Genomic DNA, 144179 nt, shown 5'->3' on the forward strand with positions numbered 1-144179 from the left:
ATTTAAGGATTGTCTTAATATTTCAGTGTTATATGGCACAGAATGTAAACAAATGATGTTACTGATTTCATTCTGATCAAGCAAGAAGACTTTCTTATTGCTCCTGGCACTATTATCCCAATTAAAACTATCACAAATTTTGTACTAAGACAGCAACTTCTTTGATTAAATTATTGTTCTCATTAGGAGTGTTCCAGAGTCTGTCACGTTCATTCAGGCCATACTCAAAATGGGTCCTGGAAAGAGAATTGATTTAAACCTGTCCTTGCTGAAAGAACTGTAAGGAAACATTACATCTTATAATGATAATCTGAAAAGGCACAGACCTACATAAGCAGAGATATGAGATAGGACTTGCTCATCTTCTTGGCCTTAAGAGCAGAAGATTGTGTTTGCTTGTTGCTGTGTCATTTAATTGAATGAAGAGATTGTCTCAGAATTGTGATTAGAAGGGAACTCTGGAGGTTGTCTAGTCTGATCCCCCTGCTCTGAGCAGAGTCACCTGCAACAGGGTGCTCAGGGCCATGTCCAGTCAAGTTTTCAGTTATCTCAAAGACTGGAGACTTCACAGTCTCTCTGGGCAACCTGTTCCAGCGTTCAACATCACAGCAGAAAAAGCATCTTCTTAAGCTTAAATAGGATTTCCCGTATGTCAGTTTGTGCTCATTATCTCTTGTCCTCTCACAGGGCACCACTGAGAGAAGGCTGGCTCCTTCTGTACTCCATCTTCAAAAAAAGATTAGAGCAACTGCTCATTTGTATCAATATCATCCTGATTATTACCAAGTCTATATAATACATTCATTATCGATTTTGTGGTGCCAAAGGCATTCCAATTCTCTGTTCATCCACCTTCTGAGCTATCTTTCTTGGGTTCCCATCCCAGCAGTGCTACCTGCTTGCTGCTGCTCAAGTTGTCTTGCACTTCTGCTGTGCTCATGACCCTAGACCGGGAAAGGTAGAAGCAGAAATGGGCTCTCTTTGTCTAGTTTGCTGAAATTCAGCCAGTAGATAGATCTCATCTGCAGCAGATCAGCTCTGTGGATGCAAGGGCAGACCAGCTGCTCAAAGTGTACAAAGCAGGGAGCTATGTCAGGGAGAGAGGTAAGTGCTAATTACAGGTAAAGTCTAAAACTTAGAAAAGCCCATAGTCTGTAGCTGAAGCATCACTGACAGTAAATGTGATTGAATTAGGAAAACTGTTCTTAGAGAGAAAGATTAGTGGAGAAAGATGGGCTCAGTCCTCAGGATAGACTGCACAGGTCTGCAGGAGACCTATCTCCTTTCAGTCAATGGTCTGAAGGTGGACATGCTCTCACTATGAAGTCCTAAATACATGAACCTTATGGGTGCCAGAGGGAGCACTCTGCTACCCTTTCTATATTTAGACACCGATCATGCTTTAAGAGCAATAGGCCAAAACCACTTGTTAACTGTAATATAAGAGGTAGCTGAAGGGAGGCAAAAGGAAGAAGACCAACTGAAGATAAATCTTTGTATCTTGGTCTTCTATTTTTATCCCTCCTTGTCACCTTTTCCCTTTTAATCAAAATGCTGTTTCCAGAAAACTTTGCTGATATTACTGTGTTGCAGCAGTAATTATATGTTAATACTCATTATCTGACAACACTTAAAGAAAGATGACCCCAACTTACAAAACATTGAGTTGTTATCCTAACTGTGGTCAAAGAATACAGTATGCAAAAACTTCCTCAGCATAAGCTGCTCTGTATCTAAAAGCACTAAGTGCAACCTGAACTTCAGAAAAGGCTGCTATCTTTGTAGTTCCAATGATGTTCTTTACCTGAAGCAGACTTCAGATGATGGCACAAAGCTTTATTTGAGGTGATTCAGAAAGGTCAAGGTCCAAGGCAAGTAAGTGGTGAGCCAGTCTCTGTGGCTGCACTGATGTCCTAGACTGGGGACTGATGTTGGCGTTACAGGAAGAGGCCTCAAATGGCTTATTAAACTTGTAATTGAGGACTCTTATTTGCCCAAATGTAATGCAAATCTGCTGTCTTTCTTGTTTGAAATTACTGACAACAGAAGGATGAAGTGGAATTTCAAGGAAATGGCTATAATAAGCATCACCTCAAGCCTCATGCTGACTCCAGTTTTCTTATGTCTTAACCTGCTTTAAATCTTCTAAATTATGTTCCAGCAATTTAACACTTGTGTTTCATGTTGCCTAAGTGATGTTTTTTATACAAAAAAGCATATGTTTAGTGGTAACTACTAATCCAATTGAAGACTGAAGTCACTGAAACAAGGCATTTTAGTGGTGGTTATAGTTGTGAAGCAACTCATCCACAGGGAAATAAAGTAAGGGGAGATATTGTGCTAGTTTGAGGCCAGCCAGAACATCTCTTGCCCCGAAAGGGACAAAAGAATGACACACACAAACGGATTGGAGAGTGATGGAGAGTTTAAATGGAAAAGCGATTGGTGAAACTACAGAAAACTACAAAGCATAGTGGCAAAGAACATCCCAAAGCATACAGAGTCCCTTACATAGTACCCAGAGGCTTCTCAATCCTTCCCTCCTCCCACCTGAGGGTCTACCCAAAACCCCCAGGGCTCTTTCATCCCCCCTCCCACTGCTAGGCAAGTCTCAGGCTGGCCAGGTCCGAGACTGCCCCCCCCTCCATTCTCCTCCTGACATTAGGCCTAGTCAGGCCTAAGAGGCCTGAGATACTCCCCCGGCATTACCTGATAAGAGAGGACATGTCCCACGGGGACAGAGAGGGAAGAAAGAGGAAGAGAATGACTCTGCAGATGGACTTATAGGGCGCAGGATTTAAGGGTAGAAATACGCTGTTTCCTGTGTCCACCCCTATTGGGTGAGCACCCAGGACACCAGAGGTGTATCTCATGCAGCAATGGCAGGGGGCACCCAGCCTAAACTGCCACAGATATAAATGTCTTCTTTCCAGCATTTGCATTACCTTCAAGACTTACTCTATGCCAAGGATGATGGCTCTTGGGTACTTACTTTGTATGTGAGAGACCCACTGTGTCAACCACATAAACTTTGTAGCCACTCAAAACCATACAGGTGACTTCACTTTTCTTGGTTTTGTTTTTTTAATTCAGCTGATCAACACACTTAATTACTGTGCATCCATCATTTGTGGAGTTAGTGGTCTGAAGTACTTCAGAGATCAGCTGCTGAGGTTCCTGAGTTTTGGGCTGCACTTTGTGTTTGGTTTTGGTTTGTTTTGTGTGTGTGTGTGTGGGTATTCCCCTATTATTTCGGTATTTATGTATCTTGGTGGATCTTTTTTCAAGACATGGGAGAGAGGATGAAAAAGCATGTGTAAGACCTGTGTCCATACAGGAATAGAATACAGTGGGAAAGGAAGCTATAACAAACCTGCTCCTGATTCCCATCTTTTACTGGTTGGACAGTGCCTTTCACAGTCAGCTTCTGGTAGCTAACAGTTCTATATAGCAACTTTTGGGAGACAAGGTATATGCAAAAAAGGGTAAACCTCTGAGAAAGAAGTTTATATTTGTCTAGACAGAGCATCCTTGACATAATATAGACAATTGTTCCCTAGCCTCCTGCAGATGAGCAGCCCAGGGCAGCTGCAGCAGCAGTGTATTTATGTATGTTAAACCAGAAGTTTTGCCTATTGTTTCTCCTGCCTTCATCAGTTTCCACTGCTATGTTATACCAGGACATTAAACATTCAGCATCCAGAGTGTCTAGACAGGCTAAAAGACTTGTCTGTGCTTTTCAGAGTCAACTTTCCTAAGAGCTGAAAGGCTATTTGGAAAGAGAAGGTGGCAGAGTTCCTAGTACAAGAGGCATTTCAGGCTTCCTTCTGAAGCTTAATATGGAGTAACACGCTCTGGCAGTGATTTCTATCAGTGCAGAAAATTCCTGTGCAAGCATCACCCTGCTCCCCAGACAGTCTTCAGGACTCTGCTAATTATTGATGATGTCTCAAACAGCTTGCACTTGTATTCTAAGAATTAAAGTCTACATACAAATGTACACTGTTAGCTGGTAATGTCCTGCTTTAATAACAGAGGAAAGGGCTAAAGGGTGACTTCGTTGCCACAGAAGACGGGAAAGATCTTTTTAAGGCAGAAACAAATGGTTTCAATTTAAAATGTAGGAGCCGTGGACCAGCAGATATATTTTGCTGTGCATATATATCTCTTTGTTGCTTGCTAAACAAGCAACCAACCAAAAAAAAAAATCAACTTTTTTTCCATATAATTTTCCATGTAGCCTTTCAGTCACTCCCCTTAGAGGAAGAAGCAATACTTGTTTCCTGTAGAGTGGAAATTAATGTTGCCTCTAGAAGCTTTGTAAACTGAAAATTAGATACAATATAAGGGCTGATGATCCTGTTGCTGTTAATATACCTGCACACACTGTGATTGTGCTATATATCACAGAAAACTTGAGCTTTGATTTCAGACTCCAGGACAAGCCTGGGAGGCTTTTTTGGAGATGAAGAAGGGAGAGCAGTCAGCCTGTCCAGCATGACTGCTAGCACTTTGGCTTGTGCTACTTGCTAAAATGAGGACACGAGGATGCTCCTATCCAGCCATGCCCTTCAGGTACATTCCAGCTCCTCCTTCCCTGACTGAAGATTCCCGGGGTGTCTTGTGCTAACCTACTTAATTTCCAGTAAGGAAGAGCAGCATCCTTGTATAAATGCTTAATAACCTGGGGTCTTTAAAGCAAAATAAATTTTGCTGCATTAAAGAAAAATGAGCCCTCCAAGAACAGAGAATATCAACAAAGCTTTCAGACTGGTAGCCAGGGTATTGAGAAGTGGCATACAAGAAAAATTCCCAGACCAATGAGGGCAAACAACTACATGATGGAGAGACTAAAAAGATAACATTTTGTTACCTCTGTTAATAAGAATAAAAGGTAGGTGGTGGATTTATTATCTTATGCCACTTAAAGTTACATAGAGTTAACAGAAATCTGGTCATAATGTTCAGTATGTGAAAGTTTCTAGCTACAGCTAGAAATCAGCTGTAAAGTATTTAGGGATTAGAAAGAAACAATCATTTAAAGAAGCCTGCAGTTTAATTTGTTCAAGGGATTGAAAGGTGACTTAAGCATGCATGCATCTTTGTAGAGAGATGAGTGTGAAAGTGCTCCTTAATCTATCACTTAGAGCATGGCTGGAACAAATAACTGGAAATTAAAGGCAAAGTTTAAAAGCATATGCCTAGTTTCCTACAGGAAATACAATTTGATGATGAAAATAAAAAATAAAATAATAAAAAAGTTCTAATGCCTTAAAAATCAGTATCTTTTGTCAGCAGTGCTGCTTCTAGAAAATAAAGATGACAGAACATGAATGAATGATTTTTGTGTCTTGGGTTTAAGTTAGATTAAATGATTTGATATTCTCCTACAGTTTTAATTTATAGAAAGAGACCTCTTCCACAATTCAGAGGAGAATGCAGAGAGACAACAACTCTTGGGAGAAAATGAACCAAATCAATGAAAAGACAGAAAGTATTGATCCAAGAAGAAAGAAATCAGAATATTGTATAAGAAAACAGCTTCCTTAAACGTGTTTATTGGTAAGTAATTTTGACTAAACCTGTCTTAGGATAAAGGAGGGCATAGTGAAGTCAGCTGGCTGAAGACTGTATATAGGAATTGCTGTCCTGACTTGCTATACTGAATCAGTCAGTATCCTGACTGAACTACTCAGTCATCCCTGCCCTGAGGAGTTCTTCCAGCTTATTTGTGCTGTGCTGTCCTGGAATGGTGGGAGAAGGAAAGGGAAACCTGATAGTCCAGTGACCCTTGCTGGAAGCCTTTTGACTTGCTGGATAACGTATGATGTAGTCCTTCACTTCTTGGTACTGATAAGGCTCCTTTGCAGCTGGGGGGTGTGTGTGGGGTGGACTCCATATTTCAACAGAGTTGGATATAATAAAGGGAATATAAGGGTCTGAAAAGTGTGTCATAAGGAACTGGGCTTGTTTCCTCAAGGGAAGATGCATTAGCTTAGATACTGGTTTCAGTTCTTAAAGTCACTGAAAAAGGAAATTAATGCTTTTCCTTACATGCTTGGGGAAGACAGGATTCAAAACTTCTGAATACTTGTTGACTGAGTTTAACTTTAATACAAGGAAAAGTTTCCCAGTAGAGTAATGAAGGACTAGTAAAAATAGCTGAGAAAAGGCTTCAGGAACAGGTAGGACAAAACGTATGTCCAGATGACAAGGGGTGATCCTGGATTGGTTATTCAACAGATAAACTTGGGGCCCTTCCTGGCTCTGAGGTTTATTTTTTTGTCTACCTCTTTTGAGCTGATTGCTATGGGTTGGTGCACTGTTTAACTGGAGACTATGACTTTCTGCAAAGGGATATTGTGCTGAACAAGGTTCTAAGTGTTGCTAAAGAATGCATATCTCCTCTTCAGTTTAAGTAAAATCTATTAGACTGTTCACTGTTCCCTGATAGAATGCAGATGGTGTACATATGAGCTTAGTCAACAGACTATAAAATAGCATAAGCTTTCCATAGTCATCAGAAACATCAAAAGCAAAAGGTTTTTTTTTTTTTAAATCTCCAACAGATTGCTATAATTATTAAATGTGATGCATCACAAGTAGTGATTGAGTATAGCTGAGTTGATATTACCCAGACAGGAAGAAATAATACGGCTTTGGTCTGTGTCAAACCCAGAGAGAGGGTGGATCATCACATCCCCGAGTATGTGTAGCCCATCATTTAAAATGGCTTGCTCTCGTGAGAGAGGCATATATTTACTGTAACATTCAGCTGCAGCTTTTGAACAAGTTAACAGCTTTAATGCCACTCTACTTGGGAACAGGGGAACAATAAACTATACAAATCTGTGCTGCTCTACTGAGATGTACTGGCATATAACACTGGTGTGTGGCTACACTTCTCTAGAGAGTAATGTTTGCAGGTCTGTGTGCAATACATGTCTAAAACCTTTCTATCTATAGCTTAGCAGTACAGAAGTAGGGGAGTGTCAGGTACAACTGCTGCTTTGTGAAAGTCTCTCAGGTACTCTTGATGATCTGGAAATGATCTCTGTAGCCTCTGCTTGCCCTTGCAGGGCTGCATCTCTTATGCTTTCAACTCCAAATGGAGGCAGTAAGTATGGACATAACGACTGCTGCTAGGAGAACAAGTCTCAGATGGAGTTACTCTGAACTTTCTCCTTCCTTTTTAGATCACATTTCCCTTAAGAAAAAAATCCTGAGGGGTGCTCTTATGTTTCTGCTAAGAAATAAGGAATCAAAAGCATTTAATCCATTGCAGCCAATCTTTAAAAATTGATACGACCAATCAACAGTTACAGGATAAGCACAGTGAATTATCTTTAAAGAAAGTAAGCAGAGTATCCTCTTAATATTTGCACTTTAAATCAGATGAATCAATTCTGTCTGAATTACCTGGTTCTATTCTATCATGCTGCTGTCAAAATAGGCTAGTGCTAAACTGATGAAAATCCTTCAGCTTTATATAGACAGGGTTCTTCCGGTTTTCCTTCAATGGTCAGTCTTAGCCTTCTCTACTTTCCCTGACCTATAACTTATTTAGACATCATTCTTTGTAGTTTTTGGGGAAAAAAGAAAACAAAAATCTTGGCCTGTGCTTACATTTGCTAACTTCTTTGCTTGCAAAGATTTCACTTTACTATGCAGTTCAGTTACAACTCCAGCTAGATCACAGAAACATAGAATCATAGATGCCTTTTTTAACTCCAAATTCTGTACTGCTTAAAATTTAGTATTAACTGAAGTTGTCAGGGCCCCCCAGATCAGGAAACTGACTTCAGCAAACCCTGAGAAAACATGAATTTAACATCATGCTCCTGTTGCTGCTTGAGTTTTAAGGCTTTGCTAATGTGAGGGGAACAAATTATGCAAAACCTAAGGATTTGACTATTAATATAGAAGCAAGAGCTTTAAAGGAGCACCAGACTACACCTGATAAAACTGTGAGAACAAGAGTGGTAAAAGCTACCCGATTCAAAAAACAAGAACAACAACAAAAACACGATCAAAAAACCTCAACAACAACAAAACCCAAACCAACCAACCAAAACCCAGAAATACCTATTTTCCTTTTTTTCATTAATTTTCATGTTTCACCATCCTGATTTGGAATATTAATAAATTTCATACAAAAATATTTCTGAAAAAATAAACTTAGGGCCGCTTGGTATATTGTCTGTATTGTGGAAAAAAAATCACTTAAGACACAGCTGTGTTAGACACCAACTGGCTTTGTCATGTTCCCCAGCAAGATACTGCACTGAGAGGCTGAAGCACACCTGTGAGCGAGAAGTGACATGTCAAAAACTTTGTGCAAAATCTTCAGCTGACTTGATTTCACAAATTGTCCACAGTATTGCCTAATGATCACCTCAGATAAAATTCCATTAAGACAGCAGGGCTATGGGGCTGTTTATCTAGTGACCAGAGCCTACCCTTCTTGTCACTCCATGCATAGAGGAGACACAGTCCACATCAAAAGGTCTGTCAAAAACTAGCTAGCCCCTTCCTATATGTTCCTGAATTGCCATTTTCAGAGCTATGAAGTAGGAAAAATGCTTATCTGTAAAGGAGGTGAAAGATTTTCTATGACAGTACATTATACCAAAAAAGTTCAAAGAAAATGGAATGCAGGTGACCTTCACAAGTGATTATACTGTTAAAACTATTTAAAGCTACTTTCAACTATATTAAGTGGCTTCTGAGGTGGCTTTAAAATATCCTATAATGAGATAGCTGTAAGTCTCTTCCTTACGTAAAAATAGACAGGCATATGAGTAAGACACCCCAGGTTTGAGTAAGTACATGGCATGGATATAATTGTCACACTGCTCGCTGTTTCTGCTGTGCAGGAGCATGGACTCTCATTCTCTGTGAACTGGAATACAGGTAAGTCCATGTGGCATCCTTGGGCCCAGCAAACAACACCCAGCTTCTTGCACTGAATTAAGTCTCCAAATATTCTATGAAATAAAGTGTAATCTTCCTAGCAAGATAAATTACTCTTCTGAGCCATCTGCTTTTACCTTTTTAAAAATGCCTCTTTAAATGTAAATTTAGCTTTACACTAGAAACAGTATTGCCATGGCAACAAATGCAAGAAAAATAAATGTGTTTATACAAAATAGTGTGGTTTTTTTCTGTTAAACATACTCCATATGAAATAAACCACATAGGTATGGAGTTAATGTATACTATCTCAGAGCATAATAAGGAGTATGTGTCTTTTGCTGCAATGGTTCTCTGAGATAGTATTGAACAATTGCTTGCAGTAAAGAAATCTATTGTCTACCTATTTAATATATTATAACCTAGAGCTCTCATCTTGCAGTTTGCTCTAGATGGAGTAGAATGCTATGAACTTCATCAGAGTGTTATGCAGGCAGCAGGAGTTAATAGAGTCTAAAATATAATCTCTCTCAAGTAATTTATATTCCAAATGCTCTGCTGTACAAGTTTGCTTTGCACAGTCTGTCACTAGAGAACTTTGTTATTCAAGCTCTGTGTAAGTGGTGGTTTGGGTTTCTCCTTTCATTGAATGCAATGAAGAATGCATTCAGGTTAGGCCTGTTTCAAAAATAAGATTGACGGCTGGTGTACTTTAAATTGCCCACAAACAAATTCCTCCCTACCTCTTTCTGCATCTGTTACCCCTTTCAGTGTTCAAAGCAAGGAGAGATGCAAGATCACCAAGTTCACTATTTTCAAGACACAGATCCCTGTGTGGTAAAAGTAAAATTGATTTTTATATGATTGCATAATTTCCCATTTCCAGCTTCAAATTTCATATATGTAACTATAGCAACACTTTTCAAACCCAATAATTGTTAAAATGGTCTATATTTATTTATTTAGCATCTCACTTTTTGCCTTTTGAGTACATGAGTTGTTTAAAGGTTGCAGAAGAGTGAAGATGCCTGTGGCTGGGTATTAGTGGTCCAAGGAGGTGAAGAGTTATGGTGCTTACCTATAGAACAGAAACCATACTGCACTCACCTTGTACCTCTCATCTGAATAAGACAATAATTACAAAGATGAAGCCATTTCTTCTTACTGTATGACAGGCAGGAAGACTATGCATTACCTTCAGTAAGAGACACGCTGAAGATCTAATTCCTGCCAAAGACCATGATGTTGACCTTGGCATGTAATTCACCAGGGGAGTCAGTGGCCCTGGGAGTGTTGAAAACAGTAACCTCCTCATTCTCTATCTTAACTGCTGAGCGGCACATTCAGTAGCATTGGCATCTATTGCTTCAACTCTCTCTCTGTTGTGCTTGTTGGTACCAGAAGAGTAACATGAGTTACGTATTTCCAGCAGTGGCATGGACTGAACTTTCTATGGGTTCCTCCTCTGAGAAAACACGAAGCAGTGTCTTTTAGAAAAATATTGTCCTTTTATGTGCACAAAGGGTTCTGCAAGTAGTGTAAAGCTGGTATCCAGAGATGAAATTGCAACAGATTAGCTAAACTATCAGGGAGTAGTCAGCTTCTGCATGTCTCAATCTGTCATATGGAGAGCTTGCCAAGAGTATCTGTACTGTGTTATGCTGTGGACTTTCTTGTTCAGTGCCTTGCCTTGGGCAGCAGCCAGTGAAAAGGATTCTGTGGAACAAAAGTAATAGGGTACAGTCACTAATCCTGTCCCATATACACATCCTACCCTTCTGATCACCTTAGGTTTTGGATCAACTGCATGTAGCAGTCTACGTGGCCCATGTAAGGATATGTCCTTAGACAGCCTTTGGGACCAAGTACTTGCAAACAAGTATGATGAAGAAGCACCTTCCCACTGTGGTTCACATAGTGCTGGAGCACACAGCTCTGCTCTAAGGGGCCTTCAGCCCCTGTGCGCCGGGTAAAGCACCGTGCCCTCACCCCTCCAGCAATCACCAATACCTTGGCCTGATCTTTCCCTCAGCAAGCCAGCTACCTCCGGGTTCGCAAGGCCATCGTGAGGTAACTTGACTGTGTGAAATGAATGCTTTTATAGGCCCTACAGCAAATAGGATGTAAGCACATGGGGACCGTTTGGAAAAGACGTAGGTAGGGGGTGATCATCACAACACACCTTCCTTGCTGGAGTTGGTCACTGCCCTTCAAAGGAAGGGGTCAGAGAAAAGAATCTTCTCCATTAATAGTACCTGTTCCTGTTTCTTCCGTGTACTGGCCCGATGGGTGGTGCACACGTACCTTTTGCCCGTCAGCCTCAAACCAAATGGCGGCGGGCACAAGGGGCGGTCCCCTCCTTAGGGCGGGACGCTTGTTCCCGGGGCAAGCCCCGCGGGGGCCAAGCCATGCCGCCGGTACGCACACATGACCGCCCTTCCCCCGCCTCCCCTGCCCTCACTCTCTCACTCACTCACACTCGCCCGAGCCCGCGCCGTCAGCTGGACGCATGCGCGCAGCTGCCGAGCCAATGGGGCGGGCAGAGGTGGGGCCGCGGCCATTCGGGCTCGGCTGGCTGCGGCGGGGCGCGCGTCAGCCACCGTGATGGTCTCCTGGATGATTTCGCGGGCAGTGGTGTGAGTGCCGGGCTGGGAGTGGGCAGCAGTGGCTCTGGGTGGGATGAAAGTAGCCCCGGGGCTTCTCTCGGCGGGGCTGCCCGGGATAGAGTATGGCGAGTGGGAGGCGGTGTCCCATTTCTGCTTTTCCCGTGTCCTCTTTCTCCTGTGTTCTTCTCCTATGTTTTCCTTTTCCCGTGTCTCCTCAGCTGGGTGCCTTGCGCGGCCGTTGGGCTGCGGGCGGCCGGCCTTACCTCTCTCGGCACAGGTGAGGTGCGGTGGGCGGCTTCTTCGGGTGCGGTGAGTGCTGTGCTGTGTGGGGCTGGCTGGGCTGCCGGGGTAGTGAGGGGGATGGGTGTTTGGGCCACTGTGCTGCGGTGCTGCATCGACTGACGGCTTAGAAGTTGCAGTGTTAGAACAAGCAACTAATCTTTTAGGGAATTTATTAGTTCAGAGCGCTTTGCTTCTCGCTTGAAAGGAGTGAGGTAGCGGGAGCTGTGGCTCTGCCCCAGAGGGACGCTTGTCTGTGCCTCCAGAAGCTGCCGAAAACCCAGCAGCGGGCTCCTGGTCTCTCGTGGTCGCACCGCGTGTCTCTGTGTGTGTGCGTTTCCTCAAGGGCCGAAAAAGCTCGGGCCGCTGGTGCCGATCACGCGCAAGTGCTGAGCGTTACGTGTAAATTAATCCGAATTCGGCTATCAAATGTGTGTGGTAACCGTTTTCCTTTTTAAGTCATGTCAGAATTAAAAGGGCTGGGAGAACGCTTGGGAGTGTAAAATGGGGGTCTCTGGTGAGTGTAAGTTATTAGCTGATGAAGAGGTGGGCTGGCAGCATTATTGTATACTGGTCTTTGTAAACCTGAGGTTTTGGCAGCCTAAGGGCCAAACTTTCTTAGGTAAAAAGTATCATCTTATGCATTGTCGAAGTTGTATTTGAGAGAGTAAGCTACAGTGCAACCTTTGGCGGCCTTCTTAGGCATTGTGCTGTTCTTTTACGAAACTGATGGGTTATTTTGCTCATGTCAATAATATTACCTAATAAATGGCATGTAAGGGGCAGCTGAGTCTCCTTTGTGCTTTTAGCTGAGTGGCTCTGGGGGCTCCAGTGTTTATTGGGTTGCCCAAGCTGAAATTTGTTATGTAAGATTTCTTGCCAGGCCAATGGAGTGACTGTGCTCACAAAGCAGTCCAACAAACATCTGAGCTAGTGCGAAGTATATAGCAGGAGCGTATGGCCTTCTTGCAATAGGATTTTCCCATTTTATTGGTGACAAACATCTCCCTTGAACTGTCTAGGGTAATTTTATCTGAAAACTTTACTTGTTGTGAAGAAGCCTTCTCATACTGCTACATACGTTTTCCTGCTGTGATCTAGTCACCTAGATAAGTAGCAGTCTTCCTCCTTCAGACTTGTCAGATAATTGAAACTTGCAAAGTAGAGCATGGAGTTGCAGGACTGGCAAAGGGTAACATTGGTTTGGAAGAGAGAGACTGTGGGAAGAGTTGCTGTTTGTGCACTTTGTCAGTGTGGGCTTCCCATGGGCAATACACAGCCCTAGAAGCAAGAGGCAAATGATTACTTTCTGTACATCAAATGATGTTGCTGAACCTGTTTCCACTTCCTTGCTTAAAAGCACGAACTAGATTTTTTTTTTTTAATTGTGACAACTTAGACTGCATTGTTTGTAACGGGTGCTGCCAGCACCTCAATTTGTAATGATCAGGTTCTTGTGAAGGTAGTTGTTTTTTCCCTGAAATGAATTGCTAAGTGTTTGCATTTTGGAGATTGTCTGCTGTAGGCCTATCCAACAGCATAGGGGATGAAAATAGCTACTGCTATCCACAGATTTATTGCAAGAGGTGCTAAAGGACAATGTTTTATGTAGTTCTGTGTAGTCTCATCTTCTGGTTGATCTTGGTCAGTCATTTGTGTGCCCTAATTATGCTTGCTAAAAAAGGAGTCTTTCATATTATTTATAAATTCTCTTCTTCTTCTGCCCTTGTTTCCTATCAGTGGGACTTTGCTAGCTTGTTCAGCTTTGCAGGAAGGGGGAAGTGTTCAATGAGACCTTGGACAGCTTTGAGACTGTTGTTTAGCTTTGCTTAATAGAGAAAAATTCACATAAAAAAGGAAGGTGGGAAGTAGCACAGAAGTAGATGTGATGTGGCATAAGAGGTCTTCATTTCAATGATCTTGAGACTGTCCTCCTTGTGCTCTTGTCCATGTCTTCATCATGCGTCCATTATGCTGTCTTCCTTAATTTGATCTGTTTTCCTTCCTGCTCTCTTTCCAGACATACTTGTTACAGCGGATTTTTTTTTTTTTTGGCTTGTGTGTCATGAATTAAAAAGGTGTCTACTACCTTTTCCTTAAATGCCATAAGAAAGGTGGAAATACTTTTTAACCACTACTTAGCTGCTGAGACATGATGTTCCCTGTTACTTATGTAGTGTTTTAATTTAGATGTGGTGACTTTCTGTTGTGTATGTGAGGTATGGGTATCCCGCACTGTCCATAGCAAGCCCAAGAAGCCCTGTTGTCATGTGTGAAATGATCAGAAATACTTGTTGTATTATTGGAAGGAGCAGCAGTTTTGGTTTCAGCAGAATTTTCCTGACTGACATACTATTTTGGGGGGTCAAAAGGGCAGGAAAATGTAAATTTGTAGGTGTGTTAGTGTCCTCTACTGACTTTTGACATGGAGAACTTGTTCTGACACAATGTTCAAAGCAAACCAACTTCTGATTCAGTTAGAATTTGTAATTTGAGGTTAATCAACTCCACTACAATAATTTCACTAAAGCTTTGCGGAACTAGGCAGTGGAGCTAGTAGAGAATTAGAATTCTTAATTGAATGTGAATTGTCTCAGAGTCATGCACAGGAAACAGGGAGTGGCTCAAATTCGCTGTTCCACATAAGAATCTTCAACAAACCTTAGTTTTAATGAAACCTTTTCCCTTTGCTCTGTAAATGCTGTTATAGTTGGGCATCTAAACATGAAATAGCTTGTACAAATTGCATGTCTTCTCCTTTCTGTCAGGAAGCAGACGACTTGATGCATGCAATTAAAACATCTCTAAAATGAAAAGTCTTATGTCTGTGGGGTGCTGCTGTAATAAGTATAGGTCACTTAATTCTAAAACATATTTACTAGTGCAACAATTTTCGGAATGATTACTGCAGGATTTTTCCTTTTTTTTTTTTTTTCACTTAAAAAAACCAACAAGAAAATAGTAATTCTTTCAGAGTCCTAGGAAACTTGTCCAAGTGATACACCTTGTCAAGTTCTTAGTTTTTAGTAGTGGGAATAGCTTTTTTAATTTGTGGCTGCCCATCTTGTTACCTTCATATAGAACCTGTACCTGACTTTTAGACTGCCTTGATTGCTCATGCATCTCATTTGTAAGGTCTGAGCAATTGTGTACACATCAGTTGCTGAGACAGTATTTAATAGTAAACATGTTGAGTACTTGTCAGTCACAGGCTGGTATGGATGAGATCAGACTATTCTCTTGTGCCAAGTGAAGATGTGAAGCATCCTCAATACAAAGTAGATGGCCATTTTGTTCTTGCAATCTGTTAAAGCAGACTGTCTGCTGTAATCTGTTAACTTTTTTCCCCTTCTCACTTAAAAATGTAAGTTCCCCCATCTGTGTTGCTTTGCAACAGTCTTCCCTCATGTTTGAGTACATAGTTTCTTTTTTGGTAAAGTTGGTCAACAGTCATGACCCTTGGAAGGGAGAGTTGTAGTGGTCCACAGGAAGATGCCTCTATCTTGGTTACTAGTATTTAGTTACTTTTCTCTCTATTTTTACCTGCCTTGTCCACTCTCATTTTAGAGCCTTCTATGGAGCAAAAGATGTTCAGGTAAAGATTCAGGAAGCATTTGTTGGTTCTGATATTAGATTATAAGTCTAACTATATTAAGCTGGACAAAGCCTGTGGCATACAGGAGGTGACCTGAAAGTGGGTAGTAGTATTAGATTTTCATCGTTTTTTTTCCTTTTTTTTAATTACTAATTGGAGGTGTTTCCTTGCATTACCTTGCTCTACTTTTAATACTTCAGTAGTTGTTGGACATTTCCAGGTACCCAGCTGCCCCTAGAGTTACTACACATCTGAGAAGGACTAATTGAAGCCATAGCTTCTGTATTTATTGTCAGGAATATCTGGCTTTGCTCGGTGGTCATGTTTCATGTAACTCTGTATGTTTCGGTTGTAAGTTTCTTGTTTTTTTTTTTTCCCCTTCCCTAAACAACATGCTGTCAAATAAGTTGTCTTAAATAACCTTAATTCATCACATGGAGTTAAGTAATTATACCGCTACATGCTGTGAAAGGAATAGCTGCATGCAGCCTAATCTTCCAAGTCAGAAGGCCTGTTTGTGGGAGATTTCCTCCAAATGTAGCCTGCTCTTCTTGCAGGATGCTTCCAGCTGATGTATGAAGGGTCTTCACTGCTGATGATTACTGAATGCCTTCCAGTACCCTTCCAGGTTCAAAGGGCTGTAAATTGCTGTACCTGTGGGGAAAAAGGAGTTTCAGAGTGAACGGCTGAGATGGCAAGATGTACTGAAATGCCTGTCCCAGAACAGATCTGTGCAAAGATTTGGTCACTTTGTATCAATTATCTTTGGCAGTTTATTCTATGCTTAAACAGATGTCACTGATCTGTTTGCTGTGAGGGGCCATCCTGCCCTTCATGTTCTACTTGCTATAACGTCCAAAAGTTGTGTGGCCGCAGGGTGATTTTGTGGTTTTTTTTTTGTCAAACCAAATGAAAATTAGCATGCATGAAAGGTTAGTCTTCTGTTAGTTGCAGTGAACAGCTTGTGTTGCTGTTGGTTAATTGCTAGGTAAGTGCTATGTTGAGAATGAAAAGTTGCAGGACAAAACTGGTATTGTTTTTAGCATCAGCATTGTCTGTGTGAAAGTTTAAAATAACTTACGTTATTGAGCAATGAAATCATCAGAGTGCATCTCTGCAGTAGTTGAGCTTCTCAGTAAGGCAATCCTGATATGTACAGCAGAAAGTATCTGCTCATTACACCAGACTTGTAATACCTATTCTGTAAGTTAGGACAACGCAAAATGACTCATTAGCTCTGACAGTTTATTAGAAATAAGCGTCCCTGGTGCCTGCTTGGCACACCTTTACTTAAATCAATGCTTCCTGTGCAGTCTGGTTGTTGTATGTGTTTATGGGACTGTGTAGATGCAGAGCATGCATGGTCAGTGTTCACAGCCTGTAGCAGGCGGTTGGACTAAGCGAGCTCAAAAACAGATGGAGCTCGACTAGAGGCACAATGTGGAGTCTGACATTATTACTTAATGATCTTGGCATGGTCTCTGTTACAAAACGTGCTGAAATCCACATCTGTGTTCTATGCGCTGTAGATTAAGAAATTCCGAGAACTGCATGGTCTGGCACAAAAGGATGTTTCTAATTAAAACAAACAATCTCCATTCTTGCTTGTTCCACAAACCAATGTCTGCTTCAGCTGAACATATTTTATGTTCTTGTGCGTTTCATTAACTTAGATGGAACAGCTTGTCTTGCCTGGTTATTTTGTATGTAGAGCTAACTCATGATATGTTCATATAAGACTGATGAAGATCTCAAGCCAAATTCTGCTATTTAACCCCCCCCCCCCAGAATGTTGCTTTGGAACAATACTTCTAATCCTTGGTAAGAAATACTTAAATGTATAAAAATACGTCTGTCTAAACCCCTGTTCTGGGGCTTCATGTAGAAAGAAGCTTTTTCTAAGCTTTTAGATCCTTTTGGAATTTTGAAACCTGTACTACTATGTGGAAGTATTTGGCTTTCAGAGAAGAAAATGTTACAGCTGAAAAGAATACAACTTATCTGTTCAGAATACTTCAAAATGTAAAGGCCTGCTGAAGTAGATGGTAACATGGTCAAACGAAATGAGGAGTATAGAGTCAAGGTAGGAAAGATTATTGCCTTTTTTTTTTTATTTTGCTGACCAGTCTGCCTTTAACCACAACTGACCTCAGTGGCACCAAGTAACCACTCTGATGACGTTTTCATACATGGGGGAAAATAAAACACCTTACAGTGGCTAACTTGAGCCTTTTGTCAGCCATCACTGTTATTTTTCTAGTTCAGTTTATCACTGAAAATAATAGGGCATTACTTCTGGTTCTGTCCTGTTTTATAGTTAGTCTGCAAGCATCAACATGGAAGTGGGTTTAACTAGACTAATGCTTTCCCTATTTATTGCATTTGAAGTATTGCTCACACATCCCGAAGACAGTTGAGACTTGCATTTGATGTTAAAAACGCCATGCAATTTCTTTTGAAAGCTTTGACACAGCATTTAAATGCAGTGGTTCACAAAGCAGGATTTTTCCTGAAGTGAGAAGTCTGACATAATGCTTTACTTTCTTCTGCTAATAAAGCTGTTGGAACTTGCAGTGCTTAAGGGGAAAAGTGGGGAAAAAACCCCACATTGTGCTTGTGCCTTCCTACCACTGTCTCGTGGTGTTATTTCCTCCCCCCACCCCATTTTTTGTAACTTACTGGTCAAAACCATGGAAAGGAGAATAAGGAAAATTGTCACTAGTTTAGAGATATTGAATTAGTTTTGATACAGTAACATTACATGAAATTCTAATTGATTTATTTTTAAAGTTAATTCTTTGGCTTTGTGCTCTCATTCACTTTTGTTTGATTTTTTTTTTTTCTTTCCCACAGATTAGGACTTTGTTCTAGATGTGGCTTCCTTTATGTCTAAAAGCATGCTTAGTGTTAGTCACTTGAAGTGTATTTACTATTAGACTGTTTTGGGAGCCAGAGAATAAGCTGACTTATCCACATTTTTCAGCAGCAGATGTCTTAAAGTTGGCTTGGAAGACAGTATATTCACAAAAGCATAAAATGCATGTTTTAAATTACTACTGTGGCAGTCACTAGTTTGCCACAGATGCATTGTAAGCAGTGTTTTGCTGTTGCACATACGGCGATTTGAAGGGCAAGTATTTCTTGAATAAATGCAAAACTCAAATCCTAGAGACAAAATGGAGTTTACTGTTTTATTAAGAGGGTCTCTCAGTCAGATAAATTTGGCAAATGACATTTCAGGAAAGACACAGTTATTCTTTCTGTCTTACGGGTTCTTAGTCTGTTTATGTGTAGCCAATTGGACATACTTGTGCTAACAAGTTCTCTCAAAAGTGAACCTTTAGTTAATTAGCATAGTGTGCATGCACCCAATCTACTCCTCAAAGTACTGTATTAATGCATGAGTTTCTAAAGAAAAAAACAGTAAGCCATTTGGCTTCAGCAGGGAGGAAATGAAGGCATCTTTTAGCATCATATTTTTGACATTAAGGTTAAGTTACTAATACAACTATGTGACTAAGTTTGGTAGAGATTCTGCATGTTGTCAGTTCTTGACTTGGTGTCTCGCAGAGTTCGCGAAGTACCAGTTATGATTAGGGAAGCACATACACTTCAGAACAACATGTCCAGATACTATCTAAACGTTATCTGCCAAATACAAATCTCAGAAGAAACCTTTTCCTGTGCACAATAGGGAAGTTTGTTTTTTCAAATGCTCTAGGAGGTTTCAGAAATACTTTACCAGTTATAAGATCAACAAAAATTGGTATGTCAATAACTTGAGATGATCAAAACCAAAATAGTCCTAGCTATCTGGGGAAGAGATGAGGCAGGATAATTTTTACTTCAAGACTTGGTGTGGCTGCACTTTTTTCTTTGTTTAAATTCTTGTCTTCTGTCACACTTTCTTAGGAGAGGCAGGACCTTGATGCTGGTTTTAGGATGTATAATGATTAAGTAGGAGCTTTCTGGGCTTTTTGGTTATGAACTTCTCTTTTCTATCTAAAATCAGCCAGTCATATTAATATTCCTCATAGTGTAGCCTGTAGCAGTGTTGGATACTTTCATTAAAAAACAAAGGCAGCCCACATAATGACTGTATAGTTACATGCAGTGTGGTTTGTCTTTCACTTATAAATAGCTCAAGAATAAAATGTGGGTTTGGAACAAGCAGAAGCAATTTTTAGTTGGTACCACTCCTATTTTAAATGTTAGTTTCTTATAACCAGTTATTTTGATGCTCTAAAAATGTTGAGGGAAGATACTCAGAGTACCAAGCAATGGCATGATTGTGTATGTCACCTTGTGAGATTTGCCCAGGTCTCTAGCAGACCACTGTATGGTGAAAAAGCAAAACTGAGCAAGTAAAAATCCAAGTGGAAATCCATTTTTTTAATATATGCCATATTCAAGTGTTGGAGGAATTGAGTCTTTAGACTGTGATGGCTGAGGCCGTCATAGGGGGAAACTCCAGTGCAGTAGCTAACTTGATAGTCACTTTCCAAAGCTGAAGAAAGCTTTAGATTACCAAAATGGTTGAGAATGAGTGTGACTTCGTGGTCATAATTTGAGAGAATATAAACTGTTTTTCCTCTGATATTGGAAGAGAAAAAAAAGAAATACTAGGTTACTGAGATTCTGTACTTCGAGTGTTGGATTTGTGAGGTCAGTTTTGCCTTATGCAGCTGCTGACACAAAGAAAATATGCTTGAACACTTTACTCCCCATCTCATGCAGCTGAGACTTGGATGTCTCTATTGTGCCGTTGTGTACAGGCTTCCTGGCATGATTTCTATAGCTTGTTTGAAGGTAATAGAACTTAGGGCAAATAGGCCCAAGTTGGCACCCACAGAGAAAAAGCTGGCCTAGGATCCTTTCAGACAACAATTTTTTTTTTCCCTGTCACTGAAGAAGGTTGCTGGCCACTTAAAATACTAAGTTAGCAGGCTTTGGGAGTTACATATGTTAATGAGTGAGGCTGCTTTAAACAGTAAGAACAGCTGCTGTCATGAGAATGTACTTTCTTGGATTATTTTGGGTTTTATTCTGGAAATATGGTGCTTGTTTATTTCTGACAGCATTTGATTTAGTTTGTTTCTATCAGATAGAGAAATTGTGTCAGTTAGTGTTGCTGTTCTTCAGTTATACTATCTTACTGCATCTGTTCCAGTTTTGCACTGGATAAAAAATCATATGCAAATCGGATTCTTACCTAGTCACTTCACTAGGATTGAGATCTTTGAGATCTCGTAGAGCTGAAGCTTTTAAGACTTGCAGATATGTTTGAAAATGTGCAGGATTTGACAGTACTGAGATAAAAGGCAGGGAGGTGGTGGAAGCCTCATCCGTGGAGGTTTTTAAGGCCAGATTGGATGTGGCTGTGAGCAACTTCATTTAGTGTGAGGTGTCTGTGCCCATGGCAGGGGGGTTGGAACTAGATGATCCTTGAGGTCTCTTCCAATCCTAACAATTCTATGATTCTAAAAGCATGAAGCAAATACTACCATGCTAGCTTTGGCTCTCCAAACATCCATCTGTCTTTGCTTGTTTCCAGATTTACTGTGGCATGGAGCACAGAAGCCTTTGAAAGGCTTTACATGAGTTAGTTGAGATTACTGTAATGAACAGTTTTTCAGTGTAGCAGATTAATATGAAAGGTTTGCAAGATGTCTCCTGGATTCTTCTAGAGTATCCCTGATATGAAGAACTTCATATTTTTATACAGAAATTAAGACCTAATTAAATTGTAGGAGCTTCCAGAATTATTTTCCATACATGACATAAAGCTTAGAGTAATAAGTAGGTAAAATAAGAGCTGGTAATTTTTCCCATCATTTTATCAAAGTAAAAAGCTGTCAATTGCATGTATAGCTTTAAACCTTGTGACAAAACAAAACAAAACCAACCAAATAACACCCAAACCAACAAAACCCTTCAAATTAGTCAGTTGGTCTCTACTACCTGATGCCTTTAATCCTGCTGTCAGTCCTTGCTGATCAAGAAAAGCAAAACTGGGTTCAGTACAAGGGCACTGGGTTTTGGTTTGGTTTTTTTTTTTGAACAAAGTCATGCCAGGTTCTCTTAAGAGCTGTGAGAAGTAGATGAAGTAATTTCTAATTGTTGGCTAATTCTGACTGTTCAGTTGTTTTCCTGCCTGATGGCTGCTGTGAGGGCACAAATAGTTTGCCTCCAGTGGTAAACAGTCATAGCAACAGGTGAAATCAGGGACTACTGAAAGCAGATTTGAAGGAAGATAAGTTGTTTGAGGTTTAAGAATGGATGAGCGGCGTTGAGAATTAATACTTCTATGGCAGGGATGAAATTGTACTATTGAGCTTGATGTAAGAGCTAAGTAAGAGACTGAAGTTCTCTAATAATTGTTACCTTGTGTTGGAGGCCTTCAGCATTGGCTCTTTGTCATATGGTGGAAGCATTACAGATGCACCTTGTTTCAGTTCCTTTGTGTGGGTGCTTGGAGGTTATGATGTCATCTGCTGACTGTTCTGCACATGTGGAGTTTAGTAAGGGTGTCAACAGGAAATAGTACTGGGATAGTCAGAACGCTGTTGCAGTAGTGGTCAAAAACGTATGTTACAATCCAGTGATGAATGTAGGCATGTGGAGAAGTGACAAAGAGTTTTATAACAATTCTTAGGACTAACTCATTTTCTGTTTTGCTTTCTGGTACTGGCTTTTTTCATATTTGTGTACTACTGGGTTGTTTGTGCATTTTGATTGTTTTGAACAGGATTTGTAGGCTGATTTTGTTTGTGTGTGACATGGTGATGGTCTCTCTGGGCTTATACCCTTCTGTTAAAATGTGCCTGGGCTGTTGAGCAGCACAAGAAAAGTTGGTCAGTCCTGGACACAAGTTGTGGACACCATTTCCAGACATAGATGTAGATCTTGTAGTGAGATTGATATGACATTGATGCAGCTTGTTCATGAGAAACAGTCTTGTTAGAGAAGGTCACCTGGATTTTGCTTTGGGATTTTTAGTTTAACAGTACATTGTTGCCATAGGCTCCTGGGAAAGGCCTGTTACGACACACGTGCAACAGATTGGTTGCTGGGAGGATAGGACAGGATAGACCAGTATTTGAGGTGTATTGGTGGCTGATTGAAGTGGCCTAATAGGCTGCAGGGTGTGAGTTGGAAATTCAAGGTTAATTCTCACTGAAGGAGGTAGCCCATCTCATGTGTTAACAATTAACTGGGTAAGTGAAGACCATTCTCTGATCTTTACTGTGTTTACTGTCTCAAAAGAATGAGTAACAAGCAACCTACAAAATGCCATGAAAGCTGCCAGTGCTTTTGACTTTTTGATTATGTGGAGGAGACACATTGGAATTCATAGGAGGATGTGGGTTTAAGTGAATTTTCCTTAAGGTAATGGATGGAAGGGAAAATCCTCATTTTTCACTTAAAGGTATTTCTATGCAGAGAAAATGGGTTAAAGTTTTGCATGTTTTCTTGGCATCTAAATGGTGTTTTCTGAGAGAAACCTATTGAGCTTATATAAATAATTAATCAGTACTTCTGCAGAGATCTTAACATGGGGCATCCCTTAGAGAAGATACTTGTTATATTTTTGTTTTTGAAGTGGGGTATACTCTTTCTAGACTTCTTTCCAGCTTCAGGCAGGGCTGTTTCTGTATTGAGAGAACTTGAAGAGTTCTGGCAACAGGTTCCCTATTATTGAGGCAGGTCAGTGAAGTAGTGTTCCATAACATGAGTGGGTAAGATACATGTAATGAGCATGGAATTCTGCATTGGAAGAAAGGCTTAATTGCATCTTATCAGACAGCTTGAAATGATTATGCTTAGGACTTATTAAATTAATGTTCCTGACATAGGAAAGTCTCACTTTCCAGTGGAATTGGTAGCGAGATAACTTCTTCCCTTAAAAATTCGAAGGTGATTTTCAGCTGCTTGAATAACCGCATTATTTTTGGTTATGTTGCCCTTTGGAAGAATCTGGCAGTTGTTTTGGAGAATTCCAGTTTCTTAAGCTGGGTGGTTAATAGCTGCTTCGCTCTACTCAACAGTTTGCTTTATTCAGATTAGACAGTGCTTCTGGGTATATTCTTCAACTGTTAAAGAACTTCAGCTTTTTTCTATGGCTTTGTGGCATATTCTCTGTGTAAGAATGTTATGAAGATCTTAACAGACCTGTTTCTGATGACTTTCTGGCCTTTTGATAACTAATCTGCTGAAAGAGTTGCTGACCTGAAGGTTTGCTACTGTTATCAGACCTGTGCTTTTAGTAGAGTTTATGTGATTTCTCTTGCCCCTTGCCTAAGGCAGGGGGCGAAAGAGAGAGTTTGGTGTGGGGTTCAATAGCTTATCCTCATGCTGCCTTGTCAGTGTAACAGACTAGTGTTTTGGTCCAGGTGTATTCTTTGTTATTACTTAAGTGTGTAGACTTTTGATATAGATTATGGCTAGTGTTGTATAACTGAATGTCTGGTAGCAAAATGGAACTAAATTCTTTGGAGGCTGGAGAGAGAGAGGCTTTGAGTGTAGTGCCTTTTGAAAACATACAGGACAAAAATGCCAGGGTGAGCTTTTGTTTGTCTGGACATGTAAAAATCTAGGAAATGGTAAATTCTAGACTAAGCCAGCTACCCAGTTGTAGCTCTCAGGGGGGTGTTGGTGGGCATGACTGGGGGAGTTGCTTTTTTCATGTAATTGCTGGCCTTTTTTTTTTTTTTTTTTTTTTTTTCCCTTGAGAAGGATTCTTTTTCCTTATGCTTTATTTTGAGCACGAGAGTAGCACACGGAGATATGCAGCAGTTAACTTTATGCATAACTGATGAGCCTTACTGCTTCATAGCAGAAAACTGTGCTTATCTCTACAGGGAGTGGCTTATAAGTACACAAGCAGCATACGGTGTAAGCAAAAATGTTTATGCTTTTCCAGTGTCTGCTGGTTGAAACCTCTGTGGACTCGTTGTTTAGTACTATGGCCATGTGTGTGCCTTTTTAAAGCACAAGAACAGTCAGCCAAAGACTCCAGCATTGTTCTTCAGACTAGCTTTCATTCTGCTATTCAGTTTCCATTAGCAACCTTCCCTTCAAAAGAAATCTTGCTTACACTGAATTTAGTAACTGTAACATGGAATAGTAATAGTAGTTTATATAAAAACAATATAATACTAACAACATCAGACCTAGTTTCTGTATAGGTACTGCAGTATGGTTAAGGCTTTCACAACACACAGAGAGCTAGGAGTCATCTGTGTTGCTTTTGGTATTTTGCTGGTCTGACCAGATCTTAGAATGTAGGAATTGAAGGTGTTCCTATTATAAGACTAGTATTGGGAAGGAGAACTGGGTATGGTCCGAATGGGGAGGATTCTTTTATTTGTCAACCTGCCAAATGCTGCTTCAGGATGTAGGTGCATATTTTCACTGTAGATGCAAACAGCAGCAAATGTTTGTCTCTGTATCAGTCTGTGCTAAGTTTGTCAGTCTGTCAGTGGGTGCACAAATCCAAATTTGCATCACCTCCGTTAATCTACTTGTCAAGGAAAGGGAGCTTACCAAATGGCATTGTTCCCGAAGTATGTTATTCTGAATGGCTTTTACTGTTGGGGAACACTTGCGGCCCTTGTCTTTCTACATTGCAGAGGAACAAAAAAATGCCCAATACTATTCCTTGCTTCAGGCAATTCTTTAGCAACAGGAATGGACTGGAGACTTAAATGCACTGAACTGTTGGGTTAACGGCTTAGGGGTTTGGGAGTCTGGATGCAAGTAGTCTTCTTGAGCAACTTGGTAGCTTCTTTTTGTGCCTAGGCGTGGGGTGTGTTTTTTTTTTTTTTTTTAAAAAAAAAAACTAACCAAATATTAGGTTTTGAGTTATTTACTCTGAATATATTTAACCTGTGCAGGTGACTGATTTTTTTCACTTACCAGTCAAATGCGAACTCACGAGTTCTGAAGCTTTGCTTCAGAAGTGATTTGTTTTTTTTAAATAGTTCTGCACTTCAAATCTATTTCAACTGTAAGACTGTAGATTTGTTGGTAATACAGGCAGTAGTTTGTGGGTCCACAAGTATACGGGTCCACAAATACATAGTTTTATTCAGATACTAATCTCCTAGTATGTTTGAGAAATGTTTCTCTTGAAATGAGTGAAATATCTGTAAAGGAAATTCCTGCACCAAAAAGCGTATGCTACATTAGCTGCTGAGTACAGCTGAAAAACTGAAACAGCCAGACATGCAACTGGCTGTGAAATTCCACTGGTAAGCAGGATTATCCATATACTAAAGAAATAAAGTAAATGACATCATTCTCAGCTGAAATCCATTTCCATCTGTGGAAACTCACTTTGTCTGTTGCATTAGTGCAGTGTGCTGATATCCAATGCGAACTACAAAATCCACTTAAAAATCTAGCACTTCAGCTTTCAAATGTGAAATGCAGAGCCTTGGAATAACTGGGTGCATCCTGGAGTTGTGTAATACAGTTATTGTAGAAACACCAGGGGAGAGAGATGCTTATAATGTATAGCAGTAGGTGTTGCTAACAACTTGGAGATTGTTGGGGTACGGATACAAATGGGAAAGCCACTAGAAAATGCTCAGCTGGTGTAGCTTTCTGTCAGTAACACTGATTGTGTCCAGGCTCTCTGCCGCTCCTGTTCTGTGTGTTTCTGCTTCGGTCAGCTGCAGTGATCTCTCTTCTGGCAGTATGCTAATCTGTCACGTACAGATTGACGGTAAAAAGGAATTCGCTGGCCTTCAAACACACTGATGACAAGTTGGCTTTTCTACAGTTAACTGCCTGGTAAGCTTTAACTAAGATCAGGTGACTTTGCCTCTGTGAAGGAGGTAGTGATGCCAGAAGTGTGGGCAGCATCATAGCACACTGCGTGGTAGCTCTGGTTGTAAGGAGAGGGAAAACTTCACAGTACTGATTGCTGTTAGTACTAGCTAATTGTGCTGGTGTTTTTCATTTTAGTTCTATCTACCCACTTCTAGTGAACAAGTGGTAGTTTTTCTAACACTTCCCTGTCACAGCAGTATTCAACACTAATTAGTAACAATGCACTGTAGTATTATTTTCTTGTTCTTTGGTTTTAAAAGTGATTTCTAGATGAGTTCTTGTAAGAAAAAGCAGCTCCATAAACAAAACCAACAAAAAAGCTCCCCAAAAAGTAACATAGGAATTTTTTTCTGACTCCTGATTTGACCATTATTGAGTAGCATCAAGATTTGCTAGTTGCTAGCTACCTTTATTGTGTTTGTCTTGTGGTACTGTGCTTGTTGAACTTGAGAGCATTGTTAGCATAGATTTATGGTCATCTTAGTGCAGGAAGCTTTCTGCTCAAAGTTCAGTTGTTTCTGAGGCAGTCTTCTGAAAATGCCTTAAGTCTCAATTCCTGTTTCTACCAGATTTGTTCATTTCTGACACAGAGGGCAAATTGCTGTTCAAATTTTAATTTTTTTTCTTAGAAGTATTCCTACTTGACAGTAGAGTGGAAAAGTACAGACCTGTGAAGTGTTCAAACTGTTTCTTTTTCACATACTTTATATGTGCAGGCTACTAGTAGCATTTAAAATAACTTCAGACAACTTTTTGAGAACGAGAGAGCTGTATAGATGACCAGCAACTGTTGGCATATAATTATGCATGTCTGAGAGCACTGGATATCATAGAATGATAGAATCAGTCAGGGTTGGAAGGGAGTACAAGGATCATCTAGTTCCAACCCCCCTGCCATGGGCAGGGACACCTCACACTAGATCAGGCTGGCCAGAGCCTCATCCAGCCTGGCCTTAAACACCTCCAGGGATGGGGCCTCAACCACCTCCCTGGACAACCCATTCCAGGCTCTTACCACTCTCATGGGGAAGAACTTCTTCCTCACGTCCAGCCTGAATCTCCCTACTTCCAGCTTTATTCCATTCCCCCTGGTCCTGTCACTACCTGATATCCTAAAAAGTCCCTCCCCAGCTTTCTTGTAGGCCCCCTTCAGATACTGGAAGGCCACAATAAGGTCACCTCAGAGCCTTCTCTTCTCCAGACTGAACAGCCCCAACTTTCAGTCTGTCCTCATAGGAGAGGTGCTCCAGCCCTCTGATCATCCTGGTGGCCCTTCTCTGGACACATTCCAGCATGTCCATATCCCTCCTGTAATAGGGGCTCCAGAACTGGACACAGTACTCCAGGTGGGGTCTCACCAGAGCTGAGTAGAGGGGGAGAATCACCTCCCTTGACCTGCTGGCCACACTTCTCTTGATGTAGCCCAGGATCTGGTTGGCTTTCTGGGCTGCAGATGCACATTGACAGCTCATGTTGAGCTTCTCGTCCACCAGCACCCCCAAGTCCCTCTCCTCAGGGCTGCTTTCTAGCCAGTCACTGCCCAGCCTGTATTTGTGCTTGGGATTTCCTCGACCCAGATGCAGGACCTTGCACTTGGTCTTGTTGAACCTCATGAGGTTGGCTTGTGCCCACCTCTCCAGCCTGTCCAGGTCCCTCTGGATGGCTTCCCTTCCCTCCAGCCTGTCTGCTGCACCACACAGCTTGGTGTCGTCAGCAAACTTGCTGAGGGTGCACTCAATGCCACTGTCCATGTCACTGACAAAGATGTTGAACGAGACTGGTCCCAGGACTGAGCCCTGAGGAACTCCGCTTGTCACTGGCCTCCACTGGGACATGGAACCATTGACAGCCACTCTTTGGGTGCAGCCATCAAGCCAGTTCTTTACCCATCTCATGGTCCACCCATCAAACCCATGTGTCACCAGTTTGGAGACCAGGATGTGGTGTGGGACAGTGTCGAAGGCTTTGCTCAGGTCCAGTTGCTCGCCCCTCATCTATTCATGTTGTGACCTTGTCATAGAAGGCCACCAGGTTTGTCAGGTAGGATTTGCCCTTGTTGAAGCCGTGCTGACTGTACCCAATCACCTCGTCACTATTCTTCTGTCTCAGTAGTGCCTCCAGGAGAATCTGCTCCATGACCTTACTGGGCACAGAGGTGAGACTGACTGGCCTGTAGTTCCCTGGTTCTTCCTTCTTACCCTTTTTGAAAATGGGAGTCATGTTTCCCCTTTTCCAGTCTGTGGGGACTTCCCAGACTGCCAGGACTTCTGGAATATAATAGAGAGGGGTTTAGCAACCTCATCTGCCAGTTCTCTCAGTACCTGTGGGTGTATCCCGTCAGGTCCCATGGACTTGAACACTTTCAGGTTCTTCAGGTGATCACTAACCTGATCTTCACTTATGATGGGCAGTTCTTCCTCCCAGTCCCTGCCATTATCTTCCATGTCTCCAGGAGTGTGGCTGGAGGCCCTTGCAGTGAAGACTGAGATAAAGAAGTCATTGAGAACCTCAGCCTTCTCCAGGTCACTTGTGACCATTATTTCCTGTTTCCTTTCTGAGGGGGCCCACACCTTCCCTAGTCTTCTTTTTACCATTAATATACCTGTAGAAATTCTTAGTGTTCCCTTTGACCTCCCTGGCTAGATTCAATTCAAACTGTGCTTTGGCTTTCCTAACCAGGTCTCTTGCTGCTCGGGCAGCTTCCTTATATACCACCCATTCGAGCTGTCCTTTCCTCCACTCCTTGTAGAGCTTCCTTTTAAGTGATAGTGTGTCCAGCAGCTCCTTGCCCATCCAGGCAGGCCTCCTAGCATTCTTCCCTGCTTTTCTCTTTGTTGGTATACATTGCCCTGGACACAGAGGAGGTGGTCCTTGAATACTGATATGATGTTCAGTCACCTCTTTTGAGTGCACCTTCAACAAGATTGTGGATAAAACCAAGCTGTGTGATCCAGTTGACAGGGATGGCATTCCAAGGGATCTGGTCAGACTTGAGAGGTGGGCCCAAGCCAACTTCATGAAGCTTGCCAAGGCCAAGTGCAAGATCCTGCACCTGGTTTAGGGCAATCGCAAGTACAGATACCGGCTGGGCAAGGAGTGGCTTGAGAGCAGTCTGGAGGAGAAGGACTTGGGGCTGTCAGTCGATGAAAAACTCACCCTGAGCCAGCAATGATGACTGGCAGCCCAGAACCTATCTGTGTTCTGGGCTGCATCAGGAGCAGTGTGACCAGCAGGATGAGGGAGGTGATTCTGCCCCTCTGCTCTGGTGAGAGCAGCACTGCTTGCAGTTCTGGTGCCTCTAGCAGAAGAGGGACTTGGAACTGTTGGAGTGGGTCCAGAGGAGGCCATGCAGATGATCAGAAGGCGGGAGGACCTCCCCTATGGGCACAGGCTATGAGAGTTGGGGCTGTTCAGCCTGGAGAAGATTCCATGGAGACCTTATAGCAGGCTTCCAGTACCTGAAGGCCAGGAAGGGAATTTTTACCAAGCTTTGTAGTGACAGGAAAAGAGGGAATGGTTTGAAGTTTAAGGAAGGGAGATTTATACTGGAGATTAGGAAGAAATTCTTTAGAGTGAGAGTGGTGAGACACTGAAACAGGTTGCCCAGGGAGGTGATGAACGGTCCCCTCTCTGGAGGTGTTCAAGGCCAGATTGGATGAGGCCTTGAGAAACCTGGTCTAGTGGAAGATGTTCCTGCCCATGGCAGGGGGGTTGGAACTTGATTGATCTTCAAGGTCCCTTCCAACCTAAACCATTCCATGAATCTGACTCTTTTCTTTGAAGAGATAAGTTTCTCCCCTTAGACTCTGTATTATGTTGTTAAAATTAATAAGGCTTTCCTTATCTCTAATACTTAATGATGATGAAGTCAGACTGAAGAACAAGCAAAGGTGAGAGCCATTAGAGCTGATGAGTTATGGAGTATTCCAGAGGAACTAAAGTCAGAGGAAGAACTGTTGTCTACAGAATTTCATCAAAATGAAGGGTTTTTGGTCTCTCATTTCTTCTGTTTTCAGATCCCCTGTTCTTTGGGTGACATTTTTACCTTGTGTTGACAAGCTTTTCTTCTAACTGGGAATAAAACCATTCAGGTTTCTTTAACTGCTGCTTTTGTTGACCTCAGGAGTGAAGGTCTTTGGACCACAGTAGAGCTGGCTTCTACAGGTTAGTATGCTGAACTGGAATTAAGTAGCCTGGACTCTTTGAAGGCTTTTCAGTGTCTGAAAGTGTAAGTAAGCTCTGCTCCAGAGCAGTAGCATCTTACTTAAGCATATTAATGAGCTTCAGGGCCCCTCTTCTGTTAACTTGTTTTGCATAAATTGTGAAATTCTGAGCATCCAGATGCAGGTTTTCAACCAGTTACGCCCTTTCATATTATGATTGTTTTAAGTCCCTTTTCACTACAAATCAGAGGAATCAGATATTATAGAGACCTCCTTCAAGTGCCCTTTAGGTCCTCTTGCTGCTGTCAGCTGTAAACAAAGTCTGTATGGGTAAAGGCCTAGTGTGTACAGAAATTGCAAACATGCCCCAGAAGATGTGTTCAGATCTAGTCTTGTGTTGTGGAAGTGAATGAATTCTAGCAGATATAGGTAGATAGATCTATATCACTGGCTTTGACTTACATAAATCAGTAATTATTTTTATTGTTCTAAATTCAAGTAAACCCAATTTTTCTTAGAGCCTTTTTTGTTCTTTAATGGTAAGAACAAGGTTCAGTGTTTGAGAGTTTTAAATTGAGGTTTATAATTTTAAAATCAAGCAACAAGGAAAATATTACACCTTAAGGGGAGAGAATGGGAATGTAGATATGTGGTTTACACATTTAACTGTCTAGATTTCTGTGGGCTTCTTAGTCCAAGAAAGATGTTAATTTCTTTGAGAAAGTTCTGTGGAGGCCAGCAAGGTAGTCCCAACACATGACTTGTGTCATCTGACAAGAGTCTGAATGAACTAGGCTTGTTCATCCAGAGAAGAGAAGGCCCTATTAGTAATCTTACGTAATTTTTGAGAGAGTGTGAGTGTCAGACCCTTTCTTTTGCCGTGCTACTCTGTCAAGAGTGACAAGAATCACAAACCTCTGCCTCTGACTGGATGAATAAAACTTTGCACTAGGAGGCTCATTAAGCATTAGAACAGATTGCCCAGAGAAGATGTGAAATCTCTTTGGAATTCTTCAAGACCTGACTGAGGGAAGCCTTAAGTAGCCTTGTCCAAGTCTGTCAACGTTGGTTGGAGCAGGGGATTGGACTAGATGTCCTCACAAGGCTCTTTGAAACATGAAGGGCTCTGCAATTATATTTCCATAATTTTATCTTTCTCACTTGTGGCATTTACAGCTTACCATTAATATCTCTGCCAGTATCCCCCTGCCTCTGCAACAGGCTTTCTTCTATGGGTAACCATGTATTTATCTTGCACTAAAGCTGGAGGAAACCTCTCCCTATGACACCTGTGATGCTGAAGAAAGTATCTTGCCTTTGGTGTTGGTAATTCCATGTTTTTTTCATGTATTACGATATATGTTATCTGTTGGAGATGACTGGTACTCTAAACTGGCTTTCTACCAGGCAGATTTCTACCTCTATCAGCGATACTTGAAAGATGGTCTATATCTGATTGAATTAGAACTTACGTGTATGCTTTGTATACTGGAAATGTTGTGTGGTATTCTTGGCAAATAGCATCTTTCAGAAGATAAAGTCTCTTGGAGCAGTTGCCTTTTAAAAAGTGAATTGGGCTACAAGTTCCTAGAATGGCTTCCTGGGTTCTAGCAGTAAATGCAATAAAAATGTATATTTTAATGTATTTTATAATTAACATTTCCTGGTGGTGGTATGTTCAAACACCACCATAGCTTATTTACAAAATGTATTCACAGGTTTAATTATTTAGTTGTGGGTTTTACACTGTACATATAAAGACAGTTTAAGCACAGATCTAACATTTCCAATACAGCAATTCAAATTGGAAATACAGGTGCTGTGATCTGTAGTTTTCCCACAAATGGGATTCCATGGCAGATTAGCCAGGTACTTACAACCTGATCCTCTGGTATCTTCCCAGATGCTGTGGCTATGATTCGAGCAGTCCTTGGCTCGGAGAGGGCTATTCAGGCAGCATTTGGCTCTTGTTTCTGTGTGGGAAGAAGGCCCTCAGCTCTTAACTCTGGCAGCATTTGGCTCTAGTTGCTTGCTGGGTGAGACAAGGCAAGTTGCCTGACTTCTTGGCTGATATAAACACAGTCCCAAGACAACTAATGCCCTTTGGTGACACAGAACCCTGCTAACTGGACCTATAGGATGGGGCATATCCAAACATGGCCAGGGGCACCCATGCTTCACAACTGTGTTACTAAGTTAATTACACGTTGTACATGTTTATTTGGACCCCAGGAAGTGTCCAGGTTTGCGCATTCACAGGTGCTATACGTTTGCCTTGGCCTTCTGGACCCCAGGAACATCCAGGTAAGCACAGTCACAGGTGCCCATTGTCTGGGCCAAGGCATGTTTTGTGGTTTGACCCTTCAGGACAGTAAAGCTTGGTGTTGTCATGCAGTCTTCTGCAATGGCTCTGTAGATCTACTTATTTAAAGCTACTCAGTGTTACTATAAGCCCTTACATTTTGGTTGATTATTTACTTTTGTAAACTTCAACCATCTGAATTGAAATCTTGCATACCAGATCTCTTCCAGGTGGACTTGTATTAGACACATATGATGCATCTTCCTTCATCTAACTGAGAAGTTAAATTACTTGAGTTCTGAACTTTCTTACATCTTTAGGTATCTACACCTTCAGGTGTAGATTTCTCCCAAATAACCATCCTGAGCAAGCTGGAAGTGCAGAGGTGTAGCCAGACTGTTCTGTAATTGCCGCTTCAGGTCAAGTGGAGCTAAGGGCAGGCAGTTATTTGACTTGACAAAGTGTAACAGGTTGGTGAAGTAAAAGCACAGAGCTCTTGCATTTGCCAGGGAGGTGGCAACTACTGCTGTTAAAGTCTCATTAAGAACAGTTCCACTAGTCTGTGGCAAAGACTCTTACTAGAAAATACTATTGTAAAAAAGTTGTTAGAGCAGATTTTTTTTTTTTCTGATTCTACTCTCAGCATGGATTGCTTGGTACCCTCTCACCCTGCTCTGTAGCTTGCTTGTGATGATTTTAGCAGAAACTGACTGAGCAAAACTGGATTAACTCCCATTTGTCTCCCATTTCCAACCGTTGCTGTTGCAGAGCTCTAGCAAAAAGAGATTTAATCATGTTGTGCATTTTGACTGAAAACTACTTTTGAAGAATCTTCTGATCATCTGATACAAGTAGATGATTTTGCTTACCTATGAATACTTGTTAGAGGCTTTTTAAGTGTGATAGTGCTGACAACGTGGAAACAGTCTTTTGGTATGGACAGACTGCAGGACTGGTTCTACTTGCAGCTGAACCAGAAAGGCTCCTAGTTACACATGATCTTTTACAAGCAGTCTTATGAAACTCTTTGTTGTCTTCAGCCTTTCATGTTACTTTCCTGTATATTGCTAAACTACCTCCAAGCAACTTACAGCACTGTAATTGTGGTTGGTGTGGGGTTTTTTTCTTTTTAAAGTTTTTTTTTTTTTTCCAAGCTAGAGAATGGAATTTTTTATTAAGTTGTCTGCTTTGCTCTGATGCATTGTCACTGTTTTCTCATATACAGTATAACAGATTCTGAAAGCTCTTTTTTTTATTTTCCAATAGGCTGGTGTTTGGGATGCTGTATCCTGCATACTACTCATACAAAGCTGTGAAGACAAAAAATGTGAAAGAATATGTAAGTCACAGTGCTTATAATTGCCTAATTAAATGCCCCTGTTAACATACAACTGTGGAAAGTTTATTATGCAGTGCAACAGATGGTATTAAAGGTGCTTTTTTAGTCTTAGATACAATGCCTATGGGAATCTGACGGTCATTCTTTGAAACATGTCCAACACAACTATACAAATATTTTTCAAAGGGTTTTAAAACATAAATCTGGAAATACTGGCTGCATTTCAGTGAGGTGCCTATGATAATGCACTTTTGGGCAGGAGTTAGGAAAAAGGTTTCCTAATTCTGCCAACACCTGTAGCATAAGCCATGTTTATCAGTGACTTCTTGAGCAGTCAGTTGGAGTATGGAGCTCTACAGGGCATTCAAAATCCACATGAGAAAAGGGTAGCTCTGGTTAATCTTTTGTTCCTCAAAGAGGAGAAAAAAAAAAAGTAATCAGGGAAGGAAAAGATTTGGTTAAGGTGATGTGGAGGAAAGCAGCAGAACAGACAGAAGAGTAAGATGGGGCAAAATACGTTTACTGTAGTTACTGCAGTTTAGAATTAAGCTGTTATTTCCCTGTCAGTGTGAGCAATGATGATCACTACAAGAATGTTATGCAATTGCAGTCACAAGGAACTTGGGACACTGAGTTACTTCACTGTTTTAAGACCCATCCTAACATGATTTTGGCAACTAACCTATATTCTCTTCTGCACCTTGTTCTTAACTTGACTGCCTGACTCAGGATGGAGTCAGTGCCATCAGTTAGTTAATTTGGCAGCTGCAGCTGTGACCTAATGCTGCTGTCTGGATGTGTGATGTCTTTACTTTTTACTTGTTTTTTAGTAGTGGAATGCATCTTATTCCTTGCCTTATGCATCTTATGTTTAGTCTGATCACTCAATCATGGTTCCAAAGCGGACATCACATAGTTCTAGTTTCTGTGCACAAGCTAATTAGAGCTTATTTGTACACATAGAGCTAAAGCCTTCCAGCTTATGGGAGAAAAAAATACCAAAAACCGAGAGAAGAATTTCCTCTAAGTCATGCTTGCTTTATTCTGTAAGGGAAGTATATAGTGCAAATAATTAATAATCCACTTTTCCTCCTTGGTCCCTCAAAAGGCATCCATAGCATAAGATAGCAGTTTCAAACTAGTGTAAAAAATCACGTTAATTGAAGAGGCTACTGTTGCCTGTTGCAATATATTTTCTAGTACAAGATAACTCATGTTCATAGAACGCTGGGATTTTGACTGGTATCTTGATGGCTCAGTTAGCTGTGACTTAGCTGTCTTTCTTGGGCATCCTATTTTAGAGATGCCTACAGAAGTTTTTTCATAAAACTTCTGTATTTATACAAAATCTTCTGTAAGAACTGAAATCACTCTTTTTCTCCCATCATGTGTTTCATGTAGTCTGAAAGCACAGCTTTTCAGTCACTAGTGGCCTGTAAGTAACAAGTAACTTGCAGTTTACTATAAAAAGTTTGTGGAACTGAGACCCATTACAGTGACATTTTCATGGGCAGGGAATGATGTAGATTTGTCTATGAGTTAGTACTCCATTGCTGGTTGGATTGAGTGTCCAGACAGATCTTGGCGATGATCCATGGCTTTTGTTTTCTCGGCTGGGTCATGTTCTTTTATATAGGGTGTAGGTTTAACTGTAGCCCTACAGATGTCACAGCTATGCTGACAGTCATGGTATGGCATGAGCACAACTTCCTTTCCAGGGTTAAGCATGGCTCAGGATCCATCTGCTTTCATTTGTTAGATTGCAAGAGCTTCCCCCAGCAAAAAATGAAGTATGGATGTCTTGACTCACTGTATAAGTCATGATGCAGCAATTTGTGAAAATACTGTTTCGGGGTGGCAGGGAGAAAAAAAGCATTGCTTCTGGTTTTGGTGATTTAAAAGTTTTAGAAATTAGGATCTGTGTCTTTGAGGAGATTTATTTCTTATTATTATCCTGCTTTAATGGAATTGACCAACGTTTTCTCAGGAGTGGTTTTTTACTGTGTTACACCAAAGTGCTTGTAATTGGCATCTGAAGTGTAGTTTAGAAGTCCAAACAACCAGTCTTCTCATATCTTATCTTCAAAATCTTGGCTTGAAAGGATTTGCTTCAGCCAAAGCAAAGAAAGATGAGCTTAATACTTGGATTGTAGAGAAAAAAAAAGTTCAACGATCAAATCTGTAGTCACCCTTTTAACATAAGCAAAAAATTAAAGCTTCTGTGACTCCATCTTTAAGAATTTGCTGTTGGGCAATGACATACAACCTTCTATTTTCCTGGGTTATTATTGATTTTTGTTTTGTTCTGTTTGTGGGTTTTTTTCCCTTTTTTTTTTTTTTTTTCTGATGCAAACCACTGTAAGTCACTTTTGGTACCTAATGGACTAATTGTACTAGAGTGTGATTTGGCTTGGGTTTGTGAGAATCTTTGCCCAAACCTCAGCAGGACTCCTGGCAGTTCTCATATGCCCTTTCGCAGAGCTGTTCCTAGCAGCTAAAGGGAAACTCTGCTTCTACTATTGTTCCTAGTTGGATAAATGTCGATTAAAGAACAAATAGCGTGGGAATATATACCAGAAAACAAATCAGTCTTGCATGACTTACTAAAAAATCCATCTTGCTTAGGTGGTTGAGGCAAGGGTGGATGTTCATTTCATTTTTATTCAGGTGTTGGCTGGTTCATGGAAGGGTCACCAGTCTATATGTCACATGGCGTGTCAGAGGTGACTTCAGCTGTTGTGTAGTTTGTCTTAGTTTATTCAAGTCTGAAACATCTAAATCCTCTTAAGACACTGAAGAATGTCATCACATGACTGATTTTCTTTTCAAATTGAAATGTGGAAAAGCATTTAGGATAAATGGCCTCAAACATTGACGGAGGAAGTGTTTTTAAAGCATAATGCTCAACTATGAAATAGGCAGCAGTGTAGCATTAGGTTTTGACTACTTAAGTCCACTTCAAAAAGATTGCTGAAAGAGTGAAGATTAAGTATGAGCCAAGTCCCTTTTTAAAAGAGGGTACCATGAATTTAGGACTCAAAATAGCATGTTAAAAATATGGTCTTTAATGCTTTGTAGATATACCAGAGGATTTAGTAGCCTGCATGTCATGATTGAAATGAGGTTACTGCATCTGGTTGTGGGCGATGCTGTTCTTTTTTTCTGGTTGTTTTTTGTTATAAAACTTTTGGCTGTTTTTTTTTTTTTTTCTGGCATAGATAGTGTTGAAATTCAAAGAACATGTGGGCGTTCAGTTAGTATAAATAACAAGTGGTGGTTTGTACTGACCTAGTTTGGAAATATTATCCTTTAGCCACTGATACCTTAGAGAAGACAAATGCTTGGAACTGCGTTTTTTTTGTGAATTGTGTCAGCAGTTTAGACAATCAAATCTGAACAAATGTTGAAGAAGAATGAGGCATTTAGTTAGCTACTAGAAAACAGAACTAAGCCTTGTATTTTAGAAGCATTGTTTGGTTTCAGAACAATAATGTATACTGTAAATCTTAAACCCAGGAAAAGTAATACATAGGTGTAAACCCTGAAGCTTTGACATGCTTACGCACAAACTGTTATTAACAAGAATTCTGTGGGTCTTGGCATATATGTAGTATTAAATTTCTATGAAAATGGGTTGTTTCCTGCCTTGCCCCAGTGGTAGTATAATGCTAAGCACACATGTAGAACTTAAGTGCAATGTATAGCTTCATAACATACTTTGTGAAATGAAAGCAAGGGCTACCTGACTTACTAATGCTGACTTGTGTGTGTGGAGTATAAACACACGGCTGAGTGTGGAAAGGAGTGAAATATCCTTTAGTGCTGTAGTGGGAATTGTACTTCATACTTAATCTGCTGACCCTTTGCAGTTGTATGTGCATGCTTATTTGGTGGGTTTTGTTATTTATTTATTGAGGGGGGGTGGTGGTGATGTTGGGTTTATTTTTCATGTATCACTAAAGCCTTCTGGAGGCAGAAATTGATCTGTAAGCCATCCAAGGTGAGCTGGTGACACAGATGTTTAATTTAGCTTGTTGCAGCTATACCAGTTCTGCTTACAAACAGAAAAGCCTTAGGATCTTCATACAATTTCAGTTGAAACTTGGCTGATGCAGTATGAGATATTGTTGAATATCTTGCTTTGAATGCTGTCAACTGGTTGTACATGTACAGTGTGTTCTGTGTAAAGGCAAAATTCTTACTGAAAGTGATGTTTTAATTTTCAGGTTCGCTGGATGATGTATTGGATCGTGTTTGCTCTTTATACAGTTACTGAAACAATAAGTGACCTAACAGTCTCTTGGTAAGAGCTGGCCATTATAAACTCTAGATAAAATTGGATTTGTTTCTGATGTTTGATTTACAATAATTTAATTTTTATAAAGAAGTTGTGCTTGTTGATAGCCTTTTTTTCAGGAAAAGATCTCAGTGAATGTGAATAATATCTGTTTCTGAGCATGCTGTACAGTGTCACTTGAAGTAGGGACCAGAAAACTACCATATTTGCTGTCGAAAGTGTATAGGAAAATGGAACTCATAATAAGATGCAGTATAATTTCTCTGTGTGGGACTGTATAAGTAAAAGCAAGTATATCAACTATTTCCATTTCTTAAATGACAGTGTAGTCAATCAAATCTGTAGATCTTTAACTTCAATGTGAAGAGTCCTATATGGTCATATGTAATTGTGGCTTGGTTTTGGGTTCTTTTTAAGGTATCTCTTCATGATGATTGATTGCTGTGCACTTTCTTAATGGAGTTGTCAATTTCATGCAACCTTTAACTTGTTTGTAGGTTTCCACTTTACTATGAACTGAAGATAGCTTTTGTTATTTGGCTTCTTTCTCCATATACTAGAGGGGCAAGTTTAATCTACAGAAAATTTCTTCACCCACTTCTTTCTTCTAAAGAAAGGGTAAGAACAAACTCTATCTGTAATGCCTAATATGAAAATACTGTGTGCTAAAATACTGTTGCTAGATCTGATAGAAGTAGATCAGTGTGTTACTGGTTTGTCAGGCAGTGTGAACTTGGAGTAGCAGAGGCAAGTGCAGATGATTGTCATAGAATAGCTTAGGATGGAAGGGACCTTAGAGATCATCTATTTCAACCTCCTTGCCATAGTCAGGGATTGTCCATAATATATGCTTCTGTTTTAACTTAAATGAACCATGTACTACTTTATACTGAGGTGAGAGTGTGGTGTTGTTTGGCCTACTTAACACACTTTGGGGACCCCAGTTCACAGATTCAGGTTGCATCAGGTTAGAAGGAATCCTCACAGGTCCCCTCATCCAACTTCCTGCAGTGAGCCCTCCAACTAGGTCAGGCTGCCCAGGGCCCCATCAAGTCTGATCTTGAATATCTGTAGGGACAGGGCCTCAACCACATCTTTGGGGAACCTGTTGCACTATTTCACTGCTCTTATTGTGAAGTACTTTATTGTTATGTCTGTTCTAAATCTACCCCGTGCCAGTTACTAACCATTGCCCCTTGTCCTGTTGCTACCAGCCCCTATAAACAGTCCTTCCCCAGCCTTCCTGGAGGTCCCCTTCAGGTATTGAAATGCAGCTCTAAGATCTCCCTGGAGCCTTCTCTTCTCCAGGCTGAACAGCCCCAATTCTTTCAGCATGTCTTCACAGGAGAGGTGCTCCAGCCCTCTGATCATCTTTGTGTCCCTCTTCTGTGCCTGCTCCAGCAGGTCCATGTCTCTCTTGTGTTGGGTGCCTCAGAGTTGGGTGCAGTACTCAGGTGAGGTCACATCAGAGCCAGGTGTCAGAATCGCCTCTCGCTTCTTTTGCAGCCCAGGATGCCATTTGCCTTCTGAAGGCAAGTGCACATGTCCAGCTTCTTTTTCACCAGTACTCCCAAGTACTCTGTTTTTGCAGGGCTGCTTTCAGTCTCATCATCCCCAAACTTATATTGATTTTGGGGGTTGCCCTGACCTAGGTGCAGGGCCTTGCACGTTGCCTTATTAAACCTAATGAGTTCATGAACCTCAGTTGAGTGGAAGTGACGCAGTTTAATTGTCAACTGGAAGAACACATGCAGAACTCTGTGCAGAAGTATGAATGCAGTTTTAGCAACTCTTCTTCATGTTACCTTTTTTTCTCTAGCATAACCTAATAATGCTTCTCAGGCTGAATGATATCAATGACTTTTCTGGTGTGCAAACACATAGGATAAAAGGAGAGATGTTCTGCTGAGTTTTAAGTGAAAACCAGTCTGCAGCAGAAAATACCCGAATAGAAAATAGCTAAAGGATATTTAGCTTCAGCTTAAAATTTTCCAGGGACACAGATCTGCTTAGCTGCCTTTTTTTGTTTTCTTTCAGTTTGTATGTGTGGAGAGAGTGATTAGCAAAGAGGTGAAGAATATCACTGAAAAGTCTCACAGTACAGAAAAGAGCCTTCATAACTGTCAGTGTTGGGCTTGCCCTTTATTAGGCAGAACAGGTAGCTGATATAATTGCTGCTTATATAAATAATAAGGCTATCTTGACCTTCTGAAGGTTGAACTATAAACCATTTTCAACTTCATGAGCTAAAGGGATTTTTCCCCATAGTGTGCTAGCTATTGTGAACTACCTTGAAGCCTTTATCTCCAACTTCAGGCATTTACCACAGCTGGAGATAAATGTCATGACTGTGTTGTCCTTCGTGCTTAACTGTGTCAAAGCTGTGGCTTCAGAAGTTCTTTGTGAGAGCATGCTACCTTTCTAAGGAGCTCTCTCTTTTCATCTTAAGCATGCTGTTTCTTGAACAACTTTTGTCTGACAAGTTAAGCTTAGTCTGTAAGGAACTCGCTATGTAGCTGCAATGTTTCTGAGCTGGACAAAATTGATCTATTTTATCTTCTTGTTTGACCAGGCATACACTCTCATTTAGAAAAGGATTATAAGTGAATGAAGTATCAGTATGCAAAGGCAAAAGTTATTGTCCCATTGTTTATTAATGGGACATAAAGATTTTTCTTAAAGATTTCTTCTGTCTTCCTTTATTAATGGAAAAATAATACTTTGGGTAACATGACTTTTATGCACAGCCCTCTAAAACTCGGTTATGTCGTGCTTTAGGAGATCGACGAGTATATCGTACAAGCCAAAGAAAGAGGCTATGAGACCATGGTGAATTTTGGGAGACAAGGGTTGAATTTGGCAGCAACTGCTGCAGTGACAGCAGCTGTAAAGGTAACTTTCTGCTTGTGTTAATTGCTTTTGTCCTTGGTAGAGACGAGTGTAATTGTATTGAAGATTTGCCATTCCTGAACACGAGATCAACTGTGTAAATGCATTGAAAACCTGGAATGTGATTTAAGGGTTGCAGGCCTCTAGTCTTCCTCCTCCTACATATATTTAAAATGGCTTGTGCTTTTTTCTTGGATGACAATGATCAGTTTATTGTAATTCCAAAGATACCATGCAGGCTTTTTGGTAAAAATGACTGTTGTTTCTTTTTCTGACTCTGTGCTTTCTTGTTGCTAAACAAACTATTTAAAGGATTTCTGGCTTTTCTGCTGTTTTTCTCCAATCAACTTGAGGTAACTCCACATCTGAAGTAAAGCATGAAAGATTACTACCACAGATAAAAGTTATGTTGACACAATTAACTTGTTTGCAACTTGATTGAATTATTAAATTAATACTCTAAGTGTAAGCTTGCATATTGCTATTTAGCATATTTTTGCTCTGTATAATTTCCATTAAATCATGAAGTAACCTCTGGTTGCTTCTAAATTGCATGCCTACAAACCTCATAACCTTCAGTTGAATTTCAGAGCATTTTAGGTCTAGGAAAGCAAAATACAGCCTTCTAACTAAGATTCGAAGGAACTTGTGGTCCACCAAAAAGAGTATAACTTCTGGCAATATCTATCCTAGTAGTAAAATTAAACCAGACCACATGAAGTATGGAAAGAAAGATGTGTATGTCCTAATTAAATCCTGATCACCTTAGAACTATCATTTATTTCTGCCTGGGAATAAATGAAACTGCTGTGTTTATAGTACCAGGACTGAAAACCTGGATACTGTTGTTGAATGACAAAAGGCAATGTAGAGATCTCTGAATGCTCAAGTGAAGCAGGTACAATTAGCATTTAACTTAAAATTTCTGTACTTTTGTGAACTTCTTGCCTTATAAAACAAAGACAGTTTTAAAATTTATGTTTTCAAATGCTGTCTCAAAAAGGTCTGTAAAAGTAGCTGTGCATATCTTGTTTGTTCATTATCTCTTTTTAAAGATACATGTGGGTGCTAGCGTAAAAAAACAAACACCACCAGCAAAAAAACGCAAAACAATCAACCCCCAAAACAAATCACAAAATCTCCCAAACAAACCACAAAACAAAATGAAGTCAAAAAATAAACAAAACTCCCCACCCCCAGCAAACCAATTTTAAAATATGGATACAGTGAGCTTAAAACACGGAGAATGTGATTAAATTTGATCACTGATGTTTTCTTCTTAATTGGATTATTAGTTTGTCTTGAGGCATGAAATTATTTATACTGAAGTAGGGTACACCTCTAAAGGAATAAAAGTATCCAGAGTGAAAAGAGGTTTTTGACAAACCCCTAATAAATGAACCCAATCAATAAAGCCAAAAAAATGCAATTGGGAAAGTTTAAGAACTATGATAAATGCTAAAATGCAGATTCATTGCCAAAAAGCAAATCATAACTGATTATAATGTGCATCTGTAGTGACAGTTACATTCTGTGTGTTTTCCTTCTGTCTGGCCAAGGATATTTTCTTGTTTGTCCTTACAGTGTTAGAGATACTGAAAATAATACAAATACCTCCTCCCACTTTTTTTCTGAAACAATAATTTTGTCCTAAATGTCTGTGTCTAGATTTCATTGGTCTTTAGCTGTTACTGGCAGGATGCCTGCTGTATTTGTTAAAACTTGTTAAACATGCCCATGAATGTTTGTACAGAATTAGTTCAGGGCAGATGAGATAATTGGGCAAAACAACTGCCACAATACCCGACGCCTAAAATAGACATGGTTTTTAAACAGTATGGAAGACGAGTCTCTGAAAACTTTTATTTTGGCATGTAAAAACTCTTTTAGCTTGTCATTCCAAAAAGCTGATGGTGACTGCTCCATGCAACCAGATGCACATAATGCATGTGTTCTTGATTTTTGTTTCCTGCTTTTCAAGAGCTGACTGCTGCCTCCAGCAGGTGAAAAGATTCTCTCTTCAGCATGAGCTGGTGGGGCATGCTATAGGATTTTGGGAATGGAATCCTGTTACTGGGATCAGTTTTGATGGGAAGGAGATACACTTTCATCTCTTTTTTCTTTTTTGTAAGGAGCGGATATGCTTATTCTGACAGATCATATCTCACATTAGGAGTAGAGAGTGTGGGAGGTTAAACATAGGAGGAGGTGCCAAGAAAGCTTCTGTTTGCTGAAGTTTCTAAGCAAAAGATGCTATGATGTCTGCTTATGCTGGCTTTAAAAGGAGGGTGGTAGAATAGGTTGGAAACTGTGTGGGAAAGAGCAGTTTTCTCTAAGAGCTGTCAAAGGAATAGGTGATTAGTATTGAACAGCCATCTGGCTGTGCAGGGGAGGCTGGAGCAGCCAGCCATCCAGGCCAATCTACTGAAATTTGACATTGGCGTAAACCTGCTCTGCTGTAGTTAAGTTACAATGTAGTTGGCAGGAGTCGTGGCTTGTAGATTACATTTCTATATTGATATTTTTAGCTGGTACTGTTCATATAAAATTTAGTGTTTCAAAACCTGCTAAATAGCATACATTAGCAAAACAAAGTATGTTACTTAATAGGACAGAGAACAAATCTTTGTAAAATCCTGATTTCAGGAGACTTAATGAAATATGGTTTAGGCTGACTTTGACAGTTTGTCAATAAAAACTTTCTTCAGTATATAAAAGAATCAGCAACAAAATGTCTTCAATGATAGGAAAGTTAATGGAGCTCTTCTAGCTCAGTAGTCTATGGATTTGTGGAAACTATTTCCACAATACAATTCATCTGATATGTCTTGCATTTTGATGCATCTGCTTTCCAGATGCTCTGGCACGCTGGTTACCTGTATGTTCCGATTTTTGCTAATGGGTGAATTCTGATTTATCAAACTCCTGGTTTGTATATCAGCATGTGTGGGGTGGCTGCTAATTAAGCTGTGAAATGCACTGTCCTTTATGAGGCCACACAAAGATTGGTCATTTGGAAATTACTATTTGATGGTGGTACTAAGACTGCTAATGTATTTTGGGGGCTATTTCTATATGCTTCTTAGTCATCCTGAGCCTGCTGCTTTTTTGCTGGTTGAATATTTTTCTAATATCCTTACTCAGATTTCTTCTTCTTCCTGCTGAGGGCATGGCAGAGGAAGGAGGTGTCTCACAACCAGCTGTGGCTTACAGCCAGTTATCACTGAGCAGCTCAGCTCAGCAGCAGTATTACTTTCATCCCTCCTCCCTGCTGGGACTGCCTGGTGTTCTGCAGAGGTCATTCACAGGGCAGCAGTCCCTCTCCGGGTTGAGAGGGAACAGAAGTCATTCCCTGTCTGTTTGGATTTGATCAGGGAGAGAACAGCTGGGAATGTGGGTGCTGCATGCTGCAGCTCTGTGACCACAAAGCTCCAAGCAACTCTGGATGTGGAGTTCATTGAGAACTTGTCCACTGAAGGCAAGCAGCTTTATTTGGTGATTCTGACCGCTGAGGGGTGCAAGTCCAATTTAAACAACCAAAAAACAGAGTCCCTGAGGCAGACCTACTGTGTGGTGTCTGTTTACAGCAACTTCCCTGGGTTAAATACATTGACTGTGAAAATACATGCTCAATAACAAAATCGAGAAGGGCATTTCATGTATGAGGGTCAGCTGATGAGACAGCATACTAAGAGCTTATGTGAGTCTGAGGAGTCCCCTAAGTAAGCTATATTTATCAAGAACTAGTTTTAGAAACTTTGATTCTTACTGATAGGAACTGTTGAAATAATGGGACACCAGTGCAGGCATGGAAAGTGCTCTGTCATCTTCTTATGAGCAGTATCTTAGGGCTGTGTGTATGGCTGCTGCCATATCCATGGTATGAGTATGGAAACAGAAGGTGCCCCTTCAGCTCCACCTGCAATTGTATTGCTCTGCTTTCTGTTTTGTGGGCAAATGTCTTGCTTCCAAGCTGTGGCTAGTAATTCTGAACTTCCAATCAAGATACCAAAGCTCTTACAGCATTAATATTGTAAAAGTGAATGTTACTTCCACATTTCCTGTAGCAGGAGCGTATTTATTTTTTTTTTTTTTAGCTGGACTTCGAATCTGAGCTGATACTAATCCAGATTCTGAGGGAATGCTTTATTGCAGCAGAAAGCAACTGTCTGCTTCTTCTGGGCATGGAAGAATCTTCATAAATCTTGAATTCTGTATGAGCACAGTGGTTTGTTTATTTATTTTTACATTTTAAAAAACAGTTTAAGAAACTCACACGGAATACCTTGGCATTTGTCCTCTAATTAGGCTATGCAGTACTACGAAGCAGAAATCCATCTTGATTTGGTTCAGCTGGATCTTCCTAGGGGTCAGATGGAGAGTTCATTCAGGCAGAAGACTGGGGGACGGGTATGGAGTACCTCCATAGAATTAGTATTGCTATTGACCATCACTGTGCAGTACAGCAGTACTTGTGCAGCCTCCATTGCTACTGTGATTTTCAGGCATGTGCTCTGCATCTCTTATTTGTATGTATGTATCCTTTCAAATTTCTTAATATTTATTGTGTGTAACTTGAGTAAAACTTTCCTTCTTGGCAAATAGCTTTGGAATGCAGGGCCCATTGTAGGAATCCCTTACATAGTCCATGGCTGAGTTGGTGCTCCATAGGAGCTCAGGTCTCAAGTGTATGGTTGGTTAAGGGCACAATGTGATTTTTATGGAATGTAGCTGACTTTTTTTTCCTTTCGAAAAACGAAATTGTGTATCCATGCTGCCCTGAAACATTAAGACTGAATATTCTCAGTTTGGATCTAGCCTACAGTGAAATAGGAAATACAGGCTTGTCATGTGAATTCTGCTTGATGTGTTATTGTAATCTTAATTCTGTTGTCTTGTACAAATTCCAGAAGTCGTCTTGTAGTATTTTATGTGATGAATTAACTTGGAGTGCAACTGTTGTGCAAGTGTCTGTCTATGCTTTTGCTTTTAGCCAAATCCAGCCTCTGCCACTATTTAATAGTAGATTCTGTCCCCTTAGTGAGTGGAATTGTGTTAAATTAATATGCATTCTGCTGAGAACCAGATGGGTCTCTTGTACCTGATCATCAGTGTTCAGTGACTGAGATCTGAGTCTAGTTGCATTTATTCAAACAGTGAACACAGGCTAATCAAGTCTTATACTTTACAGCAGGTACTGCAAGCTGTTAATTGTTGTCAAAATAAGCAGTCCTGGGTCACTGGTCCTCTAGTGTTTTAGTAGCTGACTGCACATACTCAGCTGTTGGTTTACTGTGCAAATGCTTTTTCAATGCAAGTAGTAGAGTAGTGGAAGGGCAGGATTCCTGCCTTAAGCTATTTTAGTGAGCAAAATTAACTTCAGAATATATAAAGCAGTTTATACACAGACTGTATAGTGTTCATAATGCATTTTTTACTGAAAGGCAACCTTCCAACATATGCAGGAGCAGCTAGAAAAGTAAAGGCTTCTACATTTCTTGTAAGAACCCTTTTTTGGTTGCTGATTAGTGGCAGTGTATGAGTAGTGTTTTAAGAACTAAACTAAGTGAATCTTGTCTGTGTAGTATGCTGTCTGAGTTTTACATGCTGTACTAAGGACTGATGATTAGAGAATTAATTTTAGGTTTCAGCCACTCTGTCCCCATGCCTTTCGGTAGCCATGCAAGCTGAAGGGGTTTGACTCTTCTGTCTCTTCATCTGGCTATTTTTAACATGGAATAATTTAGTGTGTGGGTCTACCATCTGCAAACAGTTGTCCTGAGAGTAGGAACAAATGTCTGTGGCTGGTGGTTCAAGGACTGCCTTACGCTGATGCTGTTGCAGAGAAAGGTGTGTGGAGTTTTACTCACTTTTCTGCCACTACTAGCTAAAAGAATGAGATAAAAATCTTGAACCCTTGCTTGAAGTGGGAATCATGCACAGGCTTGTCAGCCATCTTCTGAAACAGTTTTTTTTTTTCCCCCTCATATGCCAGACAGTGAAGAAGTAAATGTTTTTTTTTAACGTGACATTGAGTAATGTGCATGTTCTTTGAGTTGCTTAATAAATTAATCTTCAGTGCTTTAATAATAATATCATCTGATGTAAGTTGAAAAGCTGCTTTGCAAAGGGGAACTTTCTAGCTGTCTCATGTACAAAAGATGTGAAGACAAAGAAGAAATATGTTCAAGTATGATCAATTGTCCTTATGTGGCATCAGATTTTGGGCTGCTATTGTCAGTAAAGCTACCTCAGTAGGAGAACTTGCCAGCATCCTGTCCAAACAGCACCTCTTTGGTTTGTGGTTTCAAATCTCTGTCAACTAGAGCTTTTGTAATGCTGTCACTTTCTCAGTTAATGTTATAGAGTGTATTTTTAACACTTTCTTCCTTTCTTATGCATATTGAAATAAAATAGTGGAAATCTTTCTTTGTCTTATACCACCATTTATAAAATGGAAGTTTTAAACTCGCTGTCATACTACTGAGCACTGCTACAGTAATGTCATGTTTTATGTGAATTGAACATTTCTTTTAAACAGTTGCCCTGGCCCAAAAAGCCATTATTTGCTCAGATTGAGGGAGTGAAATGAGACATTTTGAATGAAACTGCTACCTTATCTGTAAGTTTTTGTCTAGGAGCAGTATACAGGTCAGCTTTGCAGTTAAGTTTGGGTAAAAGCAATACTTAAAGCAAATGTAAGTCTACTGCATTCAGTGAATTTTGTAGTGCAACGAGGAAGCATGGGCTCAAACATCTTAACCCAACTTGACCAGTTAATACCTTGCTTTGGTTTGAAAGGTGCTGTTGTTGTATTTCAGAGTCAAGGTGCAATAACTGAGAAACTGAGAAGTTTCAGTATGCATGATTTGACTACCATAGAAGGAGATGAACCTGTAGGACAGAGACCCTATCAGACATTGCCAGAAGCAAAAAAGAAACCCAGAGCCTCTGCAAGTGAGTCTTCAGGTAAGTACCTGTCTGTTGTTTTGCTAGCTAAAAGAACAAGTCACTGAAGACAAAGGTGGGAAATCAGAAATATATTTATCCTGTCTAGAACTGGAAAACGACTCAAAGGTTAATTCCAGTACACTTTAACACAGCTGACTTGAGCAGGATACATTATGACAGCTGACATACTCCCTGAACTATTTTCTTCTCACAACCACTAATGTGTAGTCATAGTCTACTCATTACACATTGCTAATTGCAAAGATGAGAGAAATCTTTGCCAAAATAAAGCTTAATTGGAAGTAAAAAAAAAATTACATGATTAAGTGGTGTTTCTGACTAACATACAAAAGTTAAACATGAAAATTTATGGAAGCTCAATTAAATAGGAAGAGGAAATTAATGGAAATTAATTCAGTAGGTCTGTAATTGTTCAAAATGCAGAATTGCTTGTGGTGAAAGGAATAGCCTATCACCACCATTAAGCTGTCATCAACACTCAAAAGATAGTGTGGTGACCAATATGTTTTTGCAGAGGTATTTCATTATTAGTCTATAATGATGTGTAATAAAACAATAATTTTGCTCTTGAGCCTGTGATTCTTGAAGGAAAGTTTCAGTGGAAGGCTGCCAATTGTACCTTTTAAAATGGTAAGGCTACAGTGTAAAATAGTTGGCATTTCCCACAAAAGAAATAGCTGTGGTTTATAGAATCACTAAGGCTGGAAGAGACCTTCGACTTCAACTATAACCCAGCTGTCATGATGACTAAACCATGTCCTGAAGTACTACATCTGCGTACTTCTTGAACACCTCCCCAGGGATGTTGACTCCACCTCCCTGGGCAGCCTGTTCAGTGTCTCATCTCCCTACTCTCTCATTGCTCCACTTGGAGGAGGGGTAGTGCTTTTGGAGGTCCAGAAATCATGTGGTAGCCCACGGAGTTTCTGAGGTTGTGCAGCATCTATTCCTCAGCATTCGTTACCTAGCTGAAATAGCTTGAAAATGCTCACAATTTTAAAAAAAGATTACTGAGGTATGGTGTATACTGTGCAGATAAACACCAATTGCAAGATTCCATCTCACATGTCAGAATGCTAGTTTAACCAGCTGGGAGTTTCTGTGCAAATTAGTTGAAAAGGCCTGGTTATATGATTGATGTGTCCTAGGACGACTGTGGTGCCAGTAAACTTGTTGTGAAAAAGGCAAGTGCATTAGAACAGGTATTGCAAAAGACAGATAAGGAAGTACTCGTGTCATGGCGAACACCCCTAGTCAGAAACTGCATTGGTAACATGCAATTCAAATATTTTCTGGTAAAAAAGATCAAGTTGTGTTAGAAGCAGAGTTGTGGCCACTAGAATGGCAGAAGAGGCAAGTCTACATTAAGTAGCTGTGGAGCAGGTGAGTGTGATTCTAGTTCTCAGATGAAAAGGAAATTTTCAAAGGAAAATCATCTAATAGAGCCTAAAATGAAATACTGCCTTAAGATGAGATTTATGTTGAACATAAATAAGGTTGGGTTTGGAGAAGAAGAGGTCTTCCTGAGTGTTACAAATTGTAGGTTCGGGAATGGCCTTATAAAAGGAGAGCTTGGTGAGAGGAAACAATCAGATTACTTTTGAGGGCTTCGTGATAGGTGTGTGATTGGGATTCGGGGCCTTTGCAGCCCAAGGAGCTTTTCAGGCTTTTTTTAAGCAGTTTGCTCCCTCTAGTGACAAGCTCCAGTGCAATCTTGGTCCTGTTTTTGCAGGATGCTGACAGCCCTTAACAAATACTCTGACATTATGTCGATCTGAGCAGAAGTTTGGCATTTAATATGCTGAGAGGTATGCAAGTATGAAGAAAGACCCTATAAATTGTGGAGTTGTTTGTATTGGAAGGGATCTTTAAAGATCATCTAGTCTTAACGTCTCTCCCACAGGGATTGTAGCCAAAACCCTGAAGTGCTTCTCAGGGTGACCACTGAGGTTTTTGCAGTTCACTGTAAAGCAGAAGGTGGTATCAGACTGATGGTTCAATTTCTGACACTTGAATCACCACTATATTACATACGTATGGAACAAGGTGGCACATTACTTAGAAATGGCAGAATTCTAAGTATCAAGCTCCTGACTGAGTAGACGTTTAGCTGTTTTGAAACAGCTGTCAGACTAACCTTATTTCCTGAAACAATAAAGGATGTGTGTTAAAGATGGAACTCATGGCTTGCTTACAAAATCTAAAAGGTACAGTCACTTAATAAACATTTTTAAGAAACTGTTTTTTAAAGGTTACAAAACTCCACTGGAAAAAAATTCTGGGGATGATAAAACAGATGAAGAGATGGAGGGGACACATTCAGAGGATGAAATGTTTGCTCAGAGAGGTCTTCGAAGAACTCAGAGCATGAAATCTGTGAAAACTATTAAAGGCCGTAAAGAGGCAAGTATTATCTTTAAGTGTGGAGTTCAACAATGTACCTTGGCATTTTTAAAAATACAGAATGGTTTTCTTTTCTCCTTAACCTTAGAGGGGTTATCAATGATGACTGGGTTATAGAATGCAAAATGGAGAAGGAAGTCTGTGGTAACAATGTCTGAGCTTGGAGCTCTTGTACTTTGGGGTGTTTAACCAAGTGGACTAAGAGGAAAAAGGGAGAGGAGAGGAGATCATTTTTGCCAAATCATGGCAGACAGGAGAGGTGCCTGAGGACTGGAGGAGAGCCCATGTCACTCCAGTCTTCACAAAGGGCAAGAAAGAGGTTCCAGGCAACTATCAACCAGGCAGCCTCACCTCCATCCCTGGAGAAATGATGGGGCAGCTCCTTCTGGGGGGCATCTCAAGGCAGTTGGAAGAGAAGAAGGTTATCAGGAGTAGTCAGGATGGATTTACCAAGGGGAAATCATGCTTGAGTAATCTGATGGCATTCTATGATGCCATAACTGAATGGGTAGATTCAGGGAGACCAGTGGATGTAGTCTGCCTTGACCTTAGCAAGGCCTTTGACACTGTCTCCCATGACATCCTAGTGAGCAAGCTCAGGAAGTGTGGGATGGAAGAGCAGACAGTGAGGTAGATTAGGTGGATTAGGAACTGGTTACAAGGTAGAGTTCAAAGAGTGGTGATCAATGGTGCCAGGTCCAGCTGGAGAGCTGCAACTAGTGGAGTCTCCCAGGGATCAGTGGTGGGTCTGGTGCTGTTCAACGTCTTCATCAATGACACTGATGAGGGCACAGAGTGTCTGCTCAGCAAGTTTGCTGATGACACCAAACTGGGAGGCTTGGCTGATACACCTGAAGGCTGTGTGGCCATTTAGTGAGACTTGGACAGACTGAGAGCTGGGCACAGAGGAACCAAGTGAGGTTCAACAAGGACAAGGGCAGAGTCCTGCATCTGGGGAGGAATAATGAACTGCACCAGTAGAGGTTGGGAGGTGATCTGCTGGAGAGCAGCCCCATGGAGAGGGACCTGGGAGTCCTGGTGAATAACAAATTATTCATGGGACAGCAATGTGCCCTTGTGGCCAAGAGGGCCAATGGGATCCTGGGGTGTATTAAGAAGAGTTTGTCCAGCAGATCCAGGGAGGTTCTCCTCCCCCTCTACTCTGCCCTGGTGAGACCTCATCTTGAGTAATGTGTTCACTTTCGCGCTCCCCAGTTTAAGAGGCACAGGGATCTGCTGGAGGAGGTGCAGCAGAAGGCTATGAGGATGATCAGGGGACTGGAGTGTGTGCCTTATGAGGAGAGGCTGAGGGACCTGGGGCTTTTTAGTCTGGAAAAGAGAAGACTTGGAGGGGATTTAATATTTATAAATGTCTGAGGGCTGGGTGTCAGGAGGGAGGGGACAGGCTCTTCTCACTTGCTCCCTGTAATAGGACGAGGAGCAATGGATGTAAGCTGCAGCACAGGAGGTTCCACCACAACAAAAGGGGGAACTTCTTTACTGTAAGGGTCACAGACCACTGGAACAGGCTCCCCAGAGAAGTTGTGGTGTCTCCTTCTCTGGAGACTTTCGAGGCTCGTCTGGACGTGTTCCTCTGTGACCTGAATCAGATTGTATGGCCCTGCTCTGGCAGGGAGGTTGGACTTGATCTCTTTGGGTCCCTTGCAACCCCTGACATCCTGTGAGATGAAGTAGACTGTGCTTGTAATGCTAACTCTGGCACCACCAAACCCAAATTCCAGGAACTGCTCACCTTGAAAGGGGTGCTATATTGTCACTTGCATTTGCATATTTTGGTTGTACACTTAAACATCTGATGGTTAATTGAATAAAGAGGACTGGGAATTTTTTCAGTTCCCATAGATGTATGGCCTGCTTGGACTTGGAGCCTGGAAAGGGAAGATCTTGTGTGAGATACGAAGTGCTTTGTGTTTGCATGTATCACAGTTTAAAGATATTTTAGGTCAAATTTCTATCGAATCTCCTAAAAGTTTTTTCGTGATTATGGGAAAACATTTCAGGCTTACCCTTCTTCTCCAGTTCACATAGAATCACAGAATATATCTGGTTGGAAGAGACCTCCAAGATCATCCAGTCCAACCTTTGACCCAGCACTGAAAGGTGAACACTGAACTGTGTCTCTGAGCACCAGGTGTACATGCTGCTTGAACACCTCCAGGGATGGTGACTCCAGCACTGTCCTGGACAGACTATTCCAATGTTTGAGAACCCTTTCAGTGAAGAAATATTTCTTAATATGTAGCCTGAACTTCACCTGGTGCAGCTTGAAATCATTTTCTCTAATCATGTCACTTGCTGTCATGGAGAAGAGGCTGGCCCCCTCCTTGCTCCAGCCTCCCTTCAGGTAGTTGTAAAGAGCAATGAGGTCTCCTCTCAGCCTCCTCTTCTTCAGACTGAACAACCCCAGCTCCCTCAGATGCTCCTTCACCAGGCCCTTCACCAGCCTTGTTGCTCTTCTCTGGACACACTCCAGCACCTCAATGCCCTTCCTATAATGAGGGACCCAGAACTGAACACAATACTCGTGTAGCCTTAGTGTCTACAACTACCTGAAGGGAGGTTGTAGCCAGGAGGGGTTTGGTCTCTTCTCCCAGGCAACCAGTGGCAGAACAAGAGGACACAGTCTCAAGCTGCGCCAGGGGAGGTTTAGGCTGGAGGTGAGGAGAAAGTTCTTCACAGAGAGAGTGGTTGGCCATTGGAATGTGCTGCCCAGGGAGGTGGTGGAGTCACCATCCCTGGAGGTGTTCAAGAGGGGATTGGACGTGGCACTTGGTGCCATGGTTTAGATAGGCATGAGGTGTAGGGTGACAGGTTGGACTCGATGATCCTTGAGGTCTCTTCCAACCTTCTTGATTCTAGAGTACAGGGGGATGATCATCTTGCTGTTCTGCTGGCCACAGTATTTTAATACAAGCCAGGATGCCATTGGCTTTCTTGACCACCTGGCCACACTGCTGACTCATGTTCAGTTGTCTTCAACCAACACCCCCAGGTACCTCTCTGAGTCACAGTTTTCTAAGCACACATCCCCAAGTCTGTAGCTTACTATGGGGTTACTGTCACCCAAATGCAGGACCTGGCACTTGATCCTTGTAATTCTGTTGAAACTATCTCATTCTTAGGTTATCTTACTGAAACTGGACTGTCCAAAGTACTTTTAAAGATGCTTACTAGGTTGAATTAGTGGGAAGGTAAACTATATTTTCTCATCTCAAGTTATAATTTGTTGGGTTTTTTTTTTTTCTCTGCAGATACGGTATGGATCACTAAAATACAGAGTGAAGAAGAGACCAGCTGTATACTTCTAAGTGTATTGCACAATGCCTGCAAGAGAAACTGCTGTATATTAGTAACTTGAATTCAGTGTGTCGAATGTTAAAGAGCTGTGGATGATTCATATAATGACTGTATATGAATAGGTATAATGGGACTTGGGTTTATGAACCCAAATTGTGTAACTGCTTATTGTTTAGACTTAAATCTGGACAAGTTATAGTATGAGTTTCAGCACTCAATGGAAATGTAAATGAGTAACAGGAAACAGCCATTTTGCAGAGTTACTCAACAGACTGAAATAATTACAAGTCCCAACTGAATTAGTGCAAGTTGTAAAGATTTGGAACTTGTGAAAATTTAACCCTTAGTGTCCCCAAATTTACAAGTAAAGATAGATATACTTGAAATATTTTCCCGAACTACAATTCCTGTAAAGGCTTTTGTGTAATTTGAAGGACAGTGAATGATGGTGGGGAAGTAAAGGAAAGACAAGGTAGATATGTTATATCCTTAAGATCATCTTCTTACAAATAATGCCAAGCTTCTCAAACTTATAGAACACTAATAGGTGCAAACAGGGGGTACATTTAGCACTTTATGCAAAACTGTGTGGTTTTGCACACTCACTGATTTACAGCTGCACATGTCATTTTAGTGACATTTTAGGTTAGACTTGTCTTCTGAATGCCAGCAATTCTTATATTTCTTGATCTTAAAATTTATCTTGAAAAATTTATCTTGATTGCTGAAGTACACTTAGGATGCTGTAGATAATGGCTACTAGTGCTTAACAATATTATCAGGTGCCTTTTTGTGTATTACAAGGCCGTGTGATTTTTCTGTCTGTGGGTTTTTTTGTGTGGCTGTGTGTGTTTGTAGTTGTTTTTCTTTTGTTTTTGTTTTGTTTGTATCTGTCTTCCTCCTTCACCTAGAGAAATATCAGCTTTTGGTTGAAATTGTGGTAACTAAAACTTGTAGCAATTCCCGTGACAGACCTCAGGGATCTGATCAGCCTATCACCTGTGTATTAGAAATCATGCTGACATGAAGCCATGTGTGATATTCAGGCCCTGGTTTGGTTTTACTCTACATTGCTTTGCGAGAGAATATGTATGTATGTGTGTATATTTCCTTTCATAGCTGGATACAAAAATGGCCTGTTTAGTACTTATATTGCTGAAGTTATTACTAAAACATTTACACACAAATAGCTTTTCTTGGAGATCTAGCTGATGTAGCCATTTTAACCTAGAGTCCCCTGGCACAACTATTTGCACAGAGATCAATTTTGCAATGTCGTTCAAAGCACGGACTTGTTAAAAGGACTTTATGAGGTCCCCTTTGATTTTATTTTCTGCAGTTCTAAGAACTAGTCTGATTTTAGTTTTTTGCAGAACTATATTTTTTTCTGTGGATTCAGATACTTTCTATAGGTAGTACTTTATTGCTTGTGTTGGGAAGAGTGTTCCTTATCCATAGAGAAAATAGCATGTGATCCCTATCTTTGGGTCTCTGACTAATCGTTGGATCTGACTTCAATTCTTGAATCTCTTACTCCAATCCTTATACCTTCCCCGAGGTATGACAGTCAGCTGCAAGGCTTTTGCAGTTCTTTATGTTACAGCTACTCATTGCTGGTGGGCACTTAATGGCCTGTTAATGTATACTGGCATTTGAAGTAGTCTTCTGTAGACTTTGGGTCAGAGTTTGAGTTGCATGGGTACAAGTGCAGTTGGTCTGTATTGGAGTTGTGTTACTCACTTGCTGCTGTAGACATTCATGAACCAAGCCATGGTCAAGTATCCTAATGCTGAACGTGCAGTGCTTTCAGCATCCCCAAGCAAGTTAAATGCTGTAGGAAGAAGCTGCAGCAGTCCACATGTGACTTGCGTTACTTTACTCAAAGATGCAGTTTTGTAGCAGAAGACAGGAAAGCTTCTCTCTCCTAATAAGTCTAGTGCAGAAATCTCATGCTCTAACCAGAACTGCAACTTGTGATCCAGCTTTTATAAAGGAACTGTTGTTTGTGAGAGAGGCAGCCATCATAAAGGTAGCCTCCTTGGGGATGGTTCATCACTTGTGTCCCAGCAGTGTTTGTGCTTCTCATCCATTTCACTGAATGGAGGGAAAGGTCATGTTTTAAAGCATATAAAATGGTAGAGCAAACTGAAGCTTTAGTATCTGCATCTTGTCCCTCTTTGGAAGTTAGACTTACGTGGGCTTTGACTGGAATCTCTAACGGTTACTCTCTGGTTGGGTGTCCTCCTTGAGCACTTGCTGTGACATCTTTCTTTAACATACTGTGTTTGTCTGTTGGCAAGCATGGCAATATAATTGTCATATTTTAGAAATCAGAATCTGCAGAAAGGAGCATGATAATCCCTTTTCTCAGAATTACAGTAAGACAGGTTCATGTTAGTCCTGTTCTGGTGGTTGTGTTCTCTTCACGTTTCCAGGGTGAGAGATGCTTTGAGTATTTCAGCCTCTACCACACTTATTGTGAGTTGCTCTACATGCCCTTATCTATTGGAGACTACTTCTGGCAGGCTTGAATGGCTAATTAAGTCTTGACAAAGGCTAAATAAAAATCTCCTTTTTCTGAACTATGCATGGAACTAGGAAAGCTGGCAGTATTATTCATTACTGCTTGCATATAAATGTACTTCTGTTCTCTCAGATACTGTTCTAAGTGCTAAAACTTCCAGTGTTTACCTACCTAGGTTTTTTTTTCAGTCCAATATCCTACTGTAAAAATTCTTTTCTTGACAGTCTTATTTTGCTCTTGGAATTCATCCTTTAACTGGTTCATTATGTTAATTTTTTTCCTTGCTGTTCATTGCCAGCTGATGGTTGGCAGGGCACAATGGCATAATTAGCTTTTATCTTGGTGATTGGGATTTCTCTCTGCTTGTAGAATGTAGTTTAGTTTGGGTTTGAAATATAACACAATCTTGTAAACTCTGTGTACACGGAATTTTCAGATGTTTTTGCCTTAGCAACTGCAAAAGTGATCTGTCTAGTTCTTGCCAGTAAACTTCTTGGAAAAGTGTTCAACAATTCAAAATTCAACTTGCCATTTTTGGGTTTGATATGTAAAATATAGTTCATGTCCCATTATATTATCTGACAAATGAAGCATTTTCCTGAGAACTGACTGACTGCCACCCACAGGAATGCTAATATACCGAAAGAAAAAATTGCATGGAGGTTAAAAGTGCTTTAAAAGAGAATATGTACTACTTAAATCATAGAAAGGTTTCAAGCCTTTCCAAAAGATATCTGAATGGAATCAGATTCCTTAGTAAGAGCCTACTATGCATGTTTAAGTACACAGTTTGAGATCACATTGGCTTCAGTGGCAAATATGCTTAGGCTAGACTCTGATCACAAGGTAATTGCCAATATTAGCTACTTCATGCTAATTGCTTTGCTATGTGACAGTAAGTGAATATTATCTCAGATAATTTTTGCAAACTATGAATTCTTAAATGATCAGAAGGTAGTTTGGTGGAACAGAATGGTGGAGTAAATGCTGGATGCATTTAACATGGTGTTCATGACAAAAGATGCATTTTATTTTTGCTGTTGCTTTTATTAATGGGAAGTTAGTGTTTTAAAGTATTTTTCTACAGAAATGAATATGTGCAAAGGCAGTACTTTGACATTTTTCAAGAACTTGTATTTTTAAATGCTACAGCCTGGAGAGTGTCTACATTGAGACTGAAGTTAGTAACTTTAAAAACTTGCAATGTCAGCTTTAATTTTTATATTGTAATAATAACTTTCTGTCGATTTGTTTACATATTTGTAGGAGGGAAAGCTTTGTTAAGCATTGACTTATCTTGATACTATCTTTAATAAATGCTGCTTTGGGCAGGATGCAGTGGATATTTTATTACCTGAGTTATTAACAAACCAGTCACTATGTAAATCTGTATTCTGTTATTCTAAGTATTCCAGCACAAGAACAATGTATCTGAATTTTAAAGACTTTCAAAACTGTTTGTGGTGTGACTTAAATTGTCATTGAGGTTTTGCCTCGGGGCCTGATGCTGATTTAGACTTAGATGAAAATTACCTTGCTGAAGGCAGCTTGAAGATACTGTAATGTTACCTTTTTCAATGAGATGTTCATCTCCAAGTAAACTCAAAATAAGATGCATACTCTCCCAAAAGAATATGACTTCCTGGGGAACTGCTGGATTTGGGGTTTTTTATGTGGTTAAACCACTTCTAATGCTAGCCTAGTTTTTATTGATGCAGCTTTACTGTGGTTTGTGCCAACAAAGATATTTTGTTTTGTGTTTCCTAGTCCAAGGTCTGGTAATCCAGAGAAGGAGATGAATTGGGAAAGTTAGGCCTTTCCTTTTTCAAACCTCCCTTCCAGCCAGCTGTTAATACACCTAACAAAACCCAAGCAAAAACCCTCAGTAACCACATTTTCTGGACCTCTTTTGCGAGATGTCCTGAATTACTGCCTCAAAGGAAAGAAATTCTTTATAATGTTAATTGAGGAGAAACGTTAAAAAGTTGCTTTTTATTGCTACTGTCTCCTAAGTATTATGAAAACACCTCCCAAAAGCACAGACTGACTGTAAGGACCTTGCAGTTATTTATGTCAGAACAGTTCATACTGTACAAAGCCCCTACCTACTGAAGGAGTTGTGCATGTCAGCAATACTGATTTTTTTTTTTTCCCCTTTATTTGTTCAACTAATGTTTAGCAGGTAGCAGGAACATTTGTGAAATTGGGGCTAAAAACTGTCTTCCTGCTATTTAATGTGATGCTGGTGAGACCTGCTCAGGGAATGATTATTTGGTGATTCTAAAATAGTGCTGATCCATATGTCCTAGGATAAGATGTTCAATATGAAGCAGATGTAGCAATGGTGACAGTTGGTTGGGGTGCTTTTTTGTTTCTTTGGTTTTAAGATACCTTAAGTGTGGTTTATTTTCCAGATAATTGATCATGGGAAAGGAACCTAGCTGGTCTTCTAAAATCAGTTGACTTCCCAAATTACAGAATCATAGAATGGTAGGGGTTGGAAGGGACCTCTGGAAACTGAACTGAACCTCCCTGACAAAGCAGGATCACCTGTGGCAGGCCACACAGGAATGCATTCAGGTGGGTTTTGAAAGTCTCTAGAGGAGACTCTGCAACCTCTCTGGGCAGCCTGGTCCAGTATTTCCATCCTTTCTATAGATCTATTCAGGAATACACAGCACTCTGGTTTACTTGTTTCTGGCTGCCTTTGCCAAGGTTCAGCCACAGGTTGCTCTGCTTGAACTAAGGTAGCAATCATGAAAGCAGCTGGAGCAGAGACTGTAAGGATGTCAGATTTCACTACTGTCTGCTAATGTACAGTGAGTAGATGGATGAGGAAGCTTAGAAATGATTGAGTCCCTTTTATCCATGCTGTCACAGTTCCAAGGTAAGCAGCACTTTCACCCTCACTTAGCTCCTCCTGGGTAGCATACCCCCGTGTTGCATGGCACTCACGGCTTTCTCCGTGAGCTCTGCCATTCCATCCAGTCTTTCTGCTAATTATAGTTCTGGACTAAATGTGAAGGGGAGGTCATCATGATTTGCTGCTCAAAGGGAAGAATTATTAGCTATGGCAAACTGGGGAGAGAGGCTCAAACAAACCTCCAAAGCAAAACAAAGCCCCTCTGTAAAGCTAGTGTAGTGCTAAAACTGCCTCTTAAAACATAATGCTAGGGCAAATGGAAGCATAAGCCACATGTATGATAGCCTTGATGGAAATGCACTCCAGAAGTCACTTGCCATCCTGTCAAACCCCTTTCCCCCCTAATGTTTCTATTTTTAATACTAGATTTGCCAATTTAACTGGGGTTTATCCTGTTGTCTATGGGATGTGGACCTTTTTGCTGGCACTCTGCAAACTGGATGAGAGCCCCAGGCTGCACAGAGCATTTATTATAGTTTAATTTGCTTTACTGCATCCACAAGCAGGACTGACTTGCTCTGTGGATGCCCAATTACGGGATGTGGCCAGAGGCAGCAGCCCGGGGTTAAGACTCCAGAGCAACAGTAACCAGTGGAAGCAGCCCGGCTGGATTAAAACCTGCTCTAAAATCCCGCTCCTGTGCGAATGGAGATCACGGGCAAGGCGAGCGCGCCACCTCTGGCCGGGGCCGAGCGCTGCCGTAGGCGCCCTCGGGACCCTGGCGGGGCCGGCGGGCGGGGCGAAGCGGCAGCGCCAGCTCAGCTCGGCGGCGGGCGGGCCATGGAAGTAGGGCTGGAGGAGGCCTTCGAGGTGGCGGGAGAGTTCGGCGGCGGCCAGCGGCGCCTCACCGCCTTTTTGGTGCTGCTGCAGGTGAGACGGGGCGGCGGCGGGAGGCGCTGCGGGGCCAGGGACAGCGGAGCCAGACGGGACAGGGCGCGCCTGCCGCCGAGGTCCTGTGCGAGCCGCTCCAGGCGGCCGTGTGTCGCTCTTCCGTGTTTGCTGTGTGTTCGCTTGGGGCGGGTTTGGCTTTTTGGGTGTTTTTTTTTGTTGTTATTGTTTGGTTGGTTTGGTTTGGTTTGGTTTTCCCCGGCCGGACAGCATCCCGGGCAACGCGGCGGGCTGAGGGCAGAGGAAGGGCTGGTGTCCGCCGGGGTACCCCAATATGCTCTGTGCTGCCTGGGGTGCTCGTTCGGCAGCGGGACGGGCTGCGAGGCAGTGCTCGCGTTTCGTTCCCTTCCTTCCTTTCTCTCTTCTCCGCTCTTCACTCCTCGCCGCTTTCCGCAGGTGGCTCGGGCATCCGCTACGAGAGCCGACCTGCTGGCGGACTCTGGGCCGGAAGGAGCCAGGAGTTGTGCTCCACGACTCCTCCATCTAGCCGTTTTAGCTCTTGTGCCTATGTTCCTCTGCAGGTGCTGGGGTAGTGACTGCTGTAGAGAGGTAGAAAGTAGTTCCTTCCTTGGCAGCTCTGTGGCGTGGTTTCATAGGTGTTTCAGAAAAGGTTTGGTGGGGTAGCTTCTCTTTTCTCCTCTCTCTCGCCTCCGTGCTCTCTGACATGCTTAACATATGAGGTTCATTGTTTTCCTTATTTCTATGGACATCTTCCACTTTTTGAAGAGTGCTGTTTAAGCTAAGGGGTGGAAGGAAACGGAGTCTAACCACAGCAACGGGGGTGGAGTTGGGTGTGTGTGTGGTTTGGTTTTGAGTGATTGGTTACCTTTTCTTAAACATCTCTTGTAAAAAGTGGCACGCAGAGTGCTCTCTTCAAATAGAATCCACACCCCTCCAAGCAAACAATCTGTTTAACTGAGTTTCCTTCTAACAGGCTTCTTCCTGTTAGTGCAGTTCTGGGTTTTGAATTAAAGCACTGCTGTGAGGGAGAGAGACTGCTGATTTGCAGGGTTTTGTTTATGACTTGTTTCTGCAAGAACATCTGAGATAAGTGCAGGATAAGTTGGCACATTGAAATAACATCTAACCCAAAGACTGGTGATCCAATGAAGGAAGCCATTCTAGATTCTAAACTTTTCTATCAATGGTAACATGCTGAAAGTCACTGATACCTGGATGTGTTTAAGGGTAGTATTTTAAGTTAGAGAAAATAAAATTATATGCAAAGCCTGGAAGACATACAAAACATCTTGAAGCCCATATTGATGAATAAATATTGTCTCTTTATGAAAATAGTTTTTATTCATGGAATCATAGAATGGTTTGGATTGGAAAGTTCCTTAAAGGTCCTCTCATTCCAACCTTCTGACATAGGCAGGGACACCTTCCACTAGATCAGGTTTCTCTAAGCGCCATCCAGTCTGGCTTGAACAGGAATGGGGTATACAAAAATTCTTTGGGAAAGCTGTTCCAGTGCCTTACCAGTCCCACAACAAAGAATTTTCTGAAGTCAAATTAAATCTAATATCTTTCAGTTTAAAGCCATTGTTCCTTGTTCTGTCACTACATACCCTTCTAAAAAGTCTTTCTCTGTTTTTGCTGTACTCCTTAGGTACTGGAAAGCTACTCCCAGGAATTTTTTCTTCCCCAGGCTGAGCCTCAACTCTCAGTCTGTCCTCATAGGAGCAGAGCTCCATCTCTCTGGTCATTTTTGTGGCCCACTTCTAGACTCACTCTGAAGAGGTCCATGTCCTTCTTAGATTGAGGGCCCCAGGGCTGACTGAGCACAGTACTTCAAGTGTGGTCTCACCATAGCAGAGTAGAAGAGCACAGTAACTTTTCTTGGCCTGCTGGCCACATAGCTTTCTGAGCTGCAAGTGTGCATTGCCAAGTCATGTTTTGGTTCTCATCCCTAAGTATTCCTGCAGGGCTGCTTTGAGTCCTTTCCCTGCCCAGCCTGTATTTGTGCTTGGGATTGCCCTGGCTCCAGGACCTTGCACTTGGAAAGTTCTTCATGTTCTGTTTTTCCTAATGAGTGAGTTAAGGTTTCAATTTCTGTATTGGAAACAACTAGCCTTTTTAAACATATAATCTGATTTTTTTTTTTTTTAATGTTTTGTCTTTTCACTACAGGCTGTATTCTTTGGGCATAGTGAAAATCTATCTATCTATATTTTTTTTTTAATTAATAACCCTAATCTTGGTTTAAGTGTTAGATCTCAGGTATGAAACTGTAACGAAGTTCTTAGTATCTTCTTGTCCTGTTCCTGGCTACAAAACTACAAGAACAAACTGAAGAATTTTGCATCAGGAAGGAGGGCATCAAGATGAAGCTATCACTTAAAGTGCACCAGTATCTCTGGAGTGACACCCGCTGCTCTCAACTGACTCTGATCACGTCTGGGGATTCAAACACAGTGGACTGACTGCATTTTGTTTGTGTTGCTGGGTAAAGGGAAATTAACTGTGAGTTTAATGAAAAGCTTACAATATTCCGTTGGGTCTTCTTGGGATTGTTTGGGGTAAATGATTTTGTCTTATTTGAAGGTGTATGTGGCTTGCCAGTCGATGCTTATTGTGCTAGTGGGAGCTGTGCCCAAGTATCGTATAGACACAGAAGGAATTCCAGCGAGCAGAGCTGAGCTTGCCAAGCACATCCATTTTGTGGACAACTTCACATCGATAGTAACTGAGGCAAGTACTTCCATCATACCTAACCATTTCTTCTCTTCTTGGGATTTGTGCCACTATTGGAAGACCTGATGCTTGTAGAAGCTGAGCAGGGCTCAGGGTGATGTTTTGCTTATGCTACTAAAGATGATTGGAACCCACCCATTTGGCTTTTTTATTACTATTTTTAAATCTGAAAGTATGTGACTGAATTACTAGTTTAGCTTTCCTAGCAGAAATCTAATACTTAATAATGCATGTTAAACTTCCTATATATTATTTATTTTGTTTTTGTTTTTCATGTTTTACGAAGTCATTACTAGTGAAGAGTAATCATGTAACTAGAATTTGTAACTCTGGGATTTAGAGTGAGCTCCTCCTTGTGTCTTTTTTTACCAAGAGAAGGTTGACTTTGTCACGTCCATACAATCTGCTGTGCATGTAAGCTTTGCTATGAGTTGCATTAGTTTCTCATGGAAGATACATCCTAAAGATTAAAACTACTATGAAAATGTCTGGGTGTTTTAACATATGCTGAGAGTGGGAGATGGAACAGGTTGATGTTTGATGAGTGGGAGAGAAGCTTGACCCTTCATCATTATGCTTTGTGAATTTCCATGCAAGAGGCTGTGTTTGCTTTTTGCTAGTGCCTGGGCTGTAGTCACTGAGGCAAGCATGAATCACCTAAGCATTGCTACCAGTGCCAGAAAAAAGCTGGAGTGGCTTGGCCTGTAGCGTGAGCTGTCAGAATTCTGCTGTTTGATTTCTTGGAGCAGTTGTCAGTAAGCTCATGTAGGACAGGTTAGCACTTAGCGTAGCCAGTGCTAGAGTTTTGCTTCCTTCCCATTATCCCAGATGTGACTGTGTAATGTTTATCTTGGAAAAAATATAGGGACTAGACATAAGGAGGAATGATGCAATATTGGGTCATTTCCTTTATCAGAAACAGATCCTTTTTATTTGCCTCTTGTGCATGATCTGAGCACCTCCCGGTGACATGCTAAGCAACGTAAGTAACAGTTTGTGAAAGCAATCTTTCCTCTAGTTCTATCCTGAGAAAGGAAGATGCTTTGTAAAATCTGTGTATTTAGTTTTCATATTTCCAGTTCTGTTCTGGTTTGGCAGGGGCATTAGTCTGTTCTGGAGCTCTTCAATTCTTCAAGAACTAATATTTGTAATTAATTTTTGCACAACCAAGATATTGTTGTTAAAACTCAGGCTTGGTTCGTGGAAAATACAGTTGCTGGAATTACTTTTCGGTCTGGCATCAGCTCAGTCTCCTGCTTTCACAAGGGGTGATTTTTAGGAAGGGAGTTCTTCAGCAATGTCTTACATTTATTATATAGTGGTCTTTAAACTTCCAGGAGTTAATTCTTACAACCATATCTAAGACTTCAAAGATTCTTCTCTTATGTCACTCTGCAGATGAGAACTGGATGTTTGACATTTTTATGTGGAGTGCTAACATGGAGAAGGACTTAAGCCAGCAGTGCCTTGGAAAGCACATATGTGATATTTTTGTGCTTGAAGTTTCTTGAGGGTTCTTGCCTAGAATATTTAATTGTTGAAGTCTGCTCAGAAAGTTGAGAAACCTGAAGTTTTTGGATTCCATCTTTATCCCGTATGATAGGGTAGAATCTACGACCCAGCAAGATATATCAGAAACCAGCTGCAGATGCTTCTGCACAGGCATTCAACTTTGCCAGGGTATTCAAAAGGTCCCCCTGAACTCTGAAGTGCTGGTACTCTGGACTACAGAAGGTGTCCTGTCAATGTCTTAAATCTTGTCCTGCTCCTGCAGCCTGTGTCTCCAGACTGCTGGGTGGGCAGAATGTAGGCAACTGGTGGGTTACTGGGTGAATGGAAATAAGTTTTCTCTGTACTTTGCCACTATTTAAGTTTTGACTGAGTGAAAACATGTTTCTTGAGATTGCTATAGTTAAAACTTTCAGTAAATTCCTAATGTTCTTTGGTGATCTGTAGTTATTCAAGGCAGACACTTCAAGGCTGAAATCCTAGAATGCTGTGTTAGATTTTGGTTGTGGGCCTCTTCTCTTTTTTTTAACCTTTTACTTTTAAAAAATCAGATGGTATTAGGATCCTTCTTCCTTTCCCCAAGAAAACATGTAATTAAAAAAATCAGCGTGACACGTCCACTTTTTAAAAAGTAAATGTTCCAGTAAATACACTGGGAAATAAATAATTATTAAATATTTCTTTGGGTAAAGCTTTACATTGAATTAAACTCTTTTTCTGGAAAATCACTTACCTTTTTGTGGTAAACTTGGTCTTTCCCAAGTTCATGCTGTCAGCAACGTTTGTAATCCTACCAGTGTATTTCTGAGTGTTGATTCTCCTTGTTTGCAGCAGAGGAGCTGCACAAGCTGTGTGCCTTGCTCCATCAGGAAATAGTATAAGTTTCATTCTGATTTCAACCAACTCCTCTGACAATTTTTTATTATGTTGCCTAAGTTTATCTTTGGGATAAGGTAGAAACTACATTTTATACAGGAACCCATAATTTGTTTCTAACTTTTGTTTCGTTATAAATGCATGTGCATAGTAAGGTACATAAATATCAATGACTAGTCAGTAAGTAGTTTTATAAGTTTTTATTAAACAAGGACCTCTTTACATAATCCCTTCCTGCTTCTCTTCAACAGTACAACAAGGCCAGGATGGATGAGGCCTAAAGAGCTGGGTTTAGTCCCTGCCAGTTCCAAGTGGGTTGGAATTACATGATCTTCAAGGTCCCTGCTAACCCAAACCATTCTATGAATCCATGAACATGTGTGTGATGAGGAAGGGCACTAGGGGTTACTTGTTCAGGAAGCATAGTTGCATAGCATTAACTCCAAGTACTGCATTTTTTATTACCTCTTCATTGAAATAGCTAAGCTTGTTCCATGTCAAAATGGCTAAGCTGTTAGCAATTCAGACTTGCCTTGTTTTCATAACTTAAGTTGGATAGCCAAAGCTTGGGAATTGGGGTACAACTAATTATTCTTTACCAAGTTGAAAGCTTGTAAGATATTATAATGAAATTTCTTTGGGGAGAGACAGCAGAGAGAGAGATGTGAGAGTCTGTTGAGGAGGAAAAAACTGACTACTGTTTGTTTACCTATCAAACTGAACAAAACTTTAATTGGATATAATGAAGTGGGAAATGGTAGAAGAAGAATTTTGGTACATTTTACTGTTTTTTGGGAAGCCAGCAACGTGCTGTTAGTACTTTTAACAAGGACATTCTTTTTTTGACAGTGGTACCTCATTGAAAAAGATGCCTACAAAGTAAGCCTTGCATCATCCCTATTTTTTGCTGGATTGCTTATTGGAAATATCACATTTGGCCCTTTGTCAGATAAACTGGGCAGGAAACCAGTCTATATATCAGGTAAGATGGTTAGAAGGTTTTTCTAAAGCGTTCTAGGTGGATAACAATCTCTCTCTTTTCTGCCTGTGGGCCACCCAACCCAGAGGCTGCCTGTGGGTCACCTGCTCTGGCAGTGATAGGGAGTCAGTGATATGGAATCATTTCACTGGGAGATGGGCAGCACTGAAATTGGTTGTGATGGGGGTGCTAAGCAGCATGGCAGTCACTGGAATAACAGTGGAAGATGAGGAAAAACATAGCTTAGCTGTGATTGTCACTACTGGAGCACCATATTCCACACATTGCCCAAACATTTTTCCTAATAAAAATTATTTGCCTTTTTTGGAGGGGGGGCATGGAGAATTATTTACATAACTATCTTTAGAGTAGGATACTCATGTTTTGGTTTTTGGCTGCATTTACAGCCACAGGGTCATTTTGTTTAATGATAGCATTGTCTCAAGGAAACATCATCTTTGGCATTGGAGATCTCAAGTGTGTGACTTGAAAATTATAATAATTTTCATATGGTGTGATTTCAGCAAGCCAAATGTGAGTGATTAGAGAGAAAAGTGCTGTGACTGCTCATTATAGTAAGTGATGGCGGTCCCTGCCATTCTTCTGAGTGCAAGATGTGTAGCACAAGTGCTAATTACATGTTATTCTTTCTCTACAGGTCTATTTTTCGATGTCGTTTTTGGGTATGTCACAGCATTAGCTCCAAACTATGACATTTTTGCAGTTTCACGTTTTTTTGTTGGAATTGTGAATGGTGGAATGGCTCTTGTGTCTTTTGTCCTATCACAAGAATATGTAGGAAAATCATTTTGGTCATTTACAGGTGGGATTTGGGAATATTTAATAATTTTTACTGTGCCACATGTTGCTCTGACTACCAATACCCTACATTTTCTGTTTGCACCAAGTCAAGTTAGTTTGTAGCGTAAGTCAAATATGTATGATGGGTTTCATCCAAGTTCTAATCTCTGTGGGAAAGGTGCTTGAGTAAGGAAGATGGGATTTAATTTGTTTGATAAATAGTAAAAGTGAGGCTTTAGAATTGGTACGTTGTTTGCTAAAATTTCTCAATTGGTACACTGCATTCCATGAAAATAGTATGTTTTGGGAGCTCCTGCCAACTTCTGAGCAGTGCTGAATGGTATCTTGGGAAGGTATTCTTGAAAGTGTTCTTTGACATTTCTCTGCACCAGAAAACAACTTAGTGCCTGGATAGTGTTTTTTCTACTGCTGATTCTGCTGACCCTCCAGTATTTTTAAATGCCCTTTTTCTTGTGGCACTGCCAAGACTTAAAACACATTTAGTGCTTGCATGTCAGACTGTTGTGAAGCTGGAGTAGCTCAGACTCAGATGCCTTTTTGGTTAGCACCACATATAATTATTAGGGTTGGAAGGGACCTCAAGGGTCATCCGGTTCCAACCCCCCTGCCATGGGCAGGGACACCTCACACTAGATCAGGTTGCTCAGAGCCACATCCAGTCTGGCCTTAAAAACCTCCAGGGCTGGGACTTCTACCACCTCCCTGGGCAACCTGTTCCAGTGTCTCACCACCCTCATGGTGTAAAACTTCTTCCTAACATCCAACCTGAATCTACCCACTTGTAGTTTTCCTCCATTGCCCCTAGGCCTACTGCTACCTGACACCCTAAAAAGTCCCTCACCAGCTTTCTTGTAGGCTCCCTTAAGATACTGGGAGGCCATGGGGAAAAACTTGGGGAAAAATTTGGTTCCAATGCTGACTTGCTGTGGCATGTATTTCTCTCTCATTTCTTCAATTACCTTGTTTTACTATTTTTCTTATTTCTTCTCTGGACTCCTCAGAATGTGCGAGACAGTTGTGGCTTAGTTATAGCTTTCCACTTTCATGTACTGCATTTTCTTCTCCTAGATTCACTTTTTTGACTCGTGCCTTCTCTCTTCCTCATTGCCCTGTTGTCTCTCTGCTTCTTCCCAGCCTTTTTCTCTGTAGGGCCAGCTTCCTGATGGACAGAAGAGACAGTCCTTCTTGGGCCACTTGTTGCTTTAGCTGCTTTGTTCTAATTCTGCTCAGCTGTTGAGAAAGAGGTGCTGAAGAACTTAAGAGGGACTGAATGAAAGGGAACTGCTGGGTGCAGATGGGCAATGTTAAAGAAGCTTTCTAGGTGCTGGCTGTGAGCTAGGCTTTGTGGGTGATAGCTGGGAGTTTCTGGGTTAGTACAGGATCTTCTGTGTTAGGTTGCAGAGGGTTTGTTACGCTTTTGGAGTTCAAGTTAACCCCATAGTATAAACATTTTTATCTATGCTTGCTCATCAGAAGTCTGTTGTAATAAACCTCTGTTTTTGCAGCTGTTTCTATACTGAACTCAGTCCTTGTACTTGTAACATACTTCCAATTTCTGTTCCAGCCTGCCGTCTCTATCGAGATTACCTTAATAGGCCTAAATGAATCTCTTACTTTCAATGCTTCTCCTTCCTGTCCTCAGGTTTTCTCTGGTCTATAGGTTCCTGTTCATTTTTTTGCTCTCTCCTATAAGCCACCCTTCATTTTTGAAAGGGGAAAAATACCTCCAACCCTTCCATACATTATACACAAGTGTTCTTCTTTGGGGTTGCATAATATACTTCAGGCAGCTGGATTACAAGTACTGTAAAGGTACCTCATAAAATTGCTGTTTCATTTAGATGTATCATAGGCTAGAAATTTCAGGCGTTTGCTTAAAAATTATTTTGGTTTCTTTTGCCAGTGGTTTCTGTAGTCACCATATATTGGTCTTGTATTTTCAGGTTCATTAACTAACTTGACGTTTGCAGTCGGCATTGCTGTGTATGCTTTGCTGGGTTACTGTGTGAGAGAATGGCGTTACCTTGCCTTCGTCTCTAATTCCCCAGGAGTCATCTTCCTCCTTCTGTCTTTGTAAGTGATTCACGTGTGTTCAAATGATAAGAAAAAACATATGGCGAATTGATAGTTACTGTTTCTTCTTGTCATCATTCAGGGGAGTGGTATAAATAAGGATGACATTTTTCTGTGTGGTTTACTGAACTAAGCAAGAGAAAAATCATATTGCAAAGGAAGAAGTGGTTTTAAATGAAGTACAAGGTCAGGGTTACCCAGAAGACAAGCTTATGTTTCTGCATGCTGTTACAGCTGTGGTAGTCAGTGTTGTAGAGAGCAGCTGTGTGCCAGCTGTCCCATAAAAGTCGATTACAAATCTGCTTGGGGAAGGGAAGGCCTGCCAGAGGCTGTGAGCTGGAGTGTCAGCCAGGAGCACTGTCTTCTGCCACGGAAGGGCTGCAGCACTTGAGAAGTGTTGGAAGTGATCCTAGAGGCGTTCTAGAGTTATGGGTGGTTTTCTTGAGACACATGCCTGCAAGGGGGGGAGTAAGTGAGAGCACTTGGAATTGCCTTTTAGCATGATAGGTTATGTATCTGCTTGCTTTTGATGTCCTTTGTGTCTGTCCTAGCACTATCAAGCTTCAGTGCTCCTATTTGGAATTCCTACAAGGACATTATCATAAAAATTATTATGAAATGCAACAGTTTTTAAGGAATTAAAAGCACTAGCTTTGTCTGGCCTGTGTTGTTACAAAATGTTCTCTTTATGTATCAAATAACACACCTTGTATACTTTTGATCACTAGTTAATGCTGTAGAGGAAAGGAAAGACTGTGTAGTACATTCTCTACACATTAATACAGGAATTGTGTCGTTCACAGCATAAATGGAAAACAGATTTTCATATAAATTATTTTTTAATTTAAATTGTTTTTTAGATTTACTCTTGAAATAAGTTTTACTAAAGAATACACCAGAATCCCTGTCACACCTCTTGCTGTAGTCAAGGACAGCAAAGCCTCTGGGCTGAGGAAAGAAGTTTTGCTTAACATATTTTCCTTTATGGGGTTCTGATAGAAATTAGAATTACTTTATCCAATACTAAAATACTGGAATCCTCTGAGGTAATGAAAGTTTAGTCTGGTTGTAGGATGTATACTTTTGTTAGGAGTACCAGAGGAAATAAAGGTGCAGGTAAAAATACCCCGTTCTTTATGGCTTGGATAAAAGCAGCAGCACATTCTACAACCTGAAAAAACCCACAGGAATTATGAACCAAAGTTGTGGTAAGCAAGGATTTTCTGATTATACTTGGAGTAAGAGATGGAAAACCTGTGTGGGAGCGATGAACCTGACAATTAATTCCCCAGTAAGATTTCTTTCCTTGTCACTCCGCTCCAACTTGGAGCCCTTCCTATAATGGAGAAGCTTGAAATAAACTTTGTGAAAACAAAATTTTGTCTGGGCTTGGGATTTGAGATACTTCTTGGATTAATGCTAGTGTAGTGTTTCCTAAGAATTCAGTTCAGCAGAGGTGAAGATTTAGATTTAATCTTCTCTAACGTGACTGAGTTTTGTCAAGCATCTTTGTAAGGTTGACTACTATCAGAGTATGTGGAGTTTAATATGCAGAAGAGTGCAAATAGAGTGATTTTCTCTGAATTTTGTATTGCTGTTATTTTTTTTTCTTAAGCACTGATTTGCAAAATGAGAAGACTTGACTTCAGTGTCATTCATAGGAATGAACTTGTCACTGCTGATACTCTCTTCTTTTCCATCAGTATGCTCCCAGAATCACCGCGATGGCTGTATTCCCAAGGGAAAATGGCAGAAGCTGAAGATGTGTTGCAATATATCGCTCTTGGTAATGGAAAAGAAAGATTAAATCTAAAATTAAAACCAAGTGCAGGAACTATGAGACAGGATGACTCAGCACCTAGTATCCTAGCCCTAGTGAAACACCCAGTCCTTCGGTGGCGAACCATCATATTGATGTACATCTGGTATGTAGTAACGGGACACTGAAACGCTGTGAATGAGTCGGAGATGAAGATATTGCTAAGATTTTTATGCTTTTCTTTTAAAATTCTGTCCTCAAATAAATAGTTCATTTAGCCAGTAGACAATCTAAAATGATGTGTTGTAAAGTCAATGTTTTGTTATTATTGCTGTTATGTTTTATTTTCAGTGTGTTACTTAGAAACTGCTTCAACACCTGCTAAGAAATAGTCTGTGGGAGCATAATATGGAGTGAAATGAGAAGCTCAAGCAGAAAATAGAGGATGATGTATTTGAACCACTCTTAGGAAGAAAAGGACTTTTTGGATTAGACAACAGTAGAGATCTGATGTAAGAAGCAGCATTGAGAGCCCAAAAGTAATGACGTTCAGTGGAGGAAAAACATGGTCAAGATGAAATATAGATTGCATAGATATGGATTAGGAGCTGTCTTGAAAAGTGGTTCAACTTGGAAAAAAATTACCTTGGAGCACAGGAGAATGTAACATATTTCAGCAATAATGGCAGCAATAGTATCCCTGGGATAGGGAGAGTTTTGGGTTGGTTGTTACAGCAGCAGCTGTTGCAAATTGGCTTCAGCTAAAATCTAGTGGAGGAATAGCTCCTTCCCAAAATGCCAAGAACAGATTTTCCCTTGAAAGTTCAAAGTCATTTGAGACAACTCTCAGGACATAGATGAGTATCAGTCATTTGTGTGGGGTAAGCAGAGATGTGCAGGATGTGAGAGAAGTGGCAGGGTCATCTTGCTGCTAGGTAAATACAAGTAACTACAGTGATGAGAAAATACACAAAGCCATCCTTACCTTCTGGAAGAAGAGCTCTAAGTCTTTGTTTTTTTCTCAAGCCCTGTTAAGATACAGTGCATGGAGCTGTTGGAGTGATGCCACAGCAGTTGTCACTGAGCTGTTGTTCACTACCCTCAACTATGCCTGACAGGACATACTTCTCCCTGTATCAGACAAAACCTTCCTTTGCTGCATCACTTGGGCCCAGATTCTGCTTTGACAGTGGGGGAGGTACTAGGGAACCAGCAAAATGTCTTTCTGGTATCTGGTGGCTTTTCCAACCTGGTGTTGATTTTTGGGGGGCTGGGATGTGTGAGGGCTTAGTTTTTTCCCAAGGAAAGTAATAATAGATTTTTTGGGGAAACTTTCCCTAGGTCTGGGCACTGTTTAGCAATGGATATACGTCTAACTTCCTTTCATAGGATTGCTTTACAACAGTTAAGCATGAGCTCCTTACAGTTAAGCTTATTAGATTTGCTAAGTAACCTAGGGGAAAAAACCCAAGCAAATAAATTATGACAGTTATGCTGTATATATCTCACGGGCTCATAGAATGTCTTCGGTTGGAAGGAACCTTAGAGATCATCTACTCCAACCTCCCCACCTCTCAACTAGATTTTGCTGTTCAAGGCTTCATCGAGCCTGCTTTTGAACATCCTCAGGGAGGAGGCATCAACAGCTTCCCTGGGCAGCCTATTCCAGTGTCTTAGAAAGTACTTCTTCCTAAGATCCAGTCTATACCCACTCTCCCTCAGCTTCAAACCAATCCCCCTTGTCCTATTGCTAGACACCCTTATGAAAAGTCCCTCTGCAGCCTTCCTGTAGGATCCTTGGAAGGCAGCTCTAAGATCCCCCTGGAGTCTTCTCTAGGAACAAGGCCAGCTCCCTCAGCCTGTCCTCACAGTAGAGGTGTTGCAGCCTTAGACTGGCTCCAACAGCTCCATCTGTCTTATGACAGGACACCAGAACTGGATGCAGTATTTGAGGTGGGGATTCATGCAGTATTCGTGGTGGGTTCCACATATACAAGCACTTGCTTTGTTTCAAGAAGTTAGTTTGTTTAATTAAATAGCAAGTATTCCCTTTGTCTTGTTTCCCTTTTGGGGGCAGTTTGAACAGTTCTTTTCCTAGCGTGTAACTAAATATACCCAATCCATAACTCAGAATCATGGACTTCTTAAATACTTAAGGCATAGTTATGTTAGTAATAAAACTTTAATGATTATTTTTAGGTATGTCTGCAGCTTTGTGTACTATGGACTAACTCTAAATGCTGGTGAATTAAGAGGAAATTTGTATTTAAATGTGGCTCTTTCTGGTCTTGTAGAAGTTCCAGCTTTTCCCCTCTGTATGTTTTTTGTTGAGAAATCCTGGTAAGAGCAACTTATTTCCTAGTTTTCTGCATATATTTGTAGATAGGTGAGAGAAGTGTTAACATTTTTCTCAGTAAGATACTTCACTTTTTCTAAACAATGTTCATTCTTTGGGGATTTACCATGCTGCAGGTGTTTCTGCAGCTAATACAGAAATGGGATTCTGATTTTCTATCTCTTCTTTATTTTTGTTTTGTTCATCTTTTGAATTACTCAAGAGATGAGCTTTTCAATTATTAATATTATTTAAAAATGTATTGTTTATGGAGAAATGTGAGTAGCCTGTTTATATGGAAGATGGAGATACTTCAATATATCTTAAATATTTCATTTAGAATGACTTGGGTTTGTACTGTGCAACAACAGCCATTGAATGAAGTTTTCAGCATTGTTCATTTTTACTTAAACTTTTCAAAGAGAACTTAAGTGAGAGCTGTTGAGTTTTTGAGTTTTCACTGTATTTGGAAGCCATCCTTTATGTGGGTACTTACTTCCAGAGGCCAAACAGTCTGGCAATTCAGAGCTACTCAGGGTTTCATATAAACTTCTGGTTTGAGTCAGTGGCAAAAGTCCTATTTTCTTCAGGCAGGTGAGGGTGTGATCTCCTGGGTGTTTTTTTTTTTGGCATTTAAAAGCTGACCTTCGCCTCAGACCCAAGCAGCCTGAGTCAAGGGCATGCAGTTAAGCCACCAACTGCACAAGTCCTTTTCTATGATACTTTTGTTGGTGTTTTGTAGACAGATGAAAAGACAACTGAGAGACTTTGTTTCTGTCTTTTCCTTCTAGGTCTGGTAGACGTAAAACCATGACATGTTTTCTGATAGTTGCAGGATTTTCCTGTATGTTTACCATGGTAAATGCTGGTAAGTATGTACAGCTGCTAAAGGAGATGTTTGTTCACTTGGATAAAAGCTGCCAGAACTTGAGTATTTTTTGACTGAGTATATCAAGGCATAAAGTCATATTCACAGAATCTTAGAAGGGACCTCAGAGATCATCTACTCCAACCTCCCCACCATGGGCAGGGACACCTCTCAACTAGATTGAGCTGTGTGAGGCCTGAATGAGGCCTGGATATTCATTTATACCTCTGTCCTTCTGGCACTGGTCAGGGAGCAGTCATAATTTGAACCTCTTAGACTAAGTTTGTCTCAGTGCAAGCCTTTGGCTCTTTGATGATCAGACCAAGCTATCTTGTTCTGTCTCAAATACTGACACTGCTTTCATTTATCACTGTTAAGCAGTTTACCTTCAAATGCAGGATTTACTAGCCAGGTGGCCATGCAGTTAGTTTGAATGGATCTTGACCATTCAAGCTTATGTTAAGTTTAATTTTACATTTGTTTTGGTGGCATGTAATATTTATAGAAACACAAACTAAGATTTTCCTGAGTTGGAAGCTTAATTCATTATTTAAAAAAAAATTCAAGCCACTAAAAAGCTGGGAAAAAACCCACACTATACTTGAAAGTTAGAACTGGAAGTCAGAATTGCAGTATGGAACAGGGATCACAAGAAGCTTGCTGTCTTTGTCAGTCTGATGCTGTGTTTTGCTGCACTGTGCAGTTGTAAGCACAGCATTAAGTGTGTTTCTCATCTCAGAAAATGCCTGCATTGTAAGAAGGACATGGAGCTATTGGAGTGAGTCCAGAGGAGGACCACAGAGATGATCCAAGGGCTGGAACACCTCTGCAGTGAGGATATGCTGAGGGAGCTGGGCTTGTTCAGTCTAGAGAAGAGAAGACACTGGGGGGACCTTAGAACTGCCTTCCTGTAGCTGAAGGGATCCTACAGGAAGGCTGCAGAGGGAGATTTCGTAAGAGTGTCTAGCAGTAGGGCAAGTGGAAATAGTTTTAAGCTGAGGGAGAGAGTAGGGTTCGACTGGATCTTAGGAAGAAGTACTTCAGTACAAGGGTGGTGTGACTATGGAGTGGGCTGCCCAGGGAGGCTGTTGATGCCTCCTCCCTGGGAGTGTTCAAGGCCAGGCTTGATGAGGCCTTGAGCAGCTGAGTCTAGTTGAGAGGTGTCCCTGGCCATGGTGGGGAGGCTGGAGTAGGTCATCTCTAAGATCCCTTCTAACCTAAGCCATTCTGTGTTTCTATGATGTGTTTTCCAACATTGTCAGTGATATTCACATATGTTTGATTGTGTATTTTCACTTTTCCCCCCCATTTTAAGTACTTTTCTTTTGTACTAATTTTAGCTACTGAAAAATCTGTTTAGAGGACACTACTAAATATAATCACTGAGCAGTCTCTTCTATTTTCCTTTTTTATTATCACTTCAATAGAAATGCTTTATTGTTTTGATTGAGGAGTACAGGCACTGAGTGATTACAAGGTAGCTTTTTATAGTGTTTATACTTCAGAGTTATAAATGCTGTCTGCCATTCATTTCAAATTGGTCTCAGAGAAGTCTTAAGTAAAGATAAAACAGACATAAAATATCCATTATTTGCCATGTTTGTCTTCATTTAAGTGTTCAGACATTTTGTTTTTTATTAAAACAGTTCCTTTCTTCCAACAAGTTTGTTCTTTGTGCTTCTTTCTATGTATTTTAAAACAAAATTCAGGAAAAGCAACAATGATTGATAGCATAGGGTGAAAATTCCTCAAGAGTGGCTGGATTTCAGGAAGTCTGTCTTTTCCAGTTGACTCGATTTTAACCCCATTAGAACATTTTTACTCTGCACTGTGTTAAGAGTAAAGCTCATTCATGGCCCAGACTGACCTGTGCTGCTTAAGTAGAAAGAAATTCATCCCCAGGCATGGTGAAGATGAGTCACTTTGGATGAATTTAAGGATTATTGCATCTCTAGTCTGACCCTCCTATTACGAAGGAAAATGTTTCTTGTATTTGTCTAAGTCTGCATTTTTCTCAGTGACTGATAAGATCTTCAATTACAAGGGATTGAAGCTCTTAATGAGATATTGGGCACTTGCCTCTCATGTCTACAACCTTCGCTCAGTTTGTAACTAACAATGCTAACTTGTGAATGAGAAGGTAATCCAAGACATCTCCCCTGTGGAAGAAGGCAAGAACATTTCTGGTCTTAAAGATGTGTACTGAATTTGAGGTGACAGCTCTCAAAGGTTAAGTAAAACCTGATGTATCCCTCAGCTCCCCCTTTCCTTACCAGTTACATCTCATGAGTTTATTTGTGTGTCAGATTAGAAGATGGTGAATAGCAGTGGAGGGGGAATGGGGCTGGAATATTGTTTTCTTCCAAAAGCTGCTGTGAAGCAGGATAGCATCTGCATTTTGTGTCTGCTTTTTGCTGTAGCAAGCAAAGGAGACTTGTAGTCTAGGGCTAACTAGATTTTAACTTTCATTTAGATTCATCTGCTTGTGCTGAACACCTGAAAACTTTTGTGACTTGCATTGATACACTTTCCACTGAAGAAGGAAAGAAAATTTGCAGTTATTTAATTTTGTCCTAGCTTTTGTTCATGTTATGCATTTCCTTTTGTGTTGAGAACTACCCTTTCTTGGATTTTTTTTCTGAGGTAAATTTAAAGAATCCTTTAGTTTCAAAAGTACTGCTTAAATGAACTTTTACTTACGAAGAAGACAGTTAAAGGGGAATCTACATAATGACACTGCAGATAACACTAATGGCATTGATGGAATCAAAGCTTAGCATCACAGGAACTCCTCTTCTAGAGAGTCTTGAACATCAGCACCATTTGTTACCTGTTTTCCCCATTTTACTCTGTAAAGATTATCCCTTACCAATAAAACTTAAATCCATGTCTTCAGTAAAAATTAACACCTTAGCCTTTTAGCAAAGTCTGGGCTTACTTGCACAAGGAAGCTGATGTGTGGTGAATTTCTGCAAGTGTGGTTCTAATCCTGTGGTAATTCTCCACGTGGCCAACTTTCAGCCTTCCCTGAGGGAGAAAACTGGAGAAGACAGTGCACTTCCAATTCATTCCTGAGCTTCTGAGTGCTCATTTCTCTGTCTAGACAGACTCTTTCCTCTGTTTTGATATTAAGACCAAAAGTTCCCAAGTGCAGTAATGCTTTAGTTCTAGTATGTGGATGTGCAGTGTTCAGTTTAAGTCTCCCTGGGAAAGAAACAGCAACTTGTTTTAAAACATGTTTGAGAATTACAAACCTCCTCTTGCTTGTTTTGTGTTTGGTTGATGAAAGAAAAGGAATATCCCAGTTTTCTGATGACATCCAGTAGGGCTTTGAGGACCAGGTTCACACCTTTGCATCTGGCAACTGCATGTAATATTCCATTTTTTACCGAGCAAAAGGAGAACTTGAGTAAAAATGTTACATCAGTGTTGCATGACTTAACTGCAAAAGCATCACATTGAAGAAATTAAATCAAGTTCCTGGAATTCAGTTTGCATACAAATGAATTTCTGCTTCAGTTGAAATAGAATCTGACTTTATCAGATAGGTAGAAGTGGAAATATTCAAGGGCAGAATTAAAAGCAATTGAGAAGCAATCAGACTTTCCCATTACTTATTCAACATCATTTGATCCAAACTGAAACATGCTGAACTCAATGCTGGAAAAAAAAAGAACCTGAAATACAGCTCATCACAGCACTCTTTTTTCATGCTTAAAAAAAAAAAATTCTCATCTTAGTGAAAGGAATGGTACAAGCATACCATAGCTGAAACTGAGATGATGAAAGGCAGGTTTCTTTTGGATTTTAAAAGATGCACACTTCAGTTCAGCCAGCTAAACTCTTAGTAAACTGGCCTCCATTAGTGTTTTGTTTTTCCAATTGTAAAGCTGTTGCATTTTAAGTCCCAACAGGATGTGCTTAGGGAACAAATAAAACTTAATTTACCTCAATGGTTTATGAGTTTAACCTAATAAATTAATCAAGGAGGCTGTGTTGTCTGCTTGTGCTTGTCAGGACATGCAGTTACCTGGGCAGGTATTCTGACTGCTGAGCTGGAAGCATTAGCCCTTCCCTTTAGAACCGTGATAGTTTTGTACTTCCCCCTAAAAAGGTCAGATTTTCTTGTTTCTAAATATAATTTTGTACATCTCTTCTTATGCTAGGTCTTCAAATGGTTGGAAAGAACTCGGTGCTTTTGTACTTCTAGTTGAAAAATGTACAGATAAAACTTTTTATGGCAGCCTGTTAAAGAAGACTGGATGTTATCAACGTTGTGTAAAAAAGAGTAAGAGAACAGACTTTTTATATTTACAGCTTGTTTTCCCTTCCCTACAGGTCTGCTCCTCAGTCCCACTTTGTTAGCTTTCTGTGGAAAAATGCTGGTCAGTGCTGCTTTCAACATCGCCTATATTTATACATCTGAGCTGTACCCAACAGTGCTCAGGTAATTCAACAGAGCTTCTAGGTAAATTAGAGTACTCACTATGCACAGTGATACTGATTGCTGCTGTGCTTATCTGTAATCATTTTTTACCTGAAATACAAATACGAATCTTCCTGTAATTAAGGCAGCTTGCCAGGGCTTGAAAGGGCTTGTCCTATTAGTCCCATGTGTTGCACCAATGCACTTTCCTAGGCTGTTTGTGGCAACTTCCTCTAGGTCTGAATCCAGAATCAACACATGAAAAATTACTTTTTGCACTGCAATGCTAGGTGCCCTATTTCTCTTTTCTCCTATTGGTATTTGGGACTAAAGTTACACAATGAAAAACATATCAAACATAATGGTGTGATGGAAGTGTATGCTACCAATCACACACATACAGACTATACAGTAGGGACCCTTCTGTTCAAGAAGGGCCTCAGGGAACTGCTTGAAAGAGTCCAGCATAAAGCCACAAATACGATGGAGTGGAACATCTCTTTTATGAGGAAAGGCTGAGGGAGCTGGGTCTCTAGCTTGGAGAAGAGGAGACTGAGAGGTCGCCTCATTTATGTTTACAAAGATGTGAAAGGCAAGTGTCAGGAGGATGGAGCCAGGCTCTTCTCAGTGATGTCCAGTGATAGGACAAGCAGGTACAGTCTGGATCATATGAGCTTCCACATGAACATAAGGCAAAACTTTTTCACTGTGAGGATACCAGAGCTGTGGAGCAGGCTGCCCAGAGAGGCTGTAGAGTCTCCTTCTGTAGAGACATTTAAAACCTACCTGGATGTGTTCCTGTGTGACCTACTCCAGGTGATCCTGCTCTGGCAGGGGGGTTGGACTTGATGATCTTTTGAGGTCCCTTCCCACCCCTAACATTCTGTGATTCTGTAAGGGCTATTTGCATTCCTTCTGTATACTTGTATCTCTCATATAGTTATATTTGCCTGCTGAAAAACAAGTGCTTTTCTGTATCTTTAATAATGCAACTATTTTTAATAGTTTCTGTGCAACTGTACAACAACAAACTTTTTTGCCATTTAATGAACAAGTATAATAAAACCTTTATTTTTCACAGTTCTCACCAGCTCTGAGGTTAGCGTCTCGCTCCTGTTGTCCTAAGATAAACCTGAGATGGGAAAATGTAATAACACGGTCTTGATTTTCTTACCCCCATATTGCAAGGTTCTACATGGCTTTATGAATGGTACTCAAAGTATGTGTTGAAAATTTGTGCTATACTGCACCGGTTGCTTAAGAGCAGCGATTACGAAGATACTGCAAAACTTGAGCCCTCTTTAAAGAGAACAGGCAAGTTGAAAGTTGACAGGGAGTAGGAAGATATCCTAGCTGGTAGATGTGTCCTGCATCATTGCAGAGGTAGACAGGATGGTGACATAAATCACTTCATTTTGGGACACTGAGGACTTTGGGGAATGAAAATGAAAGAATGTTGGTGACTCCTTGGACTGGCTGGTGTTTTTTCTTTTGAGCTTCACAAATTACCATGATACAGATGCTCAAAAGCATATGTAAGACTCGGAATGCAGTTTTGGGGATAAAAATTGTGAGGATGGAGGTGGATTGACACTAAATACTGAGCCTGTGATTCTTTGCACAGGTGTAGGTTTAATATGCAATTCCCAAGCACGCTGACTGAAATGTGGGAATATTTACATCCTGCAAACAGCACTCACTGCATAGTGTATATGTATGTTTGTTAGCATACGCTTCCATCACATCATCATCATTTTGTCACCATGTAACTTTATGCTCACAAATCAATAGTAGAAATGAGAATACTGGATGTAGAGGGGTGGTTTACATTCTCCCCATCCCAATTTTTGTGTTCTTCAAGGCATCTTTATTTCTTTTTTTTTTCTTTTTTTGCTTAGTGGATGGGGTTTGACTTTTTGTTTTCTTGTCCCTTCTGCTGTTCAGGAGTTGAGAATCAAGAGAATTAAATCTGAAAACATTTTAATTTCTGAGCTTTTGCTTGTTTCACTGTGTTTTCATGTACTGCTGTCTTCTTAAGTCCTGCTGATGTTTGCTACAAAGTATGTGGCAGTTCATACCTAGCAGGAATTAACAATACTGCCTGTGTGTGCTTGAAACTGTGTGATTTTTTTTTTGTTGTTCGTTTGTTTTTAATTGAAGTTTAAAAAAATATTCAAGGGAAGTTCTGCCTTATTTGAGAACCTGCACTAATATTCTGGAAAACACCCCCCCCCTGCCAAAACCTCCAAACCAACCAACCAACCAAACAAAAAACCCCAACCCCTAAAAACCAAACCAAAATCCCCCCAATCCAGTAACTTTGTTTCAAAGACTCAGACCTTTGAGAAAATGCAAGAGTAAAGACAGTTTAAAGAATTGCCAACTTTACTAGACCACTTGTGTTTAATCATTTGGGAAACTGTTACATTAAACTATATGAAATTTCCTCACGGGTGAGAATGTGCACATACAAAATGTTTGACATTTCTGTGTTTAAAATGAATGTTTAGTATCTCTCTGGTACTTTCATTGCAAATACAATCTATGGAAGAAAAGCAGTGATGGGTGTTTAAAGTAAAACATGAGCACCATCTGTTGGTCTTGGCAAAGCTGTGTAGTTACCCTGGCATTGTTCTGACAGCAGGGCTAAGGTGTGCTATGGAAGGAGACATACCACGCAAAGGCAGTGGAGCAGGTGGAATAAACTTTTTTTTCCAGTTGCTTGATTTGCACAAAAATTAAACGTTGTCAGTATTATTGATCCTAACTTAAGCCTACTGCTTTAAGCATGAGGACTGCTAGGCATATTTTAATGAGTAATGACAAATATTCCTCATGCTAGAAATGGGGAGGTGCTGCAAGCTGGAGAGATTGTGCATGCTTTGGGCATTTTTCCTTTTTCACATGTCTTTAAAATACCTGCTGGGGAGCAGAAAAAGAAAAAAGTCAAAAAGAGAAAGCATCATTGCTGTGGCATTTTGAACAAAAAGGAAGATTGTTTTTGAGAGCAAAAGCATAATCATAGCTCTACTGATACAGGTGTAAAAAACCAACTTATGTTTTTAATGAGAAAATATTTTCATGGTGAAATCCTTGTATGTGATGGATGATATCAGAGTGAGGTCATTGCGCTCAGGTAGCTTTGTAAATAGTATTTGCTGATTTTCATAGTGGGGAAACTTGTATTTTCACTTCATGTCTGTGGTCATAGAGAAGTCCCATGGAGAGTCCCTTGCAAAGAAATAGATATCAAAAGGGCAAGTATTTTTAAGTACAGACTTCTCCATGCAGCAGAGAAGCTTTGAGATTTGTGCATGGCTGCACCCTGCTCTTCAGGCAGGCTGGGCAAGTGATGTAGCTGGATGAGTGCCAAATGGTGCCTGTGGGTTGCCAGGTGGTCACAGCAGGACTAAGTGACTGGAGCAAAGACCCAGGCTGATGAGATAACCTTGGTTGTGGAACTGTTGTGGCTCAGTGCTGTGATCAATGGAATGGTAGCAGCACAGAGAGTCAGTCAGGCATAGTAGATCTTCTAGTGAGTGAGGTAAAGGTGGCGCAGTAAGGTAGGACAAGCAGTGGGTGCTCAGCTGTCGACAGTACAATAACTCAAGAATCCTTACTAATAGTTCTTGGATGATACAAATGTGTTCTTCCTCTGGGATACCATGCCAATGTTATGCATATCCCAAAATGCTGAATTCCGAAGTAAATATAATATAAAGGCTTTTAGCAACTGCTTTCATTGTTCTTTGGAATTGAAATGACACCATTTGCTTTTTCAATCACCTTTAGCCCTAATTCCTCTTAGCAGGAAAAAAAGAAGCAGCCAGCAAACCTCTGGATATGAGCAGGCTTAGGGTCTGTGGGAAGGATGCTTCTAAAGGATGGGCTCACACACAGACCAGTGTCTCATTTGTTCAGGGATTTTGTTGACAAGGGGAGATGCTTGTGGGGTTTGGGTCAATGTTGTCTCAGTGTGAGGAAGTGTGGGTTGCCATTTTCCTTGTCCCAGGGGAACTTGATGAGAAAAGTTTTTCATCTGTTTATTTTTACATCAAAGTCACTGAGTTCTCATGAGCTCCTCCATCATGTTTCCCTTAACCTGTGTAAAGGGCCATTAGGAAGGGATGTGCAGGTGGGTGGTTTTGGTGTATTAGGGACCCATGTTGCCTCTCTGCTTGTCATCTTTAATCCTGTCACTGTCTTCCTGTCTTTGGAGGAGGAAAAGGGAAATGGGGTGGGCAAGAGCAGCTCAGCTTACTGGTGCAACTGAGGGTGATGATGATGAATGAGAGGAAGCAACTGAGAGATGTAGGGAGAACAGGCCACCACAAACTGATTCTTGCCATCTCACTGATGACTAGTGGCAATGTCAGTCTCTGAAGGGGCTGTTAAATACTGTGTTTAGGAGTGATACAGAAATGGGAGATTTTTGCATTTGATCAGGAAATGAAAGACTTTGGCAATTGTCACTTTCATTGAAGAGGATCTTTGAAGAGGTTTCTGCTGTCCTAATTCGTGCTTTGATCATCATCACAGTCTAGGTGAGATTGTTTTAAACTTGTCTGAAATTTGAAAAGAGTGCAGAATTCAGCCCCTCTAGTGATACATCTAACCAGACATTTTCAAGCTTCACACTGGCAAACAATTATTTTCTGTTTGGAGTTAAGCACTGACTTCCTGTCTGTGCTGTCTGGGGTGGCAGAAGAAGGGCTGCTACAGCTGGCCTCAGCTGGAGATAGCATTCAGGATCTTCTTTCTGAAGATCCTGCTGAATTTTGGAATCATTCCCCATCCAATACAGGGATGTTCAATTAAATTGCCCTATGGCAGGTTGGGAAACCTCTCTCTCTCTGTGTGCAAAGTTTTGTGAAGCATTGCACAACAGGGTGACTTTATGAAGGTTTGAAAGGATGTCATTTACCTTGGTAGTAGCAGCACCTTGTGGGGAACCTTTGGAGTAACTGCTTAGAGATCTTTAACACCCCTTGTTTTAATAAACTTCAGGCAAAGGCATAAACTGGTTCTAACAGTGTCACCACATGTAAATGAGTGGTTCGGTTGTGTATTCTGAAACTACAGATCTTTAATCCTGTGTTTGTAACAGAAATGCTGGCTTGGGTGTCTGTTCCATGTCCTGCAGATTTGGGGGCATTTTGGCTCCATTTGTGCCATCTATGGTAAGATCACTTTCTACTTTTCATGTAACTCAGATTTATTAAATTTTCTCAAGAACATTTTGCTGGTTTTGGTGCCACTTGTGCATATATTCCTTAAAAAAACCCAAACAATAAAAAACAAAAAAGGCCAACTAAATTTAATCATCTTCATTCACATTCAAGAATTGATGAACAAGATGTTTAAAAATAGCTTCTTTGTCTGTAAATAATCCAGTGTTCAGTGTTATGTGAAAATTTCATGTCAATGAAATGATTGTCCTGTAATGCATTCAGTACAGCTAAAGCTTCCTCAGTATTTAGGCATATAAACAAAGTTTTCATATGAAACTATTTCTGTGGATTTCTCTGTTCTACCACTTTATGGGTAATTGCACAAATTGCAAGTGTGAGAAGTGGTGGTCTTTTGCTTTTGTATGCAGTTCATATGGATTATGTATTTTAAGAGCAGGAAGTAATGCTGGGGTTTTACTATGGATTTTTAATTTCAGAAATCTCTTAGTCCTTCTGTACCATTTGTGGTGTTTGGAATCAGTGGACTGTCAGCTGGATTCCTGACTCTCCTTCTCCCAGAAACACTAAATAAGCCAGTTGCTGAGAATATTGAAGATCTCCAGAGCCCCAAATACCAACTGCTTAAAAATAAAGAGGCAGAGTAATTTATTTATTTACTATAGCTTTGCATTACTTTCCTTTCTCTCTTATTCAAGCTGATTTGGTGCATATCGCTTAGATTGTGCATGAATGATCGTGTGCATGAAGTTTTTTTTGAAGTCGTGTAAACTGTTTTTCAGTAACTAATTTTCTTCTGTCTGACAGGCAAGCCAGTTAGAAGAAAACACAAGTTTCAGAAGACCAGTCTGTGGTGGAAAATAAAGCCTCTGTTGAGAAGGTGCTATACCAGTTGAAGGGCAGATTCTTGCTCAGTATGTGTGACAGAAAATGTTGGAGGACTCATGTATAATGCTGTTTGTAGTATGTTTGAACAGTCTTATGTGGAAGCAAATTGAGAAGATGGAAAAAGTTGATCAAAGCTTGTAAGGAAAGAGGTGACAAATCTGTGCATTAATTTAACGACTTAAAAGCCTGCTTTGAATGTTTGGTCTTTCCTATGGCTTCTTCAAATGGAGGATTAATTTATTTTACAGAATGTAATGGCCAGCTTCAGATGAAGCTCTAATGTTGTAATTGAAGTAATGTGTATAATTTAAAATTTAGATGCCCTTATGTATTCAGGCAATCAGTAATTGTGAGAAGTATAGGGCATGCTGTATATGCTAATTTTCTCTACAGGTTTTTATTTTGCCTCTAAATTATGGTATACCTCACAGTGTGAAGAGACCAAAGATCTTTGAGTTGTTTGCATTAGTATGTCTAGTATAAGAAACCTGAACAGAAGAACTAAAAGGAGAGTGAATGGATTTTGTTGTGGGAGTAAGTAAATTTTTTTAAGGCAGTTGTATGTGTAAGATAAAGATATGATAATTATGTCAGGCCTTTAAGAGCTGCATTTAAATGGAAGGGTGAGTAGCCTTTTAGACAAAGGTTATTAAGGTATAGGTGTTCATGTGGAGCTAGAAATTATTGAACATGAGTCATATTGTATAATATATGTCGTGATCAATTACATTTCACATATGAATTGGAAATTCTTCTCGCAAGGGGATGTGTGTTTGGTTAACGGAGAATATATTGCAGTAGACGCATCACAAATACTACATTTTCTTTTCATGTTCAACACAATTTTGTAATAAAAAAGACTTTTTTTTAAACATCTGTATCGAGTGCTGCTTTCTCCGGGATGGTTACCCAAAGTTTTTGAAGAGTACTTGCATCATTTTGATTCTGGACCTTTATTGAATGCATCTGATTAGAAAAGGTTACTGAAAGGCCTCTGTATTTTGAGCAAGTTCCATAGCTAGTGGTTGTGCAAATAAATACCTACCCATGAACATACCCCCATGTGTGCATGCATGTGCACACATAAAACCACGTGCCACTTTGTCTGGATACCTCACTGAAATCTGTGCTGTGTCCATGCCTGCTTTACAAATACCCTAATCGTGTCCCCAAGAGGTGACAATCACTGGGCACTTGGAGCTTTAGGTCATGTTGATGTGTTGCAGGTGGATTGCACATGCAGTTACTTCACTTCTGGGGCTGAAGCTTGATGACAAGGACCCTAGAGAATATGCTGCAAACTGATTTTCTGATCATTTATTTGGTCATCATTTTGGTCATGTTTTATTTCTGTGAGGGTTACAGTTGAGATTGCAGAGAGACCAGAGAGATGGTGGAGTCTTTCTCTGGAGACATTCAAAACCTGCCTGGATGCTTTTCTGCGTGGCCTGTCCTAGGTGATCCTGCTCTGGCAGTGGGTTTGGACTGGATGATCTCTGAAGGTCCCTTCCATCCCCTAACATTCTGTGATTCTTTACATTGCATTAATGGTCATAACTGTAGTGACTGATTGTACCTCTTCAAAGGATAATTGGGTCAGCAGGGATATGGTCAACCTAGTTGTGTTACTCTTGACTTCATTTTTTTGTTATAAGAAATAAAATTTAATAAAAATAGAATGATATAAAGTTGTAGTCCCAAAGCAGAGATAAGACTCTGGAACATGAGGATTGTAAAGGTACCATTACGTGATAGGAGTCTATTTCTCTCTCCTAACACATGTATCAGGCTGTCTCAGTGCATTTTCCTTCTGCTTCTTATTCCACATTATGTGAAAAACAGGGAATAAAGATCATGTACGTTTTAAACATGCCTTTTTTTTTTTTTTTGCTTTGTTCTACATGGATTTAATTAATTCTCTGCTGGGGTCACTCCTATGAATTCAGTGGATTGAAGACTAGGAAGTGGTGTGTCCTGAGAAGAAGTTCATGATCCTTTCAGCAGCCCTGGCATGACTCTTATCCAAGGCAGCATGAAGAGGAGCATGGACAGCAGTTCAAGAAAGGTGATTCTTCCCCTTTACTCTGCTCTTGTGCGACCCCACTTTGAATACTGCATCCAGTTCTGATGTCCTCATTGTAAGGACACAGAGCTGTTACAGCAACTCCAGAGGAGGGCCACAAAGATGATCCAAGGTCTGGAACACTTCTGATACGAGGACAGGCTGAGGGAGCTGGGGTTGTTCAGCCCAGAGAAGAGAAGCCTCTGGGGGCTGCTTAGAGCTGCTTTTGAATACCTGAAGGGGAGCCTACATCAGGGCTGGAAGAGGGACTTTTCATAAGGGTATCTAGCAATAGGACAAGGGGGAATGGTTATAAGCTGAGGGAGGGTAGGGTTAGACTGGATCTTAGGAAGTTGTTCTTCAATATAGGGTGGTGAGACTCTGGAATAGGCTGCCCAGGGAGGTTATGGATGCCTCCTCCCTTGGAGTGTTCAAGGCCAGCTTGGATCAAACTTTCAACAGCCAAGTCTAGTTGAGAGGTGTCCCTGCTCATGGTCGGGAGGTTGCAGTAGATGATCTGTAAGGTCCCTTCTAACCTCAGCTGTACTATAACTCATGGCACCTGCACCTCATTTCACGAGCATAAGCCTGTGTGGAAGCTCGTTTGGTACTTCATCTCCAAGATCCAAAAGAGAATATTGATGAAAACATTGACTTCTCTTTTTGATTCTTATCTTTTCAATTCAGTTTAACACCTTGTTTGATTTTTTTTTTTTTTTTTTTTTTTTATCTTTGGATATCTTTGCTGAATGTTGCTATGGCTGGATAGAAAGATGTTTGAAAAAAACATGTTTAAGGAAAAAATTTGCTGCTTCATTAGGAATATTTGCAGCTGGATTATTGCAATCACTGCACTACATCTTCCAAGGTCCTAACGTTAAGAAACCGTGTCATTCATTAATGTATATGTCATAGCAAATCAGAGAAGGCTGTAGTTTTTGTGAAGTAATTTTCCTTTAAAGCTTTTAACTTGGTAGAATTAGAAAGTCTTCACTTACAGCAACTCTTTTCCCCTTTATTTTTAAGGAAGACAGAGTGGTTTGGGGGAGGAACACCCTAATAAATTCTTCAGTCGGTGTGGAACTATTAGCTAATGCTTTCCATTGTTCTGTATAAGGAAGGAAGGGAGCTGAGTTACTTTAAGTGGCTTAATTATGCACATTAGGTCACAATCTCCATCCTTAAGTATCACTTTTAGCTCTTCCCCTGTGCTTTATTTGTGTGTAGAAATTTGATTATAATGTTGAATCTGCACTGTTCATTTGTTTCTGTGTTAGAACAGTGTCTTCAGTGCTTTAGCACTTAGTTGTGAAATTGTCTTTATTTTTCTGTTTTCAAACTCATTTGAAGTCTTTTTACTTCATCATTTGAGGAAGTTCTGCTGTTCTCAGGATTTTTTGTTGTTTCAGCTGCAAATCTCAAGGTTTAAAGGGGGGGTAGGGGGGAACTTAGAAGTCATCTGTTTTTCACTGTCCTGACATACATCTGTGATACTCAAGAGATTTTCCAGAAAGGAAGTGTGAACTGATTTCACTTTTTTGCACTCCCTTTCTGTGTTTCTCCTTTAATCTTACCGTGCTTTCCCCTAACAAGCACTGTTTTTTTTTCTGTCTTTGATGGTAAGAATGCTGAGCAGAGGTGAATCTCGAATGTTCAGTTATGCCACCTATGTTTTATGCCATTTCCCTGTCATTAGGCAATATTAATCTTTTAATGCTTGGTTAGGTTTGCTTACGTCCCAGTTTCCTCTTGTCAGAGGAAGAATGTCAATTCTAAATACTAAAAAATATTTTTCCATTGTTCCTTCAGTTCATCCCATCTTTTCTGTTTTGTTTCACATTCCAGGGCCCTCCTATTGACTGATTCAACATGGAGAAGCAACAGGGATTCAGCAAAATCTACATTTTACTGGCTGGCAAACATCCCTGCTTTTTGTCATGAGGCAGTGATATTCACCCCCACTCTCACATACAATGTGAAAAATCAGGTCAGGTATAACAGCAGGGCTTGAAATAATTTTTCTGGGAAGTAAACATTGCCCAATATCCATCTAAAGATCATCTCCACGATCTCTTTCATTATCCCATTTGATGTTCCATCAAAGCTGTTTTCTTCCTTGTTGGAGCATTGTATGTTATTGCTTGAAGTGAAGGCTATGGATTTTAGAATTTATCCACTTAAATCTGAGCAAAGTGACTAATACTCTTGCAATAAGCAGGGGAGAAAGGAGGTGGTGAACTTTTCACACTACCATCTGTAACCAGCTGGTTCTGCCATTCAAGTTTTAGTTTGCTTGAGGCAAATAAGTGTATTGTGTATTGCAGCATGCTAGAGATATGATTTTTTTTTTCCCCCCCATGCAGTGAGTTATCAGCAGTTTATTGGAAAGGTCATCTTTTGTAGTATCACTTGCTACAGGAGATGTAAAATTTCCTAGAGATGAATTTGATAGACACAATCATTCCATTAGAGTTAAATGTGTTAAGAGTTGACAGATGTACAGCTGCAGGCAAACTATATGTAAATCTGGGATGATCTTTTCTTGTACTAGAAGTCTTGCAACAAAGAAATTCTGCTAAAACTGATGAAATGTGTGGGCTGTGATGTGCAGTAAGAGTACTATTCATGCTCACCTGAGGAAGATGGTAGATCACAATAGCTGGAGATGTTTGTGAAGGGAAGGTAGCAGAGCAGATTTGGGCATCAGTTTCCAACTCCTGCGTTGTTCTGTCAGGATCCTGAATTATGCTAGGCTCCTGTTAAATTGATATTAAATAGTTGAAGTATTTTCTGTCCTACATAGGCTCTTGTTCCTATGAGTAGCCTCTTGGTTTAGGAAACAGGCTGGTATTGGATGAATAAACCATAAATCAAACATGTTACAGCAATTTTGATAGCCTGTGAAAACACACTATGACTCTGCCAGGACTGATTTGACTCTGGATTCCTACTGTGCTCTGACAAAATTTGAAGCTGTGCAGGATGGTGGCTTTTAACTATTTAAGTGCCATCTTCCTATGTAATAGCAACCTAGTCATACTAATGACAGGTAAGGGTGAGTAGAATGGCTGAATGTAACTTTTTCAACAACATCAATCATTTGGGCTAAAAATGTCATTACTGGGCTTTTGTCTGCCTGGTACCAGCACTGCTGACATTCAGTTGGCTGTATTTAAGTGTTTAGAGCCAGCTCAAGACCCCCTTGTAATCAGCAGCTTCTCTGTTTCAGAATAGTTGGCTGCTTGAGAGAGTGATCATTTTTCACAGCTCCTCACTTGGAGGTAACTTCTTACTTTTGACATGGTAGTTGTTTAAAAAAACCCAACCAACCAAAAAGAACCATCAAAAAGTCCAGCAAAATAAAACAACCAATAAAGCCCCACAACCCCTCCTTCCCACTCCCCAACTGTTAATTCCTTCCTTCCACCTCTAAGAACCCACTCCCACCTTGCCAAAAAAACCCCAAACAATGAACATCAAGCCCACCCCAATACAGGTAAAAACAAGTTTTGGAAATGCAAAAGCATGGAAAACCAATGATTTAGGCAGCAGATAGTCACCTCTATTGATCAATGCATCTCAGAAAAGTAGAATTGGCAGCAGCAATGCTCCTGCAATCATGTTCTTGACAAACTGCTGTGGATCTGATTTGACTTTATTATCCTTTAATCCCAGTGGTTTACCAGGAAAGAAGGAAAATAATTAATAATGACAGATTTTAGTTAACTAAATTAATTTGTCGTTGGTGGAACTAAATTGTGTTCCAGGTGTTCATCAGTTTAGGAAGACAATATTTAACTATCAAATGTTCCAAATACGGTGTGGTTAATTAAACATGATTAAACTGGGTTTATAAACACGCAACTAATTATAGAATTATATTTGTGGTGGGCTTATGGTATGCATCATGCAAGATGTACACGATTTTTTAAAAATTGCTTAAGAGACTACCTTATGTTTGTACGTTAATATAAAGGTATTTACAACTTGCTGTGTTTTTAAGACAGAGAGCTACTGTGGAATATTTTTAGTGAGATACTGAATTAGCAGATCAGTTAGGAGCCATAAAAAAAGAACCTGCTCAGAATTTGCACTGGAGTGGTGTTAAGTCTTGTGTGAGATGGCAAAAGCTGGTAGTTCTTTGCTATGTGCTCTTAAAGCAGCAGGGTTTGATACAGTGCGATCAGTGTTCCTTTGGTGCTCTGGCTTGTTTGGTCATCCTTAACATTTGTTTTGGAGCAGATGTTTGTTGAGAGAACAAGGTATGTACTGGTGAATTGAAAGCCTTTGAGAAGGGTCTCTGGGTCTTTCCTGGGTGCTCTGGCTGTTGTGGTGGCTTCGCTGCAGCTGGAGATGTCACCTGAGGAGAAGTCGGTATGAAGCCTGAGGCGGACTTTAGAGCCATACTCAAAAATAACTGCGGTGCGTCGCAGTTACTGACCTCGAAGGCCCCCTCGCCTCGCTTGCGGCCCGCTTCCGGTCGAGGCCGGAACAGCCTGCGCTGCCCTCAGCCCACCGCATCGGGGCGGCCGCAGCAGGGGAACCTGACGTTGGGCTGCCGCCCGATGCTCCCGGCCACAAGATGGCGCTGGGGTAGTCCCGCAGCCGGGGAAAGTGAGCGTGCGCTCCCGGAGCCTGCCAGCGTTCTCCGTGCCTAAAGGTTCTGCTGTTGTCCCAGAATAATGTAAACACTTATGCCTTCATCGGAGCTTAGAAATATGGTATAGGCTCGGTCTGTGTGCTTGGGGTCTGTTTGGATTAGTGTCTGGTAGCATCATGTAGAAAGTCTTTGTGATAGTCCTTCAGGATTGATTCCTGTCCTGATGTAATTTAATTATGGATACTACTTTTGTTAGGAAAGCTGTGCACTGTATTATGCTTGTAACAAGAGCTCCTTTAATCTCTGATTCATGTTAAGGCTCAGTTTTTGTTTTGAACCACGGAGAAAGAAGCAGTTAGAAAACTGGGTGTTGGTGCAGGAAGGGGTTGCAATGGCTTCTTGTGGGAGATGTTCCCAGTGCCCAGGGGTGTCAGGCAGGCCTGGCGGCAGCGCTGCTGTGCCCGTCAAACAGGGAGGGCTCCTGAGGGCCATTGTCAGCTGCAGTCCCGGACTGTCAATGGGCCCCTCATCCCCAAGCACCCAGTGCTGCCCTCTGTGGAGGGCATTGTGTGATGATGATGAGTGACTTCAGTTTTTCAGGATTTCCTGTGACATTTACTTGTTTAATAATAATTTTTTTTTAGGGTGCTCTAGAATAGAAAACATTCAAGCTGTCTGTAGATTAGTGTAACAGAGGTAGCTACATCAAGACTGGTTTCTAATATGGCATGACCAGGTGGTTGGCATAGTGGAGAATGATCTTTCCTGCTTAAATATCTGTATTTGCAGTGGTCATGGACACACCATGATCATCAGGTCTGTCCTAATGGATTTGCTCATCATTGTCTGAGATCTGCAGAGCCCAGACGTTTTAGTAAACTTTTTCAAGTTCATTCTTGTGTCTGAGTGTTCGTGGGAATGTAAGGCTTGTTCACTGGGGGATGTGTTTTGCTTGTGTCATTGGCACCCGTACGAATATCCTGGAGTAGGTTCAGTTCTCCCTTTCTGTGCAATTTCACATCCACGCAGCAAGTGAACATCTGGCAACAACTGAAAATCCATGGTAATATTGGGCAATCAGGGTAAGAAAACATGCCCTTTTCTCCCTAGTCATCACTGAGCATTAGCCTAATTATTAGTGATTAAATTAACACCAATAAATACTTCAAAATAGCTTTAACTAGTGATTCAAATCTGGTTTATCCTGACACTGGTGTTTTATTCTCTTTTTGTGTGTGCAAGTGAATACCAGAATGGGAAACTTAATTGAAATTTGCCTTTGTGCAGACGTGTGTAGTGCAAATAGCATATACTGGAAATATTAATACAGCAATGGATTTATAGTTGTCCTGGGTTTTCCAAAGCCAGAAGAGCACTATGTGAGGTGAGATTGCCTTAATTTTCCTGTTGTGTGTTGAAATGGAATTTTGCGTTGAGTTTTCCTGTCCTACCCCAGCCAGCCTTGGCTGTCATATACAGCATTGAGGAGCAGTGTCTTGAGGTGAGTGTCTAGGCTGGCAAGACCTCTTGTCTGGGGAGAACAGACCTTCCCTCCCACGTTGTGGATAATCCAGAGATGGCCCTTGGGTGGGGCAGGCCATGCTTTTGTTCCCTGCCCTTGGTGGGTTCACGTCTTCCTAGTAGTTAATAGAGAAGTAGATTCTGCTTAATTAACTTATCCTAGGGACAGTTACTTAGTTGTCAAGAGGATGGTTAGTGCTTCCCTGACCTTTATATTATCATTACAAACAAATAAAAAAACCTCACACCCTAAACAAAACAACCCCAGGCCTGAGGGCAGCCACAAACTCTTGATTTCCCCTCAGCCTGTTTCTGAGTGCCTCTGTTTTCAGGCTGGTGAGTGACTCTGAGATGAACACTGCTCAGTGCCAGCAGGCTCTGTCAGCCTGGGTGTAGGACAAGTGTGTGTTTGTGTGGGTGAGTGGCTGCCTGTGATGCCTGCAGTGTGTTTGTGTGGCTGCCTGTGACACTCGCAGTGTTTGCGATGGTGTCCATGGGAGTGTGCTGTGCACAAAGCACAGGGATTTCTCTGGCACCTGCTGCTGTGCTTCTGAGCCAATGCTGTGCCCAGCAGGGCTCCTGATATCCCTGTGCCTGTTGCTATTTCCATGCTGGAAATGGCATTAAATGTTTAATCTTTTTTTCTTGTGTCTTTTCTTCAGCAACAATTTACAATGAAATAAAAGGGGGTGAAAATAAAATTTTATACTGTGCCTCTTAGGCAGTTTCATACTTCTCTCTGACAAGAAGGTTAAAAGAGCAAAATAATATTGACTAAGTGTCTGGTCCTTACTTAAGTGCTCTTGAAAGTTAATCAGTCCATTTATGCCCCAAACAATGTTGGGTTTTCAGTTCAAAGGGGCTGGGGAAAAATTCATCTGGCTTTTCTGGTTTAAGAGGATGCAAGGGCTGGAAACAAACTATGATGAGCTTGTTTGCCTCTGTCTTGATGGGATTAAGATGGGATGCTGTACTGCCACACAGATGATGTTTTCTGTGCATTTAATTGACCATTGCAGCTTGTGAACAGCCAATTAGCTAATGTATTTATGCTTCAGGAGGCTAATACTGAGTGGTCAGTCTCTTCGTCTTACATTTGTTACATAAAAACTTTAAGTGATTTGAATGAATTTGGGGAAAGAATAGGAAAAAAGGCAGAAAGGTGGGTTTTCTTCTTGTGCTTACTAAGACAGATAGGTAATTTGGAGGGTTTGGAGAGCATTAAAATGCATGGACTTCTAAGGGAACTGCAAGAGAAAACAAAATCAATCCCTATGACTTACCTGTTGCTAAAACTTTGTTGTTAAAAAATGAAAAGGGATGTAAAAAGTCCTTCTGACCTTCAGACCATTCTGGGTACTGTAACATCAAAGCAGGACTAGGCAGGAAGAAGAAGGGTGGCTTCTTTTAGCACAGGTTTTGCACAGCTGTAGGGTAATTTAGCTGGGTTTTTAGAGCCTGGTGGTTTTGTGTTTCTGACAGTAATATGGATGGGGGTTCTGTCTCTGGTGGACTCTCAGTCTGAGTGTGAGCCACAGATCTTTATATTACCACACTGAGATGCTGGGATGGTTGTTTTCATTTAGGTGGCTTATTAATTGTCGATATTAGCAATATTAAGGTTCTCTGTTTCTGTTAATGCACATCTACTAGTGTGTGCATGGTAGCAGATTTAGATGGTTTTCATTTTGGGAGGGGGTTTCTGTGCTAAAAGCCCCAAAGACAAACACACTCCCCTATTCAACCACATTGTTCTGCATGATTTTTTTAACCTCTATCAGGGAAACTTTATCTGATCTGAAATACATTGCCCGCTCTGGGTAGAGTGGACCTTCCTGTCTGACCTTTGTGATCCCCCAAAGCTGCTGGTGTCCTGTCCTGTCAGGGTGACAGCCCAGCTCTGCTGGCAGCAGTGCCTCACCTCTGCTCTGGAGAAACACAGGCAGGTACTTGAGAATTAATACTTGATAATGAATAAATCTCCCTGGTGGTTTTGATCTCTGCTTTCTACTACCACATAACTGTGAAGTGACTATGGGATGGGAAAGAAAGAAAGGTCTGAAAATGTGGCTTTTGAAGAGACTCCTATTGACACAGGCTTGATCTTTGCTTTACTGCTTTCAAAATGAAATTTCTGCTCTTGCCTCACTCTGGTTGCCTCCCTGTTCTTAGAATCAAATAATCATAGAGTGGTTTGAGTTGGAGGGGACATCCAAGGGTCATCCAGTCCACCCCCCCTGCAGTGGGCAGGGGCATCCTCCACTAGATGAGGTCGCTCATCTTGTCGAGCCTGACCTTGATTATCTCCTGGGACGGGATCTCAACTACTTCCTTGGGCAACCTGTTGCAGTGTTCCACCACCCTTATGTTAAAGAACTTGTTCCTAACATCCAATCAAAATCTACTCTTCTCTAGTTTCAAACCACTGTCCCACTCCAGGCCTTTGTATAGAGTCCCTCTGCAGCTTTCTTGTAAGCCCCCTTCAGGTACTGGAAGGTTGCTATTAGGTCTCCCTGGAGCCTTCAGGCTGAACAACCGCATCTCCCTCAGCCTGTCCCTGTAGCAGAGGTGCTCCAGTTCCTTGATCGTTTCATGGCCCTCCTCTGGAGTTGCTCCGTCAGGTCCATGTCCTTCCCGTGCTCCAGTTCTTGACATGTGGCTTTGCCTGATGGGTGATGTACCATGATGATAACGTGCAGATGCCTTTGCATGTGACAGATGTACTAGTGTTTATAATCTTGCTCATTTACAGTGTGCAGTCTTCTTTCCTTCCCTGTCTGGAGAAGCTCTCTCCTTGTTTCAGCAAGCTTTGATAGTGAGGTTCTGATGGTGGTGCTGGCTGCTGTCTTACGGGCAAGGTCTTTTCCTACAAGTTTCTGGGAGCAGCCTTAGGTGTGGAGAAATCGCAAGGTCATGCTTACTCAAGGCCTGCTAAAACAGTGTGGGGAAAAGGAGGTGGAAACAAAGTACAATAAAATGCGTTAAAAACTTGAACATACTGCAGTGAAACCACTTAATGACAGGGGAAAAGGCAACATTAAAGATGAAAGAAAATTACTTGAGAACACAACACATACATTGGGTGTTGATGCATGAGCAGGTTTCTGAAGCCTTGCTCTCTGCTTCAAGTGCATGGTTAATGAATAAAACCTTGAGACTGTTTTTGTTTAGCTGTTGTTATTGCCAGCTTTGTCTGTTCAGGAGAGATTAAAAAAAACAGGCAGCTGACTGTGGGAAGTAGTGAAGGTGAGCAGGAGTGGGTGTGTGACAGTTTGGCGTTGTCCTCTTCAGTACCAAGGCAGAGGAGGGTTTTGTCTCCCAGTGGTTTGTGCTGCCTGTGCACACAGGCACTGTTGCTTCCTAATTGCTCTTAAAATAACGAGACATGATCACATGTGCAAGAGTGTCTGAAGACTCTACATGTTTGTAGGTCCTTACTTATGTCTTTGGGAATGCACAGAGTTCCCATGACCAGGGGCAGCAGTGGGGTTGAGGCAGGGGGTGGGAGTGTGTCTCTGTGAGGAGAGGCCAGGGCTTCCCTGGGATGGGCATGACTGGTTCTGGAAACCCTGTGGCTAGGACCTGCTGAGCACCTTATCCCCACTGGGAGTGCAGAGGCGGAAGAGATGCAAGCAAAGGAACGTGGCTGAGGTGGGGAAAAGGAGGTAAGGGAGAGTATTTTGTCTTTTGTTTCTTACCGTACAAACCTACTTTACTTGGTAAGAAATTTTCCCCAAAGTCAATCTTTTTCACCCATGATGGTAATGAGTCAGGGATCTCCCTGTCTATGTCTGTCTGTATCTTGACCCATGAGCTTTTTCACTGTATTTTCTCCCCTGCCTTCCTGAAGAGGTGACCTTCCTGGCCAGGTGGGCATCAGGCAGCCAGCCATGGTCAACCTGCCACAGAGAAATACTTAACTGACTTCTAAAACTTAACTGTAGTGGGCTTCAGAAGAAGAGGTTCTGCTACTGACCACTGCTGGGACCTCTTGTGCTCCACAGCATGTGTGGTCATGGGGAGCTGCCTGCTGAGGCACTGTTCTGTGTGTCAGGAATCAAAATGCAAATTGTATTGTATCGGAGCCCTAATACACACTCAGAAACTGAATTTTATCTCCCTGAAGCAATAACTGGATCCCTTGCATATACATTAGTGATTTTTTTTTAAGTACTTTTTTTCCTTTTAAATTTTCTTTATATGCAGTAGGTAGGTTTAGGCCAGAATTGCACTGGCTCTGCCAGGGGAGAGCTGCTAGGAACTCTGTGAAGCTCCCAGGGGTACAGCAGAAGAGATGATGGCCCTGCCAAAATTCGTGCCAGACTGGTAAGGCTAGAGAAAGAAATTAGGAAGCGCAATTAGGAAGATGCTGTTGCCTTAAGGGTTTGCATATTTGAATATGCACAATTCACTTGCACAAGGGACCTCAAACACTACAAGGCCTGAGCTTGAACCTGGCATGTTTCTAAGCTGAAACCATGCTGAGTTTGGTGGCATTTCTCTAAGGTTTGGGGGCGTGTGTGTGAAAGCAGGAGGTAGCCACTCTCATACATAGAACACGCACAAAGCAGTTAAATATTAGTTGCGAAAAGAACAATCCTTGCTGTTGCCTGATTTGAGATGGCACCCCAGTATCCAGGGGTGTGCTGCAGCTTCTGTTTGGAAATGGAATCGCTTCATCAGAGAGTGTTTTTTATGGGAACTGCAGGTGGCAGTAGGAGCTAAGTTTTACAGGGGAATAAAAAGGTATTAAATGTCTTTTCTCCACAGTGGCTTGGCATATGGCAGAAGTTTGATTCTCTGCAAGAAGCCTTCTCTTAAAGTCAACGCTCCTTATTTTTAAGGACTTCTCAGGTCCTTTTCAGTGCTACGTTTTCAAAACCTGTAATAATACAGTTGGGATGCCTTGCATTGCTTTTCCACAGGGTGGATTTCTGCGGTTGTTTTGCAGCATTGGCAGTGGTCTATAAATGCTCTTTGAATTCTGCTTGTATGCTGTGTTCCAAGTGGGTAAGTAACTTAAACGGTATATTATGTAAGTTTACCACAATCAAAATCACACCTGTTTGAATTTAAGAAGCAGGTGGATTGCTGTACATTGACCATAGGATTCTGAAGTCCTGTGCGTTACACAGATAAACCTTGAAGAGATTGGAATAAACTTAAATATAGGAGATTTTGTCAACCTTGCCACTTGCTAGTCATTGAGAAGGCCTTAATTCAAGGATTACCAAAGAAATCACGAACAGACTGTTATCCCTCATGCTGAGTGTATTTTTGTCTTAGGAGTTACCTGTCATCTAGTGCTGCTTCTTTTAGGATACATAGGTTTATTTGTCTAGTTCAATCAGAATAAAGAATGTGCTTGTGTTGATTGCATGCCATGGGGAACTTGCAAGAGACAATGTGCTGAAGGGAAAGGTGGACTTGTGTGGTTCAGACAGCTCACTATATGAACAGAGGTGTGCCCAGGTGTTGTATGTAGCTGTCATCAGTCAGCAGGGTGTTTGTGTGTGTTGTTTTTTAAGTTACACTGCAGTGGATGATGATTAGGCTGGTAAAACTTTCCAAAACACTTGACTGCTATTTCTGAGCTCTGAGGTGAAGCTGAGCGCAGAGGAATCTGTTTCTAAAAAGTACTAATTATTGTTACTGATAACGCTGTACCATAGTAAGTGAAAATTCCGAGGGACTCATTCAGATACTGGCAGGGTTGGTTCAAAATCTACAGCAAACATTCTTGGTGCATGTTTTCCAATTAAAAAGCAACAGCAAAATACTTAAATATATTGCTGGGAATTCTCCAGAGCTAATTGCTTTTGTTGTTAGCTTTTCAGACATACACTAGAAAGACAACAGATAGTCCGAAGGACTCATCCATGTTTTGAAAGCCTTCTCTGGCATGAAGCACACCAGTGTTGTTTTCCCCCTTGTGCTTTTTTCCTTGGCAGTAGGTGCTGATTACAAGCCAGATATCTGTGCACTTGCTCCTAGCCTCAGTGAATCTCTGTACCCAAGCTAGTGCTGTTACAGAGCACGTCCCAGCCTCCCAATGGGAAATATTAACACACAGTATGATGTAGAACTGTATTACCCATTAAAATGCAATTATTTAGGGCATGTAGAAAAGAGAACATATTATAAATTAAACAAAGAACAAGATGCATTTTAATAACTGCTCCTGAGTAATGGAAAATCTCAGAGTGCACAAATAGGGTTTTACTGTCAGTATGCTGCTCTGGAGGAGAATCATGGGGAAGAAGCTCAGAATGGAGAGAGGTGTTCTGGGCATGTATTCAATCACAGTTTAAAGAGAATTAGCTTGAACTGCACTCACAGACCCTTCCTATTCCCTTATCACAAACATTTGGCTGAACATCTGATGAAAGCAAATGTCAAGGTTCTGTTGCCTGCCCCGAGTGCCAGATCTGACTTGCATGCAGGAGCACACCTGTACTTGTCTAATCCAGGGAGAACAGGAGCACCTTAATTATAATCAAAGCCACACACCAAGTTATGAATGTTCGATCTTCAGAGCTTATAATCAACTCAGAGAAGAAACACCCTAGAAGCTAGTTTATTGAATAAATTTAAACAATGCATTAATTTTAGAAAATCATTGCGTGTGAGCAAATGACTAAGTTAATCAAAGTATTAATTTGTTAAACTCTTAGGGATGAAAAAACTTAAACAACATGTAAATATTGCATTTGTTACGTGCATGCTTACATGAAGTGTGAGTTAGATGCAGTGCACACAGCTGAATAAACGTGTTTTGGTGATGCTTAGTGGGGGACTGGTATACATTGTTTGGAAATGGTATAGGCGATTGCACAGTTCCAGCTGTGGTGCACAGGTTAATGCATATTTGCCTTCTGAACAAGCTCTTGGTGGGGACACTCGTGGGGACATGCTGGTAAGACACACCATTTTGGCAAAAGTTCTTGCACAGTAAATTAAATGCAAAGTGTGTCTGTATTTATGACGTACACCAAGCTGTGCAACTCATCTGGAAAAAGAGAAGATGGGAGAGGTGGTGTTACGGTGTGAAATGCTACTGCAGCTGGTGCTACAGGCAATGAGGTTGGTGAGGCAAACAGTTGGGTGATGGTTTGCTCCTCTGTGGCCTCTGAGCTCAGCCGATGGCAAGCAGGACTCATGCAGCACATGCAGGGTGGGGTGGAGTTTTCCAGAAGCTCCCTCAGGAGCTGCAGTCTTCTTTTTGAACGTGATCTGGGAAGTGATGAACCTAACTTATGGTGGCTCCATAGTTTGCACAGATCTGTTGGCAGACATTGAAGGCTGGTGGCAAGCTCTGGTAATCTTCATTGTGGGTTGGCCATGCCTTACAGCCTATCAGGCTTTACGTTGTTTCTACGTCTGTATTGAGCAGGGAGAATGGTGGTACTGTGCCAAGGCAAACAGTAGCACAGGAAGACAAAAAGCGAATATTTAAAGTTCAAGTGCCTCTGGTTCTGCCCTGCCTGCTTTGTCTGTGTGATGTATTTGTGGGGAAAAGTACTGTGTTCTTTATTAGATTGACAGGAGATTTTAATTTCTTGCAATGTACCAGTCTTGGTCTGATTTAGCTATTTCTAGCCTGGCATGTGGCAGTGATATGGTATATTAACAGCCTCACAGTAGTCTTCAGTGGGCTCAATAAAATTAATGTGAGCATTAGTCAGCTACTGGCTGGCAATTTTCCTAGGCTGGCCTCTGACAAGAGTTGTGGTTGGGAAATCATGATTTTCTTTTGTTATTTCATTTCACTTAATATTGATGTGTAGGGTGATATATATGGTGGTTATTTTTTTTAAAATGGGCTCTTTATCCTGGCTGAGTCGGGGACTGGAGTCTGGTATTTGTATTTAATATTGTATCAAGTGATTTGCAGTAGCTGTGGGGTTTAGTGGGATGAGAGCTATTTGTTTTTACATAGAAGCCTGTGGTTCCTTTTGTTAGGGCTTCGGATTGCTTTTATGCTCCATTCTCACAGGAGAAATGCAAATGCTACTGAAAAATTATATTTTGATTACAGATGCAGATAGTGAAGAAGCGTTGCAGAATAAGTTAGGTTTATCTGCTTCATCGGTCTTTTTTTTTTTTCTTAAGTATGGAAATTATATCCCACTACCCTCCTGCTGAGAAAATAGCAGGCAGAACCTTGGATGAGAAATGCAACAATGCAGCTGCTGTTGACCCGGCCTTTAGTGGTGCACAAAATTACAGGGGAAGGCTCCCCAGGGACAGCAGATCCTTAGGGGGTTTTAAGGGTGGTATGAGAAAACCAGACTGGAATAGGCTCAGTGTTGGAGAAGCCAACGTATAATTTTTGAATCCAGACTATCAGAGATGCTCTGACAGCTCACACAACAGGATGAGCAGGGAAGCAGTCAAGGTGCTCACTGAGAGCTGCTTTGCCCACAAGCAGAAGCCAGCAGGGGCTTTTGGTGCCAGCAGTCTCTGAACGGGAGCTGTCTGTGGCTTTGCCTGTGTTTTGGTGGTGGCTTTCACTTCCTGCTCATCTCCATGCTGATGTTGGGGAAAACTCCCTGTGGCCTCATTGAGCTCCCTGCACACATCATCTTCTATGCCTTCTTGTTTTGTTGTGGTGTTTTTTTTTTTTTTCTTTTGTTTGCTTGGTTGGTTTGGGTTTTTTTCTATCTTAAGTCATTAAAGTAAACTTACAGATTTATTGCTCCTCCCCTCTAGGAGCAGGTAATCCGGTCCTCGAACAATGCTGTGCTTTGGCAGCATATGACACAGTCTGGATGTGATGCTGGTTGCCTCACAAACTTACCTGGCTTTCTTGATCCATGGAAGTTTCTGAAATATACATCCTTTGGATTTTACTATCACCAGGTAATGTGATTAGTAAAAGAGCGGCTGCCAAAATTCAAGTGGGCCCTCAATGCTGATGCATTATCGGCTGACCTGTTGCGCCTTAGGTTATTTCCTTGCTCGTGCAGAACAGCTATTTTATTCTGTCCTTCTGTGCTCCTGAGGAAGAACTGGGAGGAGTAATCAGAGCATTTTGTGGAAGAAAAAAACATCTTTTCATCCATCTGAAAGACACAAACTCCATTTCTTCTTGGCTTCTAAGTCAGCACTAGAAAAGTGCTACAGTTCTGCTGCTCTTGTTATCTAGTGCATTAGGAACAGAAAGCAGTGCATTTAATGTTGTATACTTAAGTGTGTTGGCATTTATTCAGCCACATTTACTAGAGTAATTAGAAATCAGATTAGGTGTAATGCTTCCTGCCGTTAGGGAAGGGGCCGACACAAAAAACAAAAGTTTTATAAATAGTAGGCAGAGCAAAACCCTCAGCTACTTGCCACGATCTCAGTATATACTTGTGTAAGGAATTTGATGAAGACAAAAGCTAAGTCCCAGTAAAAATTTCAGATGAAGTAACTTTAAAAACCCAGACCAAAACAACCAAAAACCAGAACACAAAAAAAAAAAAAAACCCCAAACCCAGCAGCAACACAATTTTCTTCTCTAATAGGTAGGGGATAAAAAGGTTGCAATGCTCCAATTATGGTTTTTGAAAGTATGGAATAATCAATGCTAGCAAGAAAAAAGGGTTCTCCTGATAGTTTTCAACTGTCTCATCTGTTAAAGCCTGATTACCTCAAATGCAAGTTTGTTATTTAAATTGAAAAATAACTTACAGTAGCACAAGGTAGAAGTTGGAATTGAAAATATTAATATTGGCTATTTATCCACTGGTTGCCTCTCATGCAAGCAGTTAATTTGAGCACCCAAATATTTTTCATGAGTTCCATGTGATGCTTTTATGCAATTTACATAGAGAAATTGCTTATTTCCAAATGGTCCCTCTTCCTGAAAAAATTTCCCTGAAGTGGTGTTGGTGTTACTGCTTGTTGAAGTTGCCCATGGAGACCTTGCATTCCTGGCCTGTCCTGGCCCATCCTGGCCTGAGCAGAAATCCTCTTCATACCACATGGTTTTGTAAAGCATAAGGAAAGCAGCTGGGGGCCCTTCAGTCTCAGTTTGGGGCAGCTTGTGCTAAAAAGGTGATATACTTTGCCTATGTGTAAGTGCGAAACCTGGGCAGTTCAGGCAGCTGGAAAAACCACTGCTGCTTTTTAGCAGGGCTGAGGCCAAGTGCTGCTGCAGTGAGCTGACATGTCCCTCTGAGGAGGGATATTTGCAGCCTTTGGTGGCTTCATGTGTTGGGTTTGGATGAGATGGAGTTAGTTCTCCCCATAGCATCTTTTGTAGTGGTAGCTGGAAGGGTGTTGATAATACACAAGTGTTTTGGCTGTTGCTGAGCAGGCTATTGCACCAAGGCTGTGTTTTTCCAATGTTCCTACCACAACAGTAGGCTGAGGGGTGGGCAGGATCTTGGGAAAGGACATGGCCTTGTCAGCTGACCTAAACTGACCAAAGTGGGGGTATTCCATGCCATATGACATCAGCTCAGATATAAAAGCTAAGCGAAAGAGGGAAGTGTGGGGACATTCATTCATGGTGTCTGTCCTCTGGAGCAATTATACACATATTGAAGCCCTGCTTACTGGACATCCTCTGCTGATGGGGAGCAAAGTATAATATTTGTGTTTGCTTTTGCTTCTGCATACCACCTTTGGTTTTGCTCCATTAAATTGCTGCTGTCTTTGACTCCTGAACTTGTGTTATATTTCTCTCTCCCCTGCCCATCTGAGAAGGAGTATAATACAGCAGCTTTGGTGAGCATCTGGCCCCCAGACAGGGCCAAACCACCATAGTCCTTTTTGGTGCTGAAACTTGGGAATGAACTTTTAGATGAGCAGTAGCCAAAACACTGGTGTGTTGTCAACACCCTTCCAGCTACCACTACAAAACACAGCACTATCAAAGATGCTATGGAGAGAACTAACCTCTAGCTCAGACAAACCCAATATGACTCTTTTGGAATGGAAAAATTTGCCCAATGACAGCATTGCCATCCGTTTTCCTTGTCAGCTGATTTGGTTGTGGAGATTTGCTTGGTTTTGTCTCCCCTGAGCATCCATTATCTGTGTAAGAGGGGGATTTTATTAATTTTCCTCCATCAAATGCAGAGTCTTCTCACCTCAGTTCCTTTGTTTACATATGAATGGCTGTAGTAGCACTATGACAGAAGCAAAAATTATCGTATAAATTTTAACCAATGCTATCCTCACACCATATGTGGTTGGCTACAATTGCTGCTTCTCTTTTACCAGGGGCACTTGGAACTGCTCTCTTACCAATTTCACTGGTATCATTTCTCTCCCAAAAGGAAAACTAAAGCTGATTCTCTGGTAGATGAAAGTTGGCTTTTGTCACATCCCTGGTCTTGCTAAGCTATTTATAGGCTCACCCTGGCATTTGAAGACGCTTATCTGTGACCTGTTTTATTTCCATGGTGCTACCAGCTATCTTCCCAGAACACTGCTTGCTTTGCTTTTCTGGGGGACAAAACAATTGCCCACCCTGTGATGTTCCTTGAGGCTTAGTTGAGGAAGGACGGTGAGCTGTGGGGCAACATGCTGACAGGCAGCAGCCCAACATCTGTTACAGGCCTTGGGGTCACTTTTGTCAAGCAGGTTCCTCTAATTTCTCAAAAATACTTAATAATAAAAGATTACTTTGGATTGCTTGAGCATTACGCTTCCTGAAATAACCATCTGACAAAAAAGTGAGTTCCATGATGCTCCCTGTGAGCTTGCAATACATTCTGAAAACCAGCTTTGCAATATACCTCTTGCTTGGTATTTTTATTTAGTTGATGCAATCATATGAAGACATTTGTCTCTAGTACTCTTTTGTCAGTTATGGCTGCAGTGATTTGTGTGTTGAGGATTGTGAAATCAGAGGCATTCTGGTAGGGCTTTTGTAATAAGGACACCTCTTAATTTTGCTGGACTTGATGTGCTAGTGTGGGAATCCAAGTATAAAATTTTCTCTTGCTGAATGCTTCTCCAGGAGGGTGGGAATTAGCCACCTTCCTGGTAGGGCTCCCCTGTGGTTTGCGAGCGGTGTCTGCGGAGCCACAAAGCCGCCGGGAGGGTTCACATATAGGTGCACAAGTGGAAGTGTTACAGTGGAAGAAAACCACACCCTTATACAAAACTTCATTTGTGCCAATATTTGGGATCTTTTCTGCTTCTGTCATTTTTAACTGCTTCCTTTTTTATACCTTGCTAGATCCTCATGTGGGTGAGCAGAATTGCTGCTCTGTGAGATGCTCCAGGAGATGTGGTGGGGAAGGCACATTTCTTCTGATACCCTACTTGCCTGGTAGTTGGGTTCAGCATGACTCTTACCTTGTGTAGTTAAGATAATGGAGGAGGACGAATATTGCCTGCTGGTGTGTTAGATTTGGTAATGATTTTCTAGTATTCACAGGCTGTATAAGGTTTGTTTCTGTGCCCACCCAGTGCCTTGATTCGCTATCAAAATCAAGTCTTGAATTATGCAAAGGCTAAGGTATAAGCAGCCACAGATTAGGCTGAGTATGGTTTTACACTGCCTTTGTTGAATATTCATGGTAATCAAAGATCACACAACTCTGTTTTCTAGAGTTAAAATACTTTTTGATAGCCTGGATAATTCCAATCTGCACAATAGGTACTGATCCAAATATCAAAGTTACCTTCTCTAAAGCAATGTTTTATAGGCAGTGGAGAGAGGACTGGAAACATGAGTCCTGGTAATATTTTGGGTATATTTGACAAAACCATGCACTGTAAAATATTAATTTTTATTGTTTGCCAGTTCTTAATTCAAAAGTTTTTACACTAATACGGTTTAAGGCCAGAAGATGAGCAAAGGCATTTCTATCCAGAGTTTAATTGCCATCTACCATGTCTTGAGCTATTTGTTATGAGAAGAGCCATCATGAGGTGCATGGTGTGGTGGGGAGGCAGAAAAGGAGAATAGTTGTCTGTGCAGGTTTGTATACCTGTCTTGTGCTTTAACACTTGTTTGGGGAAGTGGAGGCTTGTGGCCTAATGCAGAAATATATCTGTTTGTGAAGGAGGATGGTTAGAAGGGAAACAGGGCCAGTATTTGCTTTTTGCTTTTATGATGTGCTAGGAGCCCTGCTTTTTCCCCTGGGGTTCATGGTTCATTGGTGAGGATTTGTAGTAGGGGAGAGAAGGTAAGGGAATACATTTTGGGCTGCATCAATGAGCTCTTCCCTCTGACAGCAACATGTTTGTAATTTTTTGTTCTCAGCATGCTGAGAAGATGGTAAAAGGTAGGGTGGTATGTCTTGTGAAATAGGTGCTGTGCTTCCAAAGTTAAGTAGATAACTTTAAAAATGCTCTGCTTGAGAAGGGCAATGAGAGGACAGAGCACTGCAGCTTGAGCATGGTGATACAGGGAGAGAGATTGAGAGGGAGTGATTTTGGGGGTAGGCAGGATGAGAGCTTGAATGCCTGGGCATCCCCTCCTGTTTGGCTTCAGGTATGGGGACAGCCTTGGAAGCTTTTGAGGAAGCACAGGCTGCCAGTGGAATGCCCCTTGAAATCACTGCTCCTAACTCTGACTGGGGTGCCAACACCAGGGAGCAGCTGCAAATGGTGGGGCATAAAGTGTGTTCTAAACACAGGACAAGAGGGAATTGCCTGTTAATATAGGGGATTTTAATCTTTCTTGGTGGCTTTGTGCTAAGCAGTAGTGTCCCAACAAAGTATAAAGAGGGCAGCATTGGTGGCTGGTTTCCTTTATGCTGCTGGGGGTGGATAAGAGCTAAAGGAAGGAGGAGGGATTACATTTCCTTCTGATGCTTGGTGGTAGCTGAGCACTTAGACTGCAACTCGATTGCATCAGCAGACAGCTATATGTGAAAGTGTGGAAGAATATAGATGTTAGTGGTGCAAGCATATGGAGAAAGCATAGAGGCCAGGGAGGGGGAAGGGATGAACAGATGGGAGTAAGGTGGAAGGGAAGGAAGAGTCTTTCTGTCAGCTGCATCCCCTGTTTCCATGCCCGGGAGAGGCTGTTCCCCAGTGAGGAGCTCGGGTACCTGCAGATGGCAGCTGTGACACAGGAGATGGAGTTTGCCAGGTCTCCGGCAGAAACGTAAACACGGCTATGAATCAAAAGGGAGAAACCAGCCGTATTTCTCAGGCTGCTGTCTGTGTCTGTGCTGCTAGCTCCCTGTTGCAAAAGGGTTTCCAGAGAGCAAACTTGGGGACTTAATGATGCCCCTCTGTCAGTTTAATAGGGGCCAGGAAGGAATCACCTCTACATCCTCACAATCTACTTAAAACAGCTGAGAAGCACGAGAGAGTATCAGGCACTGCTTCCCAGCTGACTAATAGCTGTAGCTTGGAGAAGGAGACCTTGAGAACTACAAATGCTTAAAGGAAAGTCACTGCAGGGGTTTGCTCTTCAAACCTAAGTCCTTCCAGTCTGCCACTGGGTGCAGTATAGCCCTGCTGTTGATAGCTTGGTGCTGAGCCTAGGAAATGAGACATCCATGGCAGCTTGAAAAAGCCAAAGGGAAAATGAAAAGGTTAAAAACTTGAAAAGGACAGTGGCAGGCAATGTTGGAATGATGAATAAAGGATGACCTGGCAAACCCTCTCTCATCCCACCAGCATCTCTCTCTCTCCGTTCCTCTTTACTGCTCTGCTTTTGTGTTCCCTTTGGGATCATGCAGACAACAGGCAATCAGGAAAGGATTTGCAGGGAAGATTAGGAGTAAGTGTGGTTTTGGTGTGGTTTTGTTTTTTTTTTTTTTTTTTTTTTTTTTTTTCAGCATAATAGAACAATGCCATTCCAAGTTTTTGTTTTTGTTTTTTTTTTTTTTTTTTTTCCAGAGGTGGTTGTTCTTTCTGTGGATCACTGAAGATTAAAGTCTGATTGCTGCACTTCATAAATGGTGCATTCAAATATGTTTAAATGCCTTCTCATGTTGCAAGCTCATGATCAAAAAGCTGGGACATGCTAAAAGAAGGCTGTTTGGGGAAACATTTTGGATTTTGCAGGGTGTTCACAGGTAAACAAGGTGCCTGGTTAGCTTTCCAAAATTGTCAGCCAGTTAGTGTCAGCCTTGCTGAGGTTGCATTGATATAGGTGTAGCATGGAGGGAAGATCATTTGCTCTGCTTTTCTCACATGCATGTCTGCACTGGACTCTACACTCTGGTTCATGGTGAAGTGGCTGTTGTTTCCTTAATTTCTGTGATCATCTGGTGTCAATGTTTAGGTCTAAGCAGTTCACAATTTGCATGGCTGCTCTCCACCATGTTGTGTGATGTGCCTGCTCAGCGCTGGCATCACAGGAGGATTTTGAGTAACACGAGAGGTATCTACATCAACTTGTTATTCCAGATGAAGTTTGAAATCAAGTGCGTGTACTGGGCCATTTAAAGACCGTTTCGTGGCCTAGATTGTGTATCAGTGAATTCAATCTGTAACAGATAAGCAGATCCTTGTGCCACCTCTACACTACAGGACTGAGTGCTCATGAACTCAGTTGCTGTATTCAGTTGCTTGTGCAGCAACTTTGTTTAAAGCAATAGTATGGGCAGACACTGCTCTTCACTTGTCTCTTCCATTTCAAGGAGCAGGAAGTCAGGCAACTGTTGCTTTTGCAGCTTCAGATGATTAGAAACAGCATGTTCATTTTTTTACCATGAGGGAGTTAAGAGGAAAAGTTGCTCTGTTATTTCCCAGTTTCTTTAGCATAGCCAAACAAAGTGAGTTTGGGAAGATCTGCAGTAAGCTGCCTTACTTGGTCCTGTATGGCTCTTACTGTGAAGGTCAGAAAGGAGCACAGCTCAGCGTTGCTACTTGAAAATCTGAAGTGTGTCACAGTTACCTGAATTTATAGCTATTTGAAAGGATGCAGCAGAGCAGGTTTGAGAACCCTGCTGGAGTCAGAAATTTGACTTCAAGTAGTAGGCACAGCTCTTGCTGTGGTTGCTAGCAAGGTGCTCACAGCCTCTATTATTTGATGGCTAAAAACATCTTACAGCTGTTTAAACTTACAGCAGTTTGAGAAGAATACAACAGAGTGGAAAATATTGGGTTATGTGAGCCCGTGTGAACCTGAGCTGTGCGTCCTGGATGAGCAGGTGTCCCCACTGTGGGATTTGTCATCTCCAGGACCACCCACCAGTATCTGGGCTTATCCCAGCAATCCTCAGTTGCACAGTTTGGGCTGTGAATAACATGATCATAAAAACAACAGCTCTAAGCACAGAACAATAGCATTTATAAAATGAGGAAGCAGAAACCCAAAAAAAAAAATATTGTCTCTGGAGGAAATACATCAGTTCTTGCCTAAAATACCAGCCCTGAGGAGCTCTTACCTAAGACTGAAGATGTAGCTGTCAAGTTAAATGAGTGTGGCTGGGTCTGAGAGTTCCTCACTGCAGGTGTGTGTGTTTAAGTCCCTTAAAAGTCACAGACCATTGGCCATGACAGGTAATAGCCAAGGACTTACATACGTGTGGAGTGGTGCGTAGATGAGCTTAGCTAGGACATTTACAAAGCAAAAGCATGCTCTAAGAACAGACCTTAACTGAGATTTTAATTCTCTGGAATGACCATAGTGGAAATGGCTTTAAAGGCGGGATGAAGGGATTGATTTTTCTCTTGGGAACACAGTTGTCTGCCAGTAAAATGCAGGATCTTGGCTTTCCCTCCAGTTTTTTATGCCAGTCTACTGCTTCAGAATGAAATTGTGATGCTCTGTATGGTACTTTGGCCTAAAACCTTTGCAAACATACAGCAATGCCTTAAAAGAAAACATCCAAGAGAAAACCACGTAGACACTAATATGTAGTCTTTTCCAATGTACCTTGAGAACTGGCAAGCACATATTTCCAGTGTTTCAAAATTCTTTATGGATCAGAGGTTCCAGAGATGTATCTGGTTTAAACAAGGCTGAGATTGTCTTTTACACATGTGGCCCAGGAAACCTGAATTTAAGGCAAATAAAGCACTGCAGCACCACAGTGAATTTGTGAGACCTGGAAACACCTACAGTGAGCATCATTCTCCCACCACTCCCCTGTACAACACAGCACCTATTATTGAAAGAGAACTGTGAAAGCTTCTGCAGTAACTGCTATTCATTTTCTGTGTGGATAAGGGAGTTCTGGGTGCCAGGAAAAGGTAATTCAAGGCATATCCACTGCTTATCAGTTCTGCCAACTCTCTCATGACTTCACTGACATTGTGGCATTTGGTGCTAATGCCACAGCTTCTGGAGAAACCTGAGTATGCCAGAGTGTTGTTATCTCTTAGGCTTCTGGTCATGTGGTAGAGGGAAAAGCTAAAAAGGAGATGCAACTGCAAGTTAAAGAAGCAACATTGGGGATAGGGAGGATAAAATTTCTTGAAACATTTTTGGTGTTTAAGGACTTTGTTTGAGAACTCTGTTTTGATGACACACTTGCTACTAAGTCCAAAAAGAGATTTATCTTTGTTTTCATTGAGATTTTGACTTGGGTGCAGTTAGTGATCTGTTGTAACCCTAAATTAATCCTGTCATCTGGCCAATTATTCTTTGTTTTGTCTACTAGCGGGCTCATTTTCTTTTCTCAAGTGTGGTATAAAATTTGTATATACCTTCTGAAGAGGGAAAGATTTAACAGTCCTTTGTGAAGTGCTTTTTCAGTCGGATGAGCACATGGCACACAAATTTAGGGGTAAAAGTTCTTTTAGAGGTGCTGAGAGTTACAGTCTTGCTGAAACTTTAGTGAGAAATTCAGCGACATACTTGTCAGAACCCATAAAACTTGCCAAGACTGCAAATATGTGATGTCTGGGCTTTGGTATTGACTAAGCACAGTGCAAATACAGGTGGGTACAAAAGCTGGAAGCAAGAATTTATGTATAAAAAAAGCAAAACCAAATCAAAACCCAAGATGATGGAAGAGAGAGAAACGTCCTGCCAGAAATACTCCTTTAATTATTCACTGACAGAAAAGGCAACTTACAGAAAAGATTGTCTTCTCACTTGCAACTGTGAGAAAAAAACTAATTACAGAACCAAAATCAGTATGATAATAATGTATGAAGTATAGAATATACAAGAAGGCAGAAAGAGTCCTGCTGTATTTCCTTCAGATTATGGATTGCCTCCGTTCCAATGATACTGGATATTTACCTGCTCAGTACTAACAGCACTTAATGTTTTTAAATGAAGTATTTGAATTGGATGTAAGGTTCATGATTATGAAGCTTTTCACTGCCAAAAAAATGCCTATGTGCTGAAGGAACAAATTGCTTGCTGATTCCAGGGTGTAGGTAAAGCTACTTCCAGATTATCAGAGATGACTCAGCCTTTCAGAAGTTGCCTGACTGCTCATGGTCTTGGCATTGTGCTGAATATCAAAATGGGGTTCTTGTGTCTTTGTCTGAGATGCAAAATTGTCATTTCTGTTCTCTGTCCCACATAAGCCCTGGAGCAGATTGCTAGATGGGAGCTTTCTATCTGCAGAGACTCCCTGGGCATTGCAGAGATAATGTTTTCCACAGCTGCCTTGTCAGCATTAAGCCGGTCTGGCTTAATTTTTCACGGTAGGCAAGAAGGCTTTTCTGCTGGGAGGGTGTTAGACTGCTGTAATGTTTTGCTGATGTCCTGTGGTCAGTCCATGTCCCTAGTTATGAGTAAAGGACCCTCAGCGGGACTGCGAGCTGGAGGTGTGCAGCTTTTTGCTCCTTCTCTACCTCCTCAGAAGATCTGATAGAAGAAATGCCTTTGAGAAAGGGTTTTCAACCTGCTTCAATGCAGTAATGGATTACTGAAAAGCAGCAGTACCAGGGAGTATGAATGCAATTTTCTCTTGCATCATTTGGCTGAAGATGAGAAATATGCTTCAGTGGATAGGAACATTGTTGATTAAAATGGCATCATTGTTGATGCCGTATTACAGCGGTGTCTTGCAGTGTTCGTAGCTCAGATCTATCTTTTCTTGTTAACTTAAAGTTTAAACTCTGAGAAGACTGTAGGAATTTAAAAATCACCTCCTGCAACCTATGCAGACCTTGAGGTGTGAGCCAGACTCTGATATATGCTAAGAAAATGCTTATTTGTTTTTTGTTCATGCTTTTTTATCAAGCTGAAAGCATTCTATGCAGCTTTAAAAGCTGTTGCACCTAATTTTTAGTTAAATATAAGCTGATGGTAATGGATTAGGTGTCAGATATCTAGTAAGGCCAACTACCTGGCGGTGGCATATTATTAACAGTAGTTTAAATGATTGCACTTGTTTCAGAACAAGAAGTGGTGGTGTATCTATTTTTAACCCTAGTTTATGAGCTTTCAGATTGAAGTTTGATACTGGGAAGGCCTCAAAATGAAATGCAGTACTTCAGGATGATCATTAGGGTAGGATGCTTGTGGTCTGTTTTTAGTTGGTATTGTCAAACTGGAGGTATTTTGTTTCTTTGGGAAAAGCTAAAGATCTCTCTATGTATACATATGCACCTGCTTTCCAGGGTTGATGATATTTACATAAATGTTAGGCTATTTTCTAGGCTGTTGTTCTTCATGTGAAACTGGTTGGAAGTACCTTAAAAGACCTTTTTACCCAGCACCCAAGCGGGAACAACACAGCATTTTCACACCTTGGTGGCTCTGGAGCCTGAAGACAAGTGTGTGTTTGAACACAAACATACTTATCTGGGGTGTTATTACAACTGCCTGGGACAGAGCTGCAGCCAGGGTTGGGGTTTGTGAGTTCTGTTGCCGATGGTTTCCTAGGACGACAGCATGAGGGCAGGAGCAGAGGGACAGGGAGGAGAAGTATTTAGTAATATTTAGCAGGGACTTCCACCAAACCCGGGTGACCCACTCCTTGGCTTCTTCATTAACTTAGCGGGGAGGGTCTGCTACTGCAGATATCTCTGGCATTTGCTGTATCATGAGGATTGTGTGAATGGGGCACACTGGGAGCAGATTATGGGATATCAGAGCCTGTAATGGTCAGACTACAATGCTGTGAGAATTTTACAGTCATGCTCCTGCTGCAAGAATCCAAAGGTCAGAAAGGACAGTTACAGTGCCAACTTCAATTAGTAACTGAAAAAGGGAATTACTGTCATTATGTGCCAGACTGTTCCTCCAAGCCCTAGGAGAGGCTGCCACCCTTCTCTGCTGGCAGGGCTTGGGTTGTTGGCATATTTTCTGTTTTATTTTACTTTGGTTCATTGTGGGGTTTTTACGGTATTTTAGGAGAACTGACTGGAGGAGGCAGAGAAGATCTGGTGGTTCAGAGGTCTGGGGTTTTTTTTGTAATTCATGTTGAAAAGTTATTCTTTGTTGTTTTTTTTGTTTGTTCGGGTTTTTTTTTATTTCCTTCTGCTCCCACTCCACACCTCTGTGATCTGTTATATTTTAAGAGGATTATGGAATGAGGTTCTATTGCACTTTCTGCCAGCCAGCCCAGCAAGAGCGGGCTGGGAGGGGGCCAAACAGCTGCTGTGAGGAACACAGGGAGGGATCAAAGGGTACAGTCTAAAGTATCCACAGAGGGATGTGTTTGATGAATGTTGTCCCATCGTGTATGGGGACCCCTTGTACACACACCCTTGCACAATTAACTTTGCACAGTTTTGAACCTCTCCCACGTCTTCAGGGGGACCTCGAATAGTAAAATGGTTTTGTCTTGTTTTTCCTTCTTTGCATGGTGGGGATGGCAGCACGTATCTTTACTGTGTTGCTTGATGGAGAGGTTTGGACTTGTCCTCTACAGGCTGGACATAAGCTGGGCTGCCAAATGACTTTCTGGCTGCAGCAAAGAAATGCAGTGCCATGCTAAGGAGGAAATGACAGAACTACAGCTGGGTGTTTGCCTTCCAGAAGCTATAGCAAAAGCAGAGAATGAGAAAAATCAGAGATAATTGCAGTCTGGTTTGCAGTTATGACAGGGAGTTTAAATTGCCTGGTATAAAAGGAGTGATTAGACAATGTTAATGGCTTCTGACAACGGTGTCTTCTAAAATCACAAAAGAGATTTGTTTCTTCAAAATTTCTCAAGAAGTTTTTGGTGATGTTGTACTCTCTCACTGATGCAGTGTCCTGATGACAGGACTTTTCCAAGCACTCAGATTTAGAAATAATCTAGGGAAAGCAGTTTATGTGCTGGGCACGAGATTTAAAAAAAAAAAAAAAATATTTGAGTGGAAAGTCCTCCTTCTTCTCCAGAGCAATAGCTCATGGCACTTGGAATCATGCTCAAAAATGTTGAATTTCTTTCACTTGAAAGATGGAAGAAAGGTGTGAGACTAAGCATGGAAGAACACCTGATTTGCATGTTACTGCTACTTACATCAGAGGGACCCATTTGTATGATTTTCTTAAAAATATGTTAATGTGTAAGATTCAGATTTTGTAAATCAAGACTCAAACAGGAGAGTATTAAGGATTGGAAATGTTTTATTTACTGGCATAATGATTTCAGGACAGCGTCACCCAGTTCTAGGCTCAACAGAGAGAAATGAAATGTCACTGGAGTCAAGGTGCTACTTATTTCTACTAAGGTTATATTAGAACAGTGGTCACTTGGATCTTTCTTTTCTTACTGCAGTTTTGTGCAGGCATTCATCTGCCCCTTCCAGTGTTTAACATTCACATCCTGGAACAGTAGTTTAAATAGGTAAGAGGTACAGAGTGTAACCATTAAATCTTGTTCATAACGGCAAACTATTGGATGGCAGCAATGTCAAATATATGCCTGGCCTTTGTAGCATGCCAGTGTGTCGTCTTGGGACACAGAGCTCACCTTAAGTGACAATAAGCATTTTATATTTAGATGTTTGTTGCTGAGCCAGAGGAAAAGCTGCAGCAACTCTTTATTTTTTTTTTTCTCTATTCCTTTTTGGATTATGTAGAGGCCTTATGCAGGCTGACAGCAGTCCTGGAGAGAGATCCAGCCTTGCTCGAGTGGGATACACATGCAGCCTTTAATCAGAAATGATGGCTATATAACGGCACTATGGGCAGTACCTCTGAGACCTGTATGCTTGCTGGTGCTCACACTTGTGTGGAGGAGGAGGTGAGCAGAATGTGTAGCAATAAGATATTGATAACATTTGAAATTTCTAGAAGAAGGCGTTTGTTTTTGAAAAGACATTTCTTTATTTTTATTCAATCCTGTCCTTTCTGCTTCTTCTGATAAGCAGTGTTGCTATGTTGTCAGAAGAATAAGCTGTGAAGTGGGTTGAATTAGGTTTTGCTCTGGGGAGGAGAAATGAAGGTGGCTTGGACCTATTTTTTTTCATTAAATGGACTGTAGCTGCAAAAATGTGCTGTAGCTAGACAATCAGTAAGACTGGGTCACAATCTGAAGAAGCTGTGGGTGTCTGAGGAAATCTGGAGTGTGTTTTGTGTTTCTGAGATAGACGTCTGTTTAGAATTTCTGGAGTGTTGGAAAGTTTCAGGAGTAACATCAAGTTGTTTTGGAGTCAAAAAGAGAAATGCTGAAATGCTGTAGGAGGAGCATGTGGGGTTTGCTTTCTCCAAAATAGCTTGTGAACATCTCTGGAGGCGCAGAGCTGTGGGGGCACCCCCTGAGGTGCAGTGCTCTTGGGCAATGGGGTCAGGGTGTCCTCTCATGGCTGTTTGTATGTAATTCTGTGCTTGTGTGGGAGCTGCCTGTGACTGTGTGAACAGGACCTCGGTCACACCTTCATCCTCATATTGTTTTAATGTTACCATATTTTAGTTTGTCTCCTATTATTAATGGATTTACTCTCCTTCAAAGCATGTCACGGTTTTTGCCAAGTACTACACTGAAAATGCTGATGAAGTCCTGTATGTAATGATCCTTCATACTGGAAAGGCACTGAAATGATTCAGGCACCCACTTTGGTGCTCATCCATTAAGGAAGGACTTGCTGCATGCTGTACTTTGCAAGAAGGGTGAGCATTTATTTCTCTGTTTAATTGGAATTTTGTGTGAATGAGATTTGTTAGTGTTGTCATATCACAAACACTGCTGGCTTGCGTAGAAGTCTTCCTGAAAAGAGTTAACAGCTATTTCTGAACAAGATCCTCCTGACCAGGCATGTCCTGAGGAGAGAGATGACCTGGAAAGTGGCTGTAGCCTCAGATGGACCTGCAATTACAAATCACAGTAACTCAGTTATCATGTTATCAAATTCTCCAGCCCCTGAATTGCTCACTTGTAAGCTTTCTCTAAGTGGAACTTCTGAGTCCCTGATGCAAGAAAAGTCTCAGCAGTTTTTAGTTATCTTTATGGCAATTTCCATCAAAATTTCTGATTAAATCTCGCAGCTTCCGGCTGCCTACTTGGCACTAGCTTTAGGGAGCTGAGCTGACAGTAATGCCGGGCCCATGGGGTAAGTACCTGCCCTCAGGCTGTGATGGCTGGTGTGGTGCTCATGGTGCTTCTGGTGCAGAAAAGGAGCATTCCCAGAAACATAAAAATAAGGCACAACTCAGCTGGCATGCTCAGCTTGTGCTGCTGTAAGTAATCCAAGTTCTCTGAGGGCTGGCCCCAAAGCAACAGCCTTTCCATTACCACAGGAACGTGAAAGTCAATAATAAAGATTGTAAAGTAACAAAAGCCTAAAGTAAAGATTTCATCCTTGTGAAGCCTTGAGCAACCCATGTGAGGAGTACCTTCTCTAGCCTGAAGTTATTGAGGAGAAATGAGAAAATGTGTTAGGTAACATTGAAAGGGTAACAATTTCCTGGTTTCCATTGATTGCATGAGCTAAAACCAAGAAGTACTGAATGCCTATCTGGGAAGTACAGCAGAAAATTGAACTTAAAGGGGATTTGGAGAATGTGTATTGGAAGAAGAAAGTTCTGGTTTATCTATGCAATTTTCTGAAAATAAATGCACCTACACTCTGTATTCCTTAATTTTTTTATTTGTGCTTTTTTGTTTCTACTGGTTGTGAAAACTGTGAAAGAGAAACTCATTTTATCGTTGTTTAGACAAAAGGACTTTCTAGAGGAAAGAGATATTGAGAAATACATGCAAAATCAGGAAGATTTCTTGCAAACTAAGACAGGCTTTATCAGGCATAGCGTAAGCCCGGCCATTTTGTCCTCCCAGGGTTTAACAGAGAGCTAGGATTTACCTGAACTCTTAAGCTGAATCAGGAGAACTGGATTTGGCCTAAGCCAGGAGACAAGATTTGTAGTTGTCTGAAGAGATGCAGCATGATACAGCTCAGGGGAGGTGGAAACTGCATCAATGGTTTGTGTTGTTATGTGGAAGGAAGAGAAAGGAAATTAGAGAAAACCTATCAGATAATGGAAATACCAAGTCATGATCTTACTGTTTGCAGTAGAGTAAACCGCAGCTACTCAGAACAAACATAAATATCAGAAACCTAAGGGAGAGATGAGATCACCCAAGGGTTAGGTACAAAACCAAGGCAGCTTCAGTGTATTGAAATAAGTGGTCCTTATACTGAACACTGAAACATTTCCATTCTCTCACGTCAGTGCTGAACTGGAACTGTAAAACCAAATGACAAAGTGAACCAGATAAAGCAGTGAATATTTGGCTGCTTACTGCTGACAACTGGCCCTGGTGAAGGCTGAAATGGTTTTGTGGGTATCAGCAAGCTGCTGCATTCCTACAGTAGTTGCAGTTAATTGAGATTACTGGGTGGTTGTGTGATGTATAAAAACGCCTAATATTGTATCTATGATACTGAGATGTCTGGGCAAGTCAGATGTGGAAAGATAAGATTAGAGTAGAGGTATGGAGCTCATATATGGGGGTGCATATTTCTGAGATTTTGTCCATTTACTCTACTGCTTGCACAGAATAGAGATGATTTATTATGGAGTCCAAAAATGCCATTAGTATGCTACTTTTGAAATGCATACCCTAATCTTATTTACCATTGTCCTGTGCAAGGAATTTTAATTATTCTCTAAGGTTTAAAGGAAAAATACTGCCTGGGGGGAAAAAAAAAGGTGTGTGTGGGGGAAAGAATAATTCTGCAGTAAACTGGCTTTTTCAGATATAAGCTTTTAACAGTAACCAACGAGAAAATGTGGCAATGTGTGCGCAACATTCATTTTTTACTACTATACCTTGTGGAAGCAGTATACAAGAGCTATTAATATTTTATTACAGAGATCTGTAACTGTTTGCAGTTGACCGATCTGACTCTATGATAAGAATTAAGTTGACAAACAGGCATTTCTCTAGTACAGTCTTGGCTTTTCTGTTTGCTTGCATGACCAGTTGTTAAGCCATATCAACCGATTTTCTTTTTCACACTCTGCATTTTTGTGCAAGTGTTGTGTAGGGGGAGGTGCTCAGAACAGAGAGAAACCTGCAGCCAGACACAGCTGACCTCCTGTGCTCCTCGGCCAATGTCCCTCTTGGAAGCGATGGCATATACGTGTTGTACTCTTGCTGAATACATAGTGGCTTGGCTGGTATGGTTAGTTTTGGGTTTTATTATTTTTCCCTCTTGGTTGCTTGGCTTTTGCAGTATTACTTTGTAGACCTGATCCAGCTGAAAATTCCCCCCTCCCCCAAGCCTACTTTTTGTCTTCATTTTATAGAAGGTGAGCTGAAACCGCAGATATTGAGTACTTGGATCCTCTTCAATTCTTGCTTGAGGCTGGTATGCTGCCATGGAGCACAGCAAGGCTGGGAAGCTCAGCTGATCTGGAGCAGCCAGAGGCAGCATGAGGGCAAAGATGCTCTGCTGTGTGGGACATGCTTTGGCTCTAATCTGGCTCTGATGGGTTTCTGTATGCTTCCAAAATTATATGATCTCAGAATAGACAAATAGATAAATTCATGTGAGTAGCCATGTTCCAGTCACTTCAAGCAAGTAGAGCTCTTTTGGTGAGACTAGAGCTGATATTTACTAAGAGGAACTCTAGTGGTATAATTATAAATTTTATCGTTAACTGTGTGCACCATACACACATGCTTATTTTTTATTATGTTAATAACTGTCAGTGTTTTAAGCTATCTTTTATGCAGTTGTCTAGTGGTAAAAATTTCCCCCAAAGCCTTTAATAATTTTCACTACTGCCTTCTTAAATCTTTATATAGGAAGAACCACAGTATTTTTATTTTTAAAATTGTATTTATTTTATTTCTTAATCCCAAGCCTCTGGGGTACAGTTAATTTCTCTGACACTCTCTCTGCTTTTCCAAGGAGAAGAGTACTAGATGGTTCATTTGAAAAACAGCAGCTTGACAACTGCACTTAGTTTCAGGCTTCAAACTTTTGTTCCTTATTTACTTGAGTCTGTCAAAGATGCATTTGATATGGGAGGCTTCATTTTGATAGGATCCTGTTCTTGTCAGGTTTAAACTGTGCTAACACAGAGGCTTTGTCATATAGATGACAAGTTATTCTGATAATAATAGAAGAAAATTATTTTGAAAGAAATGCCACATGCATGTGATTAGAAATGCTTGTATTGAATACAGTCCTGTTGTTAAAAGTTTGAAATGTCAAAGAAAATACCACAAGCTCAGACAAATGAGATGTGTGCATATTTTCCCTAAGGCTGCATGAGACCATCATGAAAACCTGGGAAAAATGTTTTGGGTGGGGACACCTCCTTTTCTGTTGTAGTGCCTCCCCTCTGTCACTGTTGGGCCACTCTTTTCTCATAGCTGAAATTCACTGAGATGAGAAGGTTGAAAGCAGTCTGCCCTTGTATAACTTCCCCCCACCCTGTCCTTTTTTTTCCTTCCTAGGATGTGTAATGGTTTCCCAGGTGAATCCTAGTAGTGTAATACTACTCTGAGCTCAGAGGTGAATTTGGGTCTTAAATTGGATACTAAGGATGTCAAGACAAATGCATATCAGAAGATAAGAATAACATGTTAAGGGACCTTGATCCTGCACTTAGTAGCCAGAAAGAGTCCTTCTACCCATCCAGCTGAGGGCAGAGGGGGCCACTTTCATGTCTGACAGTGTCAGAAAGTCTCTGATTTTCCTTAAAACTTGCTTCCTTGCCTATACGTTATAGGGGAAAGAACAGATAGGATCTGAGAAAACACAGCAGCAACCCATCATGCCCAGTGTGACCTTGTAAAGACCTAAAATGCAAAGACTTTCAATGGTGATTAGAGACAAACAGGTGTATGTGGGCTACAGTAGTCCTGTGCCTCACTTTTACTTTTTGAAAATGGGGGGTGCAGTACTTCCTTACCTTCCTACTTCCTTAGGTGTGGACAAGTTGAAAACAGGTTGTGAAGTGTTTGGATGCTAGAAAATGTGGCTTCTTGGCATACCACTTCTAATGCCATAGTTGCATAAAGCTGCTGTGATTTGATGTAAGCCAGCCAAGCACCACTGCAGTGCTGAGACAGAAAGAAGACAACTGCTGGTGACACACACTTCAAGGACACCAAGTGCATCTCATTGTTGAAATGTAGTCTAGTACTGTTATGCTGCTTTCCTTCAGTCTGTAGTAAATGATGGGGGACACCAGCCTATGGCTCCTTGCTCTTTCACCATTAAAAAAATGTGATTTGCTTTGATTTCATCTTCACATTTTCCGATTTATGTTCACTATAAAAAATTATCAGAAGTATATACAAGAGAGTCTGGGCAGGAGATAGAGTTTTGTGGGCTTTTGGATTTTTCAAGGAGTAGGTTGGAGTAGCCAGGGCAGGCAGGAAGATGGGCTTATATTTTCAGTGAGTGCTTCTGTTTGCTTAGGGAAGACATTTCCTGGGTAGAGTTCTGGTGCTGGGCAGAGAATGGAAGAGCTCAGGGTCTGTCCTGGGAGCTGGACCCACACTGGGTCACTGCCAGCCATGGTTTGGACATTGGACAGATGAGGAGTGGGCACCTGAGCTAGGCTCAGCCCCATGCTTTTGCGCTGGCAAAGAAAAATTACACTTCCCTGTGCTGCAGCAGACAGAGTAGGGCATAGAGGAGTCTGGGGCCTGCTGCCTGCCATCCCATGGGATTTCAGCATGCTACTAGCGGCAGGAGAGGGCACCCCACCTCACTTACTGCATGCTCCAGCTGGGTGAACCCCCCAGCCAAGATGTGTGATGCAATTTAAACTTACGGTGTGTGCAGTACTCTGGCATTGTTTTTTTTTTCGCACATTGCAGCGGTATGTTGTGCAAGTGAGTTACCAAAATATCCTGGAGCCCACCCACAACTTTAGCTAAGAATGGATTGTTTTCATCGTTCTACTTTATTTTTCTACCCTATTAGTGGCTTCACTAAAGTCACTAAAAGTAAATTCACTAAAAGTCTACTCCCCCAGAATTTAGTGAAGCAAGGATGTACCTCCCCTGTATAATGCAGCGTGGCTCAGGAATATAGAACCAGTTTGTCTGTATGACAACATGAAAAGTTGAGAGAATTATAAAAATAGATTTGTTGTGTTTTTTTTTTTTTTCCTATGCAAGTGTGTAATTATACTCTTCTCCTCATCTGGATAAACACACACAACTCATATAAATGACCCTCAGCGTAAACTGGAAGTGAGAGCTGGTTCTTTAAGCATTGAATTACTCATTTTTTAACTTGATATTGGTGCATCAAATCACACTGTAAATGAAAGAGAGTATTAAGATGCTATTAACTCCCTTTGTAAAACAATACTTTGTGAATTTTGCGCTCTTGAAGCATGCCAGGAAATTTCACAGAATCAACCAGGTTGGAAAAGACCTTCAAGATCATCAAGTCCAACCTATCACCCACACCATCTAATCAACTAAACCATGGCACTAGGTTCCTCATCCAGTCTTATTTTAAACACTTCCAGTGATGGTGACTCCACCACCTCCCTGGGCAGCCCATTCCAATGGCCAATCACTCTTTCTGTGAAGAATTTCTTCCTAACATCCAGCCTAAACCTCCCCTGGCGCAGCTTGAGACTGTGTCCTTTCCTTCTGTCACTGGTTACCTGGGAGAAGAGACCAACCCCCACCTGGCTACAACCTCCTTTCAGGCAGTTGAAGATGGCAATAAGGTCTCCCCTGAGCCTCCTCTTCTCCAGGCTAAACACCCCCAGCTCCCTCAGCTGCTTCTCATAAGACTTGTGCTCCTGACCCCACACCAGCTTTGTTGCCCTTCTCTGGACACATTCAAGCAACTCAACATCTTTCTTAAACTGAGGGGCCCAGAACTGGGCACAGTACTCAAGGTGTGGGCTAACCAGTGCTGAGTACAGGAGCAGAATGACTTCCCTGCTCCTGTTGGCCACACCATTCCTGATACAGGCCAGGATGCCACTGGACTTCTTGGCCACCTGGGCACACTGCTGGCTCATGTCCAGCCTACTGTCAACCAGTACCCCCAGGTCCCTTTCTGCCTGGCTGCTCTCCAGGCACTCTGTCCCCAGCTTGCAGTGCTGCATGGGGTTGTTGTGGCCAATGTGTAGAACCTGGCACTTAGATGTGTTAAATCTCATGCCGTTGGACTCTGCCCATCTGACCATCCTGTCAGGGTACCTCCTGCCCTCTAACAGATCAACATCTGCCCCCAGCTTGGTGTCATCTGCAAACTTACTGATGATGGACTCAATGCCCTTATCCAGATCATCAATAGAGATATTCAACAGGACTGGGCCCAGCACTGATCCCTGGGGCACACTTCCAGTGCCTGGCTGCCAGCTGGCAGTGGCACCATTCACCACCACTCTCTGGGCCTGGCCCTCCAGCCAGTTCCTAACCCAGCACAAAGTTCTCCTGTCCAAGCACAGGCTGACAGCTTGGCCAGGAGTTTGCTATGGGGTACGGTGTCAAAGGCCTTGCTGAAGTGCAGATAGACTACAACCACAGCCTGCCCCACATCCACCAGGTGGGACACCTGATCATAGAAGATCAGGTTGGTCAGGCAGGACCTGCCTCTCCTAAATCCCTGCTGGCTGGGCCTGATCCCTTGGCCATCCTGTAGGTGCTGTGTGATTGCACTCCAGATGACCTGCTCCATAGTCTTGCCTGGCATGAGGTCAGGCTGACAGGCCTGTAACTCCCTGGCTCCTCCTTCCGGCCCTTCTTGTGGATGGGCATCATGTTGGCCAGCTTCCAGTCACCTGGGACCTCACCAGTGAGCCAGGACTGCTGAAAAATGGAGAGCAGTTTAGCAAGCTCTTCTGCCAGCTCTCTCATTACCCCAGGATGGATCCCATCTGGTCCCATAGACTTGTAGGGATCCCAGTGGCTCAGCAGGTCTCCAACTTCTTCCTCCTGGGTTACAGGAATACTCTACTGCTCCCTGACTCCATCTGCCTGCTCAGGAGGCCAGCTGACTGGAAGACAACCTATCCTACCATTGGAAATTGAAGTGAAGAAGGCATTAAGTACCACTGCCTTTTCCTTGTCTTTTACTATATTCCCCTCCATGTCCACTAAGGAGTGGAGGTTGTCCTTGCCCCTCTTTTTGCCATTAATATATTTATAAAAACATTTTTTTATTGTCCTTCACAGCAGCAGCCAGTCTAAGTTCTAAATGGGCCTTTGCCTCTCTCATTTTTTTCCTACATGACCTAGCAACATCCTTAAACATTTCATGGGTTACCTCCCCTTTTTTCCAAAGGTGATACACCCTCTTTTTGTCCCTTCATTTGTTCAGAAGCTCATTGCCCATCCAGGCCATCTACTCCATCAGCTCCTTTTCTGGCACATTGGGACAGCCTGTTCCTGCACCTTCAAGATTTCTTTCTTGAAGTAGGCCCAGCCCTCCAGGCCCTCTTTGTTTTTAAGGGCTGTGTCCCAAGGTACCTTCTGAGTTAGTTCCTTAAGTAATCTGAAGTCCACCCTCCAGAAGTCCAGAGTGGAGGTTTTGTTGCTGCCCCTCTTAGTTTGACCACATATTGAAAACTCAATTATCTCGTGGTCACTGCACCCCAGGCAGCCTCCGACCACCACATCTCCCACCAGCCCTTCTCTATTTGTAAAAAGAGGGTCAAGCAAAGCCTTACCCCTAGTAGGCTCACACAGCAGCTGTGATAAGAAGCTACCTCCATACACTCCAAGAACCTTCTAGACTGCCTCCTCTCTGCTGTGTTAAGTTCCCAGCAGATATCTGGCAGGTTAAAGTTGCCCATAAGAACAAGGTCTGGTGATCTCGAGACAGCTTCTAGCTGCTTATAGAGTAATTCATCAACCTCTTCATCCTGGTTGGGTGCTCTACAACAGACTCCAAGCAAGATGTCATCCTTGTTGGCCTTCCCTCTAATTCTCACCCACAGGCACTGGATCCGATCATCCTTCATCTCTAGTTCAATGGTGTCTAGAGCCTCCCTAATGTACAGGGCCACCCCTTCATCCCTTCTCCCTTGCTTGTCTCTCCTGAAGAGCTTATAGCCATCAATTTCTGCACTCCAGTCACAAGAGTCAACCCACCAGGTTTCTGTGGAGGCTACTACATCATAGCTTTCCTGCTACACCAAGGCTTCCAGCTCCTCTTGTTTGTTACCCATACTGCATGCATTAGTGTGCATGCACTTCAGTTGGGCTGCTGGTTTCAGCCCTGACTCTCACTTACTACTCCCAGACTCCTGTCTGGAGAGACTGGTTTCAGCCCCTTCCACCTTCAAATCTAGTTTAAAGCCCTGCCAACTCCCTTCCTATAACCCTTTTCCCCCTGTGGGATAGGCTATTCTCATGTGCTAGGATCTTTCTGTCCTTTTGTGACAGATGTACTCCATCTGTTGCTAGAGGACTCAGTGCCACAGGAAGTTCCCCAAGATCAAAAACCCCAAAATTCTGTTGGTGGCACCAACCTCTGAGCCACTTATTAATCATAACTGTTTTTCTGTTCCTTTCAGTATTCCTTCCTGCAACTAAGGGTATTGATGAAAAAATCACCTGTGCCCCTGATCCTTCAACCAGTTTTCCCAGTGCCTTGAAGTCCCTTACGATTGCTTTTGGACTTCTGGTTTCATCCTCATCACTCCCCACCTGCGTAATTATCAAGGGATAGCAATCCGAGGACTGCACCAGACCAGGCAGCCTTCTGGTAACATCTGTGACTCAGGCCCCAGGGAGGCAGCAGACTTCCCTGTGGGAAGGATCTGGCCAACATATGGGGCCCTCTGTTCCCCTCAGAAGGGAACCACCACCACCAATTACCCTCCTCTTTTTTTTTTAAGGGAGCAAGTCCTGATGCAAGGGACTAATTTCTTTGTAAAACAGACACTACGTAATACTTGCTTTTAGAAATCAAATGACATACTGGGAGGCTATAATAACAATTGCATCACACAAAGGCAGGACTTAATATTTTCCTAGTCTCTCCTCATCTACTGATGACTATGACAGCACAAGTGACCTTTTGACATAATTCTTTTATGTTTTTTTCTTTTTTTTAATTTTCTTTTGGGATGCCACAGAGAAATTTTCACCTGATGGAGGTACTTCAGAACTTCTCCAAATGCAAATACTGTCCAGGCGCATGTTTTGTTCTGCCATCCCCCTTTTGGCTTGGCCACCCTCAATTCACATTGTACTTGTGCATGAATTATATCCAGTTTACAAAAATATTGGCTGCTGCAGAATAGCCCCAGTTAGTAAACAGACCTGCCAGGCCAGAGGGAACTGGGATTTTTCCCCTTCTCTGTAGCGCTGATAAGTTATAGATGCCAATTCCAGCTGTATAAGGTGATTTTCTGGGGATGTTCTTCATGCATCAGTCTGAGCCCAGGTCCTGAGGCCAATAATTTCCTGCTGTGCAGTCTGTTAGTGTCAGTAGCCATAGAGATCGTTTTTCAGGTAGCTATTCACAAAAGCCATTGTGGCAGATGTGTGTGAGGGGCTGTGCTGTGCCCCAGAGATGGTTCCTTCCCTGTGCCTGCAGGGTTTCAACTGCCTGCAGAGGCCGTTCTTCTCTGCTGCCTACAAATGACATCTGACTTGCCTGCAAGATGTCTGCAGTTTGGACTTGAGAGTCTTTGTAGGATTAGGGTAGACCTCATAATCATGTACAAATAACACATAAAGGGCAGCTACCAGGAGGAGGGAGATTACCTTTTTACAAAGAGTCAGATGGTAAAGACAAGGGGTAATGGGTACAAGGTGCTACTGGGGAGACATGGACTGGATGCCAGAAAGATTTTTTTTTTATTATTTATTTTATTTTTTTTTTTACCATTTCAACTATTAGACATTGGAATAAACTCCCAACGGAGGTGGTGAATTCCCCTGCATTAGAAAGTTTCAAGGCCCAGCTTGACAATGTGCTGGGCCATATCATTTAAAGTATATTCTTACCCTGAAAGGCTGGACTAGATGATCCTTGAAGTCCCTTCCTCAACGGACCTCAACTGGTATTCTGTGAATCTGTGATCCTTTGGTTTGCTCAGTATGTAATTTTGTTTATGGGCAAGCTACTACATTCCTCTACCACTCCTAGCATGGTGACTTCTCAGGATTTGAGCCAGAGCATGCATATTTATTCTTCTCTCAGCATCCTATGTTGAAATTTGACAAAGCAGAGCTGCTTATCTTCAGAACAGTACAGGCAAAGGCTTGCCACAGAAAGCCCTCATGGTGCAAAGCTAAGGCAGTTAAGCACCATTTCCTGACATAGAATCATAGAATTCTTAGGGTTGGAAAGGGACCTCAAGAACCATCTAGTTCCACCATCCCCCGCCATGGACAGGGACATCTCACACTCAATCAGGTTGCTCAGAGCCACATCCTGGCCTTAAAAACCTTGAGGGATGGGGCTTCCACCACCTCCCTGGGCAACCTGTTCCAGTGTCTCACCACCCTCACGGTGTAACACTTCTTCCTAGCATCCAATCTGCATCTACCCAGTTCTAGTTTTGCTCCATTCCCCCTAGTGCTATCGCTACCTGACATCCTAAAAGTCCCTCCCTAGCTTTCTTGTAGGCCCTCTTAAGATACTGCAAGGCTGCAATAAGGTCTCCTCGGAGTCGAGTCTTCTCTAGACTGAACAGCCCCAACTCTTTCAGTCTGTCCTCATAGGAGAGGTGCTCCAGCCCTTTGATCATCCTCGTGGCCCTTCTCTAGACATGTTCCAGCACCTCCAGATCCTTCCTGTAAGAGGGGCTCCAGAACTGGACACAGTACTCCAGGTGGGGTCTCACCAGAGCAGAGTAGAGGGGCACACCATCTTATGGTGTTCTGACATTGCAAAAGAGAAAAAATCCATTTTGTGCTGCCACATGTATTTAAGACTTCTGACCCATGGTGTGGAGAACTCTACAAAGAAATAACTTGGGTGCTGAGCCACTTCCCAAGAGTCAGCTGCTCTCCAAAGAGGGGTTTCCTCAGCCTTCCACTTGCCTCAGTGCTGTGAATAGTACATTTGTTGCCAGGTAAATGCCCTTTTGCAATTGTGGAGTCCGTCTGGAAGACCCAAACTCAGGAGGAGGCTATGCATGGCAGTTTTGGCATATGAGGGCAGGACAGACCTTCCTGTAGGTTCCTTATGATGCAACAACAAAATATCCTAAGCAGCAGTTACACTTTTGCATCACCTATTGGGAAAGCTGTTACCTGCAAGGGTTGTAACTATAATGCACACTGGGGCTGTGAGTTCTTCTATGTGTAAAGATAATGCCTGGCATGTATCACTGCAATGAATATCGCAGTGCAGCATAGTCCTTGGCCTCTCAGGGGAGCTGCTGGATTGTTTTAGTCCTGTAGCTGGCAACAATAGTAAAAAGGGTGGGTTTGTGCCATTTGCAGTGGCAATGATTTCTCATGCCTTGGATTCAATAAAAAGCTGACACTTCCTTCACTGATGTAGTTAATATTCCTTCAGTTGCACATCAATGTGCATATGATCAGAATCTGGCTCCTCTGAATTGGAAACTAGACTGTTTTAGCAGCATATTTTGCTAGGCAGCCATCTAGTCGACCTAAGCTGTTTCTCACATGGTAATTTAGAGGTAAAAGACACTTCTATATACTTTGCTATATCCTGAATCATCTGTGCTTGTTCTCCTCCTAGTTGCACTATGTCGTTTTAGTAGGAGTACGATAGCTGAAGCATTTACACTTGGCTCCAAAAGCTCTTTGAATATTCTTACAAGAAATGGTTACTTTTAGGAAAATAGAGCACAAATTATTACCGGTCATTAACTGATACAGAGGTTTGGCACTCTGGTTGGAGTGCTTCCTCTGAAAAGGTATTTCTATAAATGCTGCCCAGTTGCTGAAGAACAGACAGTCTCTGTTGTCAGTCTCAAACCCTACGCTTGTCAGACGTGATAAAGGGAAAGGAATATGTACAGTGTGCGTTGGCTGATTGCACATTGTCTGGAGCTGTAGAATTTTCCTATGCTGTTATTGCTTCCAGGTGATTTATTTTTGCAATTTCTTGGGGAAGTCATCTGCAGGTTTCAAAATGCATAGTGTGATGATCTTAGGGATTTATTCTTACTGTGTAAATGGGGACTATGAGTGTCATCTGTGAAACTACACCAGGATAGCATGGAAAAATAATCAAGACCGCTTTTAGAACATAGACCTCAGCAGAATGACTGCATATTAACATGCCTGGTGTATAGTAATGTGACTGGAGAGCAGTCGATAGTCTGTCTAAGAAGAAGTACTACTTTCGGATAAAAATTACTGAACATTTGGGCCAATGAACAGAAGGTATTAGAGGTGTAGTGTGTAGAATTTCCCATAACTCTTGAAAATAAATGTCTTATTTTCATGCAAGTGCTGTCTTTTTCATTCTCCACAGGAAATACTTCAACTTCCATGGAAATAAGTAGAGAAAATAATTATAGTTTCTTACTCAGGGGGATGAGAGCAACTTTTCTTTTAAGACTATTCTTACTGTAATTGAACCAGGGTAATTACTACGCAAACAGCACCTACTTTTCTCATAGCTTCAGGAAATTTGTGATCTCATTATTTGTTTGCTTGTTTGTTTTCCATTGCCTACAAATCACTGGCTAGATAAAGTAAAGATTATTCTGGGGAACCCTTCCATAGTTTGGACAATATGTTCCATATGCAGAGCGGTGAGGTCCTGGCCACAGGAAAGGCTGAGCAATTTAAGGTGCCTGCTTGTTGCTCTCTGATCGTTTGTTATTCTTTGGCTGTGAGAATTGATCACCTTTCTGGCTGATGTGGTAGAACAGGCCGTGTCGCTTGAGCTCTCCTCTTTGGGCTGGAAGAAACCATAAAGTATTTGCTTTATTAATCTGTTTGTGCTGAAACTGAGTGCAATGGTGTTGAAATCTTTCCTTAAGCAAAACTACTAGTGACTTGTCCAGCTTATGTATAGTGGTGAAACTCTCCAAAATCAGTAGACTTCTCTTCAAGTTGTGGGTGGAAAGCATTTCTAGACATAAAACAACAGTGCTGAGTGCAGGGGGGAACCCCCCCCACTTTCTAATTGCAGGGCATATGCAAAGACAGTGAGATCACCAGCATAACATGGACATGGTAGAAAAAGGTCATTGTTTCTCTTTCAGTCCATAGGCTGCAGATATGGTGCTGTGATATGAGGAAACAACTCTTTGTAGTTTTCCCAATAGTGGTTTGAATTTTGTTGCTCTCTCACAAGGCCGTCTGCAAACTCTGCCCTCGAGCTGCCCACAAGACTGTCGTGGGGAGGATCTCCTGTGTCTGACTGGACCCTGGCTGTCTCAGTACTGGCAACTTTGGAGGAACAAACTCCACATTAAACATGCTACAGCTGCAGCAGACGACCTTCCTTCACTGCTAGCTTTCTTTTAAGGTGGACAACATTGCTGGAGTGATTTTTTTTTTTTTTTTCCACACACACCCTTCCCCCCCCACCCCCCAGCTGATGCAGCATGTTTTATTTACTGCAGGAAGCAGAAATCTCTTGTGTCACTTTTGGTCTGACTACCTCAAATCACATTCCTCCCTCTTTTGTTTTATTGGCTTGTTGGTCATGGAAGTGCAACCTCCTACTGTTTTGTCTTTGTTGCTTTATAAAGTACTGAATATTGCCACGTTTCATCAGTTCAGAGCCAGGCAGTCATGGCTGTAGCAAGCAGGTGTTCTGACTCTTACATCCTTTACTTTCAGCATAAAGATTGTATTTTCTGCTGATTGTAGAAAGTGACAGGGACACATGGAATTCTTTGGATGCTGGATACATGACTATTTTGACCCAGGTAATAAATTCAAACAGAAATATACTATTTAGGAAAGAATTAAGTGCCAAAGTACCAGCACTGGTGCCCAGTTTGGGGTCATGGTACAACTGCAGAAACAGAATCCCCAGGAGAGCCCTGTCACTTATGGTCAAGTACCTGAAACTAAATGAAGTGCATTTAGGGTTACTTAATATTTTTCTTAATCAGATCTGGCAGTATCTTTTTCAGTCTTGCAGGTTTCTGAAATGCTGTAGAGAAATTGAGCAGAAGAAATAGCTTTACTTTGTAAAAACTGAAGGTGTGACTCTTCTGTAGTTTTGCAGTACTACATACACAAAATCTGTCTGCTCCTTAGTGTCTCCACAGATCCTTTCTCTGAGGCCCTCAGTCTTCTCAGTTAGGAATTCCTCCCAATACCTTTTTCTTAACCACTATGGCTACTCCTTAACCGCTTTGGAGGCTACTCCAAAGAAAATATGATCTCACTATACCTTAATCTCCTCTACCTTAAAATAAAGCAGCTACCTTTCAGTCCATTTCCCTCTCTCCATCCCATTTTCTTTCATTATGAAAATTTAATGAACTGCTTTCTGGTGTCTTACTGTAGTTACTTTCCAGTTTATCCTTATTTTCAAACAGAAACACCCACAGCAGTGACAGACCTTTGCTGGTTATCTAGCTGCACTTTCCCTTTCTCCTGTGGTGTGCCATCTCTGGAATTCTCATATATGGACTCAGATTCTGGGATTTATGCACATCTAACAAATATAAGCTAAGGATGTAGCATTTTGGACAAGTCTTTGTGGAAATTCAGTTAACAAAATTCAGTCTTTTGCCCTTTTCTTGCAAAAGGTAATTTTCTCAATTTTTTTTCTTTTTTTTCTTTTTTTTCCTTCATCCAGTGTCTTTATCATGGCCCAGCCTGCAATGTGAGTCTTGTTTCAGTGTGTCCCTCATCCTCACATTCTACTTCCAGGGCATCTTTTGCTGTTCTATTGTGTGCAGCAGCACCTTTTTGCCTGTTCAACTAAAATTCTGACTCAGGTTTCTAACCTCATGTTTGGAGTTACCTAGTTATTCCATTTATATTTGCTTAAAATGCTGCTACTGAGATTTATTTCTTGCCTTGTTAATTTAAGCACTTCATCACTCTTCTTACATCTCTCTGTTGGCTTGCTTTCCTCCCCTCTATATGCTGTCATGTTTCACATTTTAAGACCCTTCCTGGCCTCCCCTGTGAGCCTGTGAAGCTGTGAACTCTTCTTTCTGCCCTGAGGGTGGTTCCAGTCTTTCCCCCCAGCTTCGCTTTCTTATATTTCTTGCCAGGGGTGGGCAAAGTCCCTTGTAACCCTGGCAGGACAGCTCTGTTCCGTGCCTCCGAGGCTAGTGTTGAAATTCCCCTTAGAATCATAGAATAGTCCAGGCCAAAAGGGACCTCCAAAGGTCATCTAGTCTGACCTCCCCACAGTCAGCAGGGACATCCCCAACTAGACCAGGTTGCCCAGGGCCTGGTTGAGTTTTACCTTGAAGTCCAGTGAAGGGGCCTCAACCACCTCCCTGGGCAACCTGTTCCAGTGTTCCACTATCCTCATAGTGAAGAACTTCTTCCTGATATCCAATCTAAATCTGCCATCGCCCCTTGTCCTGTCACCGCAGGCCCTTGTAAACAGTGTGGAAAGATGCTATCAGGTCTTCCTGTGAGTCTTCCCTTCTCCAGGCTGAACAACCCCAGCTCCTTCAGCCTGTCCTTGTGGCAAAGGTGCTCCAAACCCCTGATAATTTTCATGGCCCTCCTCTCGACCCTGTCCATCAGGTCCATGTCCTTCCTATATTGAGGGCTCCAGACCTACATGGTACTCCAGGTGAGGTCTCACCAGAGCAGAGCAAAGTTGCACAATCACCTCTCTGAATCTGCTGGCATGCATCTTTGATGCAGCCCAGGATGTGATTGGCCTTCTGGGCTGTGAGTGCACACTGCCTGCTCATGTCCAGCTTCTCCTCCATCAGCACCCCTGAATCCTTTTCCACAGGGCTGCTATCTATCACCTTATCCCCCTGTCTGTATTGATAGTGAGTTTTGTTCTGGCCCAGGTGCAGAACCTTGCACTTGCTCTTGTTGAACTTCATGAGGTTCACCTGGGCCCATCCAGCTTGTCCAGGTCCTTCTGGATGACATCCCATCCTTCTGGTGTATCAACAGCACCACTCAGCTTGCTGTCATCTGCAAACTTGCCGATGGTGCGTTCAATCTCCCTGAGTGTGTCACTGATAAAAATACTAAACAGCCCAGGTCCCAGTACAGACCCCTGAGGGACATCACTTGTCACTGCTCTCCATCTGGACTTCAAGCCAGGAAGCACCACCCTCTGGATGCAACCATCCAGCCAATTCCTTATCCACTGAACAGTCCACCTATCAAATCCGTATCTCTCCAGCTTCGCAAGCAGGATGTCATGCGGGACCGTGTCAGAGGCCTTGCAGAAGTCCAGACAGATCACATCCATAGGTTGTCCCTTATCTATTGACTTAGTAATGCCTGTGTGACAGCAGACACCCCAGAGCACTGACTTGTGTCTGTGCCCTGGTGCTGCTTGTCTTCTAGGAAGTGATTGAGGGGACAGAGCTCACCTTGCTCTTATCATCCCAAAATGAAGCCCTAGTAGCAATTCATTGCTATAATATAAACAATGCAGCCTACTCCTTGTGAAGATTCTGGGTTATCTATATGCACAAGCTCCTCCTATACAGATTGTTTAGATTGAAAGTATCTACATTTTAGAAATGTAATTCTATAAATTAAACTTTTCACAGCTCACACTTTCCTTTTATTGCACTATGTTATTTGAGGGCATATGGTAGCTTTCTGTAAAATACTGCCCTAATTGTCTTCTGGATATACCCTATAAATCCTGGCAAAAGCAAAAACAAAGGCATATTTTTCTTTTATCAGAGCTTGCTCAATAAACTGCCTGTGCCTTTTCCATGGGGCCTTGCAAAGCAGTGTTATGTCAAGAAGACTAATGCTATTTAATTTGTGAACCATTAATATTTATTGCACATGCAATCACTGGCATTTTATGTGAGAGCTGGGCAGCAGCTAATAAAATTGGGAATAGGTTACATATGTACTAGGCTGCTCAGATAATTCATATGGGATAATTTCTTTGAGTTTACAAATTTCCTGGTAGTGGCCAATGAGATTTTGTGGTTGGTTGGTTTGTTTGTTTTTAAACTTATTTGCTAGCTCATAATGAATTGCTCAATAATTACTACAAATAGTTAAGCTCCTTTATTATTAGGGATTTATAAGTGTGTTGAGGAAGACCTGCTTATACAACTACACAATTAATCAATCAGACCTCAATCTTAATTCTCAGTTAAGATCTGTTTATTTCTTATGAAGACCATGACCAGTCTTTGCTCGTGCTGTGTTTTATGTAAGTGCATCCAGAGACCTCAGTGCATAATGCTGCTGCCCTAGGCCGCATGTCAGATTGACCAGTGTGAGGAAGTAGGTTTGCAAAAACTTGTATCATTGCTTAACTTTACAGTGAGTCCTGCAAACTCTGTGTGGAATACTGGCCCAAGAGAGGGCTCCAGTGCCACAATATCTTTTGAAAACAGTGGGATTAAATTTGCGGCATAAATGATATATATCTGCAAGTCTTTGTAGAACAGGTTGCCTGAAAGTAACTTGTAACAAGGTTTTAAAATTCAGCTTGATTTCTACTAATAATGTGTCACAGAAGCATAGAATGAAGTGGGTTGGAAGGGACATCTAGAGCTTGCCTAATCCAAAGTCCCTGCAGTAAGCAGGGACATCTCCAGCTTAGGTTGCTTAGATCAGGTTGCTTAGAACCCCCAGTTCCTGATGGGGAATAATATGATTTGAATCAGGTTCTGGTTGCACTGTAAGTTTTATTTCCCTAAATATTATATAAGGCTAATTTCAGAACTAGCTGTTTCTAGCAAGGTTCCAGCCAACAGATTACTCTGGAGGATGCTCACAGAAAAGTGAGTGTGGGTGGCAGCCATCTACATAGGTGGGAAATCTGACCAGTTCTGATTAGTGTTTGGGGTTGGTTTCTTTCTAAAATATTGTGATACTTGCATCTGTAACAAAGTGGAGTCTGTGACTGTATCACTGAAGAGACTAGTAGAGGAATATTATGCCTAATGCACTGATACAAGTATAAATTTGTTTCCCACAGAAGTTGGAAACCTGGAAAGCAGCAATATTGCAGCCAATTAAGAGTCACAGTTAGCATGTGCTCATCAAAACTGAAGTGCTTCAGTGATACAGTTCTGGCTGGTATTGATGTAAGAATGCTGAGATAATGGACGCTTTCACCACATGCCTGTGTTATACAAAGGTATTAATTGTGATTGCATCTAGGGTATTGTTTTGTGAATTATTTCCAGTAAGATATTCACAGAACAAGAGGAACTTCAAGACTGGTGAAGCACAGCAATGTTATTAGCTGGTTTGATTTAGCTTTGTCTTCTAAACTCAGTCATTGGAATCTAGGAGCAGGGGAAATAGCTGCTCAGGCCATAGTCCAGGTGACAAGGTAGCAAGCAGTCCTGTTAGGAAGAGGGTTGACTGCACAAAAGACTTCTCCCATACAGTCCTCTGGTACCTCACACTGATGTCCCATGGGACCAAGCTCTTACACACTGGAAACCAGGTGCAAATGTCTGAATCTGTGTAGGGTAAACAAGTACAAGCAAGAGCACCAATTTTTAACCACTTTTTTGATTCCAAATATGTGATCTTGCAAAAAACCTTTTCTGAAATGTGTTGAAAATTTTGTCTGAATATGAGCAGCTAGAAAGAGTTGCTTGCAGTTTTCCTTTCAGCACATTGGGACAGGAAAAGATTCTGGGAAAACCTGGCATTGCTATCAATAGTAAACTTCTATTACATGTGGCAGGCCAGGACCCCTCGCTCACATTTTGTCGCTGTAATGAAATCACAGTAGTTACAAACTCTTGCATAGTGTTCCTATCCATGACAGAGTTTGGAGCTTTTAGACCGAAAATGAAGGAAAATGAGAGATGTGTCACCTTTTAACTCCTGGAAGATCTCTCTGTTCTTTTGTGGAGCTGGTAGGTGTTAGTTAAGTTTGAATAGTGAAAGCAGGCACTGCAATGTAGATACTTGCTACCTCCATGCTACTGTTTTAATGAGATGATTTTTCTGATGCGGACAAGCAGAAGCAGCAGCATTTTATTTGTTTTCATAAAGCTGCAACAGAAGCACAATGTTCTGCTTTTGAGTTATGAGGAAAGATGAACATCAATAAACAAGCAGGTCAAGAAACCTCACAATACAAAGGATTTTGTTATTCCATCAACATTTTTCACTAGATGCTAGCCCTCTAATAAATCTTGCTTTGAGAAATAGTTTTTAAGTCTTGCTTATATCTGACAGCATTAAAAGTCCCTTGTGAAGTCTGAAAAAACAATCTCAGCCCACTTGCTGGTGTTTAGGGCTACACAAGATGAAAAGTACTGTAAATGACAGAATCTGTCTTCTAATAGATTTGACAAACATGGGGGCTGAACCTGTAAACGGTGGGAGCTGTTTTGTTGACTTGCTATATCTTGCATAACTGAAATAAACAATCAAACCATGCAGTGATGCAAGTTGCTGAGTAATCATATATCCTTCCAGTAAGCAGTAAATGCCTTTTTGCTAACTAAATGCTATGTTTTAGAAGAACAAAATGTGGAGAAGAGACAAACTTCAGAGTAGATCTGCCTCCTGGGTATTCGGCACCAGGCTGCTTTGACTTTGGGTAGACTGCCTAGCTCAATTTCTTCATCTGAACAAGGCAATTCATAAGATCTTTCAGATCACTGGATGAGGGATTATTACTCATGTTGAGGATTTTTTAGGGACTTCCTGATTATTAAAGTCTTGGTAGGTTGATCTTTCTACTTGCTCACTAAAAAAGGGTTTCTACTTTTCCCACAAAGCCTGAATAGAAGGCAGGTGCTTGCCATCCAGCACTAGTGGTTTCATTGCAGTAGATATGAGTGTGTATATTTACTTTTCCAAAACAAACATTCTTTTAAAACTCTGTTTTAATAATAGTGTTCTCCAGGTAATATAATTTGCCATTATAGTCACTAACAGGTCAGCTTCTTGGAGAAACAATTCTTGCTGGGTTTATCGACACGAGACCTGTTGAAAACAGGGGAGTTCTAACACTAGCTGAATTTTGTCAGGGACCCCTGATACCAGAGAGGAATATTGCAGGACCATAGTGCACATAGCAGTTCCCAGACAAGTTGCATTGTTCAGTGGTGGCTAGGTGAGCATGACCTTGATGGAGGCTGGGATCCTGTGCAACTGCTGAGAGTACAGAGGCACCAGGTCTACTACATGCTGTGTATGACAAGCCCTCAAGCTGACCCCTCCAAGTCAACTTCAGAAGCAGTGGTGTGACAGCAAAGCCTCCAGATGAAGAATGTAAAAGTTCCTTGGGCAAACATTAATCTTTCAAGGGCACACACTATACTAGTAGTCAAGCAGAGAAATTCTGCTTTTTAAAAGCAGAATAAATCCACTTTGAATCTGCACTGAAACCTTAATGACTCAATCCGTGGTATTTTTTAAAAAGCCCATTGTTCCTGCCTATGCCTTTCTAGCTAGAACTGGGGCACTGAAAAGATTAAATCTCATCATTCTGCAAATCTAAATATATTAACTGTCTGAAATACTTTGACATCAGGTTGGTGTACTGGAAACAGCACAACAAACACCAGCCACACTGTTTCTCAGCAGATAACCATGGCTGATTATCAAGCAAAATGATCTGAGTCACTGATGGGCACATTTACCTCTAGTCAAAACCCAAACTGCCTCTTGCAACCCCCCGTGAAGGTCCCAGCAATATACAATATTTGTCACGAGTCTTTGTCCTTGGTGCAGTGCAATTCTTGTTGTTTTTGCTAGAAGCTTGGCTGTAAAATGCTAGCTACACAAGTTTGACTCCTGTTCATTTCCCCCACACTTTTTCTCTTAATTCTGCCTGCCTTTTAAAAAAATTCCCTTTATTCTTCCTCCCTGCTGGTTGAGGATTTTGAAGTAGCAGAGAAGATTTTATTGCAGCAATTATGAAGAGTATTTTCAGTATAACTATCACTGAACATAATGGCCCTATACAAGTGGCACTTTATTTTCTGTATGGCCTGAACGTTCTCTGGTTTTACACCCAGTAGCTGATTTGGGAATATATGGCAATGAGATGGAGGAAAACAGGCATCAGGCTAAGCCTTGAAACTAAGGCTGCAAGTGTTGGGCAAGCAGCATGCCCTGACTTGGGCTGCAGTCTGTCTTGCGTGTTTTGTGTCTCCTAAGCCCAAGGGAGAAGAAGAGAATAGCCACTGCTGAGTGTGGAAAGTGTGTGTGTAAATATCTGAATTTTGGTCCTACCTGCAGAAGCCATACCACTCTGTAGCAGTCTTGTGCTCTGTCTTCTCTTTCTCTGCTTGCAACCCATGTAGCCTGGGGGTGTACACATGCAAACAAAAAGGTGAGAGAGGGTGCAGGGTGTGTAGCTTTTATAATGTACTAAGTAAAAAAGTGAAAAACCCCATGATTATTTATTAATTCTGCTGAGTTATAGGAATATGTGACCACAGACTTGCAAAAGACATTACATTTGCCAAGTAAAACTGTCAGAATACTTACGCAGCCTTGATGCAGCCCTGTGTGTGCATACAGTTAGGAAATGGCCTGGAACTACACAACCACAAACTGGAGGGAAGCATCAGAGGGGGAAGAATGAATAAAGGGTGCAAGTTGTGAGCTGTTTCTTGGGGCACATAATGAAAAAACAACTGAGGAATGAGGGTGTAGTTAAAGGAATGACATGAGCACATGTTGAATGGACCAGGGATCTGGGTTGTGTATAGCTGGAGATGGCAGGGCACAAGATGATGCTTTCCCAGTGAAGGCTCACCTGACTAGTGCATGGTGGAGCTGGATTGACTCAGTGCCTTTGTGGGTGTTTTCTTATGGAACAAGTTGTGTGAACAAAGCACTTCTGTGATCTTTTCTATGATGCATAATTACTGACACTGGGGTCTGATTTGCAGAAATGCTGACTTGTAGCTGCAGATGTAGTCAGTGGTAGATGTGCTTTGAACTGGTAACCACGATATTGTGTTGGCTGGTTCAAAATGTCAGGTATGAGGCATCTCATTTGGGTGCACACAATTCCTGTGCAATATTTGCATTATTTTTTTCTTTGGCTAGAAGTGTCCAGGGAAGACAGAAGTCTCCCTCCTCAAACAAATGACATTTATTTCACACTACTTCTAACATTTATGAAGTGCTAATATTATCCTGGCAGATGCTATAAAAAGTCATAAGGAAATTAATAATTCTGTCTTCAGAGCAAACTTTGAACAGTATGCAGTAAACATCTTGGGGGGCAAGGAGTATAGACACAGTACATAGGGGAGAGACATAATTTGACTTCTATTAAGCTTTTGACCTTTTTCTCATGATATCTTTATATACTGCACAAGAAAATATGTCCAGTATGAAAACACTGCACACAATAGAGCAGAAACCACTCAAAAGTAGTTGAAGTTCACTGCTGGAGTGAAGAGGACAGTTAGAGTGGGACTGGACCAGCCCTTTTCTCTTCAGTATTTTCATTGAGGTCTTGGGTAATGAAATGGATGTTTTACTGGTCAAACCCACAGAGCACATCAAGCTGTTATGCTGTAAGGACAATGAAAGCAAAACTGGAATTCTAAAGGGCCTTGTCAATTTGAAAGAAAGTACTAAAGCAACAAGACCAGGTGCGGCTTTTTGAAGTTTCGTGTCTAGGGAAGATAAGTGGCAAGATGGAGTGAGAAATGATGATTAGTATGTGCCCAGGTTGCATGAAAGGCAGGGAGAGATCTTGGCATGGACAACATTCTTGCAAAAACACATATATCACTGTTTAATAAGGATTTGGGCCCGTTGGAGGTAACTCAATGGAGCATTTAGAAAGCATAGAATAAGTTTAAAGAAGTGGTTGTGTTTAATATAAAGAGACAAGACAGGATAACAGTATCCTGATTTGCTTTTATACTTGGGACATAACCATAGGACATCAGTTTAACATGGGAAGAAATTCAAGTTGGAGGTTAGGTAAATAAGATGTAAAATAGGAATGGATCCCTCAGAAGGGTTCTGGTCTACATCTCTGGAAGCATTGAGGAGAATGCTGGCCAGATTTTTGTTAGGAATGTGAGATGAGTTGTACCCAACCCTTGCATTAAGATACTGACCCTACTCTTCTTCTCCCCTCCCAAAGGAAATTAGTCCTTTTAAAACTTTTTAATAAAATCCCTTAACAGACTAGAACTTCCAATGTGGATTTGTTAATGCTTTCATGAGCGTCTTCCACTCCAAAACTTTATTTGTGTGGTGCTCTGAGATCTTTTTCTATATTCTCTCATTTGCTCATTTGAGGTCTTTTATCTATGGGGTGGCTGCTCCAGCTAGAAAATGAAAATGTGCTCCAGGAGATAATTTGAACTGTTTGATCCCATAAAATACCTGTTATAATTTTAAACTTAGAAGCTAGGGCAGGCCTCAAAAAAGGTGGGATGAGTAGCTGGTGTAATATACAGGCATGGGAGATGCTTTACAGAGCAAGTGGCAGAAAGGCCCCCTGAGACTTCACCCAAAATGAAAGGATGTGTAAGGTTTTAGTTGTGCAGTCCAAATGAGCTTTTGTTTTCTTGTTACAAGTTTAAGAGGAAGGGAGGGGTTGTACTGAAATAATGCATAAGAAAAGCAAGGTACATGACAGAACTCGAGCATGCTATGGAACAAAAGCTAGAGGGATGTGTTGTTTCATTTGTGCCACTGAAGAAAAAGGTTTTGTCTGTTTGTGGACTGGGCAAGGCTTTGAGCTGTGAGTGATAACAAATTCGAGTATTGATTCTCTGATCATGGCAACAAAATAAGTAACAATGATTTCAACAGAAAATTATTTGCCTCCACCATGATATGCTCCTAATCAAAACAACTGCTGGATTTTGGTAAACTGTTTGAGTCAAAAATGAATGAGCATTGCGAACCTCAGTTTAAAAGAAATACTGCTCACAGAAACAGAGAGTTAGCTGATGCAATTGTTCCTCCCTCATGGTGATGACACGTACTGCCTCTTTCTTAAACAGCATGCTCCAAACAAATAAGCAACCCACTGTCCTTTCTTCTAATTTCCCTGATCTTAGCCATGTAAGGCAGAGGAGAGATGAAAACTTTTGGTTGAGGATCTGAATACTTCTATTTCACTTTTACTCCCAACCAACACAGAAAACAAGTCCTGCAAAGGACTGGAACGGAGGAGCACAAAGCTCAGACAATAGAAAGTTACTTAAATCTTGGGGGTGCCTTTGAATACATTTGCTTTCAAGCTGTTTTTAAATTTTTTTCTCTTCTAAAAGAAACATATTCTTAAAAAGGAAGGAACAGAAAGATTTATCTCATTGATCAGCGTTCATATTCACTGCCTTTGATACCACAATTTAAAACATATTTTTAGATATGATTAGTAAGAGCTCCAGTTCTGCTGCTCAGTCTTTAACAGCTGCGTTCTTGCTGGCAGACCAGTTTGTAACATGAGCCTATAGCAATATGTTGTTCGGTGAGCCATCAGTTGTTGGATTTTCATGGATAGTTCTTGTTTTGTACTTTTCATGATAGAATCACAGCTGATATATGGTGTTGTAGAAGGTGATTTTAGAACTACTGTTTTGTTTGAAGGACCACAGAGCCACATGAAGACTGTGTGCTATATAATCTTCTGAGCAGTTCTTGAGTGAGGGGTGAAATATTTCTCTGTGTAGCAAAGGGAAAAAGAAATCAAATGTATTTTCTATGATAGTAACACCTAGATGGAGAACAAGTCCTGACATTAGTAAAGTGGTTGCTCTGCTCTTTCAGTAAAAGCATAGTGAATAAAAAGAAGAAAAAGCTGACCTTTTGTCAATGATAATGCATTCATCAGTCTGTTTGTACAGCTTGTGCTAAACCTTTATGAAGTTCTTTCATTTGAGTGACACATGTCAAATGAAGCGCTTAAGGGATATCTGGCATCATACTTAGAACAATTACATTTTTGATTGCACAGAATATAGTATCAAACCATGCCAGCAGCTTCTTTTAATGTCAAAAGATGAAATCAAGCCCAACTCCCAAGCATATTTTACAGACTTTCTAGAACAGTCATTCTGTTGTATCCTGTCTTTGTCTTTGGTTCCTTTTCCCTCTAACATGAATGTTTCTTCTATCTTCAGTCCTTGAATGGGTGTTTCCAAGTTGTACAGTCAATGTGATACTAAATCATAAAGCTCTGTTTATTGGTCACATATGGTCAGTAAAATCACAGGCTTCTCTATGTGACCTACACTGAAATTCAGAGCTGACTTTGGGGTTTCTGTTACAGCTGATAACTATGGGCAACAGGTACCTGGAGCAGCATAAGGGTGCTGTTGCTGTGGTAGTGTTTATGCTCTTGTTCTTCTTGTCTGTGCCAAAAACAGCTATCAGCATCTGCATTGGTGTTATCTGTCAACAACTTCACTCTGATGAAATGTTTTACTTTTCAGCAAAGGATCCATAAAGTTGCTTAAAAATGTTGAAGGGCTATAGTAATTTACTACTATGTCATATATGGCGTTCACTGGTATGTGAGAAATGATCTTGGAATGATCATAGAACACCCATAGTTTCCAAAATACTGTAGGGATATACTGCTTCTTGGTACCTGGGGGAAAGATGTGTGCATGTATTTGTGTATCCATGTGTCAGAAGAGAAAAAAACCAACCAATTCTGTGGAACGTTTTTTTCTATTTGCTTTTTATTTTCTTTCATCAGCATTTGCTAATTATTTACATTTATTTTGCACAACTTCAGAAGGATTGTGTGCTTCCAGAATGTATGAAATACAACTAATCTCCACCAAGTGAGAAGGAGATAGAGCATTGTGCTGGTTTGAGAAGGTGTATCAAGTCCTTTGGCTGGAAGAATCTGTAAGATACTCTCTTCTAGATAGTAGAAGATGGTAGTAGTAATATCGAGATAGTACAATGGAGAAAACAGATCCAATAGTGTATTTTCTATTACTGATTTTCTACCTCATTATTTGGTATCAGAGTCTAGCTTGATAACTGTTGTCAGAACATTGGTTAAACAGCAAATTAAAGGATATTTTAGAGCTCACTCTTCTGCCACCTCTTATCTCAACTCGCTAATAATTTCAGCGTGACAAGTGGCAGACAACCATATAGACAAAGATGGAGAGATTGCATTGCTCACTGGTAGCATGTTGATTCTAAAAGCTGAGCAGAGGACCTTAGTCTTTGTGCCTGTTAATTCATTCATTAGCACCTCTGCCGTTATTGCCAACAGTGCTGAGTACATTTTCCATCTTTAGTCCCCACAACCTGATTGTGAATAATGGGACATGATCCTATTTTCTCCTATTGCCTCAGAGGGCAAATGTTTCATTGGCTTTTCTGGGACTAGTCTTCTCCCAAAAGCAGACATGGGTAGAGCTTGTACGCTTTGAATGATTCTTCTGTTACGTATTGTGAGTTTGGTACCTGTTTCTCCTTTCTGCTACACCATGGCACTAGTGTAGGGCTTTGCAATTCAGTTTTTCAAAGAAGGGAAAATAGGTGATATATGTTTGGTGAGCAAGGGTAATTTGTTTTACTTAAACACATATACTAGTCCTGGAAGAGCTAGGGGTATAAACAGCAATTGTGTCTTCCATGCTTTTTTAATCAGAGCTCACAGACTAATACTTGTTTCCCAGGAAACTAGTGGTTCACAGAAATTACTAAATTATTTTTAGATAGAGATAGTAGACAGGAGTGTGAAACTTCTGAGCAGTGCCTCAGTTCTTTCAAAGGACTGTCATGTGAAAAGCAAAAAAACAACAACAACAAAAACCCACAAAACACCACGACAGGAAAATATGAAGGTTTTCTTTAAAGATTAATAACATGCATCTTTTAAACACAGCTTTTGAATAAGAGTTCAATCTGAAATAACTTCTTCTGATTTTCTATTAAATAAGATTGAATAAAATATATAAATTTTGGATTTTTTGTGTTTTTTTTTTAATTTCAGTTTCATAGCATTTATGAAAACAAAATCATGGTAAGTTTCTATAAAACAAAAATTGAAATACATGTTTCTGAAATTACTGTTTCTGAAATGATTATTAATACTTCTTTTCTCCCTACATTTTCTTTTTTCCTCCTGTTTTTTCCTGTGCTGAGTGAAATCTCTTCACAAACTCATGTTCTTTTGTGTAACTGAAATATGTAATTTTAATTGAAAGAAAGTGTACAGTATTTTTTTCTGCACGTTTCTCTTGACATGATTTGCTACAACTTTATTTTTCAGTGGCAGTTGTTCCAAAAAGAATTTAAAAACCTACTTGCCAGCATCTCACATTTAGATGCCTATTAGATTTCTTTCTTATTTATCACATGGCTATCTTTCACTATAAGACAAACATCTTTCACTGTTGGTTTTGTAACTAGTAAAGGTCATAATTTTAAAGAATTGGAGTTGTTCAGACGTAAGAAATTTACACTTAACTATGAAGTAACTGATAAAAGTGGTTATACTGTGATTACTGAGAATGCTTTACTCATATTGAGTCTATTATTATTAGCCATTTGCCAGAGAGAGGGTTTTGCAAATTGAACTACCTTAAATAATTGTAATAAGAGTTTGTAAAACAGAGTTGCAGCACCAGTCTAAGTGTGGCAAATTACATTGCTGGTAAAGTAAATATATAGTTATGCCTCAGTGGCTGGAAAGTGTCTCTGTGCTCTGACTGAGACGGACCAATTTAAAAGCAGCAATCTTCATATTTTGGAGCTCTCATAGTTTGCCAGCATTGTTTGTGATGGAGAGGAGAAAACGTCCCTAAGGTCACTTTCATTTTCTTGCATTAAGGTAAAGGCCTGTGAAAATGGATTAAGAGTGGTACTTAAATTGCAAAAGCATCTCTGTAAAGTGTATTGGAAGTGAAAATGGCTTCCCCCTCCCCCCCCCATATTTCAGTTATTGTGCCCATTAGGCAATATATTGATTAAAAAAAAAAAAGCCTATCAGTGAAACATGGTGGATACAGATGGATCACTTCTGATTGTCTTCCCTATTGAATTATGCATCATTCTACTTGAGGCATAACATGAGCGTTGTTTTCTTGAAAAGAATGTTTTCTTCAATTCTCCATATTTTTAATCAAGAAATGAAAAAATATTTGTTCTTATGCTGAAAAATATAGATT

At 41.3% G+C, this 144179-nt stretch overlaps 2 protein-coding genes across 5 annotated transcripts; both read left to right on the plus strand.

The window, feature by feature from the left end:
* The first annotated feature begins 11494 nt into the window (after nt 1-11494).
* REEP3 (receptor accessory protein 3) lies at nt 11495-57947 on the plus strand. The gene is made up of 8 exons (XM_054382059.1): nt 11495-11549; nt 33961-34033; nt 38260-38336; nt 38828-38948; nt 41109-41222; nt 48041-48188; nt 50443-50594; nt 53867-57947. The coding sequence occupies exons 1-8, from the start codon at nt 11518-11520 to the stop codon at nt 53921-53923; spliced, it is 774 nt and encodes a 257-aa protein (XP_054238034.1). The 5' UTR covers nt 11495-11517; the 3' UTR covers nt 53924-57947.
* A 2192-nt stretch (nt 57948-60139) lies between these two features.
* LOC128968162 (solute carrier family 22 member 15-like) lies at nt 60140-85521 on the plus strand. Of its 4 annotated transcripts, none has more exons than XM_054382511.1 (12): nt 60140-60229; nt 62795-62941; nt 66179-66311; nt 66967-67131; nt 69074-69203; nt 70907-71128; nt 73162-73302; nt 74089-74165; nt 78504-78612; nt 83699-83771; nt 84260-84423; nt 84588-85521. In XM_054382511.1, the coding sequence occupies exons 1-12, from the start codon at nt 60140-60142 to the stop codon at nt 84598-84600; spliced, it is 1464 nt and encodes a 487-aa protein (XP_054238486.1). In that variant the 3' UTR covers nt 84601-85521. The 4 variants fall into 4 exon arrangements, with proteins under 4 accessions (XP_054238486.1, XP_054238487.1, XP_054238488.1 ...); XM_054382512.1 differs by lacking the exon at nt 60140-60229 and adding an exon at nt 62332-62696; XM_054382513.1 differs by lacking the exons at nt 60140-60229; nt 73162-73302 and having other exon boundaries at nt 62332-62941.
* Nucleotides 85522-144179: the final 58658 nt, after the last annotated feature.

The sequence above is a fragment of the Indicator indicator genome, chromosome 7 (assembly GCF_027791375.1).
Source record: "Indicator indicator isolate 239-I01 chromosome 7, UM_Iind_1.1, whole genome shotgun sequence".
Taxonomy (NCBI): Eukaryota; Metazoa; Chordata; class Aves; order Piciformes; family Indicatoridae; genus Indicator; species Indicator indicator.

Bases quoted from the DNA above. Each gene is read 5' to 3' on its own strand.
- REEP3 (XM_054382059.1), top strand. From the start codon at position 11,518: ATGGTCTCCTGGATGATTTCGCGGGCAGTGGT. The intron at 38,337-38,827 runs GTAAGAGCTGGC...ACTTGTTTGTAG, and splicing joins AGTGACCTAACAGTCTCTTG to GTTTCCACTTTACTATGAAC. The intron at 41,223-48,040 runs GTAACTTTCTGC...GTTGTATTTCAG, and splicing joins CAGTGACAGCAGCTGTAAAG to AGTCAAGGTGCAATAACTGA.
- LOC128968162 (XM_054382511.1), top strand. From the start codon at position 60,140: ATGGAAGTAGGGCTGGAGGAGGCCTTCGAGGTGGCGGGAGAGTTCGGC. The intron at 62,942-66,178 runs GCAAGTACTTCC...TTTTTTTGACAG, and splicing joins TCACATCGATAGTAACTGAG to TGGTACCTCATTGAAAAAGA. The intron at 73,303-74,088 runs GTAAGAGCAACT...TTTTCCTTCTAG, and splicing joins TTTTTTGTTGAGAAATCCTG to GTCTGGTAGACGTAAAACCA.